Source organism: Dipodomys spectabilis, unplaced genomic scaffold (genome assembly GCF_019054845.1).
Source record: "Dipodomys spectabilis isolate Male_0828 unplaced genomic scaffold, ASM1905484v1 ptg000096l, whole genome shotgun sequence".
NCBI lineage: Eukaryota > Metazoa > Chordata > Mammalia > Rodentia > Heteromyidae > Dipodomys > Dipodomys spectabilis.
In genome coordinates, this window is record NW_024870773.1 from 15,854,306 (window position 1) to 15,973,660 (window position 119,355).

At 43.9% G+C, this 119,355-nt stretch overlaps 5 protein-coding genes and 1 pseudogene across 13 annotated transcripts; 2 read left to right on the plus strand and 4 right to left on the minus strand.

Moving 5' to 3' along the window:
* The first annotated feature begins 2,210 nt into the window (after window positions 1-2,210).
* On the plus strand, window positions 2,211-41,132 carry Nmt2 (N-myristoyltransferase 2). Of its 2 annotated transcripts, XM_042686196.1 has the most exons (13): window positions 2,225-2,349; window positions 21,002-21,137; window positions 21,517-21,559; window positions 26,965-27,109; window positions 29,458-29,576; window positions 29,703-29,794; window positions 29,909-30,025; window positions 32,865-33,035; window positions 34,203-34,311; window positions 36,441-36,611; window positions 37,726-37,893; window positions 39,943-40,080; window positions 40,206-41,132. In XM_042686196.1, exons 1-13 carry the CDS (start codon window positions 2,322-2,324, stop codon window positions 40,224-40,226), a joined length of 1,458 nt encoding a protein of 485 aa, XP_042542130.1. In that variant the 5' UTR covers window positions 2,225-2,321; the 3' UTR covers window positions 40,227-41,132. The 2 variants fall into 2 exon arrangements, with proteins under 2 accessions (XP_042542129.1, XP_042542130.1); XM_042686195.1 differs by lacking the exon at window positions 21,517-21,559 and having other exon boundaries at window positions 2,211-2,349.
* A 3,795-nt stretch (window positions 41,133-44,927) lies between these two features.
* On the minus strand, window positions 44,928-50,322 carry Rpp38 (ribonuclease P/MRP subunit p38). Of its 4 annotated transcripts, none has more exons than XM_042686199.1 (3): window positions 50,246-50,322; window positions 48,310-48,321; window positions 44,928-45,962 (listed from the first exon to the last, which is right to left on the minus strand). In XM_042686199.1, the coding sequence occupies exon 3, from the start codon at window positions 45,951-45,953 to the stop codon at window positions 45,120-45,122; it is 834 nt and encodes a 277-aa protein (XP_042542133.1). In that variant the 5' UTR covers window positions 45,954-45,962; window positions 48,310-48,321; window positions 50,246-50,322; the 3' UTR covers window positions 44,928-45,119. The 4 variants fall into 4 exon arrangements, with proteins under 4 accessions (XP_042542133.1, XP_042542132.1, XP_042542131.1 ...); XM_042686198.1 differs by having other exon boundaries at window positions 48,310-48,372; XM_042686197.1 differs by lacking the exon at window positions 50,246-50,322 and adding an exon at window positions 49,811-49,833 and having other exon boundaries at window positions 48,310-48,372.
* A 7,296-nt stretch (window positions 50,323-57,618) lies between these two features.
* On the plus strand, window positions 57,619-63,978 carry Acbd7 (acyl-CoA binding domain containing 7). Its single transcript, XM_042686261.1, has 4 exons — window positions 57,619-57,735; window positions 63,337-63,454; window positions 63,562-63,624; window positions 63,710-63,978. The coding sequence occupies exons 1-4, from the start codon at window positions 57,724-57,726 to the stop codon at window positions 63,781-63,783; spliced, it is 267 nt and encodes an 88-aa protein (XP_042542195.1). The 5' UTR covers window positions 57,619-57,723; the 3' UTR covers window positions 63,784-63,978.
* Window positions 63,979-69,662: 5,684 nt separating this feature from the next.
* On the minus strand, window positions 69,663-79,432 carry Olah (oleoyl-ACP hydrolase). The gene is made up of 7 exons (XM_042686205.1): window positions 79,363-79,432; window positions 77,646-77,776; window positions 74,038-74,176; window positions 73,611-73,710; window positions 71,355-71,527; window positions 70,126-70,208; window positions 69,663-69,805 (listed from the first exon to the last, which is right to left on the minus strand). Exons 1-7 carry the CDS (start codon window positions 79,392-79,394, stop codon window positions 69,663-69,665), a joined length of 801 nt encoding a protein of 266 aa, XP_042542139.1. The 5' UTR covers window positions 79,395-79,432.
* A 13,760-nt stretch (window positions 79,433-93,192) lies between these two features.
* LOC122113305 lies at window positions 93,193-93,445 on the minus strand (annotated as a pseudogene).
* Window positions 93,446-104,953: 11,508 nt separating this feature from the next.
* On the minus strand, window positions 104,954-118,221 carry Meig1 (meiosis/spermiogenesis associated 1). Of its 5 annotated transcripts, none has more exons than XM_042686158.1 (4): window positions 118,025-118,204; window positions 113,707-113,865; window positions 112,568-112,736; window positions 104,954-105,311 (listed from the first exon to the last, which is right to left on the minus strand). In XM_042686158.1, coding segments are annotated over exons 2-4 (300 nt in total). In that variant the 5' UTR covers window positions 113,709-113,865; window positions 118,025-118,204; the 3' UTR covers window positions 104,954-105,182. The 5 variants fall into 5 exon arrangements, with proteins under 5 accessions (XP_042542092.1, XP_042542091.1, XP_042542094.1 ...); XM_042686157.1 differs by having other exon boundaries at window positions 113,612-113,865; XM_042686160.1 differs by lacking the exon at window positions 113,707-113,865 and having other exon boundaries at window positions 118,157-118,221.
* Between the last annotated feature and the right edge of the window lie 1,134 nt (window positions 118,222-119,355).

Below are 119,355 nucleotides of genomic sequence, written 5' to 3' on the forward strand. Positions count from 1 at the left end.
CTTGAACTCTGGGCCTGGGCTCTGTCCCTCAACTCTTCAGCTCAAGGCTAGCGCTCTACCACTTGAGCTACAGTGCCAAGAAGTGGATTATCTCTATGATAAGAACTTCAGCATTATTTCCATCCTCAGATCCAGTCATCTGTACATTGGGGAAGTTTAATGAGATTTTATGCTGACTTTGCCTTGGCTAACTGCTACTCATCAGTACCCCACTCTTCACCCCCCCCCAAAAAAAAGTTATCCTTTAAACAAAAGAGACATCTATAATAGAGGATGAATCTGACAATTCCCTGGCGCCCAGAAATCATTGTATAGAACTGTTCCCTCCAAATAGTCTTTGGATTGGATAGTCCAGACAATGTCCCTTGGCTCTGGTTCTCCAAACCCTGGGCTTAAGCCAGAGAAAGAAGGAAAACTTTTTAGGAGCACAGTGAGTTTCTTGACATGACAATAGGATTTAGGAATCCCCCAGGGTGGGGGCTTTTGTATTCTCTAAGACTTCAACTCAGTCGGGCACAAACTGCAAATGTCTGGCTAACTTGTTTCCCTTCTGGGGAGCAGATGTTGCCTGTTTGTCATTGTTTTCTGATGTTTAACTAGTTTTTAATGCCCTCGTTTTATTTCTCCAGGATTATTTGTTTTCTTAGTCTTTAAAAAATAGTTCTTAGCCAATGGTTCTCAAAAATTCAAATAAATACATGTCTGTTGAGCTTCCTTTGCCCTATATTTTTGTAGGTTTTTGTGAGAATCCTTCTAATTGGTGATAGTGGCTGATCTGAGAGGCAAACTCCCAGTCGGGTTCCTTTCGGTTAACCAAGCAGGTTAGAGTTATTCATCTTTTGCTTGTTTGTTGTTTGCTTGTGCTTTTTTTTTTTTTGGCCAGAACTGGGGCTAGAGCTCACAACCTGTGGCTCAACATTTCTTCCTCCTCCTCTTCTTCTTTTTCTTCTTGGCCTGGGCACTCTCCCTGAACTCTTTGGCCCAAGACTAGTGCTCAGCCACTTTGAGCCACTGTGCCATTTCCGGCTTGCTGGTGGTTTACTGGAGATAAGAGTCTCATGGACTTTCCTATCCAGGCTGGCTTTAAACCAAGATCCTCAGATCGCAGCCTCCTGAGTAGCTAGGATTACAGGTGTGAGCCACAGGCGCCCAGCAGATTGCTGCTTTTCTAAGACCACCATTGACTTCCAGTGGTCAGAAAGACCTCTGTTGTATTTTTCCACCTAGAGAAAACAAAGGGCTCCTGTATATGGAACAAAACAGCACCAATAGAGCCCGAGCTTCGCCTACCTTTTATTTGGCAAGCCTGTGGTGGGCTTCCTTTCCCTCTTCTGTGATGGGACGGAGGATTTCAATCCAGTCTCCACCTACACTTTGCTTGGAGGTGTAGATTGTGACCTTCTCTCTGGGGAAGGTAGAAGGGTGTCCCTGAAACTGTCCAATCTCCCAGCTTCCTCAAGGTGTTGGTTCTGGTGTCAGCCGCCTCTGTCCAGCCCAAACAGGGTCAGCCGGAAGATTTTCCTGTCCAGAGTTCAGGGCTGTGAGGTTGACTGGAAGATTAGAGACCCTCAGGTATGACTTTGGCATTGACTTTGGCTTGGTGATGGCAGTAGCCAGAGATGCACCAAAGGGGATTTATAATCGCGCACGTGTGCGAGGGGGCGGGAGAGCTTCCGGAACTCAGTGGCTTTAGCACGCCTCCTCCGGATTACAGATCCTTGCAGAAAGTCGAGAACACTCGAGAACACGTGGACATGTAAAATCGGTTGGCCTACGTTCTCAAATGCCAACGCACAGCATGATGAGTCTGTACGCGGTGGCCTTTTGCGATTCCCAGATCGGGGCGGAGGAGCTGCGCAGGTTTCAGGGTGCAGAACCTGCGAACCACTTGGAATACTCCCACTAAGAGCACCAGCCCTCTTTCTCTCCCCCCCCCCACCTCCTAGGTTAAGAAACAAATCCCCGCCCCTTTTGCCCGGCCCGCGGACGGGCGCGGTTTGGGGGCGTGGTCATGTAAATTGAGGCGACCGAGGGGCGGGGCCGACGAGGATAGGCGCGCCAGGCTGATGGGCGTGGCGTGACCCACGGGGTGGGCGTGGCGGCCGCGGCCGCAGTCTCCGGACTGGGCTCCGGGCTGCACGCGGCACTAGAGGGAGCTTCCCCGGTGCCCGCCCCGCCGCGCCGCGCCGCGCCCGCCGCTCCGAGCGCCGCCTCCCCAGCCGGCGCCGCCGCCGCCGCGATGGCGGAGGACAGCGAGTCTGCGGCCAGCCAGCAGAGCCTGGAGCTGGACGACCAGGACACGTGCGGGATAGACGGGGACAATGAAGAGGAAGCCGAGCTTACCAAAGGGTAGGAGTCGGCGCTGCCGGGCGTCCCCGGGCGCGGAAGGGTGGGGACCGCGCACCGCGCGGGGCTCCGGCGCGCGGGGGCTTAACGGCCGCCCCGGGCTTCCTGGTGGCTTCGCCCCTAGCTCAGACCCTGGTGAGGGCCAGGTGGGAGCGGTGGCGGGAGGGCGCGCGGTGTCGGCGCGGCCCGGGCCGGGTGGGGAGCCTGGGACTCCGCGCCGGGCGCTGGCGACGCGGCTGTCACCTGCCGCGCGCCCCCTCCCATCCCCCTCCCGGCCTGCCGGGCTCGGCGGCTGCCGCCCGCGGCCCGGGCCGACGCGTGCCCGTCGGTGGGCACTGGGGAGGGGCGCGGCGCCCTTCCCTTTGTAGCGGCGTGGGGCGCTCCTCCTCCTCCTTCCCCCCCTTTGCCCCCCGTCCTCTCCCCCAGCCCGCCGCCCACCGAGGGGCGTGGAGCGGTCACGCGCCCCCGGCGGGAAAGTGCTCACAAAGTTCTGCTTGTCTGGACGGGCCAGGGGGCGCCCAGCCGTGGGTGTGTGTGGGGGGGGGGGTCCGGGTCCCCCGGTGCGCGCCTAGGGGACTCTGCGGTACCACCCCCCTGAGCCGGGTCCGAAGGGCGGATCGATCCGCAGCAGCCCTGGCCGCCCGCCTGGGCCCGAGCTCCGGTGGACCCGACCTCATCCATCCCTAGCCTGCGAACCTGCCCTGGTGGGTTGGATCTCCACCCCCCCCCCCCCCCCCCCCAGGCACCGCCAGGTGTGCGAACTTCGACCCGTTTCTGAATCCTTGGCTTTCTCCCCTGGATTTGTGCTGGGTTGGAAAAGAGTGCTTCTGGTTAAGGCTGGTATTGAAGTTCTCTTCCTCACCCCCTCCCTTTTTTTTAATTTTAGGGAATAAAGATCTATGTCCTTTTATTGGTGCTAGTCGGCCTCCTCACCCTTTTACCCTGTTGGATTCAGACTGTGCACTGCGGCTCAGATCAGTTATTGCTGTCCCTTAGAAGTGAGATTTTTGTGAGCCGTGGTGACTGGAGAAATGGGTCAGCCTAAAAAACAAGATAGGCAAGCCTGAGTCACAGATGGCTTATTTATTCAGCGCTTGGAGAGATTCTCCCATTGCAAGCGTGTGAAGTATTTGTGTTCCTTTTAACATCTACTGTAAGATTTATTTAAGAAAGGCACCTTTATTAACCTTTAATGTGTTATTAAATATTAAGTAGCAGATCAAGGAAAGGAAAAGCTGACTACATAAATCTCCCCTTGGCAAGGCGCTCTTTTAGGAAAAAAAAATTGTTTTTGCAGGGAACGCTAACATAGCAGCTGCAAGTATTGAATATTAAATATTATTCAAGTATAGAATTTTTTTTTTGAGAGGAAAGGCAATCGCACAGAAATCTGAGCCTGGGATCTGTTTATGCAACAATTGAAACTTGCCCATGGTAGCTAAATACAAATATGTTTCTGAAACAATAGCTCTGTTGCCAGAGATATGTCCTGATACAGTCTAATGAATTAGCTAGATAACTCCAGGACCTGCTATTATCTTCCTGGATTTCTCCTTACCCCCCTTTCTGCTTATTGATCTCTGTTTGATCCATATTCTGGGTGGGACTCAGGGCCTTACTCTCTAAACTGATGATTTGCCACATGAGTTACATCTCCAGCCCACCTTTTCCTTCTGGTTATTTTGGAGAGAGTCGTCTGGAGTTTTCTCATGGATTTGTCTCCCCAACTGGATTCAAACAGGATCCTTCTGATCTCAGACTCCTGAGTAGCTTGGATTACAGGCATGAGCCAATAGTGCCAGACTGATTAGGGCTTCTTTACTTACACAGTCAATAATGTCCATTGCAGGAAGAATTTCTGGCCAGTGTTCCCATTGATCTGGGACAAGATGTCCCTTGACACCATGCAACAGACTATATGAAGGAAGCTTCCAGAACAGAATCCATAGGCATCTTGGGACTCTCTTTCGAGGTTTCCAGTTTTGCACACCAGCCCATTAATTATACGATAGCACAGTTAATTAAAACTTAGGAATTAAAGAAAAACCTTAAGAGATGCCCAGTGGACTTCAGAAATAGTTTAACCAAGAGCAGGTAATGTGATAACAGCTTCTAAGGGGAAAGGATTAATAGAATAGATTTACTGTAGTCTACTAAATGTAAGGAGATTAGTAAAACTCAAAAGTTGCTGCTCTTGTTGGACTACTTTTTAAAAATTTGCATCTAGACAGTGTGCCAGACTTAGGGGAGTCTGCTGTGCTTTCTTTGGTTCAGGTATTGGTTTTGTTCAATAGCCATGTTTTCATTAGGGTGCTCAAGTTTTTAAATGTTAAAGCTTGGAGGACTCTTTTTTTCTACAGTTTGGCCTCTTCTTTTTTTTTTTTTTTTTGCAAGTCCTGAGTCTTGAATTCAGGGCTTTGGCACTGTCCCTGAGCTTCTTTTGCTCAAAGCTAGCACTCTACCATTTGAGCCACAGCACCACTCACTGCTGGCTTTTTCTGTTTAAGTGGTACTGAGGAATAGAACTAAGGGCTTCATGAATGCTAAAGCACACTTACCACTAAGCCACATTCCCAGCCCCTGGCCTCTTTATTCTTAATCAGTTTAAATAAACAACAAATAGTGAGTCTTTTGAGGAATGAGTAGGTGAAAGGCTTACCTTTCATGGATTAACTATCATGATCTAAGTCCATCTGAGGCTGGAAGTCAATGCTTAGAACATCCAACAGTAATTCCCTCAACAGCACCCTTGTGGTCTGAGGGAATTAGCTTACCCATCATTCACAGTATGCATTTAGGAGTTGTCTCAACTAATATTGAGCAGAAACCACAGCCTCAATTAAAAGGAAAATAACCAGCCAGGCACCAATAACTTATACCCATAGTACTAGCTACTGACATCAAAAGACTGAAGTTCAAGCCAGGCACTGGTGACTCACATCTGTAATCCTAGCTACTCAAAAGGCTGAGATCTGAGGATCACAGTTCAAAGCCAGCTCGGGTAGAAAAGTCCGTGAGACTCTTACCTCCAGTAAAACCACTAGAAAACGGGAAATGGTGCTGTGACTCAAGTGGTAGAATGCTCACCTTGAGCTGAAGAGTGCAGGGCCCGGGCCCAGAGTTCAAGCCCCACAACCCCCCCACACACAAAAAAGTTTCAGAGCCAGTCCTGGTATAAAAATCCATGAGACTCTGGTCTCCAGTTAATCACCATAAAGAGCCAGAAGTGGAAGTATGGTAGAACACCAGGCTTGAGTGCAGAATTAAAGGACAGCATCCAGACTCTCAATTCAATTCCCAGAAACCAGCACAAGAGGAAAAAAAAAAAAGGAAACACCAAGTGAAATCTTCATTTTTCACCAAAGTCTAAAAATTACTGTGTGTTCTTTTCATAGAATTTACTTTCTGTACTAAAAAAGTGTTTTATGGATCATAGCAAAGTATGAATGAAATGAGATGTGTTATGTTTAATTAAAGCAGTAGTATGCTGTCCTACCTAACAGTAGTCACTAAGTGAATAGGTAGGAAATAAAAATAAACATGAATATGTAAATGACTTAGTCCTTGGGTAGATAGGGTATAGTTTTAGTATTTGAAGGCTAAAACATTTAAAACAATTTTGTTTTCTCAAAAATACCTAGCATGCAATGCTTGGTAAGAAATGTACGCATTATCCTGCCCATGTAATTGTAACCCCTCTGTACAGTATGTTCACAAATAAAATTAAACTAAAAAAAAATACCTAGCATTTCACAGAATGAAACCTGGATTTTAGTTATTTGCTTATTTATTTTTTGTACTGGGGACTGAACTCTGAGCCTCCTGCTTTTGCTAGGAGGCTCTGGATTGGAGATAAGAATCTCACTGGCTTTCCTGCTCAGGCTAGCTCGGAACAGTGATTCTCACATCTTCAGTAGGTGTGAGCCACTAGCACCAGGCCTGGAATTCTTTTAACAAAGAAATAATTGCTCTCCTTCCACCCCTAATTTGGGGGTAGGGAGGTATTGAAATAATGCTATGTGCAGTGGGTCTAACTTCATCTCTTACTGAAGTTGACTATAAGAAATTAGCTGCAGAGAATCAGCTGAACAATGCAGGAACTTGTTGCAACTCTGAATAGTTTTTTTCTTTTTTTGTGCTTGTACTCAAGCTTGAACCCAGAGCCTCAGGCTCTTTCTTGCTCAACCTTCCTGCTCATGACTGGTACTCTACCAGTTGAGCCACGTCTCCAGTCCTCAATAGATTTGTCTTGTCATGGGAAATTTAACAAATAATCTGCATTACTTTTGTCTGGAATTGATCTGTTGCCAAATGTTTAAATCCGAATGGATGGGCTGGGAATATGGCTTAGTGGTAGAGTATTTGCCTAGCATGCATGAAGCCCTGGGTTCAATTCCTCAATACCACATAAACAGTAAAAGCCAGAAGTGGTGCTGTGGCTCAAGTGGTAGAGTACTAGTCTGGAGCAAAAGAAGCTCAGAGACAGTGCCCAGGCTCTGAGTTCAAGCCCCAAGTCTGGCCAAAAAAAAAAAAAATCTGAATGAAAAGATGTGTAAACAACCCTTCCCCAAGAGATCACCTCACTGAAGAAATGTAATTTTAAATTATCTGGCTAAACTACAGGAACTTTCTAAGAATAGAATACATACCATGCTGTCTGTGTTAATTACCATCAGCCTACATGGAAAACATAAACTAGTTGAAAGTCACTTTTTAGAAACATAGTCCTGGTTCACGCTTGTATAATCCTAGCTACTGAGGAGGTTGAGATCTGAGGAGGTTGAGATCTGAGGATTGCAGTTTGAAGCCAGCCCCAGCAGGAAAGTCCATGAGATGGTAATCTCCAGTTAACTACTAAAAAGCCAACAGTGGAGCTATATAGCTCAAGTGGTAGAGCTCTAACTTTGAGCCAAATAGTGTTCCCACAGGGACAGAATGAAGGTCCTGGATTCAAGACCCGGAATAACACACACAAAAAAGGGAAAAAACAATCCAGTTCTATTTCAAGTTCAAGAAATACAAGAGATTGATTCGGGGGCTGGGAAGGTGGCTCAGTGGTAGAGCGCTTGCCTTGCATGCATGAGGCCCTGGGTTCGATTCCTCAGCACCACATAAACAAAAAGAAAAAAGCCGGAAGTGGCGTTGTGGCTCAAGTGGTAGAGCACTAGCCTTGAGTTGAAGAGCTGAGGGACAGCGCCCAGGCTGAGTTCAGGCTCCACGACCGGACCCCCCCCCCCCAAAAAAAAAAAAGAGATTAGTTTATTATTGCATTTGAAATATATAATCACTTGAAATATATAATCACTTTTATTGGTAATGTGTTTATTATCAATTCAAACAATAAAGTATATAGAAAGTGAGAACTCGTGGTTAATTTGTTTCCTAAGGTGTTACTTAATTCACAGTTTAATGTGTGATTAACATAGGAAAGATATGGTCACCCCCAGCCTTTTTAAAAAAGATATTGTTATTAATAAGGTGTTATACAGAGGGGTTACCATTTCATAAGTCAGGTACATACTATTTTTTGGACAATTGGGAGGGTTTGAGTTTGAGGGCTTTGAGTTTGCTAGCCTGGTCCTGTAGCTCTGTTTTTGTTTGTTGTTGTTGTTATTGTTTCTGATTGTTACTACTGTTTTTTGTTTGTTTTTCTTTTTTGATGCTGGCCCTAGGGTTTGAACTCAGGGCCTGGTTGCTATCTTTGAGCATTTTTGCTCAATGCTAGTGCTCTATTGCTTGAGCTACAGCTCCACTCTGGCTTTTTGCTAGTTAATTGGAGATCAGACTCTCATAGGCTTTCCTTCCTGGGCTGGCCTGGAACCACAGTTCTCAGATCTCAACTTCCTGAGTAGCTAGGATTACAGGTGGGAGCCGCCAGCATCAAATGTGGATAATTATTTTATATGTTGTGTGTCTGAAGATATTTTTGCCCCCCCCTCACATGCACATACATCATAATTTTGATTCATGGAGTTCTGTAACAGTTATTTTCCTTTAAACATCAGGAAGATCATTTATTATTTAATAGCACAGATGTTGTTTTCTGCCAATCTTCTTTATGAGCAGCTTTTTTTTTTCTTTATCTTGACTAAATTCATTCTAGAAGCTTCTTGGGTTTTAATCCTATCCTATACCCAAGTCCTTTTATCATCTAGGGTGACCTTATCTTCTAGGTGACCTAAGTGGGCTGGTCCTGGGGCTTGAACTCAGGACCTAGGCACCATCCCTGAGCTGCTTTTTGTTCAAGACTAGGGCTCTACCACATGAGAGCTCCACTTCTAGCTGTTTTTTGGTGGTTAATTGGAATCTCATGGGCTTTCCTGCCCAGGCTAGTTTTGTGGTCCTCAAATCTCAGTCTCCTGAGTAGCTAGGATTATAGATGTGAGCCATGGCCACTTAGCAGGATCACTTTTAGCTAAAACAAAGTGACTCAAGTAAACATACATTTATGGAGCTTCTTAGGGACAGAAGCGTTTCCCTTCTTGCAGCTGCTTACATCTTCCCACATCACTGGGCTCCTGCTGCTTTTGGATGCTTTAGCTTTTTCTTCTCCTTCCAGCATTTGACCTCGGTGGAGCACAACTATGTATCTGTCTTTGATTTGTATCACAAGGTCTCACTAATACCGGCTCCCGTGCACACCATTTACGGAAGGTGTTGTGGATAATGGGGTGGTAATTACAGCAAACGGCAGAAAATAGCTCCAAATTCAGTGCCATGCATCAGTGCTCACCAAAAAGAATTGGTCTGTGTCGTGCCCTGCTGTAGTTCATGAAGCCTGGCTTCCTTATTCCTTGTTCCTTGCCCTGTTTAAGAGTGTCCTCCTAATCCTCCTCCACTTCTCCAAATGGAAGGTCAGCTCAAATGTCCATTCTTTCATAAGGCCTTCATGGCCCTGATAACCCACTGCCCTGCCTCCCCTCTCAGAAGTCCTAGAGTCCTTATCAGCTGTCTTTTTCCCACGGCTTCTTTCCACCAGTGTCTCCCTATCTCCCCAACATGTGATCAGGCAGACCCCTTGTTCTGCTGCCAGTGGAACTTAGAGACAAGAGAGTTGTCTAAGGTCACGTGGCTGGTAAGTGGAGAAGGTAGTTCTGCATGGCATCTGTTGAATGATATGGATGATATGTCCTCAAACTGGTTTTATTTTTATTGATTGATTGATTGTGGGTTGTGGGGCTTGAACTCAGGGCCTGAGTGCTGGCCCCGAGCTCTTTGTGCTCAAGGCTACCACTCTACTACTTGAGCCACAGCACTACTTCCAGTTTTGGAGTTGTTAGAGAACGTAAGAGTCTCATGAGGACTTTACTGCCTGGGCTGGCTTTGAACTGCGATCCTCAGATCTCAGCCTTCTGAGTAGCTAGGATTACAGGCATGAGCCATTGGTGCCTGACAAGAAATATTTACTTACTTACTCATTTATTTCTTTATGGCCAGTCCTGGGGTTTGAACTCAGGGCCTGGTCACTGTCCCTGAGCTTCTTTTGTTCAAGGCTATCACTCTTCCACTTGAGCCTCAGCGCCAATTCCAGCTTCTTTGTTCATGTGGTACTGAGGAATCAAACCCAGGGCTTCATGCATGCTAGGCAAGCACTCTACCACTAAGCCAGATCTACAACCCCAGACATTTTTATTTTTTTTTGTTATAAAGATAATGCATAGAATAGAAGGGTTGCAGGTATAAAAGTCAGGTAATAAGTTTTGGTTTTTTGTTAGTCATGGGACTTGATGCAGGTCCTGGGCATTGTCCCTGAGGTTTTTCACTCAAGGCTCTACTACTTTGAGCTACTTTGTGGACAGTGTCACCCAAGTAAGATTTTTACTGAAGCACACAGCAAGTGATCTCAAAATGAAGCAAGGCTGATCTTTGTTAGAATCAGAGACCCAGGGTCCTAGGTAAACCCTAGAAAGGTTTACCTTTCTAGGTTTCCTTCTCTTTCTGCCTCTCTCTCTGTGTCAAATACTGGTAGCCCAAAGAATATTTGTTGGCTTACTTTCCAGAAAGTTCTCATTGGTGTCTTGCCAGTAAGAGGATTAGCCAGGCTTGATCAGTCAGCTACCTTGGGGGATAGGCAGGGATTGGCATGGGGTACAACCCAGTCATGCGGGGTTTGATGATGTCTATGGTGGTATGATTTGGGTCTTGAATAACCCCCAAAGTCCCATGTATAAAAGCTGGGCTAAAATCCTTGGAGTTGTGCTAGATTGTAAAGACTATTAGAGGTGAGAATCTTTAGATCATTTGACATGAGAGGTTTTTTCCTTTTTAAAAAAAGATATTTTTATTGTAGTTATAAAGGTGATGTCCAAGGGGTTATAGTTAACTATTAGTCAGGTAATGAGTACATTTCTTTTTGGACAATGTCATCCCTTCCTCTCTCGTGGGTTTTCCTTCCCATCCTTACCCACAAGTTGTATAGTTTATTTTCAACATAGTGTCTAAGTGAGTATCACTGCTGCATTTGTTCACCCTTTATCCCTCCATTTCTTTTTATTTTTTCCTAAGGTTTTTTGTTGTGTTTGTTTGTTTGTTTGTTTTCCCACCCGCCAGTCCTGGGGCATGAACTCAGGGCCTAGGTACTGTCCCCAAGTTTCTTTTGCTCAAGGCTAGCACTCTACCAATTGAGCCACAGCCCTACTTCTAGCCTTTTCTGTTTATGTGGTCCTGAGGAATGGAACCCAGGGCTTCATGCATGCTAGGCAAGCATTCTACCACTGAGCCACATTCTCAGCCCTGTCCCTCCATTTCGGTGTACCCCCTTACCCTCCCCAAGATAGAAATAAACAAGATTAAAAAAGTAAAAACAACAACAAAGAAATAAAAAGTATTGCTTCTATTTCTTGGAGTTTGGGGTGAATCCTGGAAGGGGATTTTGGGACCTTTGTTCCCCTCTTCATTCCATTTCTCCTTGGCTTTTGGTCAGTTTTGCTCTACCACACTCCTTGCCATAGGCTCAAAGGAGCTGGGAATGGAACTTTCAAAAGTAGGAACCAAAATAACCCTTTTTCTATTTATAAGATAATCATCACAGGTATTTTGTTATAGTGACAGAAAGCTGGCTCACACTGTGAGTCAAAAGTAGTTAGGAACAAGGAGTTAATGAACAAGGCGGTGGACTGAGTTGTATGTCTTCCCATGTTCCCATGTGAAGCCTAAATCCCCAACGTGCTGATATTAGGATGTGTCGGGCCTTTGAGAGAGGATGATGTTGTTTATAAGTGTAAAGTTCGAACCATGGAATAACCTTGAGGAGACCCCAGCTCCGGCACCCAGCCAGGAAAAAAAATCCTCACCAGAACCCTTATCTTGTACCCCCAGCCTCCAGCACTGCAGCTGATGCTGTCTAAGCCATCTACCCCGTCGTTGATAGTTTGGTGTTGGCAGCCTGAGATGACCAAGACACCCTCAAGACATGCCTACGAAGCTTGAACGTGTGTCCACCTGTCTACTTACATGTAGATCAAAAGCCTGAAGATAGCATCTTCTCTCCAATCTTGCAATATCTGGTCCCTTGCATGCTTGGCTTAGTAAAAACATGTTGAATGGATTATAGGTGTTCTTAATCCTCATTGCCACGTTAGCTTTGAGTTTGTGGGAGTTCCTCTTGTGTGTAGAAAGGGTACATGGAGGATTTTTCTGTGTCTGTTGACAAGACTGCAAGGACAGGTCCTGGGCTGAACGCTTCTTAGATGTGTATGCCCCATCATGGAACCATAAAGCTGTGTTCGAGCTCATGGTATGACCTTTATGCTTTTGTTGTATACATGTTATGTCATTCCATCTTTATAGCAACAGATGATGAGACAGAGGCTGATCACAGCTTCAATAACTGTCCCAGGCCCTGTTCTAGATTCGGAAGAGATGTGAATGCCCTTCTCCATGCTTGCCTTGGTGATTCCTGGTGGGAAAAAAGATGTTCTTTTGTATAGCTAACCTATTTGGCCATGACCTTGACTTTGTCCATAAAAATTGTTGAATTTAGCCGGGCACTGGTGGCTCACACCTGTAATCCTAGCTACTCAGGAAGCTGAGATCTGGGGATCTTGGTTCAAAGCCAGCCCAGGCTGGAAAGTCCGTGAGACTCTTTATCTCCAATAAACCACTAGAAAACCAAAGTGGCACTGTGGCTCAAGTGGTAGAGCGCTTGACTTGAGCTGAAGAGCTGAGGGACCGCACCAGGCCCACAGTTCAAGCCCCACAACCAACAACAACAACAAAAAAAATGTTCAATTTTCTTTTCTCTCTTTTTCTTCACCTCCCTGCGAAACCAGGTTCCTCTCCTGACACACATCACAGCCTCTTGTTTCTCAGTTTTTTGCCTTGGGTCCAGCTATCTCACCTCATTTTCTCTATTTGAGTCTTCTGCTAGGTTTTTTTAAATTTTTGTTCCTTAGTATTTTGTTGTTTTATCTTTTTCCAAAAACCATCTACAAGCCAGACTTGTAGGAAATATCACATCAACAAGTTGGTGGCTCAAGCCCATAATCCTAGCTACTCGGGAGGCTGAGATCTGAGGACCATGGCAAATCTGAGACTCTGACCTCAGACTAACCCACAAAAAGCCAAAAGTGGAAGTATGGCTCAATTGGCAGAGTGCCTGCTGTGAGCAGGAAAGGCCAAGTATGAAGGCTCAAGGCCCTGAGTTCAAGTCCCAATACACACATACATGCACATACACACATTCTACAATTCCAGCACCTCAGTCACCCCTAGGTTCCCTTCCTCCTCTAGGCCAAACTCCTGTGTCTATATCAGAGTACTCTGGCCTTGCTGCTCTTCCTGTACTATAGACCCGGCAGCCTTCTTTCTCCCTCCCTCCCAAGTGGACACACATCTTGCCTCCTGCCTTCTTCATGAGCCTTTGCTGGGCAAACTGGGAATAGTGCCTCCCATCCCTGAAACCGAAAAAGTTTTAGTCACATACGGGACATTCCTTTGAAGAAAGAAGCAACCATCTCTTTCAGCATTAGGGTGATAGATGAATGAGGAATAAACCATGAAAATTTGACACGCAAGAGAGTTTAGAAATAGAATTTGAAAAGCACATCAAGTGATTCATTTTGCTGGCACACATTAGTATTAGTATTATTACATATAGTAAAGGTAATACAATATTGCAGTGGATCTCAGACAGGATGTTTTTGGAGGCCTCCCCTCCCCTCACACCCCCCCCCCCCCCCGTCATCCCCCGTCCTGGGGTTTGAATTCAAGGCCTGAATGCTTTTTTTTGCTCAAGGCTAGCATTTGACCACTTGAGCCACAGCCACAGCTCTACCTTTGGTCTTTTTTGGTGATTAACTAGAGATAAAAGTTTTATGGACTTTTCTGCCTAGGCTGGCTTCAAACTGCAATTCTTAGATCTCAGCCTCCTGATTCAGCTAGGATTAAAGGTATGAACCACTAGTGCCTTTAAAATAAATAAATAAAAAACTATCTTCCTTTAGTAAACTCAGAAAGGCCTAGAAATGAGAAAAGGTGCATGTTACCATGTATCAGTCATTCTACCAGGGGGGAAAAAAAGTTTCTGAGCAAGGATGAAGCAAAGCTATAAAATAAGAACAACTGGGGCTGGGAAGGTGGCTCAGTGGTAGAGCGCTTGCCTTGCATGCTTGAGGCCCTGGGTTCGATTCCTCAGCACCACATAAACAAAAAAGAAAAAAGCCGGAAGTGGCGCTGTGACTCAAGTGGTAGAGCGCTAGCCTTGAGCTGAAGAGCTGAGGGACAGTGCCCAGGCCCAGAGTTCAGGCCCCACGACCAGACCCCCCCCCCCCCCAAAAAAAAAAAAAGAACAACTTCACATTAATTTGGACTATGCTGAGAGATGTACTGTGCCAATTTCCCCCAGCCTTTTTGTTATTGGTACTAAGGATTAAGCTCAGGGCTCACACTAGCTAGACCAGTACCCTAGTACATAAGCCACATACGAAGCCCTCTTTGCTTTGTATTTTTCAGTTATTTTCCCTCCTACCTCCACCTCCTGAGTAGCTAGGATTACTGAGTAGACTGCCACACCCAGCTTGTTTGCTGAAATATCACTAACTTTCTGCTTGGTCTTGCCTGTCCTCTGCTACCTGAGTAGTTGGGATTACACAGTTGTGTCACCACACCTGGACTATTCCTTTAGAAAAAGGAATAGTGTGTGCAGAAGTTGACTTGTTAAATGGCTGAATAATTTGTGCTTACTTAGTTTTTCAATTTTACAGAGCGATCTTAAATAGGTACATAAAATTTCGAACAGGAGCTTACCTGATGGTTTATGCCTATAATCCCATCTACTTGAGGGGGTGGGGGTAAGAGGGGGTGGGAGGGTTGGAAAGATTGGTTGGAAAGATTGTTAGCCAAAACAGACATGAATAAAGGCACAAGACCATATCTGATAAGCCAACCAACAACAAAAGGACTGAGGGCATGGATCAGTTGGTAGTGCACAAGCATGAGACTGAGATACCCCCCCCCCCAAAAAAAAAATCACCCTAAAACCCATCAATTTTCTTAACTATTTTAAGTAATTCCTTTTTTCTGAGACTTTTTTGGACAATAATGACAGATCTCACTTCACAAACACTAGACTAGTTCTTGGTTAATAAATGTAGGTTAAAATTGTATTTTAATACTATGTCTTATCAGAAGTGGGTTTTTATTGTGTGTAGGCACAAAATTGATTGATAGCAGTGAATTAGTCATGGAAAGAGAATGCTATTGAGAAAAGATATCCTTTTCCATATTCATGATGATGATGATGACTGATGTTGGTGATGGTGGTGGTGATGGGCACATGATGATGGTAGGGGTAATGACGATTGTGGTGGTGGTGGTGGTGGTCATGGTCATTGATGGAAGCAACTCAATATTTCTGAAAAAGGATTGGCTAGACCAGACGGGAGCTTATTGTCCATCCATTGGCAAGAGCTGTGGTGTTGCTCAGAGCCATGTAAATAGTGAAATTGTTGTTTGTCCCCGCAATCACCTTTACCCAAACTTTCACCTCAGTAGCTATAGCACCTGCCTGCTTGAATGATCTTTTTTTTAAATGATTCCTTCTTTTTTATATAATTTTATTTTTGTTTATGTGGTACTGAAGAATTGAACCCAGGACCTCATGCATGCAAGGCAAGCGCTCTACCACTGAGCCACATTCCCAGCCCTAGCTTGATTGATCTTTATAATGATCTCTGCCACTCACTGGCCTCTCCTTCTGGGGCTACTGTGGGCTGAGTCTTAAGCCCTCCGGTGACTTGCTGCTTTGACTCGACATGGTGTGGCTTGAATAATATTTCCCACATCAAGCCTGAAAGGAGAAAGAAGCATGAGAAGTAGGAGATGAAGCTACATAACTCATGAAGAGGCTGTTTGGTGTACTGGTCTTGGGGCTTAAACTCAGGATCTTGGTGTTGTCTCTGAGCTTTTAACCATTCAAGGCTAATCCTTTACCACTTGAGCCACAGTTCCATTTCTGGCTTTTTGGTGGTTAATTGAAGATAAGAGTTTCACACTTTTCTTAGTTGGGCTGTCTTTGAACCTCCATCCTCAGATCTCAGGCTCCTGAGTGGCTAGGATTACAGGAGTGAGCTGCCATGCTCAGCTTGAATCCTCCGTTAAATTAAGACTTAAGGGAGCCATATGATAAGAGCTGGTAGAAGGCTACACTTGACTGGGTGCTGGGAAATAGGGTGAAGAAATTGATACTTGACCTGCACAGTTGAGCCACTTACAAAAGTGAACCTTCATGACTTTAAGAACTGAGCTGAGCTGGGCGCTGGTGGCTCACGCCTGTAATCCTAGCTACTCAGGAGGCTGAGATCTGAGGATCTCGGTTCAAAGCCAACCCACTCAGGAAAGCCTGTGAGACTTATCTTCAAACAGCCACCAGAAAACCTGAAGTGGCACTGTGGCTTACGTGATAGAACACTAACCTTGAGCTAAAGAGCTGAGAGACAGCACCCAGGCCCAGAGTTGAAGCCCCACGACCAACCAAAAAAAAAAATCAAAAAACAAAACACTGGGTGGCCAGAATAACATGTCACACGGGTGGCCTGACCAGGGATAAAGGATGCCTGGTGGCCAGTCTCCGCCTTAGCCAGCTTGCCCAGCTATGGTTTTGAATGGTTGTTCATCTGTAGGCTAGTATCATAGGATTTGCCCTGTCTTTATTGTTTTTCATAAACTCATCCAAAACCTTGTATTTCCTGCCTATCAGTGGAGAGTAATTGGACAGTTCAGCCGGTGCACCAGCCCCTGCCTGCACACATGTAGTGCACAGAAGACCTATTCTAACTTGATCACACACAAAGACTAAGTGCTCAAAGATTTTGAATAAGTGGTTTACAAAAGATCTAAGAATTTCCAATGAATACCTATGAATGATGGTCACTGGCAGAAACGCATAAGTAAAAGGCGGTTCAGTAGAGTAATTACATAGATTCTGGATCCAACTGACTTGAGTTTTGCCATCGTTAGCCATGTGACTTTCAGAGAGTTATTTAACCTATTTCCAGTTCTATAAAACAAATACTAGGACTTACATCAAATTAGTGACATTTTACTATTTATTAGCTAAGGTACTTTGTACAACACCTACCACATAGGAAGTGCTCTTAAGTTCTTATACTTGGTAGCGACCTGTGAGGAGGTGGTGGTGATAATGAGATCCTTGTGGGAATGTAGTACGGTGGTGGAAGTGGTAGTAATGGTGATGATAGTAATGGTAGTGATGGTGGTGGTGGTGGTAGGAATAGCAATGGTGATATGGTGATACTGATAATGATAGGTAGTGTGGTGGTAGTGGTAATGAAAACAGTGCAGAACCAGATTGTTCTCCCAGTGATTGCTTTAGTTTACATTTACCAGAGGTTTCTGAGTGTTCTCTTCCCTTACATTTTTCTAATAAATAGTATTAGATTTTGTTTGCCAAATCCCTGGCTAAATGCAGCCTCTTTTTAGAGGCTAGTTGTCTGCTAGGCCTTCTTCCCTGTGAAAGTACTTATTCAAATCCTTAGCTCAGGGGCTGAGAATGTGGTTTAGTGGTAGAGTGCTTGCTCAGCATGCATGAAATCCTGGGTTTGATTCCTCAGTACCACATAAACAGAAAAAGCCAGAAGTGGTGCTGTGGCTCAAGTGGTAGAATGCTAGCCTTGAGCAAAAAGAAGCTCAAGGACAGTGCCCAGGCCCTGAGTTTAAGCCCCAGGACTGGCAAAAAAAAAAGATTAAAAAACAGGGCTGGGAAGGTGGATCAGTGGTAGAGTGCTTGCCCTGCATACATGAGGCTCAGAGTTCGATTCCTCAGCACCACTTAAGTACAAAAAGCTGGAAGTGGTGCTGTGGCTCAAGTGGTGAGAGAGTGCTAGCCTTGAGCTGCAGAGCTGCGCCCAGGCCCAGATTTCAGGCCCCATGACCAAAAAAAACAAATCCTCAACTCATTCCTTTGTCAGCCTTTTGTCCTTATTGATTTTTAAACATTGGTTTCTCATTCATCCAGCAAATATTTATAGAGGATCTTTTATGTAATAGGTACTGTCTAGGGTACAGGAGCAGGAATACAATGGAAAGTCTTGTTTTATGGAACTTAGGTTCTGGCTGGAGAGAGGCAACCAGGGAGGCTAATACAGCTTTAGCCAGCAAGAAGAAAATTAAGGACAGATAAGTCAGCATAGCTAATATACAATGCTGAATGGTTTTTCTGTACCAGCCCCTATTTCTCTGTATTGACATTTTCTTACAATTTATTCTAATACTATCGATTGAAAACTTCATCCCTTTATAGTTATGGAAAAAGCTACATAGAGAGGTTAAATAATACTCAGTCACACTGCTGGGAAGTAAAGAAACCAGGATCAGGCCTGGTCCTAGTTAACCCCTGCAGTCCTGGCCAGGGTGTGTTGGTGCTTCTACACAAACTAGAGATAAAACATATTGGAGAGTTTTATTATCTGGATACTGATACTTGTTTCTCTGTGTTATAAATATTTTGTCTCATTGTGTAGGTGAAGAAGATGGTCTTTGGTGGTAACTGGAGATTAAAACTCAAGTCTTCACATTGCTACCAAGCACTCTACCCAGACCTTTTTGCTTTAGTTTATTTTTCAGATAGATTATTACTACTACTATTATTATTATTATGCCACTCCTGGGGATTGAACTCAAGGGTCGCAGCAGTCCTTGAGCTTTTGTGCTCAAAGCTAGTACTCTACTACTTGAGCTGCAGCTCTACTTTTGACTTCTTGGTAGTTAATTGGAGATAGGAGTCTTATAGGCTTTCCTATGAGACTGGGCTGCCTTGGCTTGGAACCATGATCTTCAGATCAGCCTACTGTGTATCTAGGATTATAGGAGTGAGCCACTTTTAAAAGGTTCTAAAACACGTATCTGCTTCTGAGAACACTTATTCTCAGGATCAGAATTTCTGAATTGTTCATTGGAGGAGATATTTTCACCGAGTTGGATAGGCATTTGTCTCCATTCCAGCCACCGATTCTTTCTTTGTGTCCTGAAAGAAAGTATCTTGGGAATTGGAAACTATTCATTGTCAACTAGTAGGTGATACCACACAACAGTGATGGTCCTGGGTGCTAGTCATGGTTTCTAGGAAAATATTGCAACAGTTCAAGAGTGGCAGGATTCCCTAGTGTGTGAACCAGGTAGTATGCACCTAACCCAAGGTTAAACACCAAGGAGATGTTCAAATAATACTTGTTAGCTTAAAATAGTCTTCATCAGCTGGGAGCTCATGGCTCATACCTATAATCCTAGCTACTCAGGAGGCTGAGGTTGAGGATCAGTTTGAAGCTAGCCCAGCTGGATAGTACATGAGACTCTAATCAGTTATAAAAGAAACCCACAAGTGGAGCTGTGGCTCAGTGTAGTGGAGTGTTAACCTTGAGCAAAAAAGCTCAGAGACAGCACGTAGACTCTGAGTTCAAGCCTTACGACTGACCAAAATGTCATTGCTCCATATCAGAGGAAGTACAAAACTATCATTGTCCCCAATGTGGTTTTACCTGGCCGTGGCTGGTGTTTGTTCAGGTCCAGTCAGATATTGATGGGTATCCTCAGCCACCAGATGATTTTGGATGCCAGCATCATGACTATACAAATTTGACTCTTTGAATGAAAATAAACAGCTCATTTTTGGGTGAGAACGCGTTAGTTTTAGACTACCAGGGTAACACTTGGCAAAGTGCATCTCCAGCAACAAGTACTGCTTTCTACTTTAGAACTAGGAGCAGGGAAATATGAATCTATAGCTCAAGTGCTTTGATTCTTTTTCCCCCTCTTTATTAGCGCTCATTACTGTGAGCTTTATTAGCATACTTTACTATATGGCATACTACTTTCTCCTGACTGCCTGCCCTCTTCTTTTAGTACAGTTTCTCAAACGTTTTCATTGTTCTATTTTCATAAATTCAGACAAACTACTTAAACCATGTTCATCTTCATTTGCCTTCCTGGTTAACCCAACCCCTTTCTGGTGGCCCCTTTGCTGTTTAACTTGACTGCCATTTTTTTGTTTGAAGCTTGTGTGAAATGCATCAAAGAGTTTCACCATAGTATTTTGGATGTGCACATACTGTGTTTTTCATTTATTTATTTGTTTGTTTATTTATTTATTTATGTTACTAGGCTTGAATTTAGGGCCTGGGTATTGTCCCTGAGCAGTTTTTGCTCAAGGCTAGCTCTACCACTTTTTGCCATAGTGCTATTTCCAGTTTTGTGGTGATTAATTGGAGATAAGAGTCTCCAAGGCTTTCTGCAGTTTTGAACAGCAATCCTTAGATCTCAGCCCCCTGATAGGATTACAGGCGTGAGCCACCAGGACCTGGCCTATACTGTGTTGTGCAAGTGCTTGTTTCTTAAGCAGTTTCTCTCTCTATGGAGCCCTTTCCTATCTTGACCTTACAGAGGATATAAGTCATCTGTCCATTTTAAACTTAATAGGGTAATAGTTCAGCCCATGAATAACTAATAGGAAGAAGAATCCCTTGATAGTCTCTGTCGAGAACTCACATAAGCTGGGACACTGCAAAACAGCCATTCTGTTGCTTCCATCAGCCAAGCCTTATTTCCCTCTCATAGGATGCAGCAGGTAGGAAGTTCAGGGACTTCCTGTAGTCGTGCAGGTACCTGGGCTCCATCATCTTGCAGAGCCTTACCTCAACTGGAGGAGGCAGGAGCTGGCATGGGAGGTGAAGACAGCAAAAAGGAAGTATCTGAGTGGCTCTCAAATACTTAAACTCCAGAGGAGCATGTCACTGCTCGGTGTCCCTGTCTGGAAGCCTCGGGGAACAGCCCTTATCACTTTGGGGGCCCTCCAGGGATAATTACGGTAACCATACATCTTGTGTGTATATATTGTTTGTGTGTGGATACTGGGATTTGAACTCAGAGCCTAGAACTCTCACTTGGCTTGAACTACAGCTCCACTTCCAGCTTTTTTTCTTGTTAAGTAGAAATAAGGGTCTCACATACTTTTCTGCCAGTCTGGCTTTGGAATCCAATCCTCTTACCTCAGCCTCCTGAAGTAGATAGGACTTAACAGGCGTGAGCCACCACCCCACAGGTGCTTTTTTTCTAAGTGATTAAGTTTACACCAGTCAGTTTTATCTACAAAGACTTTGATCCCCCACTTTGGTGAATTTTACCCACCTTGTATTTCTTACAGAAGTCCTGGAGGGGACTTTGGAGCCAAAAAGAAAAAGAAGAAGCAGAAGAGAAAAAAGGAGAAGCCGAGTTCTGGAGGCACCAAGTCTGACTCTGCGTCGGATTCCCAGGAGATTAAAATTCATCAGCCTTCAAAAGTGAGAGCCGCTTTCCTCCCCCTGGGTGGTTTCTGATGCAGGCAAGAGGGGTTTGGGCAGCTTAGTGCCCCGTTGAGCTGATGGTGTAGTCAGGGTTTGTTGTGACTGCGTGTTGAATGAGCTAGTAACTGGAGGTAGGTACTTATTAACATGGGAGCTTTCGTGTGTTTGTGAACACCAGTGTCCCTCCTGCCTGTCAGGGGGCATTGAGGTACTTAGACTAGTTGTCTAGTTGTAGAAGATACCTCACTGTGAGCTTTGTTAGGTTTTGTTTTTTTGTTTTTGTTTTTCTAAAGTTACACTGAATATTTGATGACTTGTAGTTCAGAAGATATTCACATTTTAATTTTTCTGGGTGTCTGTCTAATTACCTGCATAGCACCACACCATCTGGCAGCAGATTTCAGCCGGAGCAGCCATGGGTAAGTCTTACAATGACTTTAAATCAGACCCGTCCGCCAGGCCATTCCTCCCTGTGTTGCCAAGGGCGGGGGATGTCAGTCTCCTAGTGTTAACCTTTTAAGAAACATCCATTTTAAAGTCAACCAGATGTTATCCAGCAGGGCCCCTAGTTGGCAGATAGCCTGCTGAGCTGGGGTTTGGTGAGGCCTGGTAGGCAGATGTTCGGGGGAGCAGGTGGCAGCACCTCTACCCTCACCCTATCCTACCTCCATTGCCCACGCGGGCTGAGAACACAGCCCTGTGCACAAGGCTCCTGGTAAACACAAAACCCCCTTGGTGTAGGAAGGCAGAATGAAAGGGGGAAGAATTAGAAGTGTAAGGCAATGGAGATGATTTTGGTGGTTGTAGTTCCAAGTAGGCTTTCCTGGGTAGTATGTGGTGGAAATGGCCCCAAGACCTTGAACTTGTCTGTGACTTCATTGCTCACGTGCTATGCATGGCCCATTTCCTTATCTGTAAATCCCATTTCCTTTCCCCCAGCTCACAGGGCTCTCCTGAGATTAGCATGACATCATTTTCATTAAGGGAATATTATATTGTAAAAGCAAATGTGTGCCAGGTATTAATCACTATGCAGGTTTGGGGATTTCAGGGTTTTGGGCCAGTACTGAGATTTGTATTCAGAGCCTTGATACCTGACAAAGGCATTCGGTCAGGTGATCATGTTCCTACAGTACTTCTTGCAGCAGTTATTTTCTGGAGAGAGATTTGTGTGTTGGGGCTAGGCCAGCTTCTGACTGTGGTAGTCCTTACTTGTATGTCCTTTGTTTGAAGTTTGGACCACAGGTGCACACCACACCTGTTCCGTTGATGAAGATGTGGTCTCACTAAATCTTTCCTTCCTCTCTGGGCTGGCCTCAAACTGAGATCCTCCAGATCTCTGCCTTCCAAGGGCAAATATTTTTTCTTGTCCAGAGTTCACATATTATGTCACATAAAGTAGGTCTCACGGGTAGTTTGTCCTTACCTGCTTTAAATGAAAGGCCAGCAATCACTGAGAAAGAAGAAAATCACTGTTCAGATTGACTTTGTGGGAGAGAAGGAAGTGGAGTCTTCCTATTTGTTCATCTTGGTCTCAGGTGTTTTACCCATGAGATTCCAGGGTAACTCACAAGAGGATTACCCACCCTCTCCCCCCAAGCTTGCAGAGATTCCCACATTCCAAAATGCCTTGTCCAGTCAGAGTGGCATCGCCTGCCTGGGCATCTCCCTGCTTGCTCCATCACAGCTTCGCCCTCCCTCTTGGCTGGTGGCTCTTGGGTTTGCCTACCCTGGCCCTAGTAAGAAAAGAGACCCAACCAAGGTACCAGGACTCAAAGCGAACCTTCTGCAGTAGAAGGTTCGTTTCCTTATTAGAATTAGTACCAAGTACGCAGGTTTGGGGGTTTTGTTGTTTGGTGTTTTGTGTTTGTTTGTTTGTTTTTTTGTCAGTCATAGGGCTTGAACTCAGCGCCTGGGCACTATCCCTGAGCTTTTGTGCTCAAGGCTAGTACTCTGCCACTTTGAGCCACAGAGCCACTTCTGGTTTTCTAGGGGTTAATTGCAGATAAGAGTCTCACACAGATTTTCCTGCTTGGGCTTGCTTTGAACGATGATCCTTAGATCTCAACCTCCTGAGTAGCTAGGATTACAGGTGTGAGCCACCAGCACCCCTCAATTTATAGTGTTTTATTGGGGACTTTTCATCATCATTGTAATTTTTTTAAATCTAGGGCTTCCCCCTCCCCCCCATAAACTTATGCCAACTCTAGATAACACCATAATTTACAGTGGACTACAGTTAGATAATAGTCTGTTCTCAGGACAAAAATAAAAAAATTGGTCTGGGTTCTTTGCCTCATATGTGTGTGTGTGTGTGTGCGTGCATGCGTGCGTGTGTGCGTGTGCGCACGTGCACGCTGAGATTGAACCAGGGCCTTATGTTCTACAGGGCATGTGCTATACCATTGAGCTACACTCCAGCCCCTTCTTAACAGACTTTTGAGCTTTTGAGGTAGAGGACATGGACATTTTCCTTGAGCATTAAATTGGGAACATAAGAGGTGAGAAGGGCCTTATTGATGTTTCACATCAACAAGGAGCAATATAGGAGACTTTCATATATGAACATAATATTCCAACATGAGAACATAGTGATAGCAACATATAATGTAGGCTAGTAAACATCTCATCTTTTCTCTCCTGCCAGAACTACTGAGGAAGACCAATGGATAAATTTAAGGGTTTGTCATAGTACTGTTGGCGTAGCTCAGTGGTGAGAGCTATTGCCTAGCATGCATGAAGCCCTGGGTTTGATCCCTAGCACTGCCAATAATAATAATAACATTATTCTTATTACAATAATTTGTCAGAGCTGAGTTTTCCTTACTACTTTGCCACTGTGGGTTTGAAAATTGTGCTTCCATAAATCTCCTTTCTGAGAGCATTTGAATAGTGAGTACTAGAATATTAGTAAACGTTTGATAAATAATTATTTCATGTAGCGTGCTGGCCACACTATGTAGGTAGGATGGAAACCACTCCTCGTAGGGTTGAGATAGCCTTAGCTCCTTCAAGATGCTAATTCATGTTTGCTGCTAATTCGTGTTTGGTTTTGACATATCAGTCATAGGAGATTTAACTACCCAGAAAGGAAAGTACCCTGACAAAACCAGTGTGGGCCTTGTAGATATACTTTTGGAAGCCTGGGTTCTAGTGTGTTTTTTCTTTCCTTCAGTACTATTGTTGTTTGAGCTCAGGGCTTTGAGCTTGCTAGCTAGGTGTTATACCATTTTAATTTTTGAAAAAAAAATTCAGATAGATTCTCACACTTTTTTTTTTTTTTTTGTCAGTCGTGGGGCTTGAACTCAGGGTCTGGGTGCTTGTCCCTGAGCTTCTTTTGCTCAAGAAGCACTTTACCACTTTGAGCCACAGAGCTACTTCTTGTTTTCTGGTAGTTAATTACAGATAGTCTCGCAGACTTTCCTGCCACCTCCAGCCTTTTCTATTTATGTAGTTCTGGGTTCATGCGTGCTAGGCAAGCTCTTTAACCACTAAGCCATATCACATTCCCATCCCTTCACACTTTTTTAAAAAATATTATTGGTACTGGGACTTGAATTTTAGAGCTTCATGTTCTCATTGGCTCTTTTGCTCAAGCCTAGTGCTCTACCATTTGAGCCACAGCCCCACTTTTGTCTTTTTGCAGGTTTATTGGCTATAAGAGTCTCATGGACTTTTCTACCTGGACTGGCTTTGAACCTCAATCCTCAGATCTCTATCCATGAGCACTGCTGGGTCTCACTTTTGCCTGAGCCAGCTCTGAAACACAGTCCTCCTACTTTTACCTCTTGAACATGAGCCATCACACACAAGACCCACCTGAAGTTACGGGTCTCTTAATAGATTGTATTGCTGGAGATATGAACCAAATGGTAGAAATTGTTGTTAAGAAACTAGTTACTTAAAATGTTAGAAACTCAGAGGAGAGTCAAGCAAAATATTCAGGACTAGGCATGGTAAATCATGCCTGGAATGCCAACTACTTGGGATAAAAGTATAACTGCAGCTCAAGTGGTAGAGCACAAGCCTAGAGTAAAACAGCCCAGGGACAGCACCCACACCCTGAGCTCAAGCCCCAGTACCAGCCCACATGCACACACACACACAGGTTTGAGGTTAGCCTCAGACCCCACCTAAATCAATAAGAGCTGAGTGTGGTGGCACAAGCCTGTCATCTTAACTATCTGGGAGGCATCGGTAGGAGAATCATGGTCCAGGTCTTTACCAGGCAAACTGTGAGACCTTATCCAAAGTACATACATGAAGCAAACGAGGGCTGGAGGTATAGCTCAAGTGGTTGAGCACCTGCCTAGTAAATGTGAAGCTTTGAGCTCAAGCCCTAGTACCACCAAAAATAAAACAATAAGGACAAACAAGCCCTAAGGAGTAGTGTTTACCTACTATCCATAGGCTCACGCTCCATCTCCAGCAACAAAAATAAAAAAGAACCTACAGAGGCTCGTGAGCAACAAAGCTGACTCAGGACCTGGCTAAATAGCCCTGCTCTCTACTGTGTCATGGAGGTTAGCTGTCCAGGTTACATAGCCTGGCTCTCCGAGCATGGATTTCAGACTGAAAGTCAAGTGGAAGTCCAAAGTTGCTGTTTGTAAAGCTGAGGGTCGATTGTACTTTTCCTTCTTGTCCAGGGTGTATTGACCTGAAGAGCCTCGGAGCATGCTCGTGGAAGGTCAGAACCCTAAATAAAACCTTGCAGTTATTCCACATTTGAAAAAAGTCAAGACTTACTACAAATGTATACTAATTCAGCAATAAGACTTACAAAGTCAGTGATTGCTGTTTTCAGTCCTGGGCTTTCTCATTTTATGTATAGCCTCATGTTCTGTGTAGTATTTCATTATTTGAGGTGAGACAGAGAGAGAGAGAGAGAGAGAGAGAGAAACTGGAGAATCTCAAAGAGATGACAGGACTATTGGCTTTGAGAAGGGAAAGTTCAGGGGCTGGGGAGGTGGCTCAGTGGTAGAGCGCTTGCCTTGCATGCCTGGGGCCCTGGGTTTGATTCCTCAGCACCACATAAGCAAAAAAGAAAAAAGCCGGAAGTGGCGCTGTGGCTCGTGGTAGAGCGCTAGCCTTGAGCTGAAGAGCTGAGGGACAGCATCCAGGCCCAGAGTTCAGGCCCCACGACCAGACCCAAAAAAAAAGAGAGAGAGAGAGAGAAGGGAAAGTTCACATTTCACCGTATTGCCCATTTTGTAGATTATACTACATGCTCTATGTCCAGAGGGTGGCTGGCTTCTCGTGACCCACAGACTGGGGAGCCTGCGGTGGGTGGGTACAGGTGCCCAGCCCAGCCTTGCCAGAGGGGATGTTGACCTCTGAGCATTAGCAGGCATCCAGGACAGAAGGGTTGGGGAAGGGCTAGGTTGAGGTCTAAGAAGAAGAGGCTGGTCAGAGTTTTTTCCTTTCTTAATCATTTCCTGCCCAGCTCAGTACGAAGTTCCGATTTCTTTTTCTCCTTTATTTTTATTTATTTTTGTTTAATGTCTGTAGTTTCCATTGCAACTGCCAACCATTAACCTGACAGCGCATAGCTGGTGGCTGCCTGGCTGCTGTGAGGGCTGATGCATGCCCTGCATGTCCCTCCTCCCCGAGGTGCCCTGGGTGGGGGCTTCCGTTTACACCAGGTGTCCGGCTTCAAGCTACAGGGTGGTGCTAACCTGTGACACAATGTGGCACAGGCTTCCGGGAGAATGGGCTCTGTTTAGGGATTGTGCATAGTCTCTGACGCAGATCCACACGTGCCTGTGCCAGGCTCCATTGTGGTGGCAGCTTCCTGATGCCTTGTGTCTCTGTCTCGCTCTTCTAGAACCCCACCCTCCCCATGCAGAAGCTGCAGGACATCCAGAGAGCAATGGAGCTGCTGTCAGTGTACCAGGGCCCCGCCAGAAGCATTGATGAGGCCACCAGGCGCAGATACCAGTTCTGGGACACACAACCAGTGCCCAAGCTCCGTAAGCTCTCCCACTTATCTTCCAAAAGCATGAGCAAGTAAAGACTTGGCTCCATTCAACATGGATATAGGCTGGGTGCTGGTGGCTCACACCTGTAATCCTAGCTACTCAGGAAGTCCAGATCTGAGGATCACAATTCAGAGCCAGCCTGGACAGGAAAGCCACGAGACTCTTATATCCAGTTAACTACCAAAAAAGCCAATGGAGCTATGAATTCAGCCAATGGAGCTATGAATTCAACAGTAGAGCACTCACTATCTTTGAGCACAAGAGCTCAAGAACAGCACTCAGGACCTGACAATCCCCTCCTTTCCCCGCCCCAAAAAAATTATGTACAAGTAATACGGTGTGTGTGTGTGTCTGTGTGTGTGTGTGTGTCTGTGTGTGTGTGTGTGTGTGTTGTATGGTGTGTGTGGGTGTGGGTTGTACGGTGTGTGTGTGTTGTACGGTGTGTGTGTGTCTGTGTGTGTGGGTGTGTCTGTGTGTGTGTCTGTGTGTGTGTGTGTCTGTGTGTGTGTGTGTTGTACGGTGTGTGTGTGTTGTACGGTGTGTGTGTGTTGTACGGTGGGTGTGTGGGTGTGTGTTGTATGGTGTGTGTGTGTGTGTGTTGTATGTGTGTGTGTGTGTTGTATGGTGTGTGTGGGTGTGGGTGTGTGTCTGTGTGTGTGTTGTACAGTGTGTGTGTGTCTGTGTGTGTGTGTGTGTCTGTGTGTGTGTCTGTGTGTGTGTTGTATGGTGTGGGTGTGTGGGTGTGTGTCTGTGTGTGTTGTACAGTGTGTGTGTGTGTCTGTGTGTGTGTGTGTGTCTGTGTGTGTGTCTGTGTGTGTGTTGTATGGTGTGTGTGTGTGTGTCTGTGTGTGGGTGTGTGTATCTGTGTGTGTGTCTGTGTGTGTGTTGTATGGTGTGTGTGTGTCTGTCTGTGTGTGTGTGTGTGTGTGTGTGTGGGTGGGTGTGTTGTATGGTGTGTGGGTGTGGGTGTGTGTGGGTGTGTCTGTGTGTGTGTTGTACGGTGTGTGTGTGTGTTGTACGGTGTGTGTGTGTGGGTGTGTGTGTTGTTCTTTTTGATCAGTACTAGGGTTTGAACTCAGCGTCTTGCCCTTGCTGGCACTCCACCACTTGAGTAGAAGGAAGGCACCAGGAAACCTCTGGGCTAGGGCCGGCCTGCTGGGAGCAAGCCAGGAGCAAGGCATTGGCCACGGGGGACAAGTCACTCTAAAGTGTATTCCATCTGAAGCAGACAGATACTCTCAGGAAGAACTAGACAAAAGAAAATTTGGAAATCTCTAGAGACTGTAATGGCATAGATTACATGACTAGCAGTAAAGATAGGAGAGAAATTGCCACTCTGGAAATTTATTTGAAGGTTTGCTGCTGGGAGGGGTGGGGCCAGGCTTGTGAAATGCAGTGTAAAATGAGACCATTTCCAGGGACATGAAACCTCCATTTCTTTTCTTTTCTTTTTTAATGTCTTATTATAAGGTGGTGTGCAGAGGAGTTACAGTTCCATAAGTCAGGGAAAGAGTACATTTCTTTTTGGGTAATGTCACCCTTTCCCCAGCTCTTTAGTTTTTCCCTCCCATCCCTACCCACAAGATGTTTAGTTGACTTACTTTCCTCCCTCCCCTCCCCTCCCCTCCCCTCCCCTCCCTCCCCTCCCCTCCCCTCCTCTCCTCTCCCCTCTCCCCTCTTTCCTCCTTCCTTCCTTTCTTTCTTCTTTCTTTCTTTCTTTCTTTCTTCCTTCCTTTCTTTCTTTCTTTCTTTCTTTCTTTCTTTGTCAAGGGGCTTAAACTCTGTGCCTGGGTGCTGTCCTTGAACTCTTCAGCTCAAGGCTCTAGAGCTCTACCACTTGAGCCAAGCGCCACTTCCGGTTTTTCTGGTGGCTTATTGGAGATAAGAGTCTCACGGACTTTCCTGCCCCAGCTGGCTTTGAACCGTGATCCTCACATCTCAGCCTCTTTAGTAGCTAGGATTATAGGTGTGAGCCACTGGCACCAGCTCATTTTCAACATAGTGTCCAGTGAGTAGCTAGGATAATAGGTGTGAGCCACTCATCTTGAGAAATATCCATTTCATACATAGGTTCTTAGGGGTCTGTTTACAATATCCTTGGAATTGGTGTCCCAGGATTCCTCCTGTGATTTTGGCAAAATAGCGAGTTTCACACCAGTGCCTTGCTTTTCTGCTTCAGGACACACCAGAACCCAACTTAATGGCATATTTTGGAAGGTTCTATGAAACCCAGGCATCTTAAATCTGATTTTTGTTTACATCACTGATTATCTGAATGCTTTGCAATTTGATATTCTTAACCTCCCGCTTTTTTTTTTCTTTAATCTTTCCTTCCCCAGATGAAGTAGTAACTTCCCATGGTGCAATTGAACCTGACAAAGACCACGTGCGGCAGGAGCCATACTCGCTGCCACAGGGCTTTATGTGGGATACTTTGGACTTGGGTAATGCCGAGGTGGTGAGTAAAACTCCCAGGTTCAGCAGCTGCCCACCCACACCCACCCAGACATCCCTCTCATCCCCTGTGAAGTGGTCCTGAGCATCGCAGAAAAGGCGCTGTTCTGTTTTCTCTTTGCTCTTGCAGCTCAAGGAATTGTACACGTTGTTAAACGAGAATTACGTAGAGGATGATGACAACATGTTTCGTTTCGACTATTCGCCGGAGTTCCTGCTGTGGTATGTCTTGTCCTGCTTGCGACCGGGGCCTGGGGATAATGGTCTTGTGTCTGCCCCTGTGTTTTCGTGCGCCCAGTGATGCCCAGCTTTCTTTCTTGTCCACCTCAATTTCAGGGCTCTGCGTCCCCCAGGCTGGCTGATGCAGTGGCACTGTGGGGTCCGAGTGTCTTCCAATAAGAAACTAGTAGGGTTCATAAGTGCCATCCCAGCCAATATCCGGATTTACGACAGGTATGTGTGAAAGCTTGTTGCTAGTATTGCTGGTGTTTCTTGCTAAGAATCGTGATTGGAGTGGCCTTTTTTTAAAATCAAATATTTCCATTGTTGTTATAAGGGTGATATAGAGAGGGGTTACAGTTCCATAAGTCAGGTGAAGAGTACCTTTCTTTTTGGACAGTGTCACCCTTCCCTCACTCTCCCAGTTTCCCCTGCCCACAAGTTGCAGTTCATTTTCAACATAGTCTCCAGGGAGTACCATTACTGCATTTGTGCACGCTTTGTCCTTCTACTTCTATGCCCCCTTACCCTCCCAAAGACAGATAAACAAACATTCAAGACAAAAACCTGTAACTTCCATTTTCTGAAATTCATTTCAATAAAGGTTACTTTATATGATGAAATACACATTAGGTATTAAGCCTTTGTGATCCTCCCCTAAGAATATCCTCCTTTGGTCTCACTGTATGTGAATGCCTAGAGTCTTTTATCATTTGTCATGTCCCAGTGTATTTTAGGTCTAGCTTCTGCATAGGAGAGAAAGCATGTGCCTTTTGTTTCTCTGAGCTTGGCCACTGCAACTGCTGATAGTTGGAAGGGGACAGGGATGAGAAGGGAGCTCTGCTCAATTTTGATGTGAGTCTAGAACTCTTTTTTTTTTTTTGGTCGGTTGTGGAGCCTGAACTCTGGGCCTGGGTGCTGTCCCTCAGCTCTTCAGCTCAAGGCTAGCGCTCTACCACTTGAGCCACAGTGCCACTTCCGGATTTTTTCTTTTTGCTTATGTGGTACTGAGGAATCGAACCCAGGGCCTCATGCATGCAAGGCAAGCGCTCTACCACTGAGCCACCTTCCCAGCCCCCCTGTAGAACTCTTAAGGTTAGAATTGTGATTTTTTTTTTAAAGGAAAGCTTGGACTATTAAAAGAAGTGGACAGAGGCATCTGTCTCTCTGTCTTCCTTTCCCTCCCTCCTTCCCTTCCTCCCTCCTCCTCCCTCCCTCCCTTCCTCCCTTCTTCCCTCTTTCTTTCCCCGCTCTCTCTCCTTCCTTCCCTTTCTCTTCTGACTTTTTTCTCTGCCTCTATCTCAGATATGCCCACATACACATATTATGTATGTATACACAAGTTTATGAGCATATGTATGTGTCAGAATAAACAAAGTCAAATAAGCATATCGGGTTTATTTGTAGAAAAAAATTAACATAAAATTTTTGAAGGAGCTGCGTGCTGGTGGCTCACACCTGTAAACCTTAGCTACTCAGGAAGCTGAGATTTGAGGATCAAAGTAATGAAGCTAAGCCAAGCAAGAAAGTCTGTGAGACTCTTATCTCCAATTAAACACCAACAAAAGACAGAAGTAAAGCTGTGGCTCAAGTGGGTAGAGCACTAGCCTTGAGCAAAAAAACCCTTAGGGACAGCACACAGGCCCTGAGTTCAAGCCCCAGGACCTGGCCAAAAAAAGAGGAATAAAAATTTTCTCAGATGAATCAGTTTGGTTTTTGCTTTGACTCTCTGTTCTACATGTCAAACACCCAGCTATGAAAAAATAGCAAAAATTTGATTGATGTGTAGTAAGTCTGTTGACTATTGACAGGTAGTTTATTTTCTGATAAAAGCATGTGATCACAGGAGTGTTGTATGCTGAATGAAGGCCCTGGGACTTGGAAGCAGAGCCAGGCTTGGGCCTTGTAGCTTTAGGCTTATAATAGATCCAAAAAGTACCAGCTGTGGTCCACCAAGGCCCACGTAGGGCCCCTGGGACTTGTATTGTGTTCTTTTATTATTATTATTATTGTGAAAATACTGTACAGAGGTGACAGAGGTGTTAGAATTACATGGGCAAGATGAGTGAATTTCTTATCAAGCATTGTAGCCTCCTCCTTTGTTTCCCCTTCCCATCCCTTCCCATCCTTCCCCCCCACCCCCCCAATCCTCCCCCCCCACCTAAGTTGTAAAGTTCATTTTCGAACTAACAACTTGTACATCTCATTGTTGCAATGGGTCCACCTGTATCCCTATTTAAACGATTTGTTTTTTCCCTTCCCCTCCACAAATTATACCAACATCAAATACAGTGAAAGCAGGGGTTATACTGTCGGGGGTGGGGGACATACAAAGCAACAAAGAAATCATCTTATAAATGTGTTAGAAACAATCGCATGAAAGAAAAAAACATTTGAATACTTATCTTAGGGTTCATTTCCCTTACATCAACTTATCTTCCCTTTTCTGCTTGACTCAGACATATACTAGTTTTTGCAAATAAGGGAAACCATGGGACCTATGTTTCTTTGGGCCTGACTTACTTCACTTAATATAATTTTTTCCAAGTCTTTCCATTTTGTATTGTGTTCTTGAGTGACATCTCACCAGATGTGGGATCTGTACCACCCAATAATGGCCATAATTACATACAGGAGAAACACAGAAATTTTGAGGCATGTCTCATCTAACTACTAAAACAAAAACTTAGAAAAGACCGAAGTCTTTAGTTTTTGATTATCTTTACATAGTTCTACAAAGAGTTTTCAACTCAGTCTTATCAATTTATGAGTACAATACGTCCTGATCCATGTTACCCAGTCCATTGTTCTCCCCATCCCAATCCATTCTTTCAGTTTGAAAGACCGGAGTCATAATTTTAGAACAAAGACATTGAGTCTCCGTTACAATCAAGTTTGCAAATGGTATTTCATTCTGAATTAGTGAAATGTCTATATGAGAGAATATTTTTCTTGTATAAGTGTTAAAGGATATCTTCCACATTCGTACTCATCAGGTGTTCATGAAAATATTGTCTAGTTTTCTTAAAATGTCTCTATCTCATGTTGGTTGGATTTTCAATGTCTTGGTTAGTGTGAAGAGGATGGTAGAAATCAACTTCCTTTGTGTTCACAAGAAGTTGAGGTCAAAGCGGGTCGCCCCGGTGTTGATTCGAGAAATAACTAGAAGAGTGAACCTGGAGGGGATCTTCCAGGCGGTATACACTGCCGGAGTGGTTCTGCCGAAGCCAGTGGCCACATGCAGGTGAGGACACCCTATCCCTACTCAGGTCCTCCCTTCTCCACAGCTCAACCAGCCTCTGCCATTTTGCTCAGAAGAGTTCTCTCCTCTGGCCTAAACTCAAGACACCATGCTGGCTTTATGGGAATATGCGGATCACCTGTGGCAGAGATAGAGACTGTCATGCAGTCACCTGGTTTGTGATTTTAATAATTATTAAATTATTTAAATAATTATTTAAATATAAATTTAATTTAAAATAAATTTAAATATAAATTATTTAAATAATCATTCAATTTAATAATTATTGTTTGAATAATTTTAAATTTTATTAAATTATTTAAATAATTATTAAATTATTCTGTTGGATTTGAGTGGCGTGTGTGCATGGTGATCTGCTGTCTAATTTTCTACACTGAGCTATTCCAAGGCTGATAATGATTGGTGGAAAACCCAGATGTGCCTGATTGCTAGAAGTAAGAGGAAGGCGTAAACTCTGGTTCCATGACTAACTGCTTCCACTGTAATTGAGATCACAGATTGGTCCAGTGAGAAAAATATTCAGGCTTCCTATTTTTAGGATATTGAGGGGGTATTTATTTTTATGGGCTGAAACAGGATGAAACTTCAAATAAACAGCATAAAAACTAAAAACATAAAATTAATATAACCTATTGTTACTTTTGTAAACAGGAAGAACAGACGTTACCGATGTTTTATTATACATTACTTATCCAAGTCCTTACACATAAGAAATACAAAAGTGGGTGCCACTGGCTCACACCTGTAAGCCAGATCTGAGGATCATGGTTCAAAGCCAGCCTGGGCAGGAAAATCTGAGACTCTTACTTCTAATTAACCACTAGAAAACTGGAAGTGGACCTGTGGCTCAAAGTGGTAGAGCACTCACCTTGAGCAAAAGAGCTCAGGGGCAGCCCCCAAGCTCTGAGTTCCAGCCCTACAACTGACCAAAAAAACCACCAATCCAACAGCAACTAGGGATGCAAAACATTTTAGAAACAAAACTCATCATCTAGGAGGGGGGCTGGCAAAAAGCATTGTGCCCAGCACTGTGCCTAGCACAACATATGTATTGCATGAGTGTTTCTGGAACAACTCAGCTGACACAGAGCAGAAAGATACAGAGTTAAGAGATCAATTGGATTTTAAAGCCTTCATTGTCTGTTCCAGGTACTGGCATCGATCCCTAAATCCCAGAAAATTAGTAGAAGTGAAATTTTCTCACTTGAGTAGAAATATGACACTGCAGCGAACCATGAAGCTGTACAGACTTCCTGATGTAAGTAAGAACGATTGGCTGGAACTGCGGAAGCTCTGGGTGCAGTGCAGGAAAGAATCCTCGGCAGCAGCCTAGAGTGGGCTTGGTGTGTCCAAGGACTGGAATACATAGACGAGAAGATTGCCCAGAATGTGGAGGGTTTGCTTAGAAATACTAGTTGGCTTTTTTGGTTTTTGTTTTTCTTTTAAGAGTTTGTGATTGAGCTGGTGGCTCACGCCTGTAATCCTAGTTACTCAGGAGCCTGAGATCTGAGGATCACGGTTCAAAGCCAGACTAGGTAGGAAAGTCCTTGAGACTCTTAACCTCTAAAAAGAAGTAGAGCTATGGGCTCCAGTGGTAGAGTACCAGCCTTGGTCAGAAACGCTCAGGAACATCAACCAGGCTCTGAGTTCAAGCCCCAGAACTGGCACAACACAAAAAAAAGGTTTGTAATTGAATGTGATTAAATGAAAAGTTTTCTCTTTCTTTCTCCGTCTCACTCACTTTCTCTGTCTCTACATAATTGCTAAACAAGTCCATGCCACATTGTAGTTTTTTTCATATAGGATCTTTCACTAACATTTATATTGATCAAGCTGGCCTCAAATTGTAATTCTCTTATCTCCATTTCCTGGGTAGTAGCTGGGATTACAAGTATGAGCCACCATGCTTGGCCAAAGATAGCTCTCTCAAATATTTCAATGTACTGTATAGTCTGGGTTTTATTGTTGGCTTGGATGATATATTATTAATCTTTTGCCTCATAACACAGATGATCACAAACAGAAAAGCTTATAAAACAGTACATTTTATTTCTTTTGTTTGTGCTGGGGATTGAACCCAGGACCTTAAGTATGGTGGGTGAGCACTCAACCACTGAGTAACATCCCAGCCCTTATTTCTGTTCAGGCTCCATGGGTGCGGGGCCCAGCCACTACTCACTCCGATGCGCCTGCTTCTGTGTCTCTTGTGAAGGGGTCAGCAGGAGTCAGCCAGGCTGGGGTCTCATCTGACTTAACTGGGTCAGTCAGGTTCATTTGGCTGTTGACAGGACTGGCTGGCGGGCCAAGGGCCTCAGTTGCTTGCAGGCTGCTGGAAACTTCCCTTGCTTGTTATCACATGGTCTTCTCCATAGGGCAGCCTACACAGCATGGCAGCTTGAGAGGCCAGGGTCTTAACTAGCTTTTGGCAGGCTTCTCTTTCCACTTCCCCACTAGCTGGGACTAAAGACAGGAGCTAAATTACATTTTTTTCCAAGTGGATTGTGTAGTGTGTGAGTGTAGTGTGAGAATTCTTCACCCGCAGAGCTGGTCCAGCACCCACCCCAGAGCTCCGGTTCCCTCAAATGCTGTTTCCTCAGGAAACATGGCTTCCCAACTTTTCCTTGTGTTTTGTTTTTTTTAACTTGGAGTTGAATATTTCCAAACAAAGTTGGAGAAGGATAGAGTGTCCCTTAAAGGTAAAGGAGTTTGAAGTAGATGAAAAAAAGGCACAAGGAGTCTCATTAACCTGCCAGGGTGCAGGAGAGGTTAGCCCTGTAAGGTAGTGCTTGCTAAGACACATAAGGTAGGGTCTTTGTTTAGTTGTATAGGTGATTGTTTTTAAATAGTGTTTAACATCAAGTCATACAATCATTGCTTACATCTCTGCTTTGAAATCTTGGCTCTGGAACAGTTCATACCATGTAGTTTGACACATGGCAATACTACTTCTGGGTTTTTGTTGTTGTTCTTATTCTTGTTGGGCCTGGGGCTGACCTCAGGGCCTGGGCCTTGAGCTTTTGTGCTCAAGGCTAGTGCTCTACCACTTGAGCCACAGCTCCACTTCTGGCTTTGAAAGAAAAGAGTCTCTTGGGCTTTCCTCGCCTGTAATCGTTCTGCCACCATGTAGACTGTAAAACGACATGCCACACACTGATGTTCTGGGAGTCGACCTGCCCCATGGGGACATTGTCTAAGCTGGTGTTTGCCCAGCACAGTCCAGTCACCCGACAATCTTGTTGGATGGCAGGTGTGTAACTGCATAGGTCTGAGCCGAGGTCCTACAGTTCCTGTATGTGTTACTTTCCTGTGGAGCCCTCTTGGGACACAAAGTTCTTTGCTCCCCTGGAATTTATACTTGCGGGTCTGCTTTATTTTCCTTGTAACAAGGTTACCAAGACTTCAGGTTTGAGGCCAATGGAACCAAAAGATATCAAAGCGGTTCAGGGATTGATCAACCGTTACCTGAAGCAGTTTCATCTGGCTCCGGTGATGGATGAGGAGGAAGTGGCCCACTGGTTCCTGCCCCAGGAGCACATCATCGACACATTTGTAGTGGAGGTAAAGCTAGGGTAATAACTGGCGTGATGAAGCTCATATTCTGGAATGACCAGAGGGTGCTTTTCCTCCTCTTCCTCTTTTCTGCTCACAATCCCTTGCCTTGGCTTCATCTCCTGCTTTTGCCTCCTGAGCTCTGGAATGACATGGGTATATGCCTGGCTAAGACTGGCCTGTGTGTGTGTGTGTGTGTGTGTGTGTGTGTGTGTGTGTGTGTGTGTGTGTGTGTGTGTGTGTGTGTGTGTGTGTGTGTGTGTGTGTGTGTGATGTCCATCTTGGGGCTTGAACTAAGGGCCTGGGCTGTCTCTGTGCTCAAGGCTAGCACTCACTACTTGAGCCACAGCTAAGTGCGGATGCATCTATGAACAAAGGTTTACGTACTGATGCTCTTCACCTTTTTAATCTCAGCATCCAAAGAATTCTTGAGGATGCTGAAGGGTTTTTCTTTTTCTTTTTTCTTCTGGTTGTATATATAGACAGCTTAGTTATATTTTTTAATTTAGATTTTTATTGTTTTGTGTGAAAAAAATGACAGACTGGTAGCCAAAATCCATTGAATGTTTCTTAAGGAATATATTTTATTTGCAAAATGAATTAGTGTTTCTCACTGATTCACAATAAAATTAGTGAAAATAATCGTGCATGTTTGCAAATCTCATTAGTGTCTGACTTAATAGGAACCATTTGGGCATGTTCCACCACATCCAGCTATGGGATAGTGGGAAGCATGTGAGCTTTTTTGGCCCAGAAGGCCTTGAACCACTATCCTCCCTATTCTCAGCCTCCCAAGTAGCTAGGATAGCAGGTGTGGGCCACCTACGCACGGCTGTGCGTCTGTCGTCACTGTTGCATAGACAGTTGACGCATGAGTCAACATGAGAAATTCTTGTTGTCAGGGCAGTTGTGCTTTCTAGGAACTTCATGCAAATCACTGACTGGGACTTCCCTTAAAGGTCTATGCAACTTTGTTCTCTTGGTTTAGCCCAACACAACATCTGAGACTCACACTGGGCTATAGAAAAGGAAATCTTGGCTTGTTGCTTTTTATGGGGAAGAGTCACTGAGCTCCTCAGCTGGTTCCAAGCAAGTACTTACCTGACGTCATCTGTGCCCCCAGAGCCCCAGCGGGAGACTGACAGACTTCCTGAGTTTCTACACACTCCCCTCCACCGTCATGCACCACCCCTCCCACAAGAGCCTCAAGGCCGCCTACTCCTTCTACAACATCCACACCGAGACGCCCCTGTTGGACCTCATGAGTGACGCGCTGGTCATTGCTAAGCTGGTGAGTGGGAGGACTCCGTGTCTCGCGCTTCCTACCGCATGTTCTTTCTCCAAAACTTTAGTGCCTGTTGTTTCCGTTTCTTTCCTTGGAAGTTTTAGCAAGCATTCCTGTTAGTACAGGATAAACTAGGAAATAGAAAAAAAACATTTCCAGTTCCTCCTTTCTTCTCAGAAAGGCAGAGTTAAAGGACTGTCATTGTAAGTTTGGGGTTCAAGTAAGCAGTCACTGTATGGAATCAAATTCATAATGTAAACTTACCCTATTATTTTTCTGTTCCTTCAGTCTGTAAGTTAGAATAGTTGTTAAATTTTGCTGCAAATGGATGCTTTCCTTTAAAAAAAAGTTTTGAGTCAGCTGACAAGCATAGGTTTTGATGATAATTATTCATTAAAAACTGGAACTGGTTTATCAAAATGATTTCCTTTTACTTGTCTGGGTTTTGATCACTGAAAACAGGTGTTTTTTTTGTTTTGTTTTTTTTGGGGGGGGAGGTCCAGTTATGGGGCCTGAACTCTGGGCCTGGGCACTGTCCCTCAGCTCTTCAGCTCAAGGCTAGCACTCTACCACTTGAGCCACAGCGCCACTTCCGGCTTTTTTCTTTTTGCTTATGTGGTGCTGAGGACTCGAACCCAGGGCCTCATGCATACAAGGCAAACGCTCTACCACTGAGCCACCTTCCCAGCCCTGAAAACAGGTTTTACAAATCTAGTGCTTTGGGGTTTTTGTTGTGGTTGTGGTTGTTGTGCAAGTCCTGGTGCTTGAACCTCAGAGCCTGGGTACTGTCCCTGAGCTTTTTTGCCCACGGCTAGCACTCTGCCACTTGAGCCACAGCATCATTTCTGGTTATTTGGAAATAAGAGTCTCACAGACTTTCCTGCCTGGGTTGCCTTTGAACCATGATCCTCAGATCTCAGCCCCCTAAATAGCTGGATTATGGACGTTAGCCACCCACTTCTGGCAAAATCTGTTACTTTTAGGATGCCCAAATCAGCATTATCTCCAGATTGCTCTTTTTCAGCAACCTCCCCAAAATGATCAATAATAAGTTATTTAAGGTCAAAACCTTGAGAAATAAAAACCTAGGTGCTTCTATATATTTTGAGGATTATCTAAGACTTTTACTTACTCTCAGTGTGTGTGTGTGTGTATACCTATGCTTACTCTCTTGCATAGTCCTCCCCCCTCCATGGCTGGCACTTGAGCCACACCTACTTCTGGCTTTTGCTGGTTAATTGGCGATAAGAGTCTCTTGAATTTGTCTGCCCAAGCAGGCTTTGAACTTCAGTCCTCAGCTCCCAGCCGTGAGTAGTTTAGGATTATAGGCATGAGACACTGGCACCTGTCTTACCTAATTTTTTTTTTTTTTGTCAGTTGTGGGGCTTGAACTCAGGACCTGGGCACTGTTGCTGAGCCACTTTGTGTTCAAGGCTAGCCCTCTACCACTTGAACCATAGTGCCATTTCCAACTTTTGAGTGGTTAATTGGAGATAAGAGTCTCACAGGGACTTTTCTGCACAGGCTGGCTTTGAACTGTGATCCTCAAATCTCAGCCTCCTAAGTAGCTAGGATTATACATGAGCCACCAGTGCCCAGCTTACTTAGTAGTTTTAAAGAAATTAAATTTTTACTATGAAAAATTTCAATTGATTTTTCGGGATCAGCCCAAGAAAAACATGCTGTTACAGCTCTGTTTCCTGGGGAAGTTGCTTCAGCTGAGTCAGGACTCAGAAAGGTCAGTAGTGAACGATCCTGGAGAAGGAACTGCGCAGACAGACATCTGAAACGGAAGTGCTCTTTTCTCAGTGCCTGGTAGCCAGCTGTCAGACTCCATTTCTTGCTTCAGCATTTCTGAAATATCTTGCTGACTCCGTCAGATTGAACACTAGTGTTCACACAGTTTTGTACTTAGTTCCTGACCTGTACTTTATCCTGCAGACATCGAACTATGACAAATGCATACTTGAGCTACTAGTAGAGGAATTATGTGGTACTAAATACACAATGTAGAAAACAGTCCTTTGATGTATTAAATCCCTTTTAAATTGGCAGAAAGGATTCGATGTCTTCAATGCCCTAGATTTGATGGAGAATAAGACCTTCTTGGAAAAACTCAAGTTTGGTATTGCAGATGGAAATTTACAGTATTATTTGTACAACTGGAGGTGTCCAGGAACAGATTCTGAAAAGGTGAGAGTAGCCGGCTGAGGGTTTATGGGCACCGAATTCCCTGGCCAGTGCTGTGCGGTGCTTCTACACTGGGAGGGAACTTTGGTCTTGTTTGGTCTTACTGTTCCATTTCCTCCTTCCTCCAGGTTGGCCTTGTCCTCCAGTAGATGTATACATTCATTTCTAGGACACTGACATCCTCCCTTATTAATACTCTATTTAATGATTCCTGGAACTGCCATTCCAAAGAAAAATAAAGCACAAGTTCAGTGAAGTCATATAGTCAACAACAACCCTAACCGGAGAAAGCCTCACCTGGCCATCTATCTAGCTAGAATGTGGGGGGAAATTATCCTTTCTTGGCTGTTTACCTGCCGAGGGACAAAGGGTTGAGAGAATGAATGTCCTCTAGTTTTCAGACTTCCAGCTTTTCTGAGGAAGTAGGGTATTTCCCACTCTTGACGAATGGGACCTCTTCTGTGGACGGAGCCAAGTCACAGCAGCGTGTGATGGAAGTCTGCAGCTGCGTGGAGATACACAGCGGCCTTTCTTGTTCGGTGGTGAGACACGTATGGAAACAGAAGAATAAAGGATCCATTTCAGGAGTTCTTGCCTTCCACAGTGCCCTTAGGATGGCCTGGATGGAGAAGCATGAAGCCTTGTGACAGTGTCCCAGGGGACAGGCGCACTCAGGACTCCATAAGTAAAATGGCCAAATGGAGAAGCGCACAGCTTTGACCTTCAGCGGGCCGGTGGATGGTTTCAGAAGCAAGAGTTTAGAACCAATCTTAAATGTGTTTTCTGAGAGACCACGTACCTGTGACGGACCAGGTTTTTGCTGACATTGGCAATCTCCAGTTCCTTCTTGGCAACATCAAGGATATGTGAGCAAAGGAAATAAAAGCTCTAACGTTCAAAATCCACGCCCGGTGGCATTTATTAGTGCTGTCGGGACAATGGCAGTTTTGAACGTTCTTATTACTTATGCAGAGTTGCACATACTCCCCACATTACCATGAAAACTGATGTGGTAAATGGAAAGTGTCTCACTTGTAAATAAGTGTTCATGATTTTGTTACGGATATTGTTTTTACCTAGAATTTGGAAAAAGAAAAAGTTTCACAATGACCGTCTACATGCGTATATGCCGGTGACTGAAGGGGAAATGCAGATGCTAAAGGCGTCAGATAGCACAATGTAGACCCAAATGCCTGTCCTGCACCAGTGCCTCTGCACTTCCTGTCCAGAGCCAGGACCTTAAGCATGATGGGAAACCCCTCATGTATACGTAATCAAACCCAACAATCCTATTTTATACCACACTGTGCCCACAAGTCTTTACATGGCCCACAGACTAAATACAGCCTGTCACTTGCTGTTGGACAGCCCACCAGCTGAGTGATTTTTGTTGTTTTGCTTTTTTGTGCTATTCCTGGGCATTGAACTCAGGGCTTGGGTGGTATTCCTTAGCTTTTTTTTTTGGTCAGTCGTGGGGCTTGACCTCTGGGCCTGGGCACTGTCCCTCAGCTCTTCAGCGTAAGGCTAGTGCTCTACCACTTGAGCCACAGCATCACTTCTGATTTTCTGAGTGGTTTATTGGACGTAAGAGTCTCACAGACTTTTCCACCTGGGCTGGCTTTGAACCACAATCCTCAGATCTCAGGCTCCTAAGTAGCTAGGATCACAGGCCTGAGCCACCAGTGCCCAGCTGTGAGTTTTTGGTATCCCCCCTCCCCCACCCCCCAGCGATTGGCAGTAGTTAAAAAATGAAAGACATTATTTTGTGACACATAATTATACCAAGTTTAGATTTCAGTATCCATGAGTAAGTGCTATTGGAAGATGGCCTTGCTATTATTACTTGTAGCTGCTTTACTCTACAAAGACAAGTTACGTTGCGGCAAGCTGGATGCCAGTGGCTCATACCTGTAGTCTCCTGAAGTCTTAGCTCCTCAGGAGGCTGAGATCTGAGTGAGAATCGCGATTCAGAGATGGCACCAGCCCAAGTTCAAATCCTAGGACCTGCACTCAAAAAAAGTTGTAGCTGAGCGTATGGCCCTTTCACACAGAGTTCATTAACCCTGATGTGTAGCGTTCAAAGTCCAAGCTGTGGTGTCCTGCTCCCACCCCTAGAGGGGGCACCTGGGTCCACATGATGCACAGCTGTTCTAAAAACCTTGGAAGACCCCATTTATGGTAGCTCAGGTCCAACTGCAGTTTTGGACTTTGAATCTCATTTTGCAACCCAGGCTGGTCTTGAAATTATGATCCTCCTCCTGCTTCAGCTTCCTAGGTTGCTGGGGATTTCAAGTAGGTAGTATGACACTGACACTGGGCATTTACCATCCCTCATAGGAGAAAGGCTTCAGGAAACAAAACTACCAGATCATTGTAACATTACGTTTGGAGATGGGACCATTAAATTGCAAGGTTTTCACTTACTATGTAGTAATTAAGTAATTCCTAAGCTCTACTTAGGAATTACACTCACAATTATGATATAAAATCTTAACACAAATTAGGTTTTCAAGTACCGCCAGTGAGCAATTGTCCTGAACAAACCTCTTAGATTTTCTGTGTACTCCCAGTGCTAAAAGTTCATGTTCTACTTCATTTTTTAAAATGTTTTTTATTGTGAAAATACTGTACAGAGGGGCTACAGTTACATGAGCAAGGTAATGAGCACATTTCTTGTCCAGCATTGTTGCCTCCTCCTTTGTGTTTCCCCTACCATCCCATCCCTCCCACCTCCTCAACTCCACTCCCCCCCAGCTTAAATTATAAAGTTCGCTTTTCCATAGCATCTTGTACATCTCGTTGTTGTAATGGGTCAATCTGTATCCCTGTTTGAACATTTTGTTCCCTTCCCCTCCCCAAATTATACCAACATCAAACACAGTGAAAACGGGTTATACCTTGGGGGAGGGACATACATACAAAGCAACAACAAAAAAAAAATCACATGGTACCTTATAAATACGTTAGAAACAATAGCAAGGAAGAAAAAACCACTTGTGTCTACATTTTTAAATAAATACATTGGCCTCTGTATAATTTAAATACACGAGAGAACTGGTAAAATTTTGATAGAAAGTAGCCATTAAAACTAAATGCAATAATGCTTCTCAGATTTAAAACTGGCCCTATCCTATACCCAAACACTCTGAACTGCCCTTCCTTTTATTTGTGCTAAAGAAGCGCTAAGACTTCAGTGGACAGGTGGCGTTAGGCTGAACAATGTCTGGTATAAAAGTCTGACCAGAGTCCTCCTAGGGCACAGTGATGCCACCAGACAATTCCTGTAGTTGAATTCAATACAGAACCACCACCCCCATCCATGCTGCTTGGCTTGTAAATTCTTCAGTATGTCACCTGACAACTACTTCACAGTTGTTTGTGGGGTCTGGGGAAGGTGGGCACTGAAGATCAGCCCAGGGACCATGTATGCAAGGCTACAAAGCCTTATTTTTAGTCCCCCAACATTACTTAGCTTGTACCACACCTGGGGGTGGGGGCGGTTTGAACTCAGAGCATGAGTGCTGCCCTTTAGCTTTTCCACCCAAGCTGGTCCTCTACCACTTGAGTCACAGCTTCACCTTTTTTCTCTTGGTGGTGAATTGGAGGTGAATTTCACATCTACCAACTTGGAACCACAATCCTGAGATCCGAATCTTCTAAGTAGCTGTAAGTGTGAGCCACCAACACCTGGCAGCTTCTCCCAACCATGTGTGTGCCAGTCCTGGAGCTTGGACTCAGGGCTGGCACTGTCCCTGAGTTCTTTTGCACAAAGCTAGCTTTCTACCACTTGAGCTACACCACCACTTTGAGCTTTTCCTGAGTAGTTTATTGGAGATGAGTCTCACAAACTTTCCTGCCTAGGCTGGACTTGAACTGCAATCCTCAGATCTCAGCTTCCCGAGTAGCTAGGATTACAGGCATGAGCTGCCAGCACCTGGCTTCCCAGCCTTTTTTTTTTTTTTTTTGCTAGTCTTGGGGCTTGAACTCTGGGCCTGGGCGCTGTCCTTCAGCTCTTCAGTTCAAGGCTAGCGCTCTACCACTTGAGCCACTGCACCACTTCCAGTTTTCTGAGTGGTTTATTGGAGTCTGAGTTTCCTGGGCTGGCTTTGAACTGCAATCCTCAGATCTCAGCCTCCTGAGTAGCTAGGCGTGAGCCACCAGTGCCTGGTCCTAGCATAGTGTATGTTCTATTTCCATGGAAGTAAATTAACCACGTACAGCGAATGAACCCTTACTTACTAAGCTGGCTCTTCTCTATCCACATTAAGCCTTTGTCCCAAGTCTCTGTGTATGCCTACCTACAGAAAAAGCCAAATTGATCTTAAGAATAATTTTGTTTCTGTACACCACGTGTTGACTAGCTAGTCGGTAACAACTCTACTCCTCATGCCTACTAATCCTTCCATCCACAAGCTTAGACCTGTCTTCTGTGGCCCATTTCCCATGTTGGAAGTAAAATGTCAAGTGTCTGAGCACCCATATGCTCACACGCATTGTACTAACCAAGCATGGGCATTACCTTCAATAAAGTTTTGTATTCATATTTTGGGATATTGTCTGCACTTAAAAAGTGTTTTAAGTTGGGGGCTAGGAAGGTGGCTCAGTGGTAGAGTGCTTGCCTTGCATGCATGAGGCCCTGGGTTCAATTCCTCAGCACCACATAAGCAGAAAAAGCTGGAAGTGGAGTTGTGGCTCAAGTGGTAGAGTGCTAGCCTTGAGCTGAAGAGCTGAGGGACAGTGCCCAGGCCCAGAGTTCAGGTACCACAACTGACAAAAAAAAAAAAAGTTTTAAGTTTCACCATGTGTCACAGAAAAGATTCAGATACAGCCAGAAGAAACAGGCCACATCCTAAGAATACATAACTATTGTTTTATTACATCCTGTGAATATGTAACCAACACTTTATTACATCCTTTGTTACATCCTAAGGCTGCATAAATAACATTACATCCGAAGAGTACATAACACTGCATTTGTTTTAGTGCTTCCTAATAAGGTATGAATGAACAATTCCTACTAGGGAATGAAGCTTCCTTTGGGATTACTTTGAAGTGGGTTTCTTATTTTTGGGTGGCTTCCTAACCTTATTAGGGTTAGGAATGAGTTTCTTCACTTTAAGGGGCTGCAAGGCGACACAGAAAGCCTCCTTCCCTTCCATAGATTTTCTCTTGCATTTTCCCAGGTCTTCAGATGAAGTTTCCAAACTCTCTTTGTATTGGCTTTCTGAGGATTCGGTGTCTCTATCTTCAGCAGCTCCGAGTCTGTCCGGCAGCCATGGCACGTACAAGCTGGGCACCCTGGGGAGGATGGCTTTCACTTGCTCAGTGAAGTCCGCAGTGTTTTTCTTGAACCCCAAGGCCAGCAGGCATTTTAATCCCAAGATGGGGGCCAATCTTTCACTGAGCCGGGGAACCTGACAGGCGGGAACGTCTCTGCTTAAGCTCAACTGGACCAAGTGGGAAGTAATGATGGCGGGTTTGACAGACTTGCACACCAGGACCAGGAGCAGCTCGCCCCTTTCCAGGGCCTTGGTGACCTCGTTGACACCAATAGCCAGCTGCCTCCTGATGTGCAAGGGTGACCACCCGGACACCTGCTGGCCAGCCTCGGGCTTCTTCTCCTTGGGACCCTCACTGCCATCAACCCCCGAGCTGCATCTTTCTCTGCTCTGCTTCCTTCTTTTCTTGTGGTCCTCAACTTTCTGAAGTCCAACAGACACAAATCTGTCTTCGATAGTCTGCAGTATGAAGTACATGTCCTCTCTCTGCAGGGTGCTCCAGCAGATGGCGTACGGGTTGTTCAAGGATGTCTTCACCACCAGTGGTCTCGCCTTGCGCACAGATCCCCGCTGGGGTGCTTGAGGTGCCTCAGCCATCTTGAAAACCTTTCACAGGGAAGAAAAGTGAGCACAGGACAGCCCTATTAGCCTTGAGAGTGCCTGAGGAATCCAGGGCCAATGGAGGGAAGCACTCAACTTCACTTCTCTCATTTGCTTCCTTTTATTGTTAGTGCAATGTGGTCTTCATGTTCAGGCAATGTGGGTATGTATGACATTACTGCCTTTGTAATGAAACTCATGTGCTCATCCACTTCTGGCTGGGAATATGGCTCAAAGTGGCTAAGGTGCTTATCAACCAAGTGTGAGGCCCTGAGTTCAAAACCCAATACTGCCCCAAAATACATATATTCTCTACTTGTTCCTAACCTTTTTCTTTGCACTGTTGAGGATTGAGCCCACAGCCTTGAATATGACCGACAAGTATTCTTCCACTGAGCTACACCCCTCGCCCCATGCAAAATGAATTAAGCTTATAGGTTTGGCATTTCTAAATTGCTTTCTAGTTCAGCTTACGTTCACTCGTTCATTCAGCAAACATGCACGGAGCACCTCTAAGGGTGCAGCATATCCTACATCTGTTGGTAAATACGACCCTACATATGCCAGCAGACCTTGTCACCTGTAAAGCACATGGAACTCCTAACTGATCAGAGTCAACTTTTTTTCTTCTTGTTGTTGGTCATGGGGCTTGAACTCGGGGCCTGGGCACTGTCCCTCAGCTCTTCAGCTCAAGGCACTTGAACCACAACACCACTTCCAATTTTCTGGTGGTTTACTGAAGGTAAGAGTCTCACAGACTTTCCTGCCCAAGCTGGCTTTAAACCACGATCCTCAGATCTCAGCCATCTGAGTAGCTAGGATTACAGGCGTGAGCCACCAGCGCCTGACTTCAGAGTCAGCTTTTAAGAACTAAGTTCTCTAAACATCTGCTATACATGCAGGCATATTCTCTCCTTGTATTCTCTCTCAACTAGCTAAATGGCTGCCAATCTCATGAAAACCAGGGAAATGGAATCCAGTCCTTACAGGGGAACTTTTTTTTTTGTTTTTTGTTTTTGTCGGTCGTGGGGCTTGAACCCTGGGCCTGGGCACTGTCCTTCAGCTCTTCAGCTCAAGGCTTGTGCTCTACCACTTGAGCTACAGCACCACTTCCAAGGGGAACTATTATAGACCTCAGGTCTAAGGAACATATTCTGTTCATCCTCCTCCAAAGCAACTGCATATTCCTTTTTCTTCTCACTGTTTTCTTCCTTCCCTTCTTCCTAGGCTGAGAATGATTCACAGGGCCCTACTTGGCAAAACTAAAGGAAGCAATGTTCCTCTGCTGAGAAGCTCCAGACAAGACTGCTGCTGAAAAGCTAGCTAGCAGTGGAGTGGCTCTGAGCATGTATACTTCCTATGGGAACTGTTTTTTTCTTTGCATGTAGTACTTGATTCTCTTTAACATTTCTATAGGATTCCCTAGTGTAAAGAATGAGGAAATAACCCACTGCCCAAAGTCACTATTTTTGAGGGTTTTTTGGTTGGGGGGCTGGCGGGGGGGGGGGGGGGTACGCAATTGCAGGGCTTGAACTCAGGACCTGGCAGCTGTCCCTGACCTCTTTTGCTCAAGGCTAGTGCTCTACCGCTTTTAAGCCACAGCGTCGCTTCTGGTTTTTTATTGCAACTTTGAACTGTGGATCCTCAGATATAAGCCTCCTAAGTAGCAAGGATTACAGGCATGAGCCATCAACCCCTGGCTTTTTTTCTTTCTCTTTCAGTCAGAGCTGTACCCCAACATTAACCTGTGGCTTCTGAAAATAGAGGGCTAAGGACATGGCTCAAGTGGCAGAGCTTCTTTCTGCCTAACAAGCATAAGGCACTGAGCTCAAAACTCCAGTACCCTGAGCAAAATCAAACCATACTGATGGTTGGTTCTCACCCCAGTGCTATGAACCAGAATATCTATAAGTATGGCCAAGGCATCTGGGATCATAAAAAGCTATCTGAATAGCTTTTTACCACAAAGGGGTAAAGTGGAAAGTCTGACATCACCTGGTCGCTGATCCTCCTGATCACCTTCCCATAGAAACCTTATCCTGGGGTGAGAGGTAAGACGTAATACTGGTCAGGTAAGTGCTGCCCACACAGCTGGAGACATCTACCAGAGCAGCTTCCTTTGATGCTGCCCCCTGGCAAGCCCCGCCCCACTCTCAATAGCTCCTGCTCCCCTCAAGCTCAGGAAATCATCCAGAAACAAGGCAAGCTGCCCCTAGCGGCTGCCACCAGACTGTAAGAGACCAGGCACACGGGAAGAAGTGATGGGGAACAAAACAAAATAGCCAGTGTTCTGGCCAGTCTGCAGGTCAGTTACTATGTTTCACCACCCAATCAGCATGCCATAAATACTTACAATGGGTGTGCTCTGGAGCAGAGAAACAGCAAGAAAGGAATTAACTTCTCTGGTCTCTAGAATCTGGTGAGATAAAAGAATCAAAAAGGGTGGGTGGGAAAGCAGAAGCTCATGAACTATATAATACAATAAAAAGTACTGTTAAGAATAGCTTCAGCAGTGTACTAGTAGTTCATACTTGTAAACCCTAGGTACTTAGGAGGCTTAGATATGGAGAACTTTGCTTCAAAGCCAGCCTAGACAGAAAAGTCTGCAAGTCTTCACCTCTAACCATCAAAAAGCAGGTCCAGAGGTATGACCAGATGGTAGAATGCCAAGAGCAAGGCAAGGTATGTTTAGAGCTTAGTGTGGAAGCCTCTACTGGCTCTGGATCACGTGCAAGCTCTTTAAGATGGCAGATAAGGCTCTCGACATGCTGGCCCCATTTTCTACCAGCCTTTCTCCTTTCACACAAATTACACCCAGCTTTGGGCCTGTAGTATTTAACAAGGTCCCAGCTTCTCATCCCTGTGACTTTTTTTTTTTTTGGGGGGGGGGTCAGTTGTGGGGCTTGAACTCTGGGCTTGGATGCTATCCTTGTGCTCTTCAGCTCAAGGCTAGATCTCTACCACTTGAGCCACAGGGCCACTTCCGGTTTTCTAGTGGTTTCTTGGAGATAAGAGTCTCACGGACTTTCCTGCCCGGGCTGGCTTTGAACTGTGATCCTCAGATCTCAGTCTCCTGAGCAGCTAGGATTATAGGCATGAGCCACCAGCGCCTGGCTATCCCTGTGTCTTTATATCTTATTTTCTCTCCCTAGAATACTACACTTACCCTCGTTATCACAACCACTCTTACTCATCAACAAGTATTTATGGATTATGAATGATGCATCAGGCCACAGTGTACTGAAAATGTTGAGCAAAACCAACTCACTGATCTCAGTGAGCATGGAGTCCATGAAGACCTATCAACAGGTAAATAAAACAACCAAAGATGCTGGGTTATAGGTGGCCTATGCCTATGATCCTAGCTACTTAGGAGTCTGAGAACCAGATGATCACAGTTCCAAGTCTGATGTTCCTGACACTGCCCAACACATAGCTGCCAGTCATCATAAGATTGGGACTACCAAGCCACCCTGGGCAGAAAAGTTGGAGATGCCTACAGAGGGAAGTTGGACAGGGTGACTCACTTGTGATTCAGGGAAGAGAGTAAACCGAAAAGGTGGATTGGGGGTGAGACCCAAGCCCAAGCTTGGGGAAGGGAGACTCTAATCCTAAAAATAGCCAAAGGAAAACAAGGCTGGAAGCTTGCTGAGGATATCCGTGCCAGGTTAAGCCAGCATGAAGCCTGGGGGTCAAACCCAAATACTGCATTACAAGACGCCTTAGGGATGACAACGCCAGGGCCTAATTTAGGGCGTCGGGATAGGGAGGCCTTGAAGAAGCGGTTTTGTAACTGCCTACCAAGGAGACTGCAACGCCAAGGGGTAGGGGCAGAATGAGAGGTGCTAACTAACCAATGCTGCTAGGGCAGAGCGCGAGCCTAGGAAACAGGCGAAGACATCCAGGCTGGTATTGACGCTGGCGAGGCTGCAGGGGAAGCGATGGCGACGTCTAAGGCAAAGGTGTGGCAGGATTAGGAAGATGGAGCACAAAGGCAAGGCACTCTGCATGAGATTTAGCAGCACAGATCGATGTCCCCGGAGTAGTTCGGGTACGGAAGGGAAGTGGGAGACGGGGAGAAGACTAGAGGCGAAGGCATCGGGTCCTGCGTTAGGAGGCGGGGCGGCTGCGGAGACAGCAGGCCCGGAAGGAGCGGCTGCGGGCGACGATCGCCGGAGGCAGCATTCCCGGTCTGGGGTTAATTCCCTCCCCGTGCTCGGCCCACCCGGAGCAAGATCCCTTCCCTCCCTCCCCCCCCCCCTCCCCCCCCACCCCCGCCCCCAGCCTACCTGGGCGCCCGCCACGAGCTCACGACCCGGGAGCCACAGCCGGCACCAGCATCTGCGCAGGACCCCCCCGGTTGCGCCTGCGCCTGCGCCTGCGCCGGAGACACGCCAGGGCGCGTGCGCAGAGCCCGCGCCTCGTCGCCGCCCCGCCTTCCAAACAGGGTAGGCGTGGCGAGTTCGGGTCGTGGAAGCTGACTCTCGTGCTTTATCACTCTACCTCAGGTCCACTCCTAGGGGAAGTCTGGCCACAGTTATCACGCGACCTGAAACGAGGAGGCAAAGGCGATCGTCGTAAAGCAAATCTGAGTTTAGGACTCAACGTGGATGATGGGAAGACAGCCCAAAGCGGCAGTGCGCACGCGCAGTCCCTGTCTCGCGATATCCTGCGGTTGCCAAGGTAACCTGCGGCTCGCGATCTCTGCGCCTGATTGGTTGAGGAGCGACTGGAGCCTTGTTCCCTCTGAGCATCCTTCTCCTCTAGTCTCTCGTCGGAGTTTCTACCGTGGGGCGCCTTGGGATCCTCGCCTCCTACCTCTTCTCGTTGTGGACGCACAAAATCCCAACCCCTGGGCCTTTGTCCCTGTGTTCAGCGAATTCCTGCGGGTTGCCCAGCAACAGGATCATCAAATAAATGGGGGCTGAAGGGTTCGGTAAACCACGTGCTCGCCGACAATAGGGAATCCCGGGCCCACTGAAAGAGAAGGGGGTTACTTAACTGGTCGGCAACAGTGTTCCAGAATGTTCGACCAACTGTCTGCTCTAGTTGCCCACCCAAAATGGAGACAAATTTATGAACAGAGACACTAGGTAATTGCAGGACGATTGGTAAAATACTAGAATCTTAATTTAGAGACTGGAGTTTTTATTGTTGTTGTTGTTTTAATCTGTTGATCTACACTTAGTAAGAATTTAGAAGACAGAGGGTTGCTTCTGGCGTAGCCTAGGGAACCTCCTCCCTCCACCTTCCCTTCTTTTCCTCCTCCCCTCTTCCTTCTTTCTTGTTCTGAGGATTGAACTGAGATCCCCAGTCTTGCAAGCGATCGATCCCTTGAGCCATGGTCCGAGTCGTTCTGTTTTTCATTTTATTTTTGAAATGTGTGTGTATGTGCACACGCGCACACGCATGTTTTCCAATACTGGAGTGTGAAGTCAGGTTGTCTTGCTTTATAGGTAGACCTCTACCACTTGAACAGTGCCTCTAGTCTGGCTTTTCGTTGATTAATTGGGATGGAGTCTTCGACACTTTTGCTTGAGCTAGCTTCTAACTTCAGTCCTCAGATCTCAGCCTCCTGAGTAGCTTGGATTACAGAAGTGAACTGTAAATGACCAGTTATTCTGGTTATTTTGCTCTTTGCCTGGGCCAGCCTGGAACATGATACACCTATTTATGCTTCCTACTGTAGCTGGGATGACAGCCTATGTCTTGACCCCCAGCCTTTTCTTTCGAGGTGAGATCTCATGAACACTTTTGTCTAGATTGGCCTGGAAATGCAATCTTCCCTATCTTAGCCTCCCTCATAGCTCAATAACAGGTGGCAATCCTCATGCCTAGCTACTGGTTGAGATAGGGTCTCAAAAACATTTTGCCTAGGCTGGCCTCAAACTTTGATTATCTTGATCTCAATTCCAAAGTAGCCAGGATCACAGGTGTGAGGTACTGTGCCAGGCTTTTTCCCTATATTTTCCATTTTCAACACTTACGTGTACTTAACCACAAAATTAATGAAATAAAAATCGTTACTTTGGGTCAAAGATTATTCCAAAGTTACACAGGAGAAAATACGTGATTAAAAAATACAATTAGATAATTAAGAAATAGGTTACAATAAGTGTGAGTGTATATGTAGATTTTTGGGTGGGGGGGAGGGAGTTGGTCATGGTGCTTGAGCTCTGGGCCTGGGTACTGTCCCTGAGCTCTTCAGCTTAAGGCAAGCACTCTACCACTTGAGTCACAGTGCCACTTCCAGTTTTCTGGTGGTTAATTGGAGATAGAGTCTCATACACTTTCCTGCCTGGGCGGGCTTTGAACCACAACCCTCAGATCTCAGCCTCTTGAGTAACTAGGATTACAGGCATAAGCCACCGGCACCTGGCTTATAAATAGATTTTTGTTTGTTTCAAAATTTCAATCGCGTTAGCTGAGCATTAGTGGCTCACATCCATAATCCTAGCAATTCAGGAAGCTGAGATCTGAGCATCACAATTCAAATCCAGCTTGGGCAGCTGTGAGACTCTTACATCCAATTAACTACTAAACAAAAAGTAAGAAGTGAAGCTAAGGCTGAAGTGGCACAGCACTAGTCTTCAGCACAAAACCTCAGGGACAGCACCAAGGCCCTGAGTTCAAGATTCAAGGCTGGCAAAGAAAAAAAATATGAGTTCCCTATGATACGCTGAAAATGTCACGTAGTTCCCAAAACAAATATATATTCAAAGCTGGTATGGAGACTCTCATACACACACACACACTACACACCTGTAAATCCTAGCACTTAGGAGACTGAAGCAGGAGGACCCTTAGTTCTAGGCCAGTCTCAGCCTGGACTACATAGGGATTCCAAGCCATGAGCTTGGGCAGTAGGACAAGATCTTAATTTAGTAAACAAAAAGAAGGATGAAGAGGAAACGGAGGAGGAGGAGTCATCTAGAGAAATTCGAAGGACATTTCTATTTTTTCCCTTGAAGTTCCAGATTGATAACAGATTATCAGTCTCCCAGTTACATGGCTGGAGCTAGGTTACCCAGTTTGAAATCTTAATTTCATGACTAGCATATGGCCCTAGGTAATTAATTATCCTCTATGAGGTTATAAAAATAGTACCTATTATGGGGATTAGAAGAGCTGATCCATATAAACTGCTTAGCATTTTGCTGGGCCCATTGTAACAGCATAGTAAACTCAGCTATGACGAATCCAGTGACACCTATGGCAGAATTAAGTTAATAAAAAATAAATATAGCTTCTATGATTTTAGGGCTTATGTCTGTTTTAAGATGATAACATTCTACAAGAATTTTTGCTAAAAATGAATAACTGTATTTGAAAGGTCATTTCTCTCCCATTTGTATTGCATAAACATTTCAACCAAAAAACAAATCCAGCTTTAGCCAGGAGCTAATGGCTCATGCCTGTAATCCTAGCCACTCAGGAGGCTGAGATCAGAGGATTGTAGTTCAAAGCCAACCCTGGGTAGAAAGTTCTGTAACTCTTACAGCCAATAAACTATTCAGAAAAAGCCAGAAGTGGTGCTGTGGCTCAAGTGGTAGAGTGCTAGCCTTGAGCCAAAGAAGCTCAAGGACAGTGCCCAGGCCCTGAGTTCAAGCTCCAGGACCTGCATACACATACATAAAATCTGGCTTTTAACTCTTACAAATTTCATATTCCATACTGAATAACCCATTTTACTTTTAGTAATTACTGTTACTTTTTTTTTTATTAACAACTTACTTTATCCATTAAAATATCAGGGCTGGTCACCAGTGGCTCATGCCTATAAGCTACTCAGAGGCTAAGATCTAAGAATCTCAGTTTGAAGCCAGTCAGGGCAGACAATTCCATGAAATTGTTATATCCAAATAACCAGCAAAACTTGGAAGTGGAGGCATGGCTCAAGTGGTAGAGTTCAGTCCATGAGGACAAAAAGCTAAATTAGATTATCAGGCCCCAATACAGGCAAATCAGTTGTTTGAATAACTTACAAATGTTTTGAATAACTTACAAAGGTTTTATTTTTTTATAACAAATCTTCAATTTATTTGAAGCAATTCAGTTTCAAAAACTTTTTTTTTTGGGGGGGTCCAGTCATGGGGCCTGAACTCTGGGCCTGGGCACTGTCCCTCAGCTCTTCAGCTCAAGGCTAGTGCTCTACCACTTGAGCCACAGCGCCACTCCCGGCTTTTTTCTTTTTGCTTATGTGGTGCTGAGGAATCGAACCCAGGGCCTCATGCATGCAAGGCAAGCTCTCTACCACTGAACCACCTTCCCAGCCCTCAAAAACTTTTAAGTTACAGCAGTCACAAAAACCAGGGAATAGTCAGAAACGATGAAAGAATGATCAGGAGTACTGCATTTTTAAAATTTGTTTTTAACACTGTCTGTCATGACTTTATTCAAAACACAGTTGCACAAAAGTATTCAAAATTTTAAGGAAAGATTCTTGAAGAACTTAACACATTATATACATACTGCCATACAAAGAGCATTAAAACAAGACCCAAAACTTCTACAAAATAAAAACCCACCCTTACTTATTTGCATGAAAATACCACCCACAGAGCTAAAGAAGTCTTAAAAGTTATCTTGAAAGGCTCTAAATATAGTCTTCAAACCAAAGAACTCTAATTTTGACTGTACAATAGATGATTGATAAGTCAATATATAGATTTCCTTTTAAAATAAGCATTTTATAATTGGCAGAGAGAGCATGTTTTAGGAATGAACACAGGCATTTCAATTGATAAAATTAGGAGAGAAAAATGTTCATCTTTTGGAGATTTCAATCTCTACCGCCAAATTTATCTCAAGTGTTTTCTTTCAGTCAGTCGTGCAGCCTTTTTAGTTTGTCACAAACTTCATAAGTATTTTAAAACACTAAATTATATATCTTAAACAAAAAGGGAGTGACAGCAATACTGTACTCAGAGATTTGTGCCTGAGAGAGAAGCAGAGCATCAGATTTGTCAAAGCTGTCTTGAACATGGAGCCTCCATGACCAAAGGGAGATAGACTTCTCTACTGTTTTAGTTAGTAGTCATATAAGAAAGGACACACAACGATCACAAATACTTTTCTGTCTTTAATGGGCAAACAATTTGAAAATAAATCTCAATTTTCCTATCAATTTAGTTTCAAATATTCTTCCAACTGCCTACTATCCTCCAATGGGATATTTGATTATGCTTTAAAACTATAGATAGGAGGGGCTGGGAAGGTGGCTCAGTGGTAGAGCGCTTGCCTTGCATGCCTGAGGCCCTGGGTTCGATTCCTCAGCACCACATAAGCAAAAAGAAAAAAAGCCAGAAGTGGTGCTGTGGCTCAAGTGGTAGAGCACTAGCCTTGAGCTGAAGAGCTGAGGGACAGCACCCAGGCCCAGAGTTCAGGCCCCACAACCGGACCAAAACAACAACAACAACAAAAAACTATACATAGGAAATTAAAGGTTCTACTCAGAAAAGCTATAAATACTTTACAAGGTTAGTTTCCAACTCATTTGGAAAACCAGTTTAAAAAATCCACTGTCTCAAAAGGCTTTATTATATTAATTCTAAAATAGTTCTGTTGTTAAATTTATATGCTTTGGGGCTGGGAAGATGGCTTAGTGGTAGAGCGCTTGCCTTGCATGCATGAGGCCCTGCTTTCGATTCCTCAGCACCACATAAACAGAAAAGGCCAGAAGCAGAGCTGTGGCTCCAGTAGTAGAGCACTAGCCTTGAGGTGAAGAGCTGAGGGGCAGAGCCCAGAGTTCAGGCCCCATGACCAACAAAAAATAAAATAAAAAAATATAAAAAATTTATATGCTTGTCCCAACAGTAATGGAAGATTCTGGATAATGAATTCAAGGTGATAAGTTGTGTCAGTAGCTATAAACCTTTAATGAAACAAATGCACATCCAATGAAAAATGCAACAAAAATTGAAATAGAAGAATGTAAAGGAATTGACCATCAGATTATTTCATGTATGTGTGGATCCTGGGGCTTGAACTCAGGGCCTGGGCACTGTCCCTGACCTTTTATGCTCAAGGCTAATGCTTTAATGCTTAAGTCATAGCTCCACTTCAGCTTTTTGGTGGTTAATTAGAGATAAAAGTCTCACAGACTTTCTTGCTATGATCCTCCTGAATAGCTAGGATTACGGTCATGAGCCACTGGCACCTGGCAACCATTAGATCCCTCCTGTCCCCCACCCCCCAGGCCTTGTAACCTTTGCTCTATGTGTGTTCTTGCTATGTAATATATAATGATAATTGTTAAAAACACAGTCATTTATTTTAAATCAGTTACAAGAATAGACTTTAATGATGAGCAGACTTCAGGTCTGTGAATGTGTGGGATTCCTGGGGGTCAAGCAATTTCTGGGTAACAGCATGAAGGGTTGTACCATACACCCATCCATCAGCCAGGAAGGAGGAAAAGAGCTTGATGGGATCTGACTGTTCATAATACTTGCACAATAGCAAACATAAAACTCTCTGTGAACCAAAGGCGGGATAACAGATGTCGTGAGTGCTTTCTGTGCTCAGCACTCAATGGAATGTCAGCAGCTGGGTCCAGACCTGAACAGTAACCTGTTCAGGCTGGGAGAGGAGGAAGAGGATGCAGAATGGCCGGGTCTCCACTGAACTGGGAAATGGACAATGAAGAAACATTTTGGTGAGTCTTTTAATAATCTAGTTTTTCCATATAGGACAGCAATTTGGAAGAAAGTGCATTAAAAGGAGCTCATTAGAGAACATTCTAGACTAATAGAAAAAGATTGCAGTGTAGCTTTTCTTGTCTTTCATCTCCTTTAAATGTCAGAATGTCTACTCTCTCAATGGCCACCCCTGGACTAATAGTTCTGCTCTGAGATTCATTTGTCCTGTACCCCACCATTCCATTATCCGGGATTTACACACACACACACACACACACTGCCCAGAACATTTCTCTAAGATTTGTTTTTCAATCTTTTAGTTGGAAACATACTCATTTCACCATAAAAATGTACTTTCTTTTTGTGTTGATATTATTTGGGGTGGTTCATCAGAAATGAGTCTCAGGGATGTTCTTACTCCAGCTGGTTTCCATCTGTGATGTTAGGATCTCAGCCTCCTGAATAAAAATGAGGAATAAAAATGAGAGTCAAATGCAAAGGTATCACATTAAAATTTTTTTATTGTTAGCCGGGCGCTGGTGGCTCACGCCTGTAATCCTAGCTACTCAGGAGGCTGAGATCTGAGGATCACAATTCAAAGCCAGCCTGGGCAGGAAAGTCTGTGAAACTCTTATCTCCAATAAACCACCAGAAAACTGCAAGTGGCGTTGTGGCTCAAGCGGTAGAGTGCTCGCCTTGAGCTGAAGAGCACAGGGACAGCCGGGACAGGTCAAATCCGTGAGACTCTTAAAAGCTGGAATTGAAGCTGTGACTCAAGCGATAGCCTTGAGTGGAAGAAAGTTCAGGGACAGCATCCAGGCCTTGAGTTCAAGTCGGCACACACAAAAAAAGAGAAGGCCAGGGGTTGAAGAGTCCTCAGTGGTCTTTCCAGCGCCAGCAATGCTGGCCTTAAAGCCCGGGTTTCCCGGACCCCCGCGGGCTGGAGCCCCACCCGCCCCGCCCCGCCCCACCAAACGCCGCCCTTCAACTCCGCCAGCCAATGAGTGCCAGTCTGGCTTGGAGCTCAGCCAATGGGAGCAGCCGGGAGCGTAGAGCTGTCCCCTTAAGGAGCGGCCCGCGGCGGAGTCCCAGCGCTCTGAGCGCCTTGGCTGCCCGGATCCATCATCATGTCTCTGCAGGTAACGGGACGCAGGCGACCGCGGGGGGCGGGGGGGGGGATGCTCGGGCCCAGAACCGTGCCCGTGGGGCAGGACAGGGCGAGACCACCCCTGGGCAGCTGCTACTAGCCTTCCTCCGCCAGGAGTCCCCAAAGGCGACCCTAAGGTCAGTCCCACAGCTGTCCAGGGGCCCCTTTGATTGCACCGTAGAATGCAAGGTGCCATCTGTTGACAAGCAGCCAGGTCCTCCATGGCAACGCTTCTGGGCCCCAAGGACCGGTTTAAATTACCGAGTGGAAAATCAGCCCTAGCAGAGCACAGGGAGCCCAATTCCACCCCGTTCCTTCCATCTCGGGGAAACCACGTCCCCTGTGAAGATCTGACTCTGAAATAACGCTTGAGTGACTTGCCCACTGTGGGACACTTTGGGAACGAGAACGAACGTGAAGAAATAACCATCAGGAATCCTTCACCCTGGCACTAAGCGCTACTATCAGGATAGATGACTTCCTTGTATTGTTGTCCTATGTCTCTGGTGCCTTGATTGTGCATGGAATACAGCTGTGATCCTTTTGCAACAGCTTTGTTTCGGTACCTACCTCTATTCTGAGCAATTTTTCATCGTTAAGCATTCTGCTAAAATATAAAATTTTCAATGCATAACATGTTCTGGAATGAACAAATTTAATTTCTTCAGGTAAGATGTTATCATCTTGTAGAAAATGCTAAAAACATGTATTTCAGAGTTGTGGGAGAGTGATTCATGCATATAATGTCAGCTACTTGGGAGACAGAGATATGAGGATTGTGATTCAAAGCCAGCCCAGACAGGAAAGTCTATAAGACTCTTGTCTCCAACCAACCACCAAAACGCCAGAAGTGAACCTGTAGCTCAAATGGTGGAACACCAACCAGCCTTGAGCAAAATGCTAAGAGATACACCCAGATCTACACACACACACACACACACACACACACACACACACACACACACACACGCATGCATGCACACACACACACATACTCATGCATGCACACACAGAGTTGTGAAAGTTCAATCCTATGCCATACCCCTTCTTAGCCTGTGACATTGTTACTTGAAGAGATTGTGACATGAGCATTTAAACCAGTAGCTGGCATAGAATAAATGTACAGTAAGGATAAGCTTGTTGAGCATTTAAATATCTTCATATATGTGAGTCAAGTTCAAGTCATTTTGAACTTATTTCAAACCCAAAGACCTGAATAGTTAATTTGTTTGTTTGTTTGTTTGTTTGTTTTTGTGCCAGATCTGGGGCTAAAGAACTCTACTTAAGGCCTGGATGCTGTCTCTAAGCTTCTTTTGCTCAAGGCTAACATTCTACCACTAAGAGCCAGAGTTTCACTTCCAGCTGTTTTGGTAGTTAATTGGAGCTAAGAGTCTCACAGACTTTCTTGCCCTGGATGGCTTTGAATCACGATCCTTAGATCTCAGCCTCTTGAGTAACTAGGATAACAGGTTTTAGCCACTGGCACCTAGCTTTTATTTCTTTATTCTAGAGGAAGTAGACTGGCAGACTCTTCTGGAAGCAACAAAGCAAATGGAATTGCTAATTCAGCTATCATTTCCCAGTCTAATATGGAAATTACAATATGTTTGTTTACTTTTGTCAGCAGAGCTTTTAGGAGAAATTGGCAGCCATCCTACCTGGACGTGTTTCCTTCCTATGTGATGCTGCGAAATCATTCAGTGAGGTTAAAATTCCTCAACAAATTAATGAACCCATACCCACCCCACACACATGAAAGTTAGCAACCAGAGACTCGTCCAGCACTTTGTTCAAAGTAAACAGCAATATGTAGTTAAAGCGGTGTCTCACCTGTGTAATACTTCTCTGATCCTCCTAAGACCTACCCACTTATCAATCCATCCAACAAGGACAGGGCTCAGGTCTGGCTCCAGCCACCTACCAGCAGTCTGCCAGGCTTGGCTGGAAGTAGATACAAGGTGAATATTTATGCATGCTCTTAGTTATGAAATATGTGGGGTAATAATCAAAGACAAGCATACCAGCCTGTATGTTGAGTTCTAGTAAACTTCAGCCAGCCTAGAGCAGCTTTTCCTGGCCCTTGTCAGCTGAAGAAAACCAGCACTTGCTCCAGACTTGGCAAAGCACCATCTCACTGCTCCATCTCCTGTCTCCGGAGGCTGAGATCTAAGAATTGTGGTTTGAAGCCCAGGCAAGAAAGCTCATGAGACTCTTATTTCCAAATAAGCACTAAAAAAGCCAAAAGTAGAGTGATGGCTCAAATGGTAGAGTGCTAGCCTTGAGAAAAAAAAAACTCACGGACAGTACCCAAGCCCTGAGTTCAAGCCCTTGGATGGGTACCAAAAGCAGAGGAGGAGGAAGAGGAGGGGGAGGAGGAGGAAAAGGAGAAGGAGGAGATATTTGCATTCTGTGTGTAATACTAATAATATACCCTCACCCCAAGACTGACACAAATGAAGCATCTCTTATCTAAAATTCTTGGCATCAAGGTATTTCAGACTTTGGATTTTCTCTCTTCGGACTTTGGAATATTTGCCTGCGCATACAATGGCTTAGGGAGGGGCTACAAGCCTAAACGTGGAATGAAATCTGTGTGCGTTACACACGCACCTTATCCACATATAAGGTCCTATAGAATATTGTCCCCACAGGTATACTTTGATGTGATGACAGATGTGGAATGTTCCATTTGTGACATCATGTCAACATTCAAAAAGTTTCCAGTTTGGGAACATTTCAGATGTAGGGATTTTTGGTTTAGGGATGGCTCCGTTCGATCTGCAGTGGCATTTGCTTGCTCACTTGTGTGCTTTTTCCTCTGAAGCAGCATCTCAGAGGAGACAGGTGCCTTGTGTAGAAGCCCCACAGCAGTGTGCCTCGAAGTTGAATTCAGACCTGAGTGTGTGTGTGTGTGTGTGTGTGTGTGTGTGTGTGTGTGTGTGTTTCCCCTCCTCACCTGACCCCTCCCCCCACCATAGCAGCCCGTTCAGGTTCATAGTGTATAGAGAGGAAGAGACCTCGGGTTGCAGGAAGGGAAAGAGGGACCAAGGAAGAGGGGTGCTCAGCACTGCTCTGAAATGGGGTTCCCTAAATGGAGAGGGAGGGGGAAGAAGATGCCTGAAATAGCAGGGGAAATGGTGTCAGGGCCTTGTTCTTTTATAGAGGACCACAAGACATTCCCTAGGTGACTTTAGATTTCGTGGTCCTGAAAGTATGAAGAACAGCTTTCCACAAGCTTCTTCCTGGAACACAGGGAGCTTACGTGGCTTTGGAGAAACCTTAGAATGCTAATCAAGGCGTGGCTTTGCCAAAAGGGAGTTGAGCTGGTGTTACTGGAGAGTGGTGTGGGACAGGACTCAGCAACCAGAACCCCTGAGATAGGATGTACCCAAACAAGACGATCCTGCCTCTCCTGAGTGGCCCTGCCCTGCCCTGTCTTGGATAGCACCAACTAGCACTTTAATTTTGTTCTTACTATAGACACACAATACATGCATGTAATAGAAAACTTGGAGAATCTAAAAGTTTTTTAAAAGAAAACAAGCAACTTACCAATAAATCAGAGGCAATTATGGATGACCTCGTTCAACATATTTATTTCTAGTTTGTATTATTTTTCTGGGACAATGTTTAAAATGGAAGGCATAGAAACAATTATAGGGTTTAGTTTTGGTTAAAGCATAAACTGAAAGGGTTTTGAACATCTTGCTTCATTGTACTAAGTTTCTCAGATTTTTCTAGAACTAGCACTCCTCCAAAAAAAAGCCTGTGTGTGTGTGTGTGTGTGTGTGTGTGTGTGTGTGTTTGCATGTATATGCGTGTGCATACATAGTACTTGTGCTTGAACTTAGAGCCAGAGGACTGTCCTTTGCCTTTTTTGCTCAAGGTTGGCACTTTAACCACCTGAACCACAGTTCCACTTCTGGCTTCTTTGATGGTTAACAAAGAATTGCATGGATTTTTCTGCCTGAGCTGGCTTTGACCCACAATTCTCAGATCTCAGCCTCCAGAGTAGCTAGAATTTCTAAGAGCCTTATAGCAAAAAAAAAAAAAAAAAAAAAGTAGCTAAACTTTATTGAGCAGTTGCCCTATGCCAGGTACTTTATTTGTAAGTACTTTACCTGGCCCAGATTGGACTCAAATACATGATCCTTCTGCATTTATCTCCCAAGATCTGGGATTACAAGTGTACACCACCGAAGTTTGGCTTAAGTCTGCAGTGTTTTTTTATAGTGATGGAAAGCCAATTAACACAGTTTTTTGTTTTTGTTTTGTCGGTCATGGAGTTTGAGCTCTGGGTCTGGGTGCTATCCCTCAGCTCTTCAGCTCAAGATGAGCACTCTACCAATTGAGCCACAGTACCACTTCCGGTTTTCTAGTGGTTTATTGGAGATAAGAGTCTCAAGGACCTTCCTGCCTGGGCTGGCTTTGAACCACAATCCTCAGATCTCAGCCCCTGAGTAGCGACGCTTACAGGTGTGAGCCTGTAACATCAATTTAACACAGCTTTTCAGCGTTTGCCCACGATAGGGCAGACAGCATTTCCTACTTAGACACATTCGTATACAAAGTTCTGTTAATCAGTTCAAAGGAGATAAACAGCTTCTCGTTTGTGAAAATCAGTTAAAGTAAGTCTAACAATTTTTGGGTTCTGTGCAGAAAGGAATGACAAGCATTCAACTACGTGAAGAATCTTTCTTTGGAAACTAGTTAGTGCTCTAACTAGTGGCTGAGACTGTAGAACATGGGTACACAAGCACTGAAGGGCACCAGGGGGTATACCAGGAATCTAGTGCGGTAAGTCAGCATTTAGGAAGAAGAGGAAGATGGCATTCATCAAAACATCTATCTTGGTCATAAGGCCTTTTGAAAAATTGGCAAATTGGAACCTGTTTGATAATAAGAATGTTACTTTGAGCCGGGCGCTGGTGGCTCACGCCTATAATCCTAGCTACTCAGGAGGCTGAGATCTGAGGATCGCGGTTCAAAGCCAGCCCGGGCAGGAGAGACCGTGAGACTCCTATCTCCAATAAACCACCAGAAAACCGGAAGTGGCTCTGTAGCTCAAGTGGTAGAGCGCTCGCCTTGAGCTGAAGAGCTGAGGGACAGCGCCCAGGCCCAGAGTTCAAGCCCCACGACTGACAAAAAAAAAAAAAAGAATGTTACTTTGAGCCAGGCACCAGTGGCTTACATCTGTAATCCTAGCTAGTCAGGAGGCTGAGAGCTAGGGAGGATCATGGTTCAAAGCCAGTTGGAGAGAAAAGCCATCTCCAAAGTAACTAACTGGCAAGAAACCTGGCTGAGGTTATGACTCAAGTGTAGAGGACCATGTAAGCAAGCAAACCAAGGGAGTGCAAAACCCTGAGTTCCAAACTCAAAGAACTTTGTCAGGTAAGTAACAAGAAATGTACTTAAGAATCCAAATAAATTAGGGTAATTATGGGGAAAGCAGACTAGTAATTGTTCAATTCTACTGGCAACATCTCTCTTCTCTGAGTTGCATGAACAGCTAGAAATCATGATAAGTATACATAACATTAGCAAATGCACTCTGGGCTTCCTTTTGTGTTTGTGTCTTTGTTTCTCGCACTAGGCTGACTTTGACAGGGCCACGGAAGACGTGAGGAAACTGAAAACAAGACCAGAGGATGAAGAACTGAAGGAACTCTATGGGCTTTACAAACAAGCTATCATTGGAGACATTAATATTGGTATCATATCATCACTTTAAGAAACACTCACATGATTGGCTTGACCAATGTTGCTAGGTATGCAACAGCACAAAATCCACCTGACCACCTGTCTCTTCTCTTGGCAGCGTGTCCAGTCATGCTAGACTTGAAGGGCAAAGCCAAATGGGAAGCCTGGAGCCTTCAAAAAGGTGCTTAACTCTGAAATCCTGTTCCAAAGCCCTTCTCAACCTCCCACGGTACAATCAAGAAGATAACCTATTTGTCTCTTTCCAGGGCTATCCAAGGAAGATGCCATGACTGCCTATGTTTCTAAAGCGAAAGAGCTGATAGAAAAATACGGAATTTAGAATCGAGCATAGGATAAATGTTCACAGTGGTGTCAGAACCTGGCGTTTAGGGGGAAATGGGTGGTGAACTCTGTAAATTGGGTGTATCTTTGCTCTTCGTGTAAACTATAATGCTTAGGATTATCTGGAAACTACAGATAGTTAACTGAACTCGACTTCTTAAGCCAGGTGACTTTAAAAGTTCTTTTAAAGAGAATTGTTATTCTGGACTATATAGATAAAAACTTGAACAAAGATGACTTATTTGGCTTATTTGTGCATCTATAATGAGCTAGTGCTATTGAAGCAATAAAAACGGTTTATTAAGATTAATAGGTGCTGACTAGGTGCCGATGGTTCAAGCCTGTAGTCCTAGCTACTCAGGAGGCTGAGTTCTGAGGATCACAGTCCAAAGCCAGCCCAGGCAGAAAAGTCCATCAGACTCTCCTTTTTCTTCTTTTTTTTCTTGGTGGCTGTGAGACTTGAACTCAGGGTCTGAGCCCTGTCCCTGAGTGATTGTGCTCAAAGCTAGTGCTCTACCACTTTGAGCCACAGCTCCACTTCTGGTTTTTTGGTGGTTAATTAAAGAGTAGAGTCTCATGGACGTTCCTGCCCCAGCTAGCTTTGAACTGTGATTCTCAAATCTCAGCCTCCTGAGTAGTTAGAATTACAGGTGTGAGCCACCAGTGCCCAGCAAGCCCATGAGATTCTTATCTTGAGCAAAAAAAATCTCAAGAGACAGTGCCTAGGTCTGAGTTCAAACCCTAGGATTGGCGCGCGCGCACACACACACACACACACACACACACACACACACATTAATGGGATCTGAGTGTAGTGATGCATGTCTGTTGTCCCAGCACTCAGGAGGTTGAGATAGGAGGGTCACAACCTGGAGTACATAGTGAGACACTGCCTCAGAAAACAAAGGAATCAATAGCAAGATGACGCCTCTGATCACCTTGAAGGGACAGGTATTCCTGGTTCCACTCTTTACCCCATGACTTCCTATTAGATGACTTGGGAACATTTCTATTTTTTTTTTTTGGTCCGGTCGTGGGGCCTGAACTCTGGGCCTGGGCGCTGTCCCTCAGCTCTTCAGCTCAAGGCTAGTGCTCTACCACTTGATCCACAGCACCACTTCCGGCTTTTTTTTTTCTTTTTGCTTATGTGGTGCTGAGGAATCGAACCCAGGGCCTCATGCATGCAAGGCAAGCGCTCTACCACTGAGCCACCTTCCAGCCCGGGGACATTTCTTAACCTGTTAAGCCTTGTCTGTATTTACTAGTAAAGTGACTCAGTGTTGTCAAGCCTTATCTGTAGAAGGAAAAAAGTGTTACTACCACCGAGTTTTTGCAAGGATTACATGCTATAAAAATAAACGAAGGCTATATAGCACAAATAAGTTGAAGTGGTTTTCTAAGATACCTATGGGGCAGTAGTCTGCTTGCCTGGGATGTACAAGGCCCTGAGTTCCATCCTTAGTACCATGATAGAAAGAAAGAAAAGAAAAGGAAAGGGGAAAGAGGGAGAGAAAGAATGAAGGAAGAAAAGGAAAGAAAGAAAAAAGAGAAAAAAGAAATGGAAAGACGAAATATGTTTTATCTATGGCTCTTCAAAGAAAGAAAAGCCCACACCATGAAATAGCTATTTTTTTTCTGAAAACTTTTATGTATGAGATAAATAGACCACTAAGATGTAATGCTGGGTTCAGGTGGCTCAAACCTATAATCTTAGCTACTCAGGAGGCTGAGATCTGAGGATCTCAGTTTGAAGCTAGGTCACACAGAGAAATCCAAGAGGCTCTTACCTCCAATTACCCAGCATAAATCCAGAAATAAGGTATGGCTCAAATGGTACAGTGCCAGATGTGAGCAAATAAGCTGAAAAAGAATGTGAAGCTCTGGGCTGGGAAGATGGCTCAGTGGTAGAGCGCTTGCCTTGCATGCATGAGGCCCTGGGTTCGATTCCTCAGCACCACATAAGCAGAAAAAAAAGCCAGAAGTGGAGCTGTGGCTCAAGTGGTAGAGCGCTAGCCTTGAGCTGAAGAGCTGAAGGACAGCGCCCGGGCCCAGAGTTCAGGCCCCACGACCAGACCCCCCCCCCCAAAAAAAAAAAAGAATGTGAAGCTCTGAGTTAATGCTTCAGTACCCAGCAACAGTGGGGGGAAAAGTTCCTGTGTTCTAGGGTATAATACTGCCCACCATGCAGTCTTTTGACAGTTCAAAAGTTCTTTGAAAGAAGATAATCCCATATTAACTACTAAAACCTACTTGAGCCAGGCGCTGGTGGCTCACACCTGTAATCCTAGCTACTCAGGAAGCTGAGATATGAGGATCACGGTTCAAAGCCAGTCCAGGCAGGATAGTGCCTAGAGACCCTTATCTCCAATAAGCCACTAGAAAACCGTAAGTGGCACTGTGGCTCAAGTGGTAGAGTGCTTGCCTTGAGCTGAAGAGCTGAGCGACAGTGCCCAGACCCAGAGTTCAAGTCCTACAACCAACAAAAACAAAAACAAAACCTACTTGAGATCTCAGAATAAAAATCTCTCCCTTCCCACTTCCCCCCATGCAGTTTACCTCTTCCTTCCCTGCATCTGAGTTCAGGGTTGGTATAGAAGACTGACTTTGCTTTGCTTAAAAGAAAAATAATCTCTACATGTTTAGAAAAAGAACAACAACAACAAAACACCTTCTATGTGTACGAGAAGAATTTCCAGAAAATTATGTGGGGTACAAAAAAAAATCTGAAAATGTTGTGATTCTGTGACTCAGTTTCCCACTGCTGTGACAGAATACCAATGCTAAACAATCTGAGGACAGGCTTGTCTGGGCTGAAAATTTTGGAATGGTCAGTCTATACTCATGTGATCCTGTTGTCTTCAGACTACAGTGAGGCAGAGACTCATGGAGGGAGTATTGTGGAGGATGCTACTCACCTCATTTTAGCCAGGAAAGGAGAGAAAGGAAATTATGGGCTGGTAATAGCCCCTTCAAGAGCACTTCCTCCTCCACCAATGACCCACTAGGCCACACCTCCCTCAAGTGCCACAGGCTAGAGACAGAAGACTTGAACATATGGTCATAAAGGGACAACTAAGACCCAAAGCATAGCAATGCTATGCAATTCGACTTACATCTCAGTCATGAAATGGCAACACAGGGCTCCACAGGGCTCTCCCCTGTGGTCATAGAATATTCTGTATCTTGTCTGTAGCAGTCAATACCTTGGGTGAAATATTACACTATAGTTTGGACAGGGATATAAAACTATAATGGAGCCAGGCACCTGTGGCTTGTGTCCATGAGCATAGCTACTCAGGAGGCTGAGATCTGAGGATTGCAGTTCAAAGACAGCCCAAGCAGGAAAGTCCATAAGACTCTTATCTCCAATAAGTTACCAAAAAAGCTAGATGTAGGGGTGTGGCTCCAGTGGTAGAGCACTGGTAGCCTTGAGCTGAGACAGCACTCAGGCTTTGAGTTCAAGCCCCAGGACCAGCAACAACAACAAAAAAAGTATACTAGGATCCCTGTATTAGTTCTTACAATTGCATGAATCTGTATTTGTGCCAAGTTTAATTAAAAGACAAAGTTGATTCCTTATCAATCAAATAAGTTTTTAGGAAGCTAGATTCTCTTAGAGACAAAATAGCTTAGCTGGGAGAGCATTAGCTAGATCGTCTGTGTGTGTGTGTGATGGTTCTGGGGCTTGAACTCTGGGCCTGGAAAGTGTCTCTAAGCAATGTACACAATCTTGCTGAGTCTCTTATGAGACTCTCATTTGGAAGACTTAAACAACTTTTAAAGTAATAATAATCAGTTTAAATACTTTCATACAAATCCTTCAGAGGAGGCTCAAACTAAAATGTTCACAGAGGCAACTTTAAACATAATGTGATTGAGGCCTATTTGTGTGTGTGTGTGTGTGTGTGTGTGTGTGTGTGTGTGTGTGTCTGTCTGTCTGTCTGTCTGTCTGTCCTGGGTCTTGAGCTCAGGGTCTTGGTGCTCTCCCTCAGCTTTTTCACTCAAGGCTAGCACTTGACCACTTCTGGCTTTTTGTTAGTTAATTGGAGTTAAGAGTCTCACAGACTTTCCTGGGAGTACTGGCTTTGAACTGTAATCCTTAGATCTCAGCCTCCTGAGTAGACAGAATTACAGGCATGAACCGTTGACTTGGTTCAAGGCTATTTCGAAGTCAAGTTTATTATGTGAAGTCTAACTCAAAAAACTTCCCAATAGTTCATTTTGTATTATTTGTACTTTGTTAAAAAGTGAGATAAATTCTGGAAAATGTCTCTTATATATGCTTTTCTTAATCTTAGCTACTAAGAACCTACATAACGTTACTTTGAGATGGTGACAAAACCAGGAATTGAGGTTTAAGGATTGTACACATATTGATGCTTCAAAAGTTAATGTTTTAGGGGCTGGGAAGGTGGCTCAGTGGTAGAGCGCTTGCCTTGCATGCTCGAGGCCCTGGGTTCGATTCCTCAGCACCACATAAGAAAAAAGCCGGAAGTGGCACTGTGACTCAAGTGGTAGAGCGCTAGCCTTGAGCTGAAGAGCTGAGGGACAGCGTCCAGGCCCAGAGTTCAGGCCCCACGACTGGACTCCCCCCCCCCCCCCGCCAAAAAAAAGTTAATGTTTTGGTATACAATTCTAAGCAGTGTAGGCTGTAAGGAAGAGACATCAATCACATTAAGCGGTGGACTTTATTGTAAAGATCTGTGAGAAAGAAGGAAAATGGTGGAAGTGAATTGTAATAATCAGACACAGGATGGGAATTGACAAGAGTCTGAGGGTCAGACAGCTCCGGTGAACACAGTGGCTCTTTGTTCCCTGCCACAGGCATCCGGGGATCTCATTGGGAGGTGCTCTGCCATTGTGTTGATCATCCAATCCTCCCTATTCCTGCTTTTCATTTTCTCTTCATTCTTTATGGTCTATCCCTGCTTTGCTTTCTCCCTACATCAAGTTATTTCAGCGTAAGGCTGAGGGAGTCTTTGCCATATGCTTGACTACTCTCTACCACACAGGCTAGCCTGTACCTCGTTTGTCCTTGGGAGGACTATCATCAATGGAGATGGTACAATATGGGGTCTTGAACTCAGGACCTCACATCCTCCTTCAGTTTTTGTGCTCACAACTAGGGGGTCTGCATCTTTTAATAAAGCATTAATTATATTTTCTTATTAAATGGCACTCTTGTATATTTTTTAAAATTAGGCAAGTTTTAAGCCACAGTATATCAGTGAAGCTGTAATTAATAGCAAGCATTCCTCCTGCCAGTCATTTCACCACTGAAGTAACTGAAGAAGTTGGGGGGAATGGAGTTCAGTGGCAGTGTTTGCCTATCATGCAGAAAGCCCTGGAATTTGATCCCCGGTGCATGCATACACACACACAAACTGAGCCTGGCGTTGGTGGCTCATGCTTGTAATCCCAGCCACTCAGGAAGCTGAGATATGAGGACTGCAGTACAAAGCTAGCCCAGGCAGGGAAGTCTGTGAGACTCTTATCTCCAATTAATCACCAGAAGTGGAGCCATGACTCAAAGTGGTAGAGTGCAAGGTTTGAATGAAAGAACTCAGGGACAGCAAGCAAGCAAGCAAGAAACTTGAAAGAAAAAAAAAATAGATAAATTATCAAGCATGAATTTTGTTGGTAAATGCCTCACAAATGAGAGGGAGATTAGATTCTAATAAAGGACCCTTCCAGAAGTATGCTTTGCCTGCCTGTCTGCCCACAGCCTCTGGAATAAAGAAATACATCAGAATGTAACAAATTCCCCCAATAGTAAAAAAAATTTGCAATCTCTGACTAAAACTAATGAACTACTATTTGAATAATCAAGAAGAGCATTGTGTGATCATTTTGTCTGTTACAAAACCAACAGGAAAACTAGCTAAGATTTAAGGATGAGAGTTCTAGACACTTTGTTATACATTTATGGATAAAGTCTTCGTTAGCAGGATCCACAAGATGGAAATGACCTCCAGGCAGGACATAAAGGTCGAAGTTTCCACTGGTAACATCTTTCCAGGCTAGAAATGAAGATTTTTATTTAATAACAAATGTCATTTATGAAGTACAACTGAAGATTGACTTGATCATTACTAGATCATTCAGAGCTGATACTTAGACATGTATTACCTCCAAGGTCTCAGGTTCTGTATCCTATATTTTTTAATTTCTCTAAGACCTGTAAGTATACAGAACTATTTCCCAGATCCTTTTGTGTCTGATGAAACCAATTCATTTATACTACATAAAACCTGGACTCCATTATCCCCTTATTGGTAGTGAGTCCTAGTGGACATTTGCTACAAAATGTCAACAAAACAAACTATAAAAACGATTTTACCTTCCATATCCTTTGATATGTCATTGGATCCAATAAAACAGGTAAAATCACAGGACTGTGTCTTCACAGAGGATGTATCCACACTGTAAATATAAAGGGTCATTTTTGTGATTTTTCACACACAATCCCAGCATCCTTTCATGTTATAACTTCAGTGAAAGGAAACACAGGATGACCTCACCACTTCCCCTTTGACTGGTTCCAGAAACACGTATTTTTTTCTTTTTTCTTTTTCTTTTTGTTTTGTTGGTCACAGGGCTTGCACTCTGTGCCAGAGCACTGTCCCTGAGCTCTTCAGCTCAAAGAGAGCACTCTACCACTTGAGCCATAGTGCCACTTCCAGTTTTCTGGTGGTTAATTGGAGATAAGAGTATCACCGTGATCCTCAGGTCTCAGCCTCCTGAATAGCTAGAATTATAGGCGTGAGCCACCAGTGCCCAAATTCTTTTTTTTTTTTTTTAAACCCATTGCTACTTCTCCCTATCAGAATTTTGCTCACTTGTGATTGAGGCTATTTCCCAACATTGTATAAGTTCTAGAATGCATGGGGAACAAGAAGATGGCAGTCAAGCTTGTTTTAAGTAGTATTTTTAGTTTTTTTCTTTACCCCAGAAAGGATCTCCTAGCTCAGAATCCAGAGAGGAGAAACACAGTGACCTGAGAGCACTGGACAAGAAGTGGGAGGGGAAATGGTCAAGGTTAAGGATATGAGATCTACACAAAAATTGGTAGCTTACTATTTGCAATTCCTCTAGGAAGATGAGTGCACATTGGTATTAATTAACTTATTTAATAAATAAAACTGTGATAAATCAGCTATCTATATTTATCTGTATATCTCTCAAAATATGTGCAAGTCATGTTCAGTTTGTTGGGGTTTTTGGTCAGTCCTGGGGCTTGAACTCAGGGCCTGGGTGCTGTTCTTGAGCCTCTTTGGGCTCCAAGCTAGTGCTCTACCACTTGAGCCACAGCACCATTCTGGCCTTTTCTGAGTAGTTTATTGGAGATAAGAGTCTCACAGACTTTTTTCTGCCCAGGCTGTGTGCTCGTCATCTTTTATCAATACAGTCTGTGCTCAAGCTCCACAGTAGGTTAGTATGAATATCACAGCCTCAAAGGAAATGAAATCCAAGAATTTTATGTTCTTAGACAGGTAGCCTCTGTGAACTCTCAATATACATCTCAATACACAGTGCACAAACAAAACCTGTCTCTGTTACTGTACTTACTTGCTATTTTTAAGATTGTTTATGTCTGCCCGTATCTTGGGCAACCATTGGTCCATAAGGTCTTTGTTACCAACGATATTGTTGGGGGTGCCTCCAAGCTCCAGAAGAAGATATTTAACTTGTTCTTCAGACAGTTGGGTCGTGTGGAGAAATTGATCCTGCCAGTAGCTTGACTGGAAACATTAACAAACAGATCTGATATTTCAGAAAACACCCTCAGTCTTCAACTTAAAACAGTCAGAGAGAGCAAGAAAAAATGGCATTGGTGGCTCATGTCTGTCATCCTAGCTACTCAGAAACTGAGATCTGAGGATCATGGTTCAAAGCCAGCCCAGAAAGAAAAGTTCATGAGACTCTTATCTCCAATGAAAAATGTTGGAAGTGGAGATGTGGCTCAGTAGTAGAGCACCAGCCCCAAACAAAAAAGCTAAAGGACAATATTTAGGCCCTAAGTTCAAGACCTAGTATCAGAAAAAGGAGGAGGGGGGGAGGAAGAAGAAGGGGAGGAGGAGGAGGAGGAGGAGGAGAGGGAAGGAAGAGGAGGAGGAAGAGAAAGAATATCAGAGATCACAGAGCGAGCTGGGTTAGAAAGTTAGAGTAGGCTCACATCTATAATCCTAGTTATGAGGTTTGCAATTTGAAGCCAGCCCAGGAAGGAAAGTCCATGATACTCATCTCCAATTAATTACTAAAAGAGCCAGAAATGGAGCTGTGGCTCAAGTGGTAGTGTGCTAACCTTGAAAGAAGGGGAAAAAAAGGTTCAGGGACAGCAACCAGTACACACACACACACACACACACACACACACACACACACACAGTTTCAAAAGTTTGATATCACTATTTCCTTTGGAAATTTTAAGGATTCTTTTCCTGGCTCTGGTTGTGTAAAGGAACTGACACATATGTTCACAGGTGTGGTTTTAGCTCAGAAACTAACCAAGATGCTGTCTAGTTACACAAGTTTTTTTAAAGACATTATTTGTTGTATTCTTTCTTGCTCTTCTGTCTCTTTCATGCCCCATTTCCCCATGTGAGGACTCAGGCAAGGTCATCATGTTCCTCCCCTTATCTCATTGACTTCAGGAGGGATGGAACATTCAAGAGAGCAAGGAATATAGCACTGGAAACTAACACTTGCACATTGGTAAATAAGTAGACCCAAGGCCACCATTCAGCCTGGAGTCATGCTTCTGCCTGCCTGCCTGCCTGCCTGCCTGCCTTCCTTCCTTCCTTCCTTCCCTCCTTCCTTTCCTTCTTTCTCCTCTTATTTTATTTCCTTTTATTTTTATTATTATTATTATTATCTTTAAGTAGTTGTACAAAGAAGTTCCCATTCTACAAAACAGTGCGTGACTACAAATTGACATGTCACCCATGGCTCCTAATCCATCCCTTCTCTCACTTTTCTTTTCTTTCTGTCTTTTTTAAATTGAGATGAAGCAATTACATAAATTGCACAGATTTCACAGTATTGCGGAATAGTAATACTTAGTTAAAGTCACAAACACAGTTTAACCTTCACAAGGCAAATTGTCATTATCAAGCTCTATAAAGTTTGTGAATTCTATGAGCTTTGACAATACAATTATTTCTTCCACATCAGTGATGTTTACATTTCTTTCCTTTTATTTAGTATAAGCTGTTCCCTCTTTCCCTCTCATTCCTCCACTTCCTTCCTTCCTTTTTTCCTCCCTCCCTCCTTCCCTCCCTCCCTCACTCTCTTCCTTCCTTCCTTCCTTCTTCTCTCTCTCTTTCTCTCTTTCTCTCTCTCTCTTTTTCTTTCTCTCTTTCTCTTTTTCTTTTCTTTCTTGCCTGTCTTTGGGCTTGAACTCAGGGCCTGGAAATCATCTTTGAGCTTCTTTTGCTCAAGGCTGGCACTCTACCACTTGAGCCACACACCACTCCTGGCTTTTTCTGTTTATGTGGTATTGAGGAATCAAACTCAGGGCTTCATGCATGCTAAGCCAGCAGTCTACCACTAAACTCACCCACAAGTTGTACAGTTCATTGCCAACATAATGTCTTGTGAGTGTCACTGATGCATTTGCACTTCCAAATTTTTGTTGGTTTACTGGACATAAGAGTGTCACGGATTTTCCTGCCTAGGTTGGCTTTGAATGGCTATCCTTAAATCTCAGTCTCCTGAGTAGCTAGAATTACAGGCATAAGCCACCAACACCTAGCTTCTAATTTTTATTTCACCATTTCCCTCACCCTCACTCCCCTCTCCTGAAAAAAAAATGAAATGACTTACATGGAAAGGAGTTGCACTTGACAAGAACATATGCACTGGTTCTACATTGTATTTTTCTTTTAAGCGCAGTGCACACAAAACAGCTACACTGGATCCAAAACTAAAAGAGGGAAAGACAATCACTATGATATCTGTTCAGCAAGAACAGGCATGACCCACCGGTGCCCAGCATCCAGTTATCTTTTTTTGGGAGAGGGGGGTCTGGTCGTGGGGCCTGAACTCTGGGCCTGGGCGCTGTCCCTCAGCTCTTCAGCTCAAGGCTAGCGCTCTACCACTTGAGCCACAGCACCACTTCCAGCTTTTTTCTTTTTGCTTATGTGGTGTTAAGGAATTGAACCCAGGGCCTCATGTATGCAAGGCAAGCGCTCTACCACTGAGTCACCTTCCCAGACCCATCCAGTTATCTTTTAAAACAAAACATAAATACCTGTGGCCAAAAAATGCAAATGATTTATCATGAATGATTGGCAGCAGAGCGTCAATAATTTCATCCACTTGCTGGTGTATGTCACTGGCAAATTGCTCATCAAGACGACTTTCTCTTCCAGCAAGTCTTACAGCATGCACTGGAGATTCAGAAACACTTTTACACAGGCAGATAATGAATAAGATACTGAGGATCTTTTTTCTTTTTCCCTTCAGTCGTGGGGTCGTGGGGCCTGAACTCTAAACCTGGGTGCTGTCCCTCAGCTCTTCAGCTCGAGGCTAGTGCTCTACCACTTGAGCCACAGTGCCACTTCCAGCTTTTTTCTGCTTATGTGGTGCTGAGGAATCGAACCCAGGGCCTCATGCATGCAAAGCAAGCGCTCTACCACTGAGCTACCTTCCCAGCCCCCACTCTTTTATTTCTTTTTTGTCAGTCATGGGGCTTGAACTCTGAGCCTGAATGCTGTCCCTTAGCTCCTCAGCTTAAGGCTAATGTTCTACCAGTTGAGCCACAGCACTACATCTGGTTTTCTGAGAGGTTTATTGGAGGTAAGAGTCTCATGGACTTTCCTGCCTGGGTTGGCTTTGAACCTCAATCCTCAGATCTCAGCCTCCTGAGTAGCTAGGATTACAGGTATGAGCCACCAGCGCCCAGCTTTGAGGATCTTTTAAAAGGACTTATATTAACATAATATGAATGTTTTCAAAGAATTAAATAATAAGTACAGGTGAGGTAAACATTATAGCTTTTTTTTTTTTCCAGCACTGAGGACCAAACTCAGCCTTGCACTTGCCTGAGGAAAATCCCCAATTGAGCTAAATCCATTCAGCTAAATCCCCAACCCCAAGGTAAACATTTTAGATTGGGTTGGGTGGACAGAGGGGGCGGGCAGTCCTGGGACTTAAATTCAGGGCCCTGGTGCTGTCCCAGAGTTTTTCTATGTTCAAGGCTAGTGCTCTACCAATTGAGCTACAGCTCCACTTTCAGACTTTACTGCCCAAGCTGGCTTCAAACCCTGATCCTGAGAGCTCAGCTTCCTGAATAGTTAGAATTACAGGCTTGGGCAACCAGCATCCAGCAACATTGTAGAATTTGTTGATAAGAAAATCAATAGAGCTGGGCACTGGTGGCTCACACCTGTGATCCTAGTTACTCAGGAGGCTGAGATCTGAGAATCACTGCTCAAAGCCAGCCCAAGCAGGAATGTCCGTGAGACTCTTATCTTCAATTAACCACCAGAAAAACGGAAGTGGTGCTGTGGTTCAAGTGGAAGAGCACTTCCTTAAGCTGAAGAGCCGAGGGACAGCATTCAGGCCCAGAGTTCAAGCCCCATGACCAACGAAAAAGCAATAGAACTGGGCACTGGTAGCTCACTCCTGTAATCCTAGCTACCCAGGAGGCTGAAAATTACAGGGGTTATATATACAAATGAAATAGCTACCTTGGCAACCGTTGCCTATTTCAGAAAAATACGACATTAAGTTTCAAGAGTGACCAAGAGAGTAAGGAAAAGGCTTTAGAATGTGTTAAATTTGGGAGCTACAACTGAGTCCATTTATGTAAAACAAAGAAGATTCAAGCTCTAAAATCCTTATGAAAAAGTAGACTAGGAAAAATAAATATATCCTCAATAGTAATGGGAAAGAACAAGAACTTTTTGGGTTTTCCTAGACTCTGGATGAGGTCATGTTGGGAAAGTCCAATTTTAATTTTAATTTTTTTGGCTGGTACTAAAGTTTGAACTAAAGGTCTCACATTTGTTTGGCTTCCTTGCTTAGCTGACACTGAACCACTGACCTCTGCCTCCAGTCTGGCTTTTTGCTTGTTGATTCTTTTAGAGATGGAGTTTCATGGACTTTGCCTGGGCTGGGCATATATGAGATACTGGTGCCCACCTGCCTTTCAATTCTTATGTCAAAGTCTTGTGTTTAGGCAAATTTGAAATTTATTTATATTACTTTGGCAGTCTAAGGAAGGTGAAGCTAATAAAAATAACTCAAAATGAGCCTGAGTTGGTACCGTCCCAGGCTGTATCAGTTAAGAAGCAATGACGTCATCTCCTGTTAAATGTCTTTCCAGAATCAAGAACCAAGCTGACCATAAATAACAGATTGCTAGAGTGAAACCTAACACACTTCAAAGGAATACATCCCTCCCCAAGCAATGTAAAATTCACGATGTCTAGCATCTAATCAACACTCACTAAACGTGTCACAAATCTGGCAAACCTGGTGCATAACTTCTTATACTTCTTACATTCAGAATGTCCTGATTCTGCCATAAAGAAAGATGGCATTTTGTCATTCACAGGAAAATAGGTGGAAGGGAGATCATTGTATTAAGTGAAATAAGCCAGACTCAAAAAGACAAATATCACATGTTCTCTCTCATCTGTGAAGTTTAGGTGTAGTGAGGAAGACACCAAAGTAAAAGGGGGACTTTTAGGGATGTGGAAAGTGAAGGAGGGAGAGAGGAATAAGAAAAGCCAGTGGGGGGGGGGGGGGGGGAGATATGATCCAAGTACATTATATGTATGCATGGAAATATTAATAAAACCTAGTTGAATAAAAATAAAGCCTTTTTGTAAAATAAAACATTGAAATGAAAATATGAAGAGAAAACCCCTGAAGAAACTTTTTTTTTCAGCAATAAGGCTTGAGCTCAGAGCCTGGGCACTGTCCCGAAGCTTTTTTTTTGGGGGGGGGCAGGGTCCAGTCGTGGGGCCTAAACTCTGGGCCTGGGCGCTGTCCCTCAGCTCTTCAGCTCAAGGCTAGCGCTCTACCACTTGAGCCACAGCGCCACTTCCGGCTTTTTTCTTTTTGCTTATGTGGTGCTGAGGAATCGAACCCAGGGCCTCATGCATGCAAGGCAAGCGCTCTACCACTGAGCCATCTTCCCAGCCCTACTCCTTACCACTTTGAACCACAGTTCAAATTGCCAGTTCCGATTTTCCAGGGGTTAATTGGACATTAGAGTCTCATGGACTTTCCTGCCCAAGGCTGGCTTTGAACCATGATCCTCAGATCTCAGCCTCCTGAGTAGGTAGGATTATAGGTATGAGCCCACTGGTGCCTGGCGAGAAGCTTTTTCTTTAGTTTTGCAATACTTTAAGATAACAATTCAGGTGTTACGACTCAAGAAATCGAAGAAAAAAGGTCCTAAAAAGGTAGTCATAGGTTCTAATATAAACATAGAGAGAAAGGAGCTTAAAAACTTGAACATCTCAGAAGAAGGAGGCAGAAAGTTTTTGAAGACAAAATGATGGGGAAATGTTTCCAAATTTAGAAAGAATGATAAATCTACAAATCTAAGAAATTCAATAAACTCAAATTCCTTTACATGCTTGTCATCTGAATTTATAAATTGCTTAAATGATGATTTTAAAAAAGGGTAACAGGTCTGAGAATGTGGCTTAGTGGTAGAGTGCTTGCCTAGCATGCATCAAGCCCTGGGTTCGATTCCTCAGTACCACATATACAGAAAAAGCTGGAAGTGGTGCTTTGGCTCATGTGGCAGAGTGCTAGCTTTGAGCACAAAGAAGCTTAGGAACAGTGCACAAACCCTGAGTTCTAGTCCCAGGACTGGCAAAAATTAAAAAAGTAACATACCTTCCAATAGATCAGACATCTTTTGGCCCCATCTGGCAAAATGATTAGAGCCGCCTCCTGCCCAGGGAAAGCAAATCAGCTTAAAAATTGCATTAGGCCTTTGAATTAAGCAGTTCAAAACTTTTTCATTCCTAGGAAGAAAATACAAGTGTGTTTAAGATTCAAATATACATATTAATTCAATACTCAACATCAAATTAAGTGGTTTTGTTTTTTGTATTTGCCAGGCCTGGCACTTGAACTCCGGGCCTGGGTGCTGTCTCTGAGCAACCTTTTCTGCTCAAGGCTAGTGCTCTAACACTTGAACCACAGCTCTACTTTGAGCTTTTTCTGTGATCAATTGGCGATAAGAGTCTCCCAGACTTTCTTGCTCCTTCTGAAATCCTCAGATTTCAGCCTCTTGAGTAGCAAGGACTACAGGCATGAGCCACTGTTGCCTGGCTCAGTTGTGCTTAAATGGAAATCTTAAAAAAAAATTGTGCCTGTACTGGGGCTTGAACTTAGGGCCTCAAGGTCTTCCTTGGCTTTTATGCTCAAAGTGCCAGCTTTGAGCTACATCTCCACTTTTGACTTTTTGGTGTTTAATTGGAGACAAGATTCTTATGGACTTTTCTGCCCAGGTTGGCTTCGAATCCTGAGATCTCAGCCACCTGAGTAGCTAAGATTACAGGCATAAGCAACTGGTAATCAGCTTCCTTTTGTATTTTTTATTGAAGTAATAGGATTCTATGACTTTAGAGTTGACCAGAAAAACAATTCAACATAGAATATATAATATTAATATAGATACTAATGTAAAATAATATAGATCTAGATAATAATATAGAAAAATAATGAGATTCCAGGCTACAGAAACAAGGAGATCTAAGTTCAAATCTTCAAATACATCCCTTAACATGAAACATCAGTCAATATAAATTGAACAGAATTCTGGAGTCTTCCTTACAAGTTAGTTCGGATGATAAAGGGTATCAAAAATAAGCCAGGCACCAAATGACTAAACCTGTAATCCTAGCTACTCAGGAAGCTGGGATCTGAAAATTGCAGTTCAAAGCCAGCCAGGGCAGAAAAGTCTCTGTGAGATTTTTATCTCCAATTAACCCCTTAAAAACTGGAAGTGGAGCTGTGGCTCAAAATGGTAGAGCACTAGCCTTGAACCAAAGAATGCAGGGACAGAGCCCAGACTCTGAGTTCAAGCCCTATGACCAACCACACAACAACAAAAAGTATCAAAAATGTTCACCATGGTTCAGGCAACGAAAGAAAACTGAAGCTCAGAGACATTCAGTCACCCAACAGGCAGAACACAAATACTGGCAATTTTTTTTATGAGCTCCTTTCCTACTTATCCCTCACGCCCACTATTCTCAGGATCAAACTAGAATTAGGCTATTAAGTGGTGGGACATGGAGGCCATAATTGGAAAGCTTTGGATTAGAGTCCAAACCGGAACCTACTCTCTTGTTTTAGTGTCCAAATTGAACCTTGCCTTCCCCCTTTAAAGACAGCGATGGATGATTTCACTTTACAAACACCATCAAGTCATTCTCATTTTGCAGTGTCTAGCTATTTATAATACATCGCACTAATGGCAATGACCAACCATATAGGCTTCTGTGAAAAACGTCTTTCCATCTGATAGGGCAATTGTACACAGGCAGAGTACTGGACTTTCTAGAATGTGGGAAAGAGATTGGTGACAGGAGACATGGCTTACCTGGTTCTCCCAGCTTGGTCTTTTCTCTCCATGCTGTAAGAAATGTTGCCAAAGTGTTAGTATTAGAAACTTGTTGAGTCAATGTTAAATTAAATTCTTATTTGGATAATATGCTCCAATTAACTTTGCATTCACAGAGGAGTGACTATATTTCTTTTAGATTGGGTGACTAGGTCAACTGGTCTGTCTTGTGCTTTTACAAAGAGGAAAGAGGGAAAAGGAGAGGAGGAAAAAAGAGGAAAAGATGTAGGCAGGAAAAGAAGAAGGAGAATAGAGACAATATAACTGGTGTAATGAAGGTAAGGAGTGATGGTCTTGTATTAGTTCATATTAGATCAGTGGTCAGTGATTCTACTCACAAGACTTTTAGGTAAGGTGCACAAATGGAATTTAGGTAGTGTGCAACTTTTTGTAAACATTTGCAACTGAATAGATGCTGCTGCTCAACAAACAAATTATCTGTTAGAAAACTGGAGCTGGAGGATACTTTTTTTTTTTTTTTTTTGTCAGTCGTGGGGCTTGAACTCTGAGCCTGAGTGCTGTCCCTCAGCTCTACAGCTCAAGGCAAGCACTCTACCACTTGAACTACATAAAGTTCCACTTCCCATTTTCTGGTGGTTTATTGGAGATAAGAGTTTCACAGACTTTCCTGCCCGGGCTGGCTTTGAACCACTATCCTCAGATCTCAGCCTCCTGAATAGCTAGGATTATGTGCCACCAGCACCCAGCAGGATACTTATTTTTAAAATAGAAATCTTGGTTTTCGGGGCTGGGAAGGTGGCTCAATGGTAGAGTGCTTGCCTTGCATGCCTGAGGCCCTGGGTTCAATTCCTCAGCACCACATAAGCAAAAAGAAAAAAGCTAGAAGTGGCGCTGTGGCTCAAGTGGTAGACCGTTAGCCTTGAGCTGAAGAGCTGAGGGACAGTGCCCAGGCCCAGAGTTCAGGCCCCACGACTGGACCCAAAAAAAAAAAAATCTTAGTTTTCTTTTTTTTTTTTTTTTTTTAATTTAATTTAATTTTATTTGTGAACATACTGTACAGAGGAGTTACAGTTACATGGGCAGGATAATGCGTACATTTCTTACCAAGCATTGCAGCCTCCTCCTTTGTTTATCCTTCACATCCCTTCCCAGCCTCCCCCCCTCCCCCCCTAATCCCAATCCTTCTCCTTCCCCCCCCCCCCCCCCCCCCCCCCCGCACCAACGTTGTAAAGCTCGTTTTGGACATGACAACTTGTACTTCTCATTGTTGCAACAGGTCCACCTGTATCCTTAAACAAAGTTCTGCTCTTTCAAAATCTTAAAGAATTATCACCAGACCCATATTCTAATTTTGCAACCTCCAATATTCAGAAAAGAGGAAGAAAATTACTAACCAAGGATGTAAAATGGTCAGGGAAGTTGGCTCAGTGGTAGAGCACTTGCCTTGCATGCATGAGGCCCTGGGTTCGATTCCTTAGCACCACATAAGCAGGGGGGAAAAGCTGGAAGTGGAGCTGTGGCTCAAGTGGTAGAGGGCTAGCCTTGAGCTGAAGAGCTGAGGGACAGCACCCAGGCCCAGAGTTCAGCCCCCATGACTGACAAAAAAAAAAAAAAGGATGTAAAATGTATAAAGATTTTTTACTGCTGGGAGCCAGTGACTCACATCTGTAATCCTAGCTACTCAGGAGACTGAGATCTGAGGATTGTGGTTCAAAGCCAGCCTGGGAGGAAAGACCATGAGACCCTTATCTCCAATAAACCACCAGAAAACCAGAAGTGGTGTTGTGGCTCAAGTGTTAGGGTGCTAGCATTGAGCTGAAGAGCTCAGGGACAGCATTCAGGCCCAGAGTTCAAACCCCGTAACCAACAACAACAAAAAAAGATACTTTGAATGTCTTGTAATTATTTTAAGGTCACAGTTTACTTTATCAGTTGTGATTCTCAGAATTCTTTCTTGGAGCCCAAGCCATGCTCTAGGCTACACTTTCTACAGAAAGTGTAGCAGAAAGACTTGCATTTGTTCCCTGGAACCTCACCAGTACAACAATGGCTTAGAGCCATCATTAATTCTCAGTATGTTCACTTGTGCTAACTCACTTGGTGTTCACTGAATCTGTGAGGAAGTGTTTATTCTTCTAGGTGATAACTTTACTGCAGAAACTGGCAGCCTTGGCAGATAATGCACCCAGAAGGCAAGCTCAAGCAGGATGGTCTAGGAGACTCTGCTCTTGACTCTCTTAATATATCCCATCAATTTGCTATGTGAGTCACTGCTGGTCACTGTGATAAGTAGACAAGGAAAACAACCTGAAGGAGGAAGGTTTATTCTGGTTCCTGGTTTTAGTACATGGAAAATGGTTCCATATTTCTGGCCTATGGGAAAGCAGTGCTTCATGGTAGAAGGCTATAATGGAGTAGTTATTCACCTCATGGCAGCTAGGAAATAGTATAGAGAAGGGGAAGGTGTCAAGAGTCATCTTTCTAGCTGGGCACTGATGACTCATGCCTGAAATCTTAGCTACTCAGGAGGCTGAGATGTGAAGATTGCGGTTCAAAGCCAGCCCAGGCAGGAAAGTCCATGAGATTCTTATCTCCAATTAACCACCAGAGAAACAGGAAGTGGTGCTGTGACTCAAAGTAGTAGAGTGCTAGCCTCCAGCAAAAGGGAGAGCGCCTAGGCCCTGCGTTCAAGCCTTATAACAACAAAAAAAAATCATCTTTCCAATCTATTCTACAACTTTATACCTTGCCTCTTATTGTTAACACCTCTCAATAGGACCATTTTACTATAAATACAATCAAGGAATTCATTGGTTACTTAGAGTTTTCGGTCTCCAATCACTTCCCCAAAAAACCATCATCTGGAGGTCAAGACCCCTATTCACAAGTTTGTGGAGAGACAACTCATCTTCAAACCTTAACACATACTAAGGAAGAGGTACTAGGAATGAAAAGGAAGGGCTGGTTTCCATGGCTACTTTCCACCATGGACTCAATAGAATTTGTAACTTATCCTATCTGGAAAGTGTGGGGAGAGGAGAGAGAAAGATTATTTCTACTCTTCGGGGTTCGGTTTCCAGGTACACATGGGTGTCATTCGCTGAAAGACAAGAGGAAGGACAGATTTAAAGAAAGGCTTTGAGTATGTACAGGCTGCCTCAAAGATTCCTAGGAAGTTCTGGGCTTTTGAGTCTGGAGAGCAGAAATAGATTTTGGGACCATCTATGTCTATGAGAGGCAGAAGACAAGGGATGACATAGAAATGTTTCTGATAAAATTGAGTAGTAAATTCCATTATTGTTGTATTTATGCCCACTGCTATTTCAGAGTTTGGGAGTCTGACCACTTATGGTAGGAGGGCACTCTGAAAATCAGCTGGCAGTGGCGCTATGGCTCAAGTGGTAGCCGTGAGCTGAAGAGCTGAGGAATAGCACCCAGGCCCAGAGTTCAGGCCCCACGACTAACCAAGCAACCAACCAACCAACAAACAAACAGAACTTTTGTTGTTAATCCAATGGGCTCCTTTCCCAGAGCTTAGCATTCTCCTTTCCCAGGATCTGGTAGGCCCCTTCCCAGAGTTTGTCTCTAGGCCCATTTGGTACAGGCAGTAAAAAAAAAAGCAGCCTCCTTTCCCCTTACCTTGAGATGACACTCCATTGGGTCAGTTACAACCATAAAAGGTAGCAGGACCTCCCTTAAAGTGACCCTCAGTCTGGACAGCTGCAGGCACCTTATCTATTACTTGGGCAGCTGCCATGAATCCTAGGCCATTTGCCCACACATCCACACCAAAGCCCTGCTCCTAGCCCCGCAGGTTATATAAGCTGGTGCTTCTTCTCCTTGAGAAGCAGCCTTGTCAGTTGTTTTGCTGGCAATAAACCTTTATTTGTTCTACATGCCTGTGTGTCCGTGTGGTTTTCTGATAGGTCTCAATACATGTCATTTTCAGGACAATGGGTACAATTAAATGCCGTCATATTGAGCGAAACAAGCCAAATTCAAAAGGCAAACTGTTGTGGAAGCTAGATTGAAAAGACATACATATATATTCATGGATATACACATGTGTATATGCATATCCATATACACAATTATTTCTATGGTTAAACATAGGACTTAAATCAAACTAAGGGAATACTGAGGAGAAGAAGGGAAGAAGAAACGAGGGTGAATAGCTTTGTAATTCATTACAAGTATATGTGAGGACAGAGAAACTCAATGAAAGCTGTTGGTTTTTAGGGGAATGATGGGGGTGGGGGCATGGTGGGTAGCAACTTCAGTGGGTTGGGCTGATAGGGAAAGAAGAAGGAGGTCAAATACTGTTAACATAGATTATTTGTAACTATGAAAATGGAACAAGGAAACCTATTGGGGATTTTTTTTTTGTTTTGAGGACAGGGATCATGAAAAAGAGGGGAAACAAACTGGAATACAGTGTTAACATGGGGGGACATATAAGAAGTCTCCTCTCCTGTTCCAGAGGCCTGCCTCTGACCAGTTTATCTAAACTCAATGTCTTCTTTTTGGTTCGATCTGCAAATTCACATGTACACATTCAAACCCCACACAGGGTCTGCAGGGTGTACATCCAAAGTCTCTGCAACAAGACACAATCCCAGGCAGTGGACCAGATCTTTATTTTAAAAGTCACTGACGGGAGATATTTAAAAACCCCCCAATTTTCTAGGAGCTATAATTTCAGTCAACCTGTAAGAATGTTTGCAGGAGTTTGGGCTCACTACGGTACTAGTGTTTAAAGCTCTAAAAACCTAAAAGGTTTTTAGGCATTTCGCGGTAGAGTTTCGACACACTCTGTCTTCTCTTCAAAAACTTTTTATAAAAATATCTCCCGCCACTCCTTACCTAAGACTCTTAACACCATATGGTTCATCAGGCAGAATTCCAAGCCTTCCGGGCTTTGCCTTGCCTTGCCAATCTAGAGATCGACACTCACCTGTGCATATTTCTGAGCCAAAGTTGCTGACAAATTCACAAAAGTGAAGAGCACAGCTTCTGGTACCCAGGTTGAGATTACACCTTGGTTGGGTCAAAAGAATCTAAATCATGCAGTGTCTATGATTAAGGCGCTTTGCATTTACCTGGTCTTCTAATTTCTTTGTTTATGACTCCAGATTGCTCCTTGCAGCCAGCGTGTGATTTCCATCTACTGATCAGGGATTCAGGTTTTCTTTCACTGGTCTCTCTGCCTTGGAGATCTACATAAGCACCGGTTGTGGTCTGAGGGGGCGTGGCCACAACCCACTTGGTCCCAAAGCCCTGGCCCTGTCAACTTGAAGCAGGGAGTGGGCAGGGCCAGGATGCTGCTGCTATTGGTGCTGCTGAGACCAGGGTGGAGCTCAAGTTGAAATCCCCAACTCCTTTCTGTTCCCTCCCCATTGGGCTTCCTTATGGGGTTGGAGGTGAGGGATGGCTGTGTGCCAGGGCCAATTCATCACTGCTCTTCTGCTGTTCCAATTTTCCTCTCAGGCAGGAGTAACCAGAACACCCAGTCCCAGGCCAAAGAGGAAGTTTCAGCTAATTTTTCTTGAGTCCTCAAATCTGTTTGGAGATTAATGAGGCAGCCTTAGGAAGAGACATAAGACTCCTTGACGGGAGCCAACACACAAGCTCTGTAGAGTAACCTGGGAACCTGAGGCCACATTCCCCTGTGGCTCTTAATGAAACTAACACTGAAGCAAAACTCACAGATAAAGGTCTCCAGAGCCCGGTGCCAGTGGCTCACGCCTGTCATCCTAGCTACTCAGGAGGCTGAGATCTGAGAATCACAGTTCAAAGCCAGCTTGGGCAGGAAAGTCCATGAGACTCTTACCTCCAATTAACCACCGGAATACCAGAAGTGGCGCTGTGGCTCAAGTGGTAGAGCGCTCGCCTTTAGCTGAAGAGCCGAGGGACAGTGTTCGGGCCCAGAGTTCAAGCCCCATGACCAACAAAAAAAAAAAAAAAAGGCCCCCTTTTAAACCTTGGTAATCAATTGTACTTAGAAATGTGAGCCTAACTCCTGGAGGAGGAGGAGGAGGAGGAGAGATAGTTTGGATTGGGATAAAAGCCTAGGAAACTGCCCTGCATCATGTGCCTACCTAGCTCTGGGCATTGCACCTTTTTGCACAAAAGTAAATTGCCTTGATGAAATCTCCCATAAGTGTGTGTGTGTGTGTGTGTGTGTGTGTGTGTGTAGAAATATTTTACAGTCCTGAGACTTAAACTCAGGGCCTGGTCACTGTGCCTGAGCTTCTTTTGCTCAAGGTTAGCACTCTACCACTTGAGCCACAGCACCACTTTCAGCTTTTTCTGTTTATATGGCACTGAGGAATCAAATCTAGGGCTTCATGCACGCTCTGTAAGCATTCTACCACTAAACCACATCCCCAGCCCCTGCCTATTCTTTTTTTTGCCTTTTTTTTTTCAAATTCTTTATTGTGATTAGGTGATTACATAATTTCTCAAATTTCACAGTATTGTGGGATAGTGATGCTTAGTTAAAGTCACAAACACATTCTAACTTTCATGGGCAAATTGTCTATCATGGTCTATAACATTTATGAGTTCTGTGAACTTTGCAGTACAGTTTTTTCTTCCACATTGGGTGGTATGTACATTTGTTTTGCATAGCATCAGCTGTTTCCACTTTCCCACTTGTTCCCTCCCTCCCATCGCTGCCATTGAGTTATTTAGTTCATTTTGATCAATGTCCAGTGCAGCTGATGGGTCCCACTGTTGTATGTTTTTCCCTGATTCCCTCTAGTTCTGTGTCGTCCTCCTGATTTCCCTCCGGTGTGCACATATATACCATATATGTGATCAGCAGCATGGGGTTATTTAGTAGTGATTTAACCAGATGAGTGGAAGTCCTTTGTTTCTTTAGTCTTGTTAATTTTGTTGTATCTCCTTACGTTTTGGATTTAACATCCACTTATCAGGGAGACCTCTGTCTCCTTCCTCTTGGCTTACCTCGCTCAACATGATTTTTGACACACTAGAGAGTCCTGCATTTCTAAGAAGTGGGCGCTGGACCAGGATCCCATTCCAGGATCCCATTGCATCCCAGAAAGATAGGCCCAGCTCGCTCCAGGGAAATCGGCCCTGCTGCTGTATTCCAGCAGCCTTGGAGCTGAGCCCGTGTCCTTGACTTCCTGGATCAGCAAATTACCCCAGATACACCAACACAGAGAAAAAAGCTCTAAGGACAACCATCGTGAAGATCACATAAGTCTATGCATAGTCCAGAGCAAGAAGTGTCACGGGTGTGTGTGTGTGTGTGTGTGTGTGTGTGTGTGTGAGAGAGAGAGAGAGAGAGAGAGAGAGAGAGAAGAATTGCTCGAGTGGTTGGGTTGTGGAAGTGATGAATGAGTCAAGTCTGGTGGCACAGAAAATACAGAAGTTGGAGCCCTGATCTGTGGTACCATAGCAGCCTCTTGTAAAGGAAGGCAGAGTTAGACTTAGAATCTAACCAAGGTCGAGTACCAAATTTTCTGAGGCACCTAAGCTCCAAGGTGGGACATAGGCATAGAGGGACTGGGTTGACAAAAGTGAAAGAAGAATGAAATCTCCAAGGAAAAGAGAAGTCTAGATTCCCCTTAAAAGAAGAAAAAGGTGTTCCCTTAATTGCTAAATTGGAATCAAGATTGGGGGGTGGGAGAAGAGTAAGTAAGCTGGCTACAGACCAAGATAAAATACCTTCCAAGAGTCCCTGTAAAAAGTATTAAAATGAGGGCTGGGAAGGTGGCTCAGTGGTAAGCACTTGCCTTGTATGCATGAAGCTCTGGGTTTGATTCCTCAGCACCACATAAGCAGAAAAAAAAAGCCAGAAGTGGCGCTGTGGCTCAAGTGGTAGAGTGCTAGCCTTGAGCTGAAGAGCTGAGGGACAGTGCCCAGGCCGAGTTCAGGTCCACAGCCAGACCCCACCCAAAAAAATGTATTAAAATGAATTCCTGTATTAGTGGGAAAACAACAACAACAGATGGTATATACCACATTTTCTTGATCCATTCATCTACTGAGGAGCATCTGGGTTGATTCCATATCTTTTTTTTTTCTTAGTTTGTTGGTTGTGGGGCTTGAACTCTGGGGCTGGGTGCTATCCCTCAGCTCTTCAGTTCAAGGCTAGCACTCTACCACTTGAACCACAGCAACACTTCTGTGATTCCATATCTTAACTGTGGTAAATAATGCTGCTATGAACATAGTTGTGCTGGTAGCTTTAGCACAGCCTTGTTTGTGACATTTGGATAAATGCCCAGGAGTGGGATTGCTGCTAGGTCATAGGGGAGCTCTATGTGTAGTCTTCTGAAGAACCTCCATACTGCTTGCTAGATTGGTTGAACCAGTTTACACTCCCACAAACGATGACATAGTGTTCCCTTTTGACCACATGCCCGCTGAAATCTGTGGGCTTTCTATTTATTTTGCTAGCTATGTTCTTTGCCATACAGAAGCATGGTTCAAGAAAATGTGGTATATACACACAATGGAATTCTATGCTTCCATCAGAAAGAATGACATCGCCCCATTCATAAGGAAATGGAAAGACTTGGGGAAAAAAAAATCATATAAATGAAGTAATCCAGACCCAAGTAAACATAGGACCCATTGTTTCCCTCATTTATAATAATTAGCATATGTCTAGGATTGTCTTATTAGATGCTCATATAGCTATGTACATATGACCATATAAAATGGTACTAATTGAAGTGAACTCCAAGGTATGGAAACAAGAGGGTTTTTTAATGTTCTCTGTGAAGTTATTTTTCTTTTCTTTCACTTTTTCCCCTTTGGGATTTTTGGTACACTGTGTCTTGTAAATACATTTATCTGATTTGAAGAAGGGAAGGGGAATTACAAAATGGTGAGACAAAGGACAAAGGCTGAACCAACGCAACAGCGATACTCACCAGACACTATGTTGGAAATGAACTATACAATTTGGGGGGAAGAGGGAAAGTGGGAGAAAATGAGGGAGGGGCTAACTATTCCCTTACTTATGTAACTGTAACCCCTCTGTACACCACCTTTATAATAATTTTTAAATGGTTAAATATTGCTGTTTTATCTGAAATCAAGGGCCAGTCTTAAAAAGATCAGCTGTCTTTGGGCAAAGTTTTGACTGAGTTTGCCAGTTATTTAACCAAGCATTTAAAGATAAATGCCCAGGAACTAAAAAAAATATCTACTCAGCCAAAAACAGTATCCTCCCAGGCATTGAAAATAGACCTATTTCCCTTCAAAGTTAAGGCAGAGTAAAAGACAGAGGAGCCAAAGACTCCTGATTGAGACACACTGTCTCCCTTTCTACCCTTAATCCTCCTCCCCCAGTTCAGGGGCCAGAGCTGTTTCCCACCCCCGCCCCCAAACTCACTTTAGTTCTAACCCTCAACCCCATCCCTCTTCTCTTCCCCTCTCTGATTGTGCAACCTTTATCCCTCACTAAGCAGACTTCAAAAAGAATGTTGCAGTGCCACTAGGACATTGAAAATTCTCCCCTTACAGATGAGAAAATACACAGGGTTAGATCAAGAAGATGTCCTGGGACCAGAAATGTTAAAACTTCATTTCGTTACAAACATCTGGCCAGATATAGCCAAGAAGTTGCAAAAATTAGAAAAGTGGAAGGCTAGATCAGTGATGGTGCTATTGAGGGAGTTAGGGAGGCGGGAAGAGGGAAGAGGGAGGAGGTGCCAAATCATGCTGCAAGGAGAAACTAAATCAATGACTGGTTGGTGGCTCCCATCCATCTCACCCTACCCCAAAAGGCTTAAGACAATGAGGAATTGGCTAAAGAGGACCAAGAAGGGGGAAAACAAGTGGTTCATATGTGGCAAGACTGGACATTTTAAAGGAGAGTGCCTGGAATGGGAAAGAGAATGCAGGGAAGCTATTTCCCTTCTAGTCTTTGATAAAGAATGTGGGGCAAAGGACATGGCTCTTTTACGCCGAAAAGTCCCATTCAGAACCCTTGATAAATGTAGAGATGGGAGCACAGCATGAAACGCTATTTTAATTGACTCAGTAGCATCTGGAGTCTCCCTCTGCTTTCTGCTCAAGGACTTGACTTGCTCCCGAGTGACTCTAGGTCTGATGTGTGAAGGAGGAAAAGTTTCTCTGTCCACATATTACAAGAAACAGATGTCTGGTTTCAAATACAAAAGTCCAAGTGACAGTTTCTTTTGACTCCTAGAACAGGTAATAATCTATTTTGAACAGATTTAATAACAAAACTGAGTACTGGGCTATATATACATAAAGACAAAATATGTGCTTCTCCAAATTCACTCACTACCTGGACTGAGAAATGCATAAAGCTTCTGGTGTGAGTTAAAGAGGGAAATAGAGGTGGTTTTCAAATCCCACCTATCCAAATTCAATTAAAGCACCTTAGAGAGCCTGTACAAAGGGTGCTTACCCAGAAACATGGGGGCCATCAGCAGCCTGTAGTCTGATACTTCAAATTCTTGGACTCCTTCACTAGAGGATGGCCTAAATTTATCCAGTCAGTGACAGCCACAGCTCTACTGGCTGGGCTGAGGAGAGGCAGAAGAAAAAAAAAAGAAATCAGTAGTACCCTTTACCAGGTTGGGACCCTCCCAAAGCAGAGGTCAGTCAGGCAAAGGTAAGCTTTTATCTTTGTTCTTAATCATTCAGTGTTGAACTTCTACTACTTGGGCTCAGAGTCTCTGAGACTGACCTGTACTTTAATTACATGGCCATTATGTTTGGGTATTCCCAAACTCTGCCTTTAACACAGCAATTTATTTTTTTTTCATTTTATTTTATTTATTTATTTATTTTGTGAACATACTGTACAGAGGGGTTACAATTACATGGGCAGGATAATGCGTATATTTCTTATCAAGCATTGCAGTCTCCTCCTTTGTTTACCCTTCACATCCCTTTCCAGCCTCCCCCCCATCCTCCCCCCCCCCCGCCCCGCACCAACATTGTAAAGCTCGTTTTCGACATGACAACTTGTACTTCTCATTGATGCAACAGATCCACCTGTATCCTTAAACGACTTGTTTTTCCCCATCTCCTCCACAAGTTATACTGACATCAAATATAGTAAAAGCAGGGGTTATACTGTGGGGGAGGGACATACAAAGCAACAAAGAAATAATCTTATAAATGCGTTAGAAACAAATGCATGAAAGAAAAAAAACATTAAAATACATATCTAAGGGTTCATTTTCCTAACATCACATTATTTGACCTTTTCTGCTTGACTCATACATATACTAGATATTGCAAATAAGGGAAACCATGGGACCTATATTTCTTTGGGCCTGGCTTACTTCACTTCATATAATTTTTTCCAAGTTTTTCCATTTCCTAACAAATGGGGCAATGTCATTCTTTCTGATGGAGGCATAGAATTCCATTGTGTATATATACCACATTTTCTTGATCCATTCATCTACTGAGGGGCATCTGGTTGGTTCCATATCTTAGCTATGGTAAATAATGCTGCAATAAACATAGTTGTGCTGGTAGCTTTAATGTGGTCTTGTTTGTAAACATTTGGGTAAATGCCCAAAAGTGGGATTGCTGGGTCATAGGGGAGCTCTATGTGAAGTCTTTTGAGGAATCTCCATACTGCTTTCCAAAGTGGTTGAACAAGTTTACATTCCCACCAACAATGAAGTAAGGTTCCCTTCTGTCCACATCCCCTCCAGCATCTGTTGTTATTAGAGTTCTTGATTTTTGCCATTCTAACTGGAGTGAGGTGGTATCTCAATGTTGTTTTGATTTGCATTTCTTTTATGGCTAGGGATGTTGAGCATTTCTTCATGTGTCTATTGGCCATCCTTCTTTCTTCTTCAGAGAAGTTTCTCTTTAAGTCTTTTTTTTTTTTTTGTCAGTCGTGGGGCTTGAACTCTGGGCCTGGGCACTGTCCCTCAGCTCTTCAGCTCAAGGCGAGCGCTCTACCACTTGAGCTACAGCACCACTTCCAGCTTTCTGATGGTTTATTGGAGATAGGAGTCTCACGGTCTCTCCTGCCCGGGCTGGCTTTGAACCGCGATCCTCAGATCTCAGCCTCCTGAGTAGCTAGGATTACAGGCATGAGCCACCAGCGCCCGGCTCTCTTTAAGTCTTTAGCCCACTTATTTATTGGGCAGTTGTTTCTTTGAGGATTTGTTGTTGGGGGATTTAATTTTTTGAGCTCCAAGTATATTTTAGATATGAGACCCTTGTCTGTTGTATGGCTAGTGAAGATCTTCTCCCAATCCGTGGGCTTTCTATTGATCTTGCTAGCTATGTCCTTTGCCATGCAGAAGCTCTGCAACTTCATGCAATCCCATTTGTCCAACCTTTCTTTGATTTGTTGTGTTTCCGGGTCTCTATTCAGAAAATTTCAGCCTGAGCCAAGGAGACCTAGGGTTTCTCCTATTCCGTCCTGTAATGTTTTCAGAGTGTCTGCTTTGACTTCGAGGTCTTTGATCCATTTGGAGTTGATTCTGGTGCAGGGTGATATATAAGGATCTAGCTTTAGTTTTCTACAAGTAGTTAACCAATTTTGCCAGCACCATTTACTGAAGAGGCTGTCTTTCTTCCATTCTATTGTTTTAGCTCCCTTATCGAAGATTAGATGGCTATAGGTCTGTAGGTTCATTTCTGGGTTTTCAATTCTATTCCATTGGTCCTGAGGTCTGTTCTTATGCCAATACCAAGCTGTAAAACAGCAATTTATTTTTGAAATAAAGAATATGCCCCAGCTGGGTGCCAGTGGCTCACGCCTGTAATCCTAGCTACTCAGGAGGCTGAGATCTGAGGATCACAGTTCAAAGCCAGCCCTGGCAAGAAAGGCCATGAGACTCTCATGTCCAATAAACCACTCAGAAAGCTGGAAGTGGCACTGTGGCTCAAGTGGTAGAGCGCTTGCCTTGAGCTGAGGGACAGCGCCCAGGCCCAGAGTTCAAGCCCCACAATTGGAAAAAAAAAAAGAATATGCCCCAACACAAATGATTTCCTTGAGAGTTAGGCAATTTGTATCAAGAGGAGCTATTCTTTGAAGTATTTTCTTTTCCAAGATACACACTTCATTTTATTTTATTGTTTGCTAGTGCTGAGGCTTGAATTTTGGACCTGGGCACTGTCTTTGTTCCCCTCTTATCTATCTGCTCCTGCTCCAGGCTTTGTTCTTTGTCCTGGGTTCACCATGCCCAATCTCTGAACCAACCATCTAGTCTTCTCTTGTCTGGTAAAGGCTGAGACTGATACTGTTGAACAATGGCGGGGGGGGGGGGGGGGGGGGGCGGGGGAAATTTAGCAGTAGGCTATTCTGATTAAAATATAATATAGTCACATGGGAAATACTATGTCAAAATCCCTTAATATAGCCAGGTGTCCATGGCTCATGCTTGTAATCTTAGCTACCCAGAAAGCTGAGAACTGAGGATCACGGTTCAAAGCCAGCCAGGGCAGGAAAGCCTGTGAAACTCTTATCTCCAATAAACCACCAGAAAACCAGAAGTGGTGCTGTGGCTCAAGTGGTAGAGCGCTCGCCTTGAGCTGAAGAGCTGAGGGACAGCGGCCAAGCCCAGAGTTCAAGCCCCAGGACCAACAACAACAAAAATCCCTTAATATAGTTAGCATACATTTTTTTAAATGAAGGGCAGGAAAGCAAAACAGAATCTGTTGGGGAATGGTACCATTATGACTCTCTGAGACATAACATAATTTTAGAGTAATTAATAACATTAAATAAAATACTGTCCAAATTAGGTTAGGTTGGTTTTGAGGGGACCATGACTTCCAAGTTTTCAAATATATCTAATCTGCAATTCATAGAGGTGATGTCTTATCTCTGTGGCAGGAGGGTGCTTTTTTTTTTTTTAAAGGTTTCTTTAATTTTTATTTTATGTACAAATATGGCCTTTCATTGGGCTTGATGTCTTGGATAAGCCATTGAAGGATGATCACAGGCCAACTTAATGAAGCTGATGCCCTTCGCATACTGTCAGAAACACTGCCGGCAGATGTTTAGCCCGTACTTGGGGATCAGACCGTGGCAGTTAGAACACACGTGGCTGGAGCAAGATCCCTGGCCGAATTTTGGGGGGTGACTCCAATAGAGCTGCTGGTGACCCATCTTACTTCCACAGGTCCAACAAGGAAAAAGATACAGGCGGCTTTTGGTTTGAAGACCTAATTCTCACGCTCTCCCCTTCCTCTGTCATCTATCACTTCTTCCATGATGCTCAAGATGAATTGTACAGCCAGCCACGCATGAGGGAATTGTCTTCGTAGATGCAATGCACACTATATAGTGTCCTGGGATCCAGAACCAGGGTGGCAATAAGGAGATAGTTATTACCTAGATTAGAAAGATATTTTTTCCCTGGGGTTCTGGGGCTGGGAGTTAAGTATGATTAAACCACTATCAGCTATGATTTGATCAGTGTTACTAATCTTCTATTGTAAAAAACCTCTTTTATGCTTTCCTTTCCTTTCTTTTCTTTTTTTCTTTTGGCCTGTTGTGAAGTAAGCTATCAGGAGAGACCAGCACAGACACAGAGTGCAGCCAATAGAAAGTCTTTATTAGCCTAATACTTTATTAGGTGATACACGAAGTCAGCGGGTCTACAAGTACAGTGTTGAGCTGGTTCTCAAAGGCTCCTTTTATATCCCCAAACCCACATCCTTGTTTGTTAGGATGCAAAATCCCTCAGGGTTCTTTCTTGTAGGTAGAAGCCAAGCAGGAAGTTACAGAAACTAAACAGTGCTTCAAGCAAGGAGCATGATTCATTTTTATGATTCTTTGCTATGTATGACCCATTTTTTCTGTAAATGCCAAGCCTCAAGGCACTGGACCCACAGGTGGAAGTGCAGTTCTGTCTTTAAGATGGAGTCATGTTTGTCAGGTATTCACAACCAGAATGCCTTGTTACATTTTCCACTGGTCTTATGTACATGAACTCAAACCATTGATTTTGCTGTGAGAGTTACTTTAACCAAACTTTGTAACAGAGGCCTTTTGGCCTACACCTGCCTTATTAGCATGATAACATAGCCAGCCTCTCCCAGGTCCAGGTAAGTAAGATTTACAAATCCTGTATTACAGAAAGAATGTCCCACAAAGTCTTAGTTTTAGTAGACCCAAAGCAGCCTTTAACTGGGAAGCAGTCACGGGTGATGGAGGTAGGCAGATTTGTCCGTCCACTTTGACCACAGTGGAGGTGGTCAGGATGATGATGTAGTGACCCCTCCAGATGACTGTTAGGTTGTCCTAGAACTTTACCCCAACAGAATTTTCAGGTTGGAAGGAATGGACAGCAGCAATGTCTCCCAGAGTCAGTCTGATGGATTGTTACACCTCCCGCTGGGTTGTCTGTAAATTTTTACACAGACTGATTAAAGACATTTAAAATAAGACAAGAACCTGACTTTATTGAAATTTTTCCCAATGTTTTGTTTGTTTGTTACATTTTTGTTTTGTTGTACTTGAGTACACTGGCTTTTGCAGGCTGGCACCTCACTGTTATATTTCTTTTTCTTGCCAGTCCTGGGGCTTGAACACAGGGCCTGGGCACAGTCCTTGAGCTTCTTTTGCTCAAAGCTAGCACTCTACCCATTTGGGCCACAGCACTACTTCTGGCTTTTTCTGTGTCTGTGGTATTGAGGAATCAAACCCAGGACTTCATGCATGCGACACAAGCATTCTGCCACTAAAGCCATGTTCCCAGTCCTGCTTTCCTTTAAATCAGCTAAGCTATTGAGGGTTTTTTTCTTGCCTGCTTTTGATTTTTGTCATTAGTCATTGATTTTTATCGTTAGTGGCTGATCTGGTAACATGCAGAGAAGAGGTGGTGGCCCAGGAAGCTGTGTGTGTGTCTTTTGAGGTGGGGTGGGGGAAGCAGTAGTCATTCCAGCTGCAGCGTGAAAGTGGCAGCAGAGTCAGCAGTGGTGGTAGTGGTGGTGGCTACCATGGCAGAGCCAGCGGTGGAGGTGGTTCTGACAGTGGCATAGTAAGGACAGACAGAAGTGTGGTGATACTAACCATTGCTGTCAACACTAAAGGACACCACTTATTACCACTCATCCCAGATTACAAAAGCCACCAAGGGCCTGGAATAGCTGGAGGAGCATCTCCAACCTGCTTTTGACCGCCCCCATGTTGGTCAAACAGAAGGACTCCAGCCAGCTGATTAGTAGTAGTTGGATTTTGACTCTCCATCTTATAAAAATCAAGAATCAACAGCAATGGTTTTCAACCATGATTGATGTTTACAAACATTAATATCACCAGGAGGAGTGTTCCTTCTACTGCTAACTTAAAACCCAACGTCTGTGTAACCCAACCCCTGAGATTATGGCTTAGGAGGAGTGGAATAGGTAAAAGTTCGCTGTGATATTTCAAAAGTATATTCAGGTTTGAGAACCAAAGATCCTTGGAAAATCCCAGGAAAGGAAGAGTTTTTTTAATATTATTATTAAGGTGTTACACAGAGGGGTGACTGTTTCATACATCAGGTAGTGAGTACATCTCTTTTGTGGACAATGTCATGTCTTCCTTAGCTTTCTTAGTTTCTTCATCCTTTCTCTGCCCATCAGTTGCATTGTTCATTTTCCACATCTACTGAATGACATGCATGCATTTGTCCATCCTTTCTCCATTTCTGCAGTCCCCTTTACCACCCCCAAAGAGAGAGAAAACAACTAAAAAAAGCAAAAACAAACACCATCACCATCATCACCACCACCAGCAACAACAAACCATGTTTCCATTTCCTGGAATTTATTTTTTACGATAAATAGTATTTTTTTATTTTTACTTTTTATTGCAAAGATACTATACAGAGGGTTACAGTTACATGAGTAAGGTAATGAGTACACTTCCTGTTGAGCATTGTTACCCCCTCCATTGTTTTCCTCCTACCATTCCTTCCCTCCCTACCTTCCCCGAGGCTCTTTTTTTTTTGATTGTGATTAAGTGATTACATAATTTCCCGAATTTCACAGTATTGTGGAATAATGATGCTCATTTAAAGTCACAAGTTCATTCTAACTTTCCTGGAGCAAATTGTCTATCACAATCTATAACATATAACGGTATACAAATGTTATACACCATACATGTGATCAGCAGCATGGGGATATTTAGTAGTGGTTCAACCTGAGTGGGAGTTCTTTGTTTCTTAAGTCCTGTTAGTTTTGTCGTATCACCTAACCTTTTGGATTTAGCATCCACTTATCAGGGAGACCATGTACCATTTGTCTCTGCTCTCGGCTTACCTCGCTCAACATGATTCCTTCTAGCTCCATCCATTTCCCTGCAAATGCCATTATTTTGTCATTTCTAATGGCTGCATAATATTCCATTGTGTATAGATACCACAATTTTTGGATCCATCCATCTGTGGTGGGGCATCTGGGTTGTTTCCATATCCTAGCTATTGTGAACAGTGCTGCAATAAACATGGAGGTGCACGTGTCCTTGTATATTGGTTCCTGTTGTTCAGGGTAGATGCCTAGAAGTGGTATGACTGGGTCATAAGGGAGGTCAATCTTTAGCTTTCTAAGGACCCTCCAGACTGCTTTCCAAAGTGGTTGTATAAGTGTACATTCCCACCAGCAGTGTAATAGGGTTCCTCTTTCTCCACATCCCCTCTAGCATTTGTCGTTGGCTGATTTGTGGATGTGGGACATTCTGACTGGGGTAAGGTGGTATCTCAGGGTTGTCTTTATTTGCATTTCCTTCACCACCAGGGATGATGAACATTTCCTCATGTGTTTCTTTGCCATTTTTATTTCTTCATTTGAGAAGTCCCTCTTTAGTTCCCTTGCCCATTTAGTAATTGATTTCTTAGGTTTGGGAGGGATTCGTTTCTTGAGTCTCCTGAATATACAGGATGTTAACCCCTTGTCTGATATATTGCTGGTAAATATTTTTTCCCAATTAGTTGGTTGTCTTTCTAGCTTGGTTGCCATAGATTTAGCTGTGCAGAAGCTTTTTATTTTATGGTAGTCCCATTTGTCGAGTCTCTCTCCAATTTGTTGTGACCCTGGGACTCTGTTCAGGAAGTTCCTTCCTGTGCCTATTAGTCCAAGTGTCTCTCCTACTCTGTCCTGCAGTAGTTTCAGAGATTCAGGTTTGATGTTAAGGTCTTTAATCCATTTTGAGTTGATGTTGGTGCATGGTGATAGGCTGGGGTCCACTTTTAGTTTTCTGCATGTCGCCGCCCAGTTTTCCCAGCACCAGCGGTTGAAGAGGCTGTGTTTCTTCCATTGTATGTCTTTGGCTCCTTTGTAAAATATCAGCTGGCTGTAGGCCTGTGGATTTATTTCTGGATCTTCTATTCTGTTCCATTGGTCTTTGGGTCTGTTTTTGTGCCAGTACCATGCTGTCTTTGTTATTATAGCTCTGTAGTAGAGTTTGAAGTTCGGCATGGATAGCCCTCCAATATTGTCTTTATCCCCTAGAATTGTTTTGGCTATTCTAGGTCTTTTGTTGTTCCATATGAATTTTTGGACTGTTTTCTGTATTTCAGTGATGTACATCATTGGGATTTTAATAGGAATTACATTGAATTTGTATATTAGTTTTGGAAGTATTACCATCTTTACTATATTAAGTCGGCCTATCCAAGAGCATGGGAGGTCTTTCCATTTTCTAGTGTCTTCTGCAATTTCTTTCTTTAACTTTTTATAGTTTTCATTAAATAGTTCTTTTACCTCTTTGGTTAGGTTAATTCCTAAATATTTTATTTTTTGGGAGGTTATTGTGAATGGGGTTGCTCCCTTTATTTCCCTCTCTTCTTGTACCTTGTCAGTGTACAGGAAGGCAACTGATTTTTGTGGGTTTATTTTATATACTGCTACTTTGCCGAAGTGATTTATGATTTCTAAAAGTTTGGGGATGGAGTTTTTGGGATCGTGAAGGTATAGTATCATGTCGTCTGCAAAAAGGGATAGTTTCTTCTTTCCCTATGTGGATCCCTTTAATGTCTTTTTCTTGCCTTATTGCCCTGGCTAAGGGTTCCAGGACTATATTGAAGAGGAGTGGAGACAGTGGGCATCCTTGCCTTGTTCCTGATTTTAGGAGAATTGGTTGTAGCTTTGCCCCATTAAATATGATATTGGCTATTGGTCTGTCATAAATGGCTTTTATTGTTTTTAGAGATGTTCCTTCTATTCCTATTTTCTCCAGAGCTTTTAGCATGAATGAATGTTGAATTTTATCAAAGGCCTTTTCTGCATCTGTGGCGATAATCATGTGATTCTTGACCTTGGTGCTGTTGATGTGTTGGATTACATTTATTGACTTATGTATGCTAAACCATCACTGCGTCTCTGGGATGAAGCCTACCTGGTCATAGTGTATGATTTTTTTATGTGTTTCTGGATTCTGTTAGCTAGAATCTTGTTAAGGATCTTTGCATCTGTGTTCATCAAGGAAATTGGTCTGTAATTCTCCTTTTTGGTTGGGTCTTTGCCTGGTTTGGGGATGAGTGTGATATTGGCTTCGTAGAATGAGTTTGGGATAGCTCCCTCCTTCTCTGTTTCTCTGAAGAGCTTGAGAGTATGGATATTAGTCTTCTTTGAAGGTCTTATAGAATTCTGCTGTGAATCCATCTGGTCCTGAGCTTTTTTTTGTTGGAAGACTTTTGATAGCTTCCTATATCTCGTTGTAGGATATTGGCTTATTTAATTAGTTTACTTCTTCTTTGCTTAGTTTGGGCAACTTGTATTTCTCTAAAAATGCATCCATTTCTGCCAGATTTTCTTCCTTTAGAGAGTATAACTTTTGAAAGTAGTCCGTTAGAATTGTTTGGACATCTTGGGTATGTGTTGTGATTTTTCCCGTGGCATCCTTAATCCTGTTAATATGGGTTTCCTCTCTTCTTTTTTTAATTAATCTTGCCAATGGGCCATCAATTTTGTTTATTTTTTTCAAAGAACCAACTTTTTGTTTGGTTTATTTTGGCTATAATTTTCTGATTTTCTAATTGGTTAATCTCTGCTCTTAATTTGTTTATCTGGCTTCGTCTAGTAACTTTAGGTTCCATTTTTTCTTGTTTTTCTAGCTGTTTTAATTGCAACATGAGATTATTCACTTGGTCGGTCTCCATTCTCTTGATGTGTGCACTGAGGGCAATAAATTTGCCCCTCAGGACTGCTTTTGCTGTGTCCCACAAGTTTCTTTGTGAGGTGTTTTCATTGAGTTGTAGGAAATGTTTTATTTCTTCTCTGATCTCTTCCGTTACCCAGGCATTGCTAAGGAGTGTGCTGTTCAATTTCCATGTATTAGAGAAATTTCTGCGGTATGCTTTGTTATTGAGAACTAGCTTGATTCCACTGTGGTCAGATAGGATACAGGGGATTATGTCGATCCCTTTGTATTTGCTTAAGTTCCTTGCATGAACTATGATATGGTCTATTTTGGAGAAAGTTCCATGAGCTGTTGAGAAGAATGTGTACTGTGTTATTTTAGGGTGAAATACTAGGTAGATGTCAGTTAATTCCGCTTGAAGTATGGCCTCACTTAATTTGGTAGCTTCTTTGCCAATCCTCTGGTTGGTAGACCTGTCCTTTGGTGAGAGTGGTGTGTTAAAGTCTCCTAGTATTATCGTATTGGGATCTATTTTATTCTGTAAGTTTGAGAGCGTTTGTTTAACATATCTGGGTGCACCAATATTTGGGGCATATAAGTTGATGATGGTAATATCCTCCTCTTGGATTGTTCCCTGTATTAATATGTAGTGTCCGTCCTTGTCTTTCTGTACTGATTTTAATGAAAAGTTTATTTTGTCAGCTATCAGGATAGCTACACCTGCTTTCTTATTGGGGGCATTTGATTGGTAGATCCTTTTCCAACCCTTTACTCTGAATTTATTTGTATGTTTGGCTGAGAGGTGGGTCTCCTGAAGGCAAACAGATGGATGGGTCTTGTTTTCTGATCCAGTCTGCAGTTCATTTTCTTTTGATTGGTGAATTAAGCCCATTAATATTAAGAGAAAGTATAGAGAGATGCATTGTTGTCCCTGTCATTCCGTTTTCCTAAGTTTTTCTTCTTTCCTTTCCTCCTGTGCTTGCTCAGTTAGACTTTGAGTAATGCCTGTTTGGGGCAGGTCCCAGTTCCTGGTTGCTTTCTTCAGGTTGTGTCCCCTCTCTTAGAATTCTTTGTAATGCTGTATTAATGTTTATGTATTCATTTAGTTTTTCTTTGCTATTAAAAAATTTCAGTTCTGCATTGAATGTGAATGCTAGCTTTGCCGAGAATATCAGTCTGGGTTGGCAGTTATTGGCTCTCAGGGCTCGTATGGTGCTTTCCCAGGCCTTTCTTGCGTTCATTGTTTGCGTGGAGAGATCTGCAGTGATTCTAATTTTTTTCCCATTGTAGTATAGCTCCTTCTTCATTTTTGCTGCATGCAAGATTGTTTCCTTATTATTCAGATCCATCATTTTTACTATAATGTGTCTAGAAGTGTTTCTCCTGGGATCTTGCTTGTTGGGTGTTCTATATGCTTCTGTTATGTAGGTAAGACGTTCTTTTTTGAGGTGGGGAAAATTTTCACCGATTATCTTGTTGAATAGGTGTTGCATTCCCTTGTTCTGAAATTCCTCACCTCCATCCATTCCAATTATACAAAGGTTAAATTTCTTGGCATTATCTGCTTGCTCTTGAATTTCCCTTTGGTTTGAGTGATTTTTCCATATCTGTCACTTTTTGGTCCAGTTGGTGTATTCTGTCTTCTGTATCTGACACTCTACCTTCCATTTCGTTCACTCTGTTGACCGTGGCTTCTATTGTGGTTTTCATGGAGGAAATTGATTCCTTTATGGATTCGATGTTGGTTCTCATAGTACTGATCTCACCTCTTAATGAGGTGAGATCAGTATGCATTATCTCTAATTTGGCATTTATCTCACTTCTTACTGAGGTTTGTGCAGCTTCTATTTTTGCATGCATCTCTTGTTTGATATCCTGTATCTCTTTTGATAGTTCATCCTTGTGCTCTTTAAATTTCTGATCTATTTCTTGCTTTATTTCTTGAGTCATTGCCTCCAGCAACCCTTGGATGTAGCTTTTGTCTTCCATTCCTGCTTTGCTCCCACTGGGGCTCTCCCCTGCGTGGCTGCTGGCTTTTGAGGTGAGCTTGCTATCCTGGGTGTTGATAAACCTTGTAATTTTTCTCTGTGATTTTCGCATGGGGGTTCGGGAGACTAATCTGCAATTTTGTTTTGGTGTGTCTGTCTTTGCTTGGTTGCTGATTCTGTATTGGTAGAGAGAGTCTGTGCCTGATCTGGGTTCTGTTGGGAGCCTACTTCCAGCTGCTGTTCTGACCTACTTAGGATTCTCGACACTCTGCTGTAGATTGCTGGCAATTCCTGCCTTTGGAAGGGTTGAGCAGCCTAGACTGCTTGTGTTTGCTCCTACGGATGCTCTTGGCAAGATCAGATGCTCTGGATGCACTCTCCCAGATGCTGGAGTCTGCTATGGGCTCCTGATGTGTTTTTGTTTGTTTGTTTGTTTTGGGCTGGTTGTGAGCTTGAACTCTAGGTTTGGGTGCTGTCCCTCAGCTCTTCAGCTCAAGGCTGGCACCCTACCACTTGAGCCACAGCACCACTTCTGACCCTTTTTGCTTTTGTGATGCTGAGGAATCAGATCCAGGGCCTCATGCATCCAAGACTATCACTCTACTGCTGAGCCGCCTTATCAGCCTGAGCTCCTGCCTACTATCAGGTGCTGGCGGCCTGTGTTGCCCAATTCCCAGGCTAGAGTATATGGGTGGGGTTTTGGTGGGGTTTGGGCTTCTCTTGTCCTGAGCCTCCAGGTCTTTTGTTGTCACAGGCATGCCTCCTAGGGGGTGCAGTTCCCCGTTTTTCTCCCCTCTGCTGAGGCGTATGTTCAGTTTTTGACTTCAGTTGGGAGGAGTTGGTTGTGTTGTTCAGGCGCCAGATCCCCAGGCCTAGTTCCGGCCCCCCACCTGGAGCGCGCTCGTTGGGCCTGTGCTGCTGTGTATACCACCTAGGTTATGCAGCCTGGGGTACACAGTTCAAATTTCTTCTACTGTTGGTTGTCTTGACCCAGAGGCGCTGTTCCTGGCTTGGGCGTTTAAGCTCCCTTCCAGGGGCTTTCTTGCCCTAGCCTGGCCAGCAGAGTGTGCTCCATGGGCTGGTGGAGCTCTCGAACAGTTCCCATTTTTAGTGGGTCCTGTGGTCTGGGTGTTCGGGTAGGGAGTCTGGGTCAGGGTCTGGGGATTCCCTCCAGCTCGTCTCCCTTGAGGGATACACTGTCCCCTGTGGGGTACTCACCCTGGAGCTAGTTGTTTCTGTGTGGTGTAGGTCGTCAGTTGCTGTTGCAATCCGAGTTCAGTTGCAGGCTGGGCTGGGCGGTGGTGGCTCTGTGTGATTCTCTTCTGTCTCTGCCTCTGTCGAAGCTGTCGGGTCCACAGTGTCCATGCTCAGGCGGCTTCTGCGCGGGTGATCTGCAGGCAGCCCCCTGTGCCACTGGGACCCTGGCGGCCCCTGCCGGGTCGTTGTGATCAGCGGGTCTGACTCCGGTGCCTCAGGCAGCTTCTGCGTGGGTGATCTGCAGACCGCCCCTGATAAATAGTATTTTAAATTTTCAGAGTCATTAAGCCTTTGGGTTTCTTCCCTGAGAATATCCTCCTTTAGTCTGATTATATGTGAAGGCCTAGAGCCTTGTGTAAGTTACCACGCCCTAGTGTATTTTAGATATAGCTTCCACATATGAGAGAAAACCTGTGTTGTTTGAGTTTGGCTTACCTCATGATTTGTTCTATGTCCCTCCATTTCTCTGCAAATGACGTCTTATTCTTTCCAAAGAATGAGTGAGATTTCATTGGGTATAAATACATTTTTTTTGGATCCACTCATCTATTGTAGGGCATCTGGGTTGTTTCCATAATTTGGCTATTTTGAATAGTGCTATAATGAACATGGATGTGCAAGTGTCTTACAGTATCCTGACTTGTGGTGTTCTGGGCAGATGCTCAAAAGTGGTATGGCTGAGTCATAGGGAAATTCTAGGTTTTTGGTGGTTTTTTTTAGTGTGTGTGTGTGTGTGTGTGTGTGTGTGTGTGTGTGTGTGTAGGAACTTCCACACCGCCATCCAGAGTGGCTGTACTGGTTTACATTCCCACTAACAATGCAACAGGGTTCCCTTTTCCCCACATGCTACCAACATTTATTGTTCCATTTCTCAATGTTAGCCAGTCTAAGTAGGGTGAGATGGAATCTCAAGGTTGTTTTGAATTTTCTTTATTGATGTTGTGCATAGCCTTATGTGTTTACTTGCCATTCTTCTGAAGGCAATTACTTTTTTATTGGTTTTTTTTTTTTTTTTTTTACTGTAAGTATAAAGGTGATATACAGAAGGGTTACCATTTCATGTCAGGTAAGGGACACATTTCTTTTTGGACAATATCACCCCCTTCCTTTGCTCTCTCCCAGTTTTTCCCTCCCATCCATATCCACAAATTGTAGGGTTCATTTTTGACATGATATCTACTGAGTACCACTGCTGCATTTGTTCACTCTTTGTCTCTCCACTTCTGTGCCCCCCTTGCTCTCTCCCTCCAAAGACAGATAAAGGAACAAATGATACAAAAATAAAAATGAAACTCTTGTTTCCATTTCCTGGACTTTGTTCCAATAAATATTATATGATCAGAGGCACAGAGGTATTGGACCTTCATGTTCCTCCCCTAAGAACATCCTCCTTTGGTCTTCCTATATGTGAATGCTTAAGAGTCCTGTTTATGTCCAAGTGTATTTCAGGGTTTTTTGCCAGTCCTGGGGCTTGAACTCAGGGCCTGGGTACTGTCCCTGAGCTTCTTTTGCTCAAGGCTAGCACTCCATTACTTGAGCCACATTGCCACTTCCAGCTTTTCTTGTTAATGTAGCTCTGAGGAATCAAACCCAGGACTTCATGCATATGAGGCAAGCACTGTACCACTAAGCCACATTCCCAGCCCCATGTGTATTTTAGATCTAGTTTCCTCATATGAGAGAAAACAAGCAACGAAGGCAATTTCTTAAGGCCTAATGGTTGACCATGCCTTGTTATTCGTGAACAGTGGGCTACTGACTTGCACAGTGATTTCAGACAAGGTAAAGTAAGTGGTCTCAGGTGAGGGGACTCAGACACTGATCCTAGGGCAATTCTTAAGTGCAAGGAGGTGGGTGATTCAGGAGGGAAACAAGCGCTGGTAGAGTGCAGGACAGACAGGGACCAACACAATATTCTATCCAGTTGGCCCAAGTGTCAACCCTTACTAGGAAACTCAGAAAGCTAGCAGAAGACACTTCTCAGTTAACATGTTACTGGGGAAATTAGGCAGTATTCCCCCATCTGTCTAGTTATTCACTGGCAATTACTGGGAGGGCCACTCCCAAGTGGGTGTTACTCTTGGTACTTCACATCTGTCAAGGAAGTGGCAAAGGACTCTACAGGCAAGAAAAGCTGTGCTGACAGCCCAGCGATGTGGTCACAAAGAGGTGAAAGTGAGCAGGGGTGTTGGGTAGAGCATGATCTGCTATAAGAAAATAATAACACCAGCCTTACCACTTGCAATGGCTTCAAATGGACCTATTTCTCTCAAAGCAGAATGGTTTAAACAGTCAGAAATATTAGGGCCAAGAAGGGAACATCTTTAATATATCTGCAGCTCTATTTCTGAACAGGATAGGATAATTAGTAGAAGCCAAGTTTCCTGGCTTTTGTGTTTCAAATCCATGAAGATCAGCCAATGAAAGTCACAATACTTATGTACTTTGAATTGTTCGGGAAAGTCGCATTCACGTGCTGCAGAACGGAATCCACAAATGTTAAAGCATCACCAAGTGGTACAAAGGAGAGGTCAGTAAGCATAAATCTTCACTTTGTGCACCTCCTTGTCATCACACTCCCTCTGCTTGTTATAGTAATAGAAGGTATTGTCCCTCCTCTGGAGTTTCTTCACATATCCTGTCTCTGGCCAGCGGTCTACCTGCACAATTAAAAACAAAAATATAAACACAGTAATGCCTGTTTTACTTTACCTCCCATTTCACTATCAAATAGTTAAAAGCACAACTGTCATTTTAAACACTGAAGTATTGCCGGGCGCTAGCGGCTCATGCCTGTAATCCTAGCTACCCAGGAGGCTGAGATCTGAGGATCATGTTTCAAAGCCAGTCTGGGTAGAAAAGTCCCCGTGAGACTCTTTTCTCTAATTAACCACTAACAAACCAGAGGTGGCACTGTGACTCCTGTGGTAGAGCACTAGCCTTGAGCACAAAGAGGCTCAGGGACAACGTCAAGGCTCCGAGTTCAAGCCCTGCGACTGACCAAAAAAAAAAAAGGAAGTACCAAAACTTTTAAGTGGTCAGCAATTGAAGCCAGGTGCTGGTGGCTCACAGCTAAAGTCCTAATGACTTGGAAGGTTCTTGGTTTGAAGTCAACCTGGCAGAAAATTTACAAGACTCTATGTCAAAAAGCAAAGCAAAACAAAACAAAAAAGAAAGAAAAAAAAAAAAAAAGAAAGAAAAAAACCTGGTCTAAGGGTGTAGACTCAAGTGTAGAGCCCTAGCCTTGCAAGCACAAGGTCCCAAGTTCAAATATCCAAGTACCACCAAAAACAAGTTTTTTGTTTGTTTTTGGGTCCCGTAGTGGGCCTGAACTCTGGGCCTGGGCGCTGTCCCTCAGCTCTTCAGCTCAAGGCTAGCACTCTACCACTTGAGCCACAGCACCACTTCCGGCTTTTTTTTTTTTCTGCTTATGGTGCTGAGGAATCAAACCCAGGGCCTCATGCATGCAAGGCAAGTGCTCTACCACTGAGCCACCTTTCCAGCCCCCAAAAACAAGTTTTAAAATGGTATTGGACATACATCAAACTTGCAATCTAGACTGTAGAACTGGTCCAGGGCTTCTCACTAGAATCTGCTTTGTAGATCCAAATGTCTACACTGTGGCCAAGGTAACCTAGCACTCCAGATAAAAGTAAGGCCTCCCTGATGGGAATCTGCTTTTTTCTCCTAACACTATGTTGCTCACAAGGCCCACTAACCCCTTTTCCCCAACAACCCCCCTCCCCCGTAATTCTTAAGAAAACTTCATCCTGACCTTATCTGAAATTACAGGACTGTTGGCATCAGAAGAGTAGATACCCTACCATAAAACCCCAAACAGTATAATTTGCACAATAAACCCCCAATAGGACAAGACAAAGACATTCCAGAGAAGATCTTACATTTGAGTTTATTTAAAAAAACAAAAAACCTTAAAACACACCCCCACTCCCCACTCCTTGTTTCTCTGACTCTGGTGTTACATGCAGTCTCCTGCAGCCAGGAGTAAAGCCTGTTCTCATCTGTTGAGGTCTCTGCCTTCTTTCTGTCATTTTGTCCACTACCACCCTCAGGAGAAAATGGCGACCAGGGATAGGTCCAGGCCTCAGGATAAAAAGCAACCACTGCAGATGATGGAGATCATGCAGGGACTACTGCAAGTGACTGCTAAACATAGCTAAAGGTGCCCAAAGTTCAAGTTCACGTAGATGTCCATTTTTCTTTATTTTTCTTGGTTGTGGGGCTGGAACTCAGGGCCTGGGCGCTGTTTCTGAGCTTGTGTGTGTGTGTGCTCAAGCCTAGTGCTCTACCATTTTGAGCTACTGCTCTACTTCCAGTTTTCTAGTAGTTAATTGAGTCTCATAGGCTTTACTGCCCCAGCTGGCTTCAAACTCAGATCTCAGCCTCCTGATTCACTTGGATTACAGGTGTGAGCCACTGCCCCGCCTGATGTCCACCATTTTTAATAGAAACTTGAGGTCATGAATACAAAGTCCTCAGCAATCTTTCCTTGCCCCCATGGTCTTTTCTTAAATAAATATCATGCTTCTCTTTGTTTTGGGTAGTGGGGGGCATAGTACTGGGGACTGACATTAGGGCCTTGACACTTGTTAGGAAACTGGTACTCTTATTGCTTGAGCCACATCTCCAGCCCCTTACTTTTTTCGGGGGGTGGGGTCTTGCTTATGCCTAGGCTTACTGGATTATAATCCTTCTTCTTGTGCTTCCCCATGTTGCTGGGAGTAATGCCACCCACATCTATTGTGCATCTCCTCATAGCTGTGGTAATAGACACGCACTACCACATCCAATCAGATTGAAATAGAGTCTCATGAACTTCTTCACTGGGCTGGCTTTAATGGCCATTCCCCATATTCTGCAAATAGGATTATAGCCTTGAGCCACCACGCCCAGCTACTGTTTTTGTTTTTTTTTAAATAAGCCCTTATTTTACACTTTCTTCTTTGACTTTATCTGATTTGAACATTTCCTTCCCCTTTCCAAATTCAAAGTTATGTCTTCCTGGTTAGGTCAATGTGCTATTGGTTTTTTTTTTATGTTCCCCCTGGATCTGTCAACTTCCCATTATTTCAGTTTTAGAAAACCAAACCTTGTTTATCTTATTCTTCAGCACCATTCACACAGAAACCCTTCTCTTTCATGTTCCACACATGTGATTCCCAGCTTTCCGTTGGAAGAAAAGATGGCTGCCAGGTCTTTTACTTTCTACTAATGTTTTCTGGTTTTTGTTTTGTTTTTGTTTTTTGTCATTTGTGGGGCTTGAACTCTGGGCCTGGGTGCTGTCCCTCAACTCTTTAGCTCAAGATGAGCACTCTACCACTTGAGTCACAGCGCCACTTCCAGTTTTCTGAGTGGCTTATTGGAGATAAGTGTTTTACAGACTTTCCTGACTGGGCTGGCTTTGAACCTCCATCCTCAGATCTCAGCCTCCTGAGGAGCTAGGATTATAGGCATGAGCCACAGGTGCCTGACTCTGTTTTTGATACAAGATTCCATTATGCTGCTCAGGTTCACCTTGAGCTTGCTATGAACCCTAGACTGGCTTTGAATGGGAGATCCTCCTCCATGTTGAGTGCTGGGATTACAAGCATGCATCATTATGCCTGACTTTTGCATTTTTTGTCTCATTTATTATGCATAAAATAGAATTTGAGAGGATTGGTTGCTTCTGTGACATTTAGGTTTTTGTTTTTTGTTTTTGTTGGTCGTGGGACTTAAACTCTGGGCCTGGGTGCTGTCTCAGCCTCCTGGGTAGCTAGGATTATAGGCGTGAGCCACCGGCACTGGGCCTGTGACATTTACTTTATAGCAACACAGCAAACCATTCTAGCAGTATGCCATGTCTCCTTTGTGCCTCAGCTGGGAAAGGAGGTATTTTTAAAAGTTAGTTACAAGTCTCAAAGATTAACTTGTGTGTGTGTGTGTCAACAACAAAAGGCTGGAAATGGAAATAGAGCATGCGTGTGCAGTAATGGGGCTTGAACTCAGGTCCTGGACACTGTCCCTGACCGTTTTTGCTCAAAGGTAGCACTCTATCACTTGAGCCACACAGCTCTATTTCCAGCATTTTTTTTTTTGTAGTAACTGGAGAGAAGAGTCTCATGGACTTCCCTGCCAGGCTAGCTTTGAATACTGATCCTCAGAGCTCAACCTCTAACAGTTGAGAGCCATTGGAAACCAGCTCAAGAATATCTTGTTCAACAAATAAATAGTGTACCCTTTCTTTACAGAATCTTCAGAGCAATTATAAGGGACAATCCTAAACACAGCTAGACTGGGCCTGTGCTCATGGTTTCCAGACATTTTTCTTTTTTCTATCTCTTCTTTTTTATATCCCTTTGTGCCAGTCATGGGGCTTAAACTCAGGGCTGCCCCTGAACTTTTGTGCTCAAAAGCTAGCACTCAACCACTAGAGCCACAGCTCCACTTCTGGAATGTAAGTGCTTATTTGGAGGTGCAAGTGTCATGGACTTTTCTGCCCAGGCTGGCTTCCAACTACAAACCTCAGATCTTGGCCTTTGAATAGCTAGGATTAAAGATGTGCACCACTGGTTCCCGGCTCTTCCTATTGGCTTTGAACTTCCTTGTTGTTTTGTCTGGACCTTCTTTCTATGATGCCATGCAATGGTACAATTCTTGAGTCCTCCTACCTTCTGCTCAGGTAGTGAGGTTGACAGGCTCTAACAGCACCCAGGAGAGTGTATGCTCTTCCATCAGTAAGGAAAAGGAGCGTTACTCTAGCCTTCACCTTGCTGCACATTGAAAGGGACACTCCAATCTCAGGCAAGCCTTCAGCTAGCATCCGATTTGTCTTTCAAATGCACTGCATCTACTCTGAGGAACATGAAGGTTTTTCTGAGGACCAACCCCACAAAAGTCATTTTATCTTCCTCAGAAATTCTTTTTGCTTTTCCATTTTTCTTTCTCTGGTAACACTGAGGTTTGAACTCAGAGACCCGTGCTAGCTAAGATGTTGCTCTACCAGTTGAGTTAGGCTCTAGTGTTTTTTTGCTTTGTTTTGGGGGATAGGGATTCTATTTCCCCGTTTATGGTGTGATTTTTCCTACTTATGCTTCCCAAGCAGCTGGAATGGCAGATACATGCCACCACACTCAACTATTGGTTAAGATGGAGCTTCACTAATTTTTTTTTTCACATGGGCTAGTCTCAAACTGTGATCCTTCTGATCTACACCTACCAAGTAGCTGGGATTAAATTCTTTTTCTTAAAAGCACCATACTTTGCCTACCATCTGGCTTTATTGTAGATACTTATTTTGTACTCTAAGATAGTTCTTGCTCATTAATGACAGCATCAGTCATTGACTAAACATTATTTAGTCAGTGTTATTTTACAGTGAGAAAATGCAAGTGGAGCCAGCCAGAAAGAAGTAGAGTCAGGAAACAAATGCTGAACCCATGGACTCCAAAACCTATTTTCAACTGCTTCACTGCATTTCTCAGGGCCAAGCACTAGCTTCTCTCGCTCCCTCATGCACTTGGCACTGAGTTTCCCCATGGCAGCTGTTGTTTTGCCAGTCCTGAGCCTTGTGCTATTCTGTTCTAGGTGCATGTTCCACCACTAGAACTACTGCCAGATTCTTTTGTCTCTAACTGGACATAAGAGACTTCATGGACTTTGCCACCCAGGCTGGCTTCAAGCCGCAATCTTCAGAACCTAGTTTCCTGAGTATGTGGGGCTTACAGGTATGAGCCATTGGTATCTGGAAACTTTTTTTTTAATAGTCTTGCTTTGTTTGCTCAGGTTAGCTTATACCATGACCCTACTTATGATTCCTGTGATGAAAGACCTGCACCTAGTACATTTTACTGGTTGAGATGTAGAGTCTCAAAACTTTTATTTTCCTGGGCTGGCCATCTTTAACTGCCTTGGTAGGTAAGATTAGAGATGTGAGCCACTACACTTGTCTTGGCATCCCAACCTTAAGACAAGGTATTAAAAATATTCTTGAACAGCATTAAAATAATAATGCTTGTGTTTTTCTTATTTAAAAGCCTTGGACACTATCTTTTGGTAATGAGGTCTGAGTAAGACCTCAGTTGCTATGAGAAGACAGGTACGTTAAAATCAGTCATCAACTCTTCACTTAATCAGTATTTGTGTGTGCACATGCGCATGTGTGTATGCACACACGTACATGCTCATACTAGGGCTCAGGGTGTGGCTTTTTTTTTCACTCATAGCTGGTGCTTTATCACCTAAGCCATACCTCAAGTTCTTTAATGAGTATTTTGTTTGGGTATGTGTGTGAAGTCAGTATCTAGATGCTGTCCCTTAGTTTTTTTTCACTGTTTTTCCTTTTTTTAAAAAAAAATTTCAGGTAAGAATATCAAGAACTTTTCTGCTAGGGCTGGCTTCAAACCTCAGTTCTTAGATATCAGCCTCTTGAGTAGTTAGAATTATTTGTGTGAGCCTCTAGGTACCAGCTGTAAGTGTTTTCTCATTGACAATCTCCATTAAAATATGATTGAATCCCTCTGTTATTCATGGGTGAATTCATAGGAAGGAAATAAGAGTTACAAAACAATCTGCCTATCTGATTATGAAATTATCTGAGGTAAAAGGACATGTCATTGTCTACCATTAATGGCTCACTTGTATAAGAGCTCAGTTACTCAATAACAGCTGAGAGCATTCTGAATGTGCCAAAGCTGCCTGGCAAATCATCTTTCTGAGGCTCAGTCTCCCCCTGAATGAGAGTTTCATAATTCCCTTCAACTATTCTTTGGTTATTTGGCTTTGTGTTTGCTTGTTTTTCTCAGGGTGAGTAAACCTTAGGGCCTTGAGCTTGCTAGGCAAGCCTTCATACCAGCCAAATGAATCTACCAAGTCTTTTATTTATTTTTAGATAGGGTCTTCATTTATTCCTAGGATGGTCTGGATTGTGATCCTCCTATTTGTGTTTCCCATGCCACTAGGATGACAGGCGTATGCTACCATGCCCAGCCTCCATGCTTCCCCTGCCTAGGTATGCAACACCATGTCTAACCAATGGCTGAGAGAAGAGTCTCACACATTTTTTCCTGTTTATACTAAGCTGCAAACTGTGATGTCCTGATCTCTGTCTCCCAAGTAAGGTTATAAATTCAAGGTACTGAGCCCAGTGTTTATGTTGATGATGATGATGATGATGTAGCTGTTCAAATGGGTTACCAGTCTTTCAGTCAGGTTATGAATACAATGCTTCTTGTCATTATCTCCCATTTCCTTTGCTTTTAAATGCATATATATTAATATATTCTTTTTTTTGCCAGTCCTGGGGCTTGAACTCAAGAGCCTGGGCACTGTCCCTGATCTTCTTTTGCTCAAGGCTAGCATTCTACCACTTGAGCCACAGCACCACTTGTGGCTTTTTCTGTTTTTTTGTTTTGTTTTGGTTTGGTTTTTGGTTTGGTTTTTTTTTGTTGTTGTTGTTGGTCATGGGGCTTAATCTCTGGGCATGGGTGCTTCATGGGGCTTGAACTCTGGGCATGGGTGCTGTCCCTCAGCTCTTCAGCTCAAGGCAAGCACTCTACCACCTGAGTCATAGCACCACTTCCGGTTTACTGGTGGTTTATTGGAGATAAGAGTCTCACTGACTTTCCTGCCTGGGCTGGCTTTGAACTGCTCAAGGCAAGCACTCTACCACCTGAGTCATAGCACCACTTCCGGTTTTCTGGTGGTTTATTGGAGATAAAGCGTCTCACTGACTTTCCTGCCTGGACTGGCTTTGAACTGCACTCCTCAGATCTCAGCCTCCTGAGTAGCTAGGATTACAGGCGTAAGCTCTTGCTCTCTGTTTATGTGGTACTAAGGAATCAAACCCAGGACTTCATGAATTCTAGGCAAGCAGAAACTCATTTCAAATTTAGGTTTACAGAGGTATAAATCTTACCATAGAAACTTGTTTCACTTGTTTATATTCAATTTCATCCCGATAGCCTGCTTGCTGAAATCTGTAGAGATTTTCTATCTCTTCTGACCATTTTTTGGCACGACTTATTGATTTTGGTTTCACATCCGAACTAGCCATTGCTAGAGTGGCTTTATTACCAGTTTTTTTCCTGAAAGATGTTAAAACAACATTAATAGATAACAATAACAACTTTCAACATCTTTACAATGAATCCCAGTTAAGAATACCAGTAACATTATTAAAATGTTAACACTCAGTTCCAAGATTCTTATTTGGAACAGTAAACAAAATAAAAATACTCCCAAGCCCTAAAACTATTTATTTATTGTAGGTCATGGGGCTTGAACTCAGGATCCAAGCAGTGACCCTAAGCTTTTGTGCTCAAGGCTATACTCTACCACTTTGAGTCACTGCTCCACTTCTACGGAGAACCATTTATCTTTTCTTTTTGGTTGGTCATGGGGCTTAAACTTGGGGTCTGGGCTCTGTCCCTGAGCCTCTGTACTTATAAGGCTAGCACTGTATCACTTTGGGCCACAGCTCCAGTTCTATAGAGAATTATTTCTTCACCAAATAAAACTGCATTTGGAGTTATGGTGTAACTTAGGGGTAGCGAACCTTTTTCTCCCAAGGGCCATTTGGCTCCTTAGAACACCACTTGAGAACCAAATGAAATCATCAGTACAAGCAGGGCCATGGGCAGCCAACAAAAGGCATCCCAATTGTTCCCATTCTGTACCAGGCAATTCTTCCCGCATTCTAAGACCCCTAAGCTGGATGTTCCCCAGCCATCAGGACCTAAATAAAACCAGTATACACTAGTTCTAGTGTCCTTAAAATAGGTGGCATGTTTCTGAAAACTCAATTTTTGTTTTTCCATCTTTATACATACTTGCAATGTATTTCAAGCCTACTCAGCCTCCATCTTTCTTGTTCCCTTTTCCCTATCCCCCTAACAGCCTAATAGTTAGAATCATTTACATACATGTATATACATACACATACACATACACACATACATACATATATCTGTGTATCTATGCATGTATATTTTATACATGCCCTTGAATATATTCTGAAGACTGTCCAAATATCCCACCACTATTCCATTTGATTACATGCAGTACTCTTCTTCCTTTTTCCTTAAGAAGGGAATATAGCTTCAGTCTTCTCGTCTTCTTCCCTTTCTTGCTTCTCGGAAGTAATGGCTACTTCTTCATTGCTTGGAGAGATCTCAGTTGCTGTGATCCAATTATTGGATCACTGAGGCATTGGTCCTATGATAGATGAATGTGGGAAGAGTAACACAAATCCCCTAGCCATATGGCTGTCACAATACTGAGATCATTGGTTTTAAACAGTGTAGGTCACTGGTGATTATGGACCTTCATCTCTAGCTCAAGTTGTTTGTCCATTCATGCAATGTCTACAACCAATTTTTCCCCCAGTTCTGTTGTAAGCTAGACAAGCCAGTTTACCAGTGAGCTATACCCCCAACACTTTAGTGTTCCAAAGATGTAATCTGGCACTTGTCTTTTTCAGCTACTTACTTCATTACTCTAAAACATACCATTTAACAGAAATAAATTATCACCATGATTCCTTGAGTCCATTTTTCTATTTAATACATATATATTTATTAATCAGTCATGGGGCTTGAACTGAGTTCAAGAGCTCCCTGAGCTCTTTTGCTCAAGGCTAGTGCTCTATCACTTTGAGCCACAGCACCCCAGTTTTCTGGTGGTTAACTGGAGATGGGAGTCTCACAGACTTTTTTGCCTAAGATGGCTTTGAACTGTGATCCTCAGATCTCCCATAGGTATGAGCCATGTACCCGGCTTACAATATATTTCTGTTGGTTAAATACACCAAAGGCAGACTTCACAAAGTAGATCCTTTAATATTTTGTGAAAATTTTTTCAAAATGATGACAAATGCTCTTAAGACAAAAATGCCAAGAAACACACAAAAGTATAAGAAAAACAAAGCAAAATAATCACTGCATTAATTAGAAATATCCAGCCTTGACATTATGAGAATATCATCCTAAATATGTAATGGTTTATGATGGATGTGAGAAGTTTAATAAAAAAAAGAAATTTCACAATAAATGCTTTTACAAGAATAATAAATTTAGTTGATCTGGATTTAATAGAGGAATAAGTAGCAAAAAGAGAAATGGCAGAAGGCTGAGTTTCAGGTAATCTTCAGAATAAAAGGTAGAGTTTAGGGGCTGGGAATGTGGCTTAGTGGTAGAGTGCTTGGCTAGCATGCAAGAAGCCCTGGATTTGATTCCTCAGTACCACATAAACAGAAAAAGCCAAAAGTGGCACTGTGGCTCAAGTGATAGAGTACTAACCATGGGCAAAACAAGTTCAGGGACAGGGCCCAGACCCTGAGTTCAAGCCCCAGGACTGGTAATTAATTAATTAATTAATTTGAAAGTTCCTTTGCTGAGCCCAGTGCTGGTGGCTCATTCCTGTAATCTTAGCTACTCAGCAGCCTGATCTTGAGGATCTTGGTTCAAAGGCAGCCCATGCAGGAAAAGCCAAGACTTTTATCTCCAGTTAACCACCAAAAGCTGGAATTGTGGCTCAAGTGGCAGAGCAATAGCACAAAAGCTCATGGACAGTGTCCAGACCATACGTTCAAGCCCCCCCCCCCACACACAGAGATTCCTTCTGTAATTAATAAAAGATAATGATGACAATCAGGAGACTTAGATTCGTTTGTTTTAATTTTGTATATCAACTACACATAAATACTCATGGATTCTTTTCTATGAAAAAAAAGTTGGTCTAATTCTCCTTTCCTTCCTCTAGATTTTTGAGGAATTTATTTAACATTCTAGTATATTTACATTCTACTCAGAACCCATACTCCTCACAGTTGTTCCAATTTAGTTCCAGACTTAATTTCAATGAAGCCATTTGAGTAATATAGATTGATCTGATCAAAGCAGCAACTACATAAATGCTCGCACCTTTTTCCATTGTACAAACTATCATATATTGATCACATCAGAGAAAAGTAAAGAGAAAAGTAAGGTTTTCAACTTTGGATCATAACACTGATTAAGACTGGGGTTCATGTTGCATTTTAAGGCAATTCATCATTAGAGTATTGTATCAAAATGCTCAGAAAATCTGGAACACCTGACAAAATGGCAAGTCAGTCATGTTTCAGTAGAGGTCCTATAATTCCATTCATTTTCATGAAAAGTTCATTGTACCACTAATGCATAATATCCAGCTATGAACAACAAGTCAAAAACGTGGTAGAGCCTGATAATCCAATCACAGAAGCAGGAAGATTCAAATTACATGTAGAATATACAAATACAAAATATGGCACAAATAAACCTGAAAACATGTACATTCACTGTCTTAGGAATTTGCAAAGTCAGACTTGCTTTCATATGAATGTAGTGACTACACTGCTTATAGTACCTTTTTGTTGTTGTTGTCAGTTGGTTGGGGCTTGAACACTGGGCCTGAGCACTGTCCCTCAGCTCTTCAGCTCAAACCAGTGCTCTACCACTTGAGCCACAGCACCACTTCCGCCTTTCTAGTGGTTTATTGGAGATCAGAGTCTCATGGACTTTCCTGCCTGGGCTGGCTTTGAACCAAGATCCTCAGATCTCAGCCTCCTGAGTAGCTAGGATTACAGGCATGAGCCACCAGTGCCCAACTTGTTTATGGTACTTTTATAGTTGAACTATATTAATATATTTTTAAAAGTAGTAATAGTCTTTTTTTTTTTTTTTGTCGCTTGTGGGGGCTGAACTCTGGGCCTGGGTGCTGTCCCTTAGCTCTTCAGCTCATGGCCAGTGCCGTACCACTTGAGCCACTGTGCCACTTCTGGCTTTTTTCTGCATATGTGGTGCTGAGGAATCGAACCCAGGGCCTCATGCATGCAAGGCAAGCACTCTACCACTGAGCCAACTTCCCAGCCCAGTAATACAACCTTAATTTCTGTTCCCCACCCTGTTCTTTGGGGGGTTTTTTGGGTGTTGGTTCTGGGGCTTTAACTCAGAGCCTGGTGTGCTGTCCCTGAACATTTAGGCTAAAGGTTAGCACTCTTCCACTTGAGCCACAGCTCCATTTCTGTTTTTAGTCCTTAAGTGGAGAAGAGTCACACAGTCTTTCCTGCTTCGGCTGTCTTTGAATTGAGATCCTCACACCTCTGCTTCCTGAGTGGCTAGGATTTCACGCATGAGCCACCAGTGCCTGGCTTTCCTCTATTGCTTTTAAGATTGGCCTTTGAAGCTGGGTGCCAGTGGCTCATGCCTGTAATCCTAGCTACTCGGGAGGCTTAGACCAGAGGATCAAGGTTCCAAGTATCTCATCTCAAACCACTCAGAAAACTGGAAGTGGCTCGGTGGCTCAAAGGGTAGAATGCTAGCCTTGAGCAAAACAGCTCAAGGACAGCCCCTAGGCCTCTGCAGAGTTCAAGACTCAAGACTGAAGGAAAAACAAAACAAACAAAAAACCTGTGCTTATAGACCCGCCAAGCTTTCAGGTCACTGACATTAAAACTCCTTTTCCTTTGTATGTGACCAAGCATCCGAGTGATTTTCTTGGGGAAGCCTTTCAACTATAACATCTGGAATCTACAGAAGAGATCTCCCTGCTTTCCTTTATTTTGCAAGTACATTGATTCATGTCTTTTGCTTCTGAGATTATAAAAGTTTGGATAACCTCACCCACAAGCAGAAGTTTCAGGATAATGTCATTCTGTTTCTGGGCCATGGGAATAGAACCTCTTGTATTCTCTTGGAGCAAGAGCTGCATCTCACATCAACAATTTAAAATTAGCAAAGATCAATTTCACAGTCCTAGATTAAACATCTCAGTGGTTCTGGGGAAATAGTGGCATTACTGGATCTGCTGTGCTTTCAAACTGAAAGATTTCTTTGCTTAGTGTTGTGGCCAAAAAAAAAAAAAAAAGTTAGAATTATAATGCTAACAAACACGAAGTAGTAATGCCTGCGTTTCTAGTTTGTGGAAAATGAATTTTATTAAGCATCCTTAAGATGATTATTATATAGCTTGCTGGGAACGCCCCACCCATCTGAAGCGTCTGACAAGCTAAAGTTGTTGGAGACTCGTCAGAGGCAGCCAGCGGGCTTACACTTAGAGCACTGGCCTCCCTGATCTTCTTGTGTTTCTTCCATGTCATTATTTCTGCTCCTAAGGATCAGCAGGATCTGGTGGTCACCTTTAAATTCATATGTAATCCTTGGGCCACGACAAGGTCACACTCCTGGGCCTGCTGGGCCTGCTGCTGAACTGTCTCAGGCAAACACTGGGTGGTCTGCACACTCCATCCCGATGTCATCGATGGTTCATTTTCAGACAAAAGCAGACCCCCAATAGGTCCCAATGGTCACTCACGGGGGGGAGGGGTGGAGGACCCCACAGGTAGCCTGCTTACCTTGGTCCCTGAAACGTGCTGCTAGAAACCACCAACTGGGTGCTCGTGAGGTGTTAACAGGTGCCAGAAGGGGCGTGGGGTGGCCAGGGAGAGTGGGATTCGAATTTAAGAAGGCCCAAATGAAAGACCTACCCTAACACCAGAGAAGAGAGGCTCGATGGCGCGGTGGGCGGAAGGGGCGGGCCCGGGGCTTCCGGGGCGGGCCGGGCCCCCGGCCGGAGGCCCCCAGCGAGGGTGGTCCGCCCCTCGGGTCCCCTTCTCGGTGGTGGTTACGCTTGCCTGGCCCAGCTCATAGGCGAACGCTGTGGTGCGCGCCTTCTCCACTCAAGGATCCCAGGGCTGGGCCAGAAAGAGCCCGACGGTTATGGACACTGCGACCTTCGCGTCTCCTAGCAACGCCGCTGCGCCCCGGACCTAACGAGACGCTCACTGAGGTCCTGCCCGCTGCGTGCGGGCCTCGGCCGCGCCCCCCGTCCCCAGCCGAGGCCGTTGCGCTTGCGCACACGCGCGCCCGCCGCAGAGCTAGGCCGGCCGGCCGGTGGCCCCCCAGGGGTAGGTAGTTTGCCAAGGCTGAGTCCAGGGCGAGGGTGGAGAGTGCAGAGTGTTCCTTAACTGCGCTTGCCTCTCCCTATGAAAGCTAATGAAAAACTACTAGTGGTAGTGTGGTTCCTGATAGAAAGTTAGGGTCTGTTGGTGAAGGTAAAAGTGAAGTAGACATTGTGGCCCCTCCCTAAACGACTGTGTTCCCCACAAAGGCCATTTTGATGGAATGTGGCTTAGGGATGTAAGTTTGGGGCATATTAGGTGAAGCGATCTGAATCTATAACAGAAGGCCCACAGGGTAAAAATTGCACACCTGTCCTGGAGCTGATGTTATTATCCCGGCCTGACCTTTGTCTTGATTAATGATGTGTGTGTGTAAGTGTAACCAGCTTGTATAAAATCCAGGGTTTCACCTTCCTCTTGATCAGAACTTCTTTCTGGCCTGGTCCAGTTTAGGTAACCAGGCAGGTCAACTCCTTTATTCCCTCTAAAAAGTGATCATATCTTTGCTGGTTTGCATTGGGCCTGACAATGAGTAAGCCAACAATAAATGGTATCTATAGCTTTGTTTGTGTAACGACATCTCCATTATTATACCTAAATGCCCTTTATTTTAGCGAAAAGTGATGAGAATTAGGAAATATATTTTGAACCTGGAGCCATCAGGACTTGGCAATTGGAGGGAGAAAGAGACAATTGGAGTTCTGGGATCACCAGAAACAATAGTTAAGAGATTTTAAGAATTACTTGTTCAACACAGAGCATATTGTTACAAATTACATAAGCTA

What these genes read in the sequence shown, in the direction of transcription:
- Nmt2 (XM_042686195.1), top strand. Translation starts at nt 2,240, where the DNA reads ATGGCGGAGGACAGCGAGTCTGCGGCCAGCCAGCAGAGCCTGGAGCTG. An exon ending in AAATTCATCAGCCTTCAAAA is followed by an intron (nt 21,138 to 26,964) that starts GTGAGAGCCGCT and finishes TCGCTCTTCTAG; the next exon opens with AACCCCACCCTCCCCATGCA. An exon ending in ACAACCAGTGCCCAAGCTCC is followed by an intron (nt 27,110 to 29,457) that starts GTAAGCTCTCCC and finishes TTCCTTCCCCAG; the next exon opens with ATGAAGTAGTAACTTCCCAT.
- Rpp38 (XM_042686200.1), bottom strand. Translation starts at nt 45,953, where the DNA reads ATGGCTGAGGCACCTCAAGCACCCCAGCGGGGATCTGTGCGCAAGGCG.
- Acbd7 (XM_042686261.1), top strand. An exon ending in CATTGGAGACATTAATATTG is followed by an intron (nt 63,455 to 63,561) that starts GTATCATATCAT and finishes TTCTCTTGGCAG; the next exon opens with CGTGTCCAGTCATGCTAGAC. An exon ending in AGCCTGGAGCCTTCAAAAAG is followed by an intron (nt 63,625 to 63,709) that starts GTGCTTAACTCT and finishes GTCTCTTTCCAG; the next exon opens with GGCTATCCAAGGAAGATGCC.
- Olah (XM_042686205.1), bottom strand. Translation starts at nt 79,394, where the DNA reads ATGGAGAGAAAAGACCAAGCTGGGAGAACCAG. An exon ending in CAAGTGCAACTCCTTTCCAT is followed by an intron (nt 71,528 to 73,610) that starts GTAAGTCATTTC and finishes TAATGTTTCCAG; the next exon opens with TCAAGCTACTGGCAGGATCA. An exon ending in CATATCAAAGGATATGGAAG is followed by an intron (nt 69,806 to 70,125) that starts GTAAAATCGTTT and finishes CTTCATTTCTAG; the next exon opens with CCTGGAAAGATGTTACCAGT.
- Meig1 (XM_042686158.1), bottom strand. An exon ending in AAGTGAAACAAGTTTCTATG is followed by an intron (nt 105,312 to 112,567) that starts GTAAGATTTATA and finishes TTAATTGTGCAG; the next exon opens with GTAGACCGCTGGCCAGAGAC.